This window comes from Amyelois transitella, chromosome 15 (genome assembly GCF_032362555.1).
Source record: "Amyelois transitella isolate CPQ chromosome 15, ilAmyTran1.1, whole genome shotgun sequence".
NCBI classification, from domain to species: Eukaryota; Metazoa; Arthropoda; class Insecta; order Lepidoptera; family Pyralidae; genus Amyelois; species Amyelois transitella.
Window position 1 is genome coordinate 8,305,493 of NC_083518.1, and position 144,179 is coordinate 8,449,671.

Sequence of the window (144,179 nt, forward strand, 5' to 3'; positions counted from 1 at the left end):
CAGTCTTTACAAGCCTGTTAACTCTGTCTACCCCGCAAGGGATATGGACATGATTATATGTATGTATGTATGTATTTATATCGTTAAAGAAAATAAGATTAAGGATTAGTTCTTCCTGAAGGAATTGAAAGAGAAAAAGAAGTAATGCATGAAATTGTGAAAGCACAAGTTAGAAATCAAGTAAGTATGTTTATTTGAGGGTGAGTGTCCGTTTTGAACGTGACCTGATATTATTTCAGTACGAGTACTTCTACTGCAAGTTCCTTAATAACAAAACAAAGAGCCATTGCAACTTTGTAACAGAATCTAAGTAACCCAAGGTATCTATTACAGACAAACTTGCACACAACGTGACTAAAGTTTAGAGAAATTAATTTACTAACGTAGGTATCTAACTATTTTCTTTTTTTTAATTTTACTAACGATTTTCCCGAAATTTCTGAAAGAATTAACGAAAATTTTCTCTGTTAACGCGTGGAGCCGCTGGTGACCTTGTAATTTTTTATGATATAATACATTTAATTTTATAAAAAAAGTTATGAACAAATAAAAAAATATTTTTTATCAATTTATATTTTTTTATTTTACACGTAAGTGTCATCATTTGACCTATGAGTTAAAATTTCCGAGAGCCGTGAACGGGTACACAGCAAAAAGCAAGTTCCACATATTTCTGGCGAGAATTCATTTCATATTTGTTTGAGAGGTTCTTTGATGCTTGTTTATCAAAGGGAGTGAATTCTATACATTTGTAGAGCTCTTACAAACTAACATACTTGACTCGATTCGGAGTGGTCAGGGTCTCGAGTATTTGTTATTTCTACTTATAAAACAAACTTGGCTGGATGACTTCCTGTTTATGAGTATGTACTTATTTAAAAAAAATATATTTTTGTTAAAATCCGTATTAATATTATGAATGTGGAAGTGTGTTTGTTTGACCGCCTTTCACTTCAAATCCATTAAACCGATATCCGGGAAATTTTGCAGTGTGGATTGAGGAGAAGGACTTTCTACTCGGAAGGAGCCGAATGGTAGTTATTCACACAAATAATAAATAGAAAAGATTTGTATTTTCGTATGTTTATAACGAATAAACTCAAAAACTACTGAACCGATTCTGATGAAATTTGAGATAAGACCTTTAAGATTAACGTAGGGTAAGTACTTTTATTTGAAAAATCCCATGGGTGTGAAGACCAAGAGAGTGAAAGAAGGCCGTGCATGTAATGGCATGTGTGAAATGAGGAAGGTATTTGCGTTTCCAAATATAGTTTAAGTTTATGAAATAAAAGTACTCTGAATAGGGTTATACGCCTTTGTTTCTCGCACAAAGCCTTCCAACATCGGGTTCTAATGAAGCTTAAAAATAAACAAAACGAATTTCACTTTGGCAACTGAAGTCGAGCGGGCAACATTTATAATTACGTCTGAAACTTCGACAGATGGAAATGGAGCGGTCGAGAGTAGGTTCTTGACCTAACCGTTCGAATTTTGAATTCAGCTTAGGTAGGGTACCTAAATAGGTACCCTACCTAAGCTGAATTGATTAGTCAATTTAATAAACAAAGTAAATACTTTGTTTATTAAATTGACTCCCAAGAACCAGATCAATCTGAAAAAGTAATTTTCTTGTTAATCGGAGATTGGTATAACGATCACAAAGTCAAATAGGTACACGATGAATTAGGTACAACTATTAGTTATTATTACTTACACTGACAATCACGAAAATCGGAATAGGTACTTTACTTATTATTGTAGAACTAAATATTTTTGCTATGAAAAATTTAATGTGCTTCAATTTAATATTACCTATCTGCCATTCAAAATAATGATTGTAAAGTATTAAAAGTACCTACCTATTCAATATAACTACTTAATAATAAGTACCTAAGTTATTAGTTGTTACTTTGTCCGACTTAAATCTTGTTGTATAAAAAATTGTAAGTAAGTAAATGTAGATAATCTACTTGGAAAAAGGTCAAAAAGCAACAAAACATGCGAAATAACATCAGCTTTTTTCCACTATTAGTCAAAAAGATTTCGTTTCACGGCGCACGAAGTCGCGCGCCACGCCTGTTACATTTTTATGCTTAGGTAACTGACAGTTGAAATCACCGCTGAAACTTGAACGAAACTCCTTGACTGTAACTTTTGAAACAGTAGCGCCATCTAATGACAGTTCAAAAAAATAAAAGACTGAAAAAGCACGGTTTGATAGATAAAAGGCGCTATTAGACTCAGATTCACACGAGTTTAAAATATAGAATAGAATATAGATAGAATATGGTAAAAAAAATTAAAATTATATAAACTTTAAACTTTCAAATATATAGAGTGAAATATTTGAATTCCGAACTTAGATAAGTAGGCAAACAATCATTCTTATGTATTTAGGTAAAATTTTTTTTGTTAATGTCTAAGTGAACCTTTTGCTTTGATTGACAAAACCGATTGACATTGAAAGTTCATAATTTTGTTCATGTCATTCATTCAAAATTCAGAAACTTCCTTCTTTCACCTTCAATTTCAGGAAATAAAGTGCAGTCAAAGAATAATTTGCATTTTTTTAAATAAAAAAATCCTTGAAATTTTGTCATTTTAATTCATTTACTCGTAATATTGAGTAAAAATCAAAATTAGTCAATCAGTAGGCATGTTTCGACCGATTTCATCAATCGGCCGGAGGATTTCATACGAAAGTCGAGCAAAACAAATTGTCAGGAGCAAAGTGGTTCATCCAGCTTCTATCTTGAAACCGGCTGAAAAAATTAAATTATACAATAAAGAGAACAAAGATCTGTTCGGCCCCTTGTTGGAGACAAACAAACAAAGAAAGAAGAGATTGCAAACCGCTGGTAAGTCACTTGTACGGCTTGATTAACCTTGTACTTGGTTTACAACTTTCTATTTAAAAGTTGATCTGCTTGTTTTCTATGAGAAAAAGGAAGTATTGGCTCTAATTGTAGTGATGACAGACACGGTTTACACTTTGTTTGTCGTGTGGTGATGAATTTTGTGCGTAATTTTATCTTTTGTAATATTCACCAAAGCTATTCAGAAACCGCGGCTCGTGCGCCGTAGTTGCCAATTAAATCATATGACAGACGTAGTTCAGTCGGTTGGCGCCGTTTGATATACTCATGTGTTATCTTTGTTGCAGCTAAAAATAAATCTCATCAAAACAACATCGATACAAGTGAAAATACGAAGTTAGAACACGCGAAAAATGCAGTCGAGAAGTGCGTGCTGACTGGGTATTCCAATTTTGTTTTATCTACTTCCAAAATGTGGCAGAATACAAGGAATAGTGTCAATTTTGTTGGTGTATTAATTAATAGTTTACAAGTGAGGGGTTTAAAGACATTTGTACCTAGAAATGCAGTGAAGAGTTCTCCCGCCCAGCCAGGGTATGCCAGTGAAGATAGAATCTTACAGATCAAGCAACACCAGAATGATTTTGCTAAGCAGTATCCTTCGGTAACGCTGATATTGAATAAGACAATGACAGAAGAATCTCGGGCTGCTTTGGAGAAGTGGAAACAGGAGAGGATTGCTGAAATGGGTCAGGCTGAATTTGACAAGTTTTATGAAGGTATAACAATTTACCTATCTATAAATAGTATGTTTGAATTTTATCAATAATTGTCATGATAGTCACACAATCACACAATTCTATATAAAATCTAGCAATAAAAATTTATCTTCAAATGCATTTTGTAGTCAGGGAACTTAGTAAGGTTTAAGCATATGCCAGTTATCTGTTAAAACAAATACCTTTACTGGTAATATAACCCAATACAAAAATACAATCTTAATCTGGTGTGGCAAGAATTACACCCCAAATAATGATCAAGGCAAGGATCATGCCCCTAACAGAAGTGTTAGATGCTTAAAATAGATAAATTATTCACTGCTTCATATGAAGGTACAGTACAGGCCATGTAAATTGAACTCTATGTAGTAAAAATTAAAATTAAAATTCCCCGCACCCCTGATGCCAAAGAGACTAAGCAAGTGGAACCATATTTTTAATAGGAGAGAGAAATTGAGAATTTTTACCTGACTGTGATGGAGGGTAATTGATACTTTTTTTATTGTTTCCGCAGAAATGTCACCAAAAATAAAGTCTGTATTGCATAAAGTTTTTCTTTTTTAAATTTTACAGCTCAAATGGCAGTTGGCACCAAATTCCATAGCACTCTCAAGAACTACTTCACACAACCTCAAACACAATTGCGGATCGAGAAGGAAGTAGAAGGAGTGTGGGTGTCTGTCGCCGATGTTCTCAAACATATATCTTCACCAAAAGCGATAGAATCGAATGTGGTACATCCAGTTCTCAAGTACAGGGGGATATTTGATGCCATTGCTGATTATGAGTGAGTGTTTTCTAATAATTTTTACTGCTATTATCAAAGCAACTCTGAAATAGTCATCATCCATACAAAAGCTTTAAGTAGAGGGACAAATGAAAATCTTTTTTACTTAGCGGGATGATTAAAATCCAGTTACCTCTCATTCACAAGTTGAATAGCATTACCACTCATCCAATTATGCTTTTATTTTTCCTGTTACTGTTGTTAGTGTCTTTCCATTTTCCACATAATCCACAACTTATTTTGCTGTAAACAATGTTTAACAAACTGTTATCACAATACCTGTACTTGACCTGTGTTTGAAAAATCCTAATTAAATGAATATTCCTATATGTACAAACTCTCTGATTACACATGCCTTTTCTTTTTCATAGACCAAAATTTTTGTTTTTATTAAATATTCATCTTCATTCTTTCTTTTTCCGAAATAGTCTCCTCTTATTTTTCCTCCCGACATTAATCCCAGTTATGTACAACTTCAAGTTTCTGTAGGGGAGCCCGGGGTGTGCCTTTTGACCATGAATCGGGATTAGTTAAGTCAGGATTCTAAATTGATGCGACCATCTGACCTCCGCAACCTCAGCAAGGGAAACCCGCGCATACTGGATAAAAGCACAAGCGGCCCTAGGTAAATGTGCCTATTCGCTTAGTCGCTTTATTACGACATTCATGGGGTGGAGTGTTTGGGTATAACCAGGGCTACCAGTTTTACATTTCTCTGAATGATATTGCACTATAATGTTGTGTGGTCCTACTTACGAGTACTAACCAAATATCGGCAAACAACATCATGCATAGTTGATTACATTGTTTTGTTCGTTTTTATCTATTTTCATAAAGTCACTGACACTAATCTATTTTGTATCAGAATTAATCTCTTTATTGTTGTTGTACGAAATTCCAAAAAAGATAACCTTGATAGTGAATGATGTCTTTATCATTATGAACGAAAGATAAACATTACATAGGGCTTCATAGAGATCATTCAGGTCAGATAAGTATAAATAGCGGCGTAAAACCTTCTCTTCAAATCTGGTAATTTTTTTAAGTAAAGCCCATCTTGCCATTAACGTTCTTTACACACTAAAACGAGACGCGACACATATTCCCTTAACTCCCTAAACCACATTAAGAATCTTCATGACAAATTAAAGTTATTAAGTTAGTCAATCAGTCAGTGTTCACTATAATATATTTAGATAAAGTGACTCAAAATTTCATTTTGTCTTCTACACGAAAAGTTACACATTATCCGTCTTGGTGAGAGAATATTGTTTAATGTTCAGTTGACTTTTACTAATTTTGTAATTTTTTCAGCATAGCAAAGCGTAAATACTGTTTTAAACATTTTTTATTCCAACCATAGGTACCTTATTGATATATAATATTGGTTTTATTATTTTCAGTCATTCATACAATTTAAATATTAATACATATTATAGTAACCAAAGACATCTGGTATTTTTCTCTGTGTAGGACTCTTTTTCCGCTATCCACGAGTGAGAACTTCTCACTCGTGGATAGCGGAAAAAGAGTTGTCTTTGGTTACTATAATATTTATTAATATTTAAATTGTATGAATGACTGAAAATAATACTGAGAAGGTCAGGTTAACACGGTGTGATGGACGTCTGACCTTGTTAACAGGGTAAAAAAAATACATATTATATTTATGTATAACCATATTAATGTTAACAATTACAGAGACAAACCCACCCTAATCGAATGGAAGAAATCCGACAAGCCACGCAAATCAATATCTCTAACATACGACAATCCAGTTCAAGTGGCAGCGTACTTCGGCGCAGTGTGCAACGACCTTAACTACAAACATTTGAACGTTCGCGACGCACTGTTAGTCATAGCGTACACCGACGGCTCTAAGGCGGATGCTTACCATCTCTCTACGGATAAACTGAGAGAGCATTGGGCACAGTGGTTGATAAGATTGGAGGAGTACATGAAGAAACACGGGGCCAATACGGAAAAGATACTGAAAGGTGGGAAGCGATTGTTCGAAGAGGATATTGGGAATCTCCAGTAATTTATGGTAAGAGCATATTCCATACATTAATCACACGACACTCAATCCCGGTGGGAAAGGCTGAGACTATATCTGTCCACTTACCACGATCCCTGCAGCTCACTTCTTCATCCATATTCATGTCTCTTTTAATTAACATTTTGTAATAAGAATTTTCGTTCATGATTATCATCAGTTCTTAGCTCTTATGTAAAGTATGCTTTAGCAATATAATATTATTTTAAATCAGGATGAAAACAGGTTGGCGATAGGGCTAGCCTGTCACTCATCATCATCAAGAATGAGATTGTCATCTCAAATCTCTCATGAGATTGAGATGACAATCTCATTCTCTCATCTCCATCATTAAGTTATCCAGCCAAGCGTGGCCTTTCATAGTCTTTTCGAAACTATACCCGTTAGAGATGAGACGTGATTATATAGGAATGTGTGTAAGATGACAAGACAACAATGAATGATTGAAACCAATCAATCCTATGATGTACAAAAAAAACTTCCAACAATCTTGCAGTCTAGTTTAATTGTAGTGATATTGGAACACACAACCTCTGAGTCACAAGGCATCGTCAATAAAATCAATTTGTGTTTGTCACGTTTACATAACACAAATAATTTATGTTTGCCAACAAACCGACTTGATAATCAAACTGTTTTGATTTAGCTGTTGTCGTGTGTTCCTTGTGTAGAAAGAGTTTAAAGTCGAAGTTGGTTTCACTTTCAATAGACTCGTGACTAGTTATTGCCCCCAGCTTCGTTCCGATGGGAATTTCTGAACTTGAAACTTTCCTTGACAGAGATGTAAAGCATAAAATACAGTATTGCGTTTTTAAGGTGGTGGGCTAACCTGTCACTATTTGAATCACAATTCTCGGTCTTTTAAGACTGCTGGCTCTGTCTACCCCGCAAGGGATATAGATGTGATTAAATAAATGAATGAATCCTCATCTGTGGAGGGAAGTCCAGGGTGCGCCTTTTGATCATGAACTTTGGTTGATTTAACCAATTCAGGTTTTTACACAAAGCGACCCCTGTCTGATCTACACAATCTTTACAGGGGAACCTAACTCATATTGAATCATGGTAAAATATGGCATTAGATAAATTCCTATCCCCTTAGTCGTTTTTTACGTCACACATGAATAAGATGAGTGGTCTCGTCCAAAAGCCGCCGTCGGAATCACGAGACACATTGTCCAGAATATATGTATATTAAATTTAACTGAGATAGCTGGACCCTGTAACATTTGTGAAACCTGCAGCTCCAGCAGTTTATTTTTTTTTTTATTAAATGTACCTTTATAATACAATATCTAAATATTTTGCTGAAATCAAACTAAAACTTCTAATAAAAAAAATATAACATACTAAAATTTAATTTACAAATTGTACTGTCTCTGCATACCATCAACCGGGAGTGTGCCCAGAAGGCTGGCAACATTGCATTTGTAAAAATAAATTTGTTTCAACCATATATTAAGTTGTTAACCATGTTAATTTTTTTCAGCGGAGTTACTATCAAACGAAGATTGATTTGGATTAGATGAGCTAATGAAACTGCTCAAGCTCGCGATGAAGATAAGCGACCTATTTTCAGTGTAAAATGGCGCTAAGTTGTTGAATCTGCTATCTGTAAAAAGAGGTGTGAAATGGTCATCAAATCTTTTGCCAGTTTTTTTTTTAAGATAATCGTTGCGAAATGTTCTTTTAGTCTCATTTAAAATTGTAGTTTTTATTTTTATTGTAACCTAAACATATAATAGTAATAACACAATTTTTGTTGCTGTGACAGAGAAAAAAATTGTTTTTATCTAGTGTGATTCAAATTGAAGCTAAATCCAGATGTTACGCTATGGGATACCAAGAATGCCCTCAAAGGGTTGAAATATCTTGTCATATTAATAAATAATAAATAAGACAAAACAAATTACTTTTATCCAATCTTTCTCCGTCAATAAACACACATTTTTTATGCTAGGGAATTTTATGTCAAATGTGCACGTCTATTGTGTCTATTCCTTACGGGTTAGACAGAGCCAACAGTCTCGAAAAGAGCAAGCTCATCGCCTAAAAGAATAATACCATGTTTATAAATCTGGCAAAATTTAAGTGATGTGAAACAAAATTCAGTGAATAATGACTGTAGAATTTACTATCAGAACAATATTCAGAAATGCTCATTGGATTACAAGCCGTAAATTTACAGTCAATGATAATTATGTATAATTCCTTGCCGAATTTATTTATGCTACAAACTTTCGTTTAAATTGACACGTAACGAAAGTAAGTTTTTAAAAGTTATTCAAATGCCACATTTAACAGAAATGCAGACTTTTATTGATTAAGAGGTATCACCGAATATGAAAGAGGCTTGTTGGATGTCAATACGTGAGGCTCCAGAAATGAAATATAGGTACATTCTCACAGAAATTGAAATAATAAGATGGTGTTTTTTATAATGATAAAGCCATAAATGCTAGTTTAAGGAATTATCTATTGTATATGTGTGTACGGGTATCCAACTCCTCCATTTTTATGTATAATCTAGCCTTTGCAGAAGAACACCTTATTATTCAGACTTCTGTGATGTAAAATACTTATATTTAATTACTGTATATAGTATAAAATGTATTTTCTGTTAATTGTGTCGAATTTATAAGTTTATATCTAAATAATGTAACTCTAAAAGCTTAAGAGGCCAAATACATTATATAAATTGTTTTTTTTTACGAGATGTCTCGAATTATGGTTTAATATCTTTAAAGATAATGTTAATTGCGGTTTATAACCATATTGACGCATATCCTTGTATTACTTTTATGTTAGCAGTGCTTGTTTGTTTCTGAACATAATATTAGTACTTATTAAATTTCGAAATATAACCATATATCTTACAAATTTTCATTGTACTCTTAGGTTAAGTTACATTCGATTCTCTTTATTTCTAGTGTTATACCAAAACATAAAATATCAGCTAGTCATTTAGAAACATCCACCAATATTATAATGAAATGCAGCTGTTTTAAATGTTTTTCTTGATAACTTCATTTCAATTTCCTTTTTTTCACATTCAATGTTGAAAGTAACTCAATCTATGTAATTAATAGAAGAGATTGATGTTGTTAAAGTTCGTATTTTTCTCTATTGCATTACAAATTCCGCGGGACAACAATCGTCCTTGAATAGCCTGGTGACCGTCACTTTAAAAAAAAAACATTTCGGCAAAGATACCCCGCAAGGTGTGACTAAAATCTTAACTAGAACAAACAATGATGAATGACTGAAAAATAACGGCACCATATAAATTAATTACATTAATTTTAAAATGTATGAGCATCTCACACGATTTTTTTAAACAGTTATAGGTAGATAGTTCGATACATTAAACATTTATTACGAGATGTTTTGCAAAGAAGCGTTACTTTACGCTATCCAGGCAGTGCAGTTCTATTCCAATTATTTTAAGTGATTATTATATCTTTGCGAAACATCTTGTTAAAACTTACATTTTGCAATATTCTGAGCCATATTTGTGGAAATTGTATTACATATTACCTATATCAGTTTGAGTTCTTTTGTTAAGGTTGATAAGTACAACAATTTTGTCAATTCTTCATGTAAAAATTCTAGATATTTTGATGCAGTTCTCTGTAACTGAAAAATTACCATTAACATATGTACATTACCATAGCTTCGAGGAATCGTGGTTTCATCCACTTCCCACGAGAGGCGCTTAGTAACACACCTATATATTGAAAATGTATTGTAGGTGTGTATACTTTTCTATGTGACCCATTTAATTTTTAAAAATGACTAGATGCATGAGCAAAAATCGTTATAGCCGTATTTTATTGTGCGCCACGCGTACATCAAATCGTCATGTGATGTCAGGCTAAGTCGATAGATGTCGTTTTATAAGTTTACAACTTTGGTACAGTCGCTTCCAGAGAACCAATGGTTTTCTTTTTTGTGTGAAGTTTGTCTGCAGGCGACAAACTGTCTTGGTATTATTTTAAAAAATTTGGCATGACTTCAAAGCTAAAATAAGTACCGCTCCAAAACAATAGAAACAAGGTCTGATTTTTTTTTAACCGTTGTATTTATTTACTGTAATAAAGCATTAAAAAAATTTAATGATTATTTTTGATTCAACCCTACAACTTATATAAGGCACGGTCTTAGTGAGGGGCCGGTGGGCCATGCCCTCCCCAGAACTCCAAACACTTAAAAGGTCTTAAGTATGCTGCATATCAACTGGACACATTAGAAAACTAAGAAGTTAAGTATCATTTCGCAGGAAGAGTATGAAGTATTTTGCGTTTATAAGAGCACACAGTCCCCTGATCCTTTTGGCGTGTACCTACGGCAGTTTATTAATTTATACTAGATATACATTCCTAGCTAATTATTTTATGGGGTAATCGAATAAGTACGACCTGGTTTTAATAAGAATTAAGAAACCAGAGTTGTATATATGTATTTAGTAAAAGTAGTTAAAATTAAGATTTCTGTAACACTCGTTTATAATCGACATGACATTTGGCACTTATGTTGAGCTAGATTTTATTAAAATTTTAAATTCGCGCCATTATCACGATCGTCAATTGAAAAATCATTGTCAATACTGTCATACATATTTTGACGGAAGGGAGATTTAGTACCTACGACCTTGCCGTGCTTTGTTTTTGTTTTGGTTGGATTGGAATCTGAGATTGGAATTTAGAATGTTTTGATATTTTTTTTACATAATATGCAAGATTTATTACTTACATTTTTAATATTAATATGATTGAATTAATCAGTTAAGAAAAGCAGGAATAGCATTAGATTACGATATAGGTATTTCACATTCAGTAATAAAATTTAGGATGTGAACCAGAATAAATAAACGATTATTACCTAAAATAACTAGAGATAATCTAATATTTTCATCGATGTTGTAACTGTTTTTATGAAAACCGTGACTAGGTACTTTATAGTCAAGATGGAAATTAGCTTGTAATTGTCTTTCATTCATTTCATGTTTCATAGTTCGTCGACCGGTTACAAAGTCCAGTTTGCGAGTTCGTGTTGTGTTCAAGGCGATATCTTGATGTTGTTTGGTCCGTTCTAATCATTTTCGCCGCAAATTGCCTCCGCGTTGGATGTTGGCGAGAGTAAATTAGTTAACAAGGCTTGAAACTGTGATATTGTAACAAAAATACTGCCTAGGTAAGTTTAGTATATATGTATTGGTAAATTTAAGTATGAAAATGGTATATATAATTAGAAGATGCCAACAAGTGCTCTGTCAGTATATGTAATTATATTCTGAAAATCAGATGTTAACAGGATTTTAAAATAATTTATTGATGAGATTTAAGAACACTATATAATGCTAAGCTAGATAAATAAATAACAAACTACAGTCTTATACACAGTGGACAATCAATATAGGTACCTAGTTATCATTAGTTTACATGTAGGTATATATAATTTGAAAATAATTCTTGGTCAAACACAAGAAAAACCCTGAATTTGAAATTAAATAATAAAAAATAAAACTTTCCAGGCCAGTGACACTCACGCTGAAAAAGGAATAAAGCAAAAATGTCATTGAGACGAGCAGTTCTGCAGATTATCAAGAAACAGGGTGTTGCCACAACGGTTTCCATAAGGCATGGTAGCTCAAGTACTGAGAGTAACATTTTGAAGTCTGTATATAGAGACATTCCAATGACCAATGAGACCTTGTGTGATTTTGTATGGCAAAATCTGGACAGGTGGCCGGACAAGACTGCTACGGTTTGTAAATTTATGTCAAATTATGTAAATTTCATTCAGTAGAATTGAATGAATGAATAACACCATATTTAGCTGGGGATGTTACAGGAGCATTTATTAGAGCATTTTTTTTTTAAATAAAATGGAAACAGAAAGGACAGGGAGGACCAAGTAAACAATAGTTTAATGGTAGGTCCACTTATAAGTTAGTTGCCTCTAAGAACAGTGTGTCCTTTATAAGTGGATCCAAAATGTCCACTTAGTGTTGCTTAGTTTTTTAACAGTATCTTATATGTTAAGCAGTAGAGATGAGCTTTGAAGTAAAAGGTACTTTCTTTAAAATTTTTGTATACATACATATGTACATGAAATCACCTTTCTCAGAGATACGCAGTGATCACACCATCTGCCATGGACACTGCATACAGACAAGCACCCACTACTTTCAAATATTTTGATAATAGTGTAAAATTAGTTTAACAAATATCTATACTAATATTATAAAGCTGAAGAGTTTGTTTTGTTTGTTTGTTTGTTTAAACGCGCTAATCTCAGAAACTACTGAACCGATTTGAATAATTCTTTCACTGTTAGATAGTCTATTTATCGAGGAAGGCTATAGGCTACATTTTAAGAAACTACTGAACCGATTTGAATAATTCTTTCACTGTTAGATAGTCTATTTATCGAGGAAGGCTATAGGCTACATTTTATCCCGGATTTCCTACGGAAAACGTCAACAATGCAGGTGAAAGTTGAATGAGTCGGCCATCTGCGAGCTTTCCGCGCGAACGCTGCGCAAACCAACAAAGATATAGTAAAACAATGTACTAAAGATGTGAAGTACTCATTTTTTGCCGCAAAAAAGTCCGCGAGAGCATATATCTATCTCTTAAGGTTTACTTACAATAACCACTTTTATGTTCATTTTTTAAGATTATTTTTTCATTATAAACATAAGTAATTTTGAAACCAATTTTCTTTAATTCAGTATTAATCCTTATCCAAATAAATATGTTTATTACTTTCGGCTTTTCATGAAGACTAAAATTGCCATTTACAGTATATAAATCAGACGAATAGGTTTTGAGATATAGTCGTTATAAGCAATTTGCAGCGAAACATTTAATACGGCGAACCAGCGTTCTTTCTAATACGCGTGACCGCCTGACCGCCTGTTTTTACCTCTTACCTACTTTTAAACTGATTATGTCTATCTTTTAAGATTGTTGTTGATTATGAGAATTTAATTGTAAACACAACTGTTTTTGATATCACTTAATTTCAATGAACATCTTAGAAGATATTACTATTTTAAAGTAAATTAAGTATCAGCCTGTAAGATCCTACTACTGGGCAAAGGCCTCTCATCACACTATACGGTCTCCGTTCCGTCGCGGGTAATGATGTGGGCCAAGTCGTCGCCAAGTCGCATAACAATTAGCAGCTATTTAATTGATAAAGCCGAGGAGGATGTTTGCAAAAATTATGATGCCCAAAATAATTATTCCACGCGGACGAAGTCGCGGGCACAGCTAGTTTACTTATAATATTTAAATATTTTAGCCTGAATGGAATACTCATGATATTGAATAATAAGTATATTGACATTCAAAGGTATAATGACTTTGTTTTTATTCTTGACTTATTGCTTGAGTGAAATGTGTTTAAAATAATTTGGCGAACAAAGTCCATCTGAATTTATTTTCATAACAAACAAATTGGACCTGTTAACTTACCGAAATATACATTATAGTTATCAGTGGGGCTAGCATGGTACATTTCGCTGTTTCGCTTTTCATTATGATGTGAAAAGGGACAGCGATAGTTTAACGCGCGATAAAAACAGCGAGGCGAGTGCCGTGCCACGCATGCTAGCCCCACAGATACTTATTAAATAAAAAAAAAAAAATTGCAACAGTATTATGATTCGTAAATAATAATCAGCTGGATGTAACTTAAAGAGATAAAAATGTATGATATAAGTGTGAAAATAATAAAATGTTTTGATTAAAGGTCACAGTAATAATCTTCTCATTTAAAGTACAAAGGTTTTCGCTATAATTATTTATTTTTAAAACGTAAACTACGCGCTATCTTATAGAAAAAAAAATGAATATGAAATTAGGGTTATATCTCGGATATTAGTTAACTGTGCGAAAACAGATAATAGTACTCGATATGGCGTTAAGATATTTCGGTATTTACCTATCTAATATCCGGTTATCCAATGATAAGATAAAATATTTAGACAATATTCAATTAAATTCGCTATTGTGTCCTTGGTTATGAAAAGTTCTATAATTTTTACAATCGGTCAGCATGGAGTCTTTGTAGCACTACAATTTCGAAACTATAAGGATATATGTATAACTAAGGTAAATTTATTTGATTAACCATCATGTTTCCTCAATATTTTCTAAATATATATTGATAATATTTTAATTAAATAAGTACTAGATAGAAATAACTCTCAAAGGCTACTACTAATACCTTACTATCACAAAATAATAGTGTATAATATAAACTTACAACATTGAAAAATTACAACACTTTTTAACATTTGTTGTATGTAGATATGTATTACTAGAGGCCGCCCGCGACTTCGTCCGCATGGAAACCCTATCAATCCCGCGGGAACTCTGGGATAAAAAGTAGCCTATGTGTTATTCTGGGTCTTCAGCTACCTACATACCAAATTTCATGGTAATCGGTTCAGTAGTTTTTGCGTGAAAGAGTAACAAACATCCATACATCCATACAAACTTTCGCCTTTATAATAGTAGTAGGATGTAAACCACCGCAGCAATAGTCATATGCATAAATGAATTATTTATACTTAACTGATTTTCACATACTGTTGACAATGACTTTGAAGTCTATATTAGTAAAAAAATATGACAAATGTTTGAAGCAAGATGTTAAAAAACGTTTTATTATTCTGAAGAAAATTACACTGTCGTTGGAGGAGGCATATGTTCAGGAGTGGACGTGTATTTAGTGTAGTAGAGAATGTATTTATCTACCAACCCTTCAAGTATTATTTGTACCTTAGGCGACTTTGTATCAAAGTCTGAAGAAAAAAAAACAGACAATTCTCCAATGTTTTTATTCCCCCTAAAATCTTTTGGTTAGCTTGTTACGAGACGGGTGATTGACTCTCAGTTTTTTTATCTTACAAAATCATAACTCCCATCTTATTAAAAGTTTTCTTCGCACAGATGTTTTGATACATGATTGTATTCACTAATCTCAGAAAGTTGTGGACGGATTGTTGTTGAAATGTTGGAAAGAGTGTATTCTGATCAAGGTTTATAATGCCACTCGTGCGAAGCCGGGGCGGGTCCCCAGTAGAATATAACAATACGCTGGCTTTCTTATCGGACAGGTTGGGAGGTTAATTGTGACTAGACATCCTGGTGACTGGGTTTTATACTAACAATCCCACAGTATCTCACAATTATGACGCATTTCAAAGGTCAATTATTACTTATAATTTTAATGATTATTGAGGACATTTGCATTTAATCTCGTGATAGCGGTTACCAGCTCGCATTATTGTGAAGTCTTTAATTCTTAGAAATAGAGACGAATTTAAGTATTTCCCTTAAATAATTAAATTTTTTCAGGTATGTGGCATCACAGGGCGCGGTTTCACATACGCACAGACACATAGAATGACAATGTCGTTCGCCGCTTCACTGCGGACGAAGTTAAAATTGAGAGAAGGGGACAATGTTGCCGTGATACTGCCTAACGTACCCGAATACCCGTGTGTGGTACTCGGCGCTTTGCAGGCTGGATGTGTAGTTAGTCCTATGAACCCGTTGTATACTCCAGGTTTGTAGTTATGTGTGGTAATTAATCAATGTCATCCCACCCTCTCTCTCTCTCTCTCTCTCTCTCTCAAAAACATCACATAATAAATTGATTACTCTATCTAGGCTAACTCAATCTGTGTTATTGTCCCATATATATTTATTTATTATCCCATTTCTTTGCATGGCGTAAAGTTAAGATTATAACTCTCTTCAACTTTCTCATTGATTATGTGAGAATAAAAATATTAAAGGAAAAAAATATGGTATCTCTGTATTTCTTGTTGAGACCCAGCTTGTATTATTGGTCCAATCCATGAAATGTTTGCTTGCGCGCTTCAGACTCCGCTGCTATTGGCCGAGCGCGTCATATCCATCGCTGTGATTGGTTGATGTCGTGTGACGTTTGAGATGTCACCACAAAATTTGTTTTAATTCTCTTTGCAGAGGAATTAAGACACCAACTAAAACTGATCGACTGCAAAGCTGTGGTCACATCGCAAGTTACATACGCGAACGTATCAGAAAGTTTGAAGCAAATCAACTTCAAAATACCTATAATACTCGTAGACAACAGCGTACCTGAGGGTACTATAAAATTCGCCGAGTTTGCTGAAGATTTGAGCGTGGATACGGAATGTTTGAAGACAGTTAAGATGACAGCAGACGATGTAGCGTGTATACCGTTTTCTAGCGGCACCTCTGGGTTTCCTAAAGGCGTGGAGTTGACACATAGAAGTGCGGTGGCGGCGAACAAAATGATATCGATGCCTGAAGTCGTGGCAGTTGTGGAGACTACTGGTACGTAAATGAGTCATTTTAATCTTTAATAAGAAACTATGTATAGAAAATACTGGCAAAGTGCGTGTCGAGCCACGCCCCATGTAAGTTCTCATCACGGTATCACACACATAGTTTTTATGAGTACGTTTTATAAGTTAGTACATAGTACAGTCGCCTAGAGCGTCAGAGGTCGAATCATTCATAAAGGCAACGGCTTGAATGACACCTCAGTCATGTACCAATGACTATTTTCGAAGTTATATACATTAGTTTGAATACTAACCAATGCTCTTACGGTGAGGGAAAGCCAATTTTGAAAGGAAACCATAATCCTATACGGGTAAGGTTCCCTTGCAAAGGTTGCGGAGATCAGACGGATCTACCACTATCCATTGTCAAGGGCTTACCCCGGGCTCTTTAGAGGGATGGAGATGCAACCGGGACTAAAGCCAGGATGAAGAAGAGATGCAAATAAACATGATCGCTCTTCACACAAACCAGAAATAAAGCGGGGATGAATTTCGTTTCAGACGACTGTTCATACGAAGAACAATCCCATTTTATTAGCTTCATAGTTAAAATAACCATAAATATATATATTTATTTCTATTTTCAGCTACTCAACAATCCGCCTTCACCGCCGTCATTCCGTTCTTCCATATATTCGGCTTCAACGTGCAAATGCTGAATCAGCTGTACTTGGGCTGCAAAATAGTTACTTTACCCTTTTTCAAACCCGAGGTGTATATTAAGACTATCGCTACATATAAGACTGATGCGCTGTTTCTTGTCCCACCTATAGGTAAGACAAGTTTAAATATACAAGTAAAAAAATATATTTTTACAGAATAGAACCTACGTATCACACTCAACTAATATTATAAATACCAAAGTAAGTTTGTTATCTTTTCACGTGTTATCTATCCCATCTAGGCCCGTCGCCAAAAAGAAGAATCCCAAGTTTATAAGCCTATCCCCTAAGTCACCTTTTACGATATGGTTAGAGACACGAAACGATACGATATTTTATTGGTATTCAATTCAAATCTAGATTGATTTTTTACTAGACAGATTGGAAGTTACAAGTTACTGTTCTATTCCTACTCTAGCTATCCTTTAAGCCGTCCTTTTTTGGCTGTCTCTTATTATTAAACCTTTATTTAAAACAAAAAGCGCGCTTAAAAAAAAAATTTTTTTGTTCACATGAAAGATAGAAAGAAAAATCGTTTATTTGGTACATTAACAAAATATAAATTGGAATTAGTTAATTGTTAAATTACATGCATGTGTATCGGATATTTTTTTCATAATATTCCAGCGGTGTTCCTCGGTAAACATCCGATGGTGACGCCTGAACATCTGTCGCCTGTCCGCTGCATCATTAGTGGTGCAGCGCCACTTGCTAAGGAAGATGCTGAGGCAGTATTAAGGAAGAGTGTGAGTATTGTTTTAGCCTATAATCTCTCTCAAATCTAATATTACTATTGTAAAGCTGAAGAGTTTGTTTGTTTGAGCGCGCTAATCTCAGGAACGACTGGTTCGAATTGAAAAATTGTTTTTGTGTTGAATAGACCATTTATCGAGGAAGGTTTTAGGATATATAACATCACGTTGCAACTATAAGGAGCGAAGAATTATTGGAGGATGTGAAAAAAATCGGGGAAAATTAATTATCCTTCAATGATGCCTTATTAACTATTAACTATTCCACGCGGACGAAGTCGCGGACACAGCTAGTAATATTATAAAGTGAAAGGATTTGTATATTGTTTGTGACGAATTACCTTTTTAATTCCATAATTAAGACTAGTTTGTATAATAACGTTAGACACAAAATCATTTACTTATCTTTAAGTATTTATTGCATAATTGATAAGATTAGCGTGCTAAATATATTGCTCTCGACGTAAACACAAACACGATAACAACATTATATCATGCACTAAATAATGATATGGTTTACTCAATTTGTAAATTGGTCAAAGTCTATTGGTTATATTCTGTAAGTACCTATATATGAAACGGTTTATATTGGTGCCGTGTACCAATTGAAAAAAGAATACAACCTCTTGATCTATTTTCCATCTAAAAAGCACAAAGCATAGACTAGATAAACTTTAATGTCTATTTCCATGTTATGTAAACAAAATAAGCACAAATTTCTAAGTTATAGAATATAGTCGACTTTATGGGTTTTAAAGATTATATTTATAATTGTGTGTCTGCTTAACAAATATTCTTTTTGAGAAGGTGACATATAATAGCGTGTCAGAATGTTATGTTCTTATGTTAAACACAGTAATAATTAACATAGATGTTAAAAATAAAATACATTTGATCTTTGAACTTTTCAAAACACAATATCTTTTGCTTCTACATGCATACAATCTCTTTGTCTTCTATATGTTAATTTTGTTACCGTCTTATTATAATAATAAATAACTTACATTAGAGATATTGATAATGTATACTTACGTATAACTTATGAAAGTATTTATTTCAATGTCCAAATGTACTTTTTAATGAAACTTGTAACAGCACCTTGTAAATCTTTTTTTTTTCCTTTCGACAATAAAGAATAAGTTTTTTTTTAATATAACTTACAGGTACTTACTTATACATGTTTGTAATAGAGGTTTACACTGATACCTTATTATTTAAAGTATGATTAATTTATACTCTGCATTTCATTTATTTCGGAAAATCTCTCATAGTGCACTCCTAAACCATTTGCCCTACGCGTCAAATTCAAAATCCTTAGACCCAGCTGTCTGAGGTTTGCGTATTGTGTTGATAACTTCTGTATATTTCAAGTACACAACAAACATTAAAAAAAAAAAGAAATTAATTAATCAATGGGCTAGCTAGGTAAGTCACTATTTGAATCTCAATTCTATCATTAAGCGTAATAGCTGAACTTTGTTCTTTTGTTCTCGTGGTCTTCCAGTTTTTCAAGACTTTGTCTACCTCGCAAGGGATATAGACGTGATTATATGTATGTATCAATAAATCAATCACATCATTTATTTGTCAAAACATTTTCTAGTTATAATAGTACAGATGTCCCAAGTGTTCCACAAGTCCGCTATGTTCGAAACGTGAATTTACTTTTTTGATTTCCAGAAAAATCTCAACTTCCGCCAAGGTTACGGCCTGACAGAGACGAGCAGTTGTATTTCAATAGGTGACAACAAAGACACTAATCACGCTTCGGTCGGCCATGTCATGTCTAGAGGCGAAGTGAAGATAGCCGATTTTGACACTCAGAAGGCCTTAGGACCTGGTGAGGTAAGAATTTGATTTTATTTCTCCATGATTTTTAACGATGTTTTCCTTTATCTTCGGTAAGCATTGAAACTAAATAATATAACTAAAGAGACATAAAAATATGGCCACGATGAATTCGAACCTAAGTGCCTTTAAACAGAAGGAAGAGATATTGATCACTGTCCTGGGCTCGTCTTCAGAGTGGTGAGGATGCAACTGGGACTTAAGCCAGGAGAAAGATTCAACTACAAATAAAAGTCACGTGGTTTTAAATTTTATTTCAATGATTGTACCGTGTGGTTCCCGGCACCAATAGAAAAAAATGGGGCCATTCCTTCTCTTTCACATTGATGTCGCAAAAGGTCACTAAGGTTTATAAATTTTGGATTCTTCTTTAAGGCTATGGGCTAGCAACATGTCACTATTTCAATTTCAATTCTATCATTAAGTCAAACATCTGAACGTGGCCTATCATTCTTCGGGACTGTTGGCTCTGTCTACCCCACAAGGATATAGACGTAATTTCATGTATACATGTTAATAATAGTTAAGAATTTGGTAAGTCAATCAATTGTTCCTCAATGGTTTCTTCAACAGGAAGGTGAGATCTGGTTCCGTGGCCCAAACGTGATGAAAGGATATTACAAGAACGAAGAGGCTACTAAGCAGGACTTCACGGAAGACGGGTGGTACAAGACTGGTGACATTGGAAAGTATGATGAAAGAAAGTATTTGTATGTGACGGACCGGCTCAAGGAACTAATCAAGGTAAATTTTCAGACAATTTTATACTAGACTCTGGTAAATATGAATTACTAAATATAATAATCTCCCAAACTCGAGATAACATCACACAAAGTTGACTCTGAGTATAAAATTGTTAATCCTGAAAATGCACTATAAATTTGAGTTTTAAAATGTCATATAGGTACTTATTATTATATATTACCCTTTGGTTACACACTCCATGATAAAGTCATACTTACTCTATGTAATATCCACCATGGTAACGGTTGCTATGATGTACATATTGTAAATAAATGATTCATAATGTGAGATTATTAAAATGTTTTATTTAACGCAAAAAATAAAAATTCGTTAATTGTAGTTTTGACTTAAGGTGTCCCAAGAAAGCAAAAAATTCGATTAACAACTCCTATTATTTTTTAAATAATAATTTATTTTTCTCATTAAGGTCTCTTTTTTGCTAATTTATTGTATTGATAAATTATTAATAATTGGACTACTTCAAATATTTTTTATAAATGTCGTAAAAGGCGACTATGAAAAAGGTTAATAAACTCCTTATAGGCGATGGGCAAGCCTGCCACTATTTGAATCACAATCCCATCATTAAGCCCGAAGCCTTTCAGTCTTTTCAAGACTCTTGTCTCTGACTACACCGCAAGGGATATAGACGTGGAAATTGTATGTGTGTATATATATGTGCCGTGTCGTTCCCGGCACCAATACAAAAAAGAATAGGACCACTCCATCTCTTTCCCATGGATGTCGTAAAAGGCGATTAAGGGATATGCTTGGGATTTTTTTTAGGCGTTGGGTTAGCAACCTATCACTATTTGAATCTCAATTCTATCATTAAGCCAAATAGCTGAATGTGGCCATTCAGTCTTTTCAAGACTGTTGACCATATATATGTATGATAAATGATTAAATTTCTCATTCCAGGTCAAAGGCTTCCAAGTGGCCCCAGCGGAATTGGAAACGATAGTTCGTCTCCACCCGAAAGTGGCCGATTGCGCTGTATTAGGCGTTCCCGACGGTAAAACCGGGGAAGTGCCCAAGGCTTTCTTTGTACCGTACCCGGGACAAGAAGTCAAGCCGGAAGAAGTAATGGAATTCGTAAACGGGAAAGTTTCGTCGTTCAAACAGCTGAAACACGCGCAATTAGTGCAGGAGATACCGAAAAATGCGGCTGGTAAGATTCTGAAGAGAGTTCTGAAGGATAAGTATTGTTAGTGTAAGTTAAAGTATGTTTTCCGCTAGATTAGTTTGTATGTAAACGTGCCAAATGATTCGTAATTGAGGCGAGTGAAATTTTCGCAATTCTCGAGACTAATTCAGACTCTTGAAATAGCATTTATAAATGACAACATCTTTAAACAATATAAATTGGTTAATATAACATAGACTACACGTAATAAATACGTAACTTACTTTTATTTTGACGCCGTAAATATTTATGTTCATTCAAAATAAGAAGGGTACGTCAATAAAAAAAAATCTAAATTGGATTCGCCCAAATAAGTAAAAACTTACTTAAACTTCTTTTTTTTTTTTGTTTATTGATGCGATTATTTCATCAAAATTATTTAGGTCGTTGACGTTTAATCAAATGAAATACGTAATGAAATAATAAATCCAAGATAATTATGACTTTAAATAAGTAAGTAGAATACATGCTTTAGTCAGATATTGTTATCTGTAATTTATTTCTTACTGGCGGCCATGTTGAAATAAGTTGCTATATTAGAATTGAATTCAAAATTGAGACAAAATAATTTGGTAAGATTTAAATATAAATCGTTTATATCCAGTTATATCGATGATCAAGATCTTTAAAAAAGAGTTATAATTTTTTTTTTATAGTTTTAAGTCAAAATGATACTAAATGGTAAGCCTCCGCTTTTATTATATTTATTAGTTTAGGAATAGGTACCTACATTTTGCATTTTTATACACAAAGTGCCTTTATGTAACCGGTAAGACTAGATTGTTTTCAATCATTATCAATCAACAATTAAATTATTTTGGACATTTTTATATAATATTGAATGTTAAACTGTAAATATTGTATAATAACTGTTATAATAGAGTAGATCTTTAAGGTGAATTTAAATAGGGATGTTTTTAAAAATGAAAGTCGATAAAAATTACTAAATAAAAGGCATAAAGAGATGATTGGAAATATATATATTGCAAATATATATATAGATGTGAGAATATCATGTGAGAAAACCAAATATATTTGTACATTTAGGATATTTTTAAAATTTAATGATAAGTGTATGTTATTTATATTATAATGGCTGTTATCAGTTTCCATATAATATAAAAATGAAATTCTTATCGTAATTTGCTTTGGTAAATATTTTTTATAAATATAGTTTTGTTTTACTTTTAAGTAAAAGTTAGTATATAATATTAAAAGATCTCTGTATATTACAGATATACTCTGAATAAATAATTGATATTCTTTGTCATAATAATGAAAGTTAATTAATTAGTTTTATATATATTTTATTTAATAATTATATATATTGTTTTTTTATTTAAACTACGTCTGTAGGTATGCCGATTTTTTGGATAAAGACAATATATATTATTGAAGTTATTTCGGGTCATAGATATACCTTTTTATTATATTTTTTATTATATCCTTAGTAGATGCGAAAATTTCTCAAAATGCATACTCCACATCATTTACAATGACATATGTAATGATATTTTATGTAATGTATAATTTTAATTAATTTCCATTATTTGGATAGGCATAATTGACTTATTTTGATTTACTGTATTAAATGTGTTTAATAATGTTATAATGTCTGTTTACAATGTTGTTTACACTTAATTATAATTTTAATAAAATATTAACATTATTTAACTTTTTTATTATTCATCAATTCATACTAAAAAATTGTTGTACAATAAAGTTTTTCAAACAAACAAGTATGTTTGTTAGAAATTTGTAAGTAAATTTAGTTTATAATTTAAAGGTAGGTTCTGGTAGGTAATTAATTACTTTACTTAATTAATATTCTGTCAACAATCAATCCATGATCTAAGTCATAAAATTTTTAATATCGATAAGGCAAAAGATATTTTTATTCGATACATAAAAAACAATCAATATCCATCCACATAGGTTCAATCTGCATTAATTATCTTAATACCGTCCAAATAAACACTGCATTTTTGTAAATTTTTCGTTCAAATTGTACGCATTTTAACTTGTGACATTTTCGTCAAATATGAATAACTTAAAATCGATTGTGATGCCTAAAGTAATCCAAATAAGATCTATAAAAAAGTATCGTAATATACCGACAAAGTTAATCGTCGCGTTTAAAATAATGCAAATTTATCTAGGCTTAGATTTCGGCTTCTTAAAACTTAAATCTTTTAAATCGAAAATCTTTTTCAGAACCATACATTTTTGTCAGTGCGTTTTTATAACTGTTTTTGATAGTTATACATTATTTATTACATCGGATAACCCGTTTATGAGAGTGTGGTGTATATGTTATTTTATTGCTTATTTCTTCTACGTATTGGCGACATCATCTTATAAATCCAAGTCGTTTTACGATATGCTGCATGATTTGTACGAAGTTGACTCGAAAATCGGGTGTGATAGCTACTCTTACAAGATGGAACGGAATATTCTGTTCTGTATAATTCTTGCTCTCTTCGTTAGGTTACTGATTGCCTTCACAATGTGTTTTATTGATAAATTAGATTTTTTGTACGTGTTACTCACTTTTCCCATAGGTATTCCTCCTTATTTGTGTAACGATATTATTACCATAATGTTAATTTTTGTTTTTTACTCTGTAAGTTGCCGAATTGTACAACTTGTCCATTTTATACAAGGCAAAGGCATAAATATTGTATCCTGTCAATATATTTACAAGTCTATGATCGATTCCACAGAGCAGGTCATGAAACTATTTAAAGTCGTAGTAAGTATGTACTGTACATACATATAGTCACGTCTTTATCGCTTGCGGGGCAGACTGAACAACACTTTCTAAAAGACTGAAAGGCCACATTGAACTGTGACAGGTTGCTAGCTCATCGCCTTATAATAACCCTAAGTTTAAGCCTTTTCCTTGATATGTATGATTAATCTATGTAATTAAACTCCAAGTTTTATGTAGTAATGTCCACAAAAAGTCGTTATTTTCAGTTTCTTATTAGCTTCTGCTGTTCTACTCCTCAAGTATTGGCGATAATCTATTTCGTATTTATTCACATCAAAAGTAACGATGCGAATGAAATTGCAGTAAGTAATTATTTAGTGTCACGATTGTTTCATTAAATACTTATTTACGTAACTTGCATTGCACAAATATAATAGTCTCATAAATTCCATAAGAAGTACTATTTGTGTCATTGTTTCAAACTAAATATTTAACACCAATGGACCGATTTTATAAAAATCGAAGAGTTTGTAAGGAGGAATTTACGTAGATAGGTATTTTTATTTTTGGAACTTATAAGAGTGGAGTTTCGGATAATAAGTTTAATAAGGATAGTTAAACAATCCTCAATATTATTGTATCAACGATTTTTCAGAATCCCGCATTCCTCTTTTGTGCAATGGTAGCCGTGACCCCCCCCAGCTTTGATGCTAATATTATTACCATCATATTTTGCGGGAAAACTTATTTCTGAGACGGGGAAATTGAAACTAGCTCTGCACAATGTTTTGATGCATGAAACAGGTAAGTACTTTCTCTTGTCATTGGTATATTTATTAACTTTTGTTTTCTTTCTTCTTTTGGCGTGTCAACATAATTCCTAAAAATCCAACGATGTTTGAAATTCCCCACTATGCTTTACCACTACAGTACCACCACTTTTATAAATCGCACGAGCTGTCGAATACATCGCATTGGCAGCAGCTCAGTATAGCGCTAACCACCGAATCAAACAGAATAAGAACTCAAAAAATATCGACCTCATTACAAGTACAAAAAGTATAAAAAAGTATAAAAAGTACATACATTGATTTCAGATAAAATCACCACCAGGGATATCACGCGTTTCATCAGATACATCGAAGCCAGGCCTTTTAGGTTTACAGTGTGCAAGTTCATCCCCATAGACTGGACGCTACCTGTGCTCTTAATCAAACTATCTGTCAGTTATCTGATCGTGGCTATTCAGTTTACGTTTCTGAATTAAATTATGGGATACTTACTTATCGATACTATATTTTATAATAAATACGTTGTCAATATATTGGTAATATTCACAGATAAAATATTGTAAGATATTTTGTTATGCATTATGGCAAAAAAAAAAATGAATATTAGGCTTACCGACATTGCTCAGGAAGTAGCCCAAAGAAAGTGGCGATGGGCGGGCCATATATGCCGCACCACAGACGACCGCTGGGGCAAAGTGGTACTGGAGTGGAGACCCCAGAACTGGTCGCCGGAATGTGGATAAACCACCTGTCAGATGGACGGACGATCTGGTCAAGATTGCTGGAAGGAGGTGGATGAGAAAAGCACAAAACCGTGGAGAATGGCGCGCATTACTAGAGGCCTACATCCAGCAGTGGATGGATATGGGCTGAAGAAGAAGTATATATATTCTGTTTATTGATTTATCGCTCATAGTTTTTATTTAAAATATGTCTGTATGCCGATTTTTTGGATAAAGACAATATAGGTACTTATAAATTATTAAAGTTATTCTGGCCATAGATATACCTACCTACCTTTTTTATATGCTTAGTAGAAGCAAAAATTTCACAAAATAACATGCATACTCCACATCATTTACAATTACATATCTAATGATATTTTACGTAATGTATAATTTTAATTAATTTCCATTATTTGGATAGGCATAAATTGACTTATTTTGCTTTACTGTATAAAATGTGTTTAATAATGTTAAAATGTCTGTTTGCAATGTTGTTTACATATAATTATAATTTTAATAAAATATTAGCTTTATTTAACTTTTTTATTATACATCAATTCATACTAAATATTTGTTGTAAGTATAATTAAGTTTTTACAAACAAAGAAACAAGTATGTTTGTTAGAAATTCGTAAGTAAATTTAGTTTATAATTTTTAAGGTAGGTAATTAATTACTTAATTAATATTCTGTCAACAATCAATCCATGATCTAAGTCATAACATTTGTAATACCGATAAGGGAAAAGATATTTTTATTCGATACATAAAAAAACAATCAATATCCTTTCACGTAGGTTCAATCTGCATTAATTATCTTAATACCGAACGAAAATTACACTGCATTTGTACATTTTTCTTTCAAATTGTACGCATTTTAAGTTGTGACATTTTCGTCAAATATGAATAACTTAAAATCGATTGTGATGCCTAAAGTAATCCAAATAAGATCGATAAAAAAGTATCGTAATATACCGACAAAGTTAATTGTCGCGTTTAAAATAATGCAAATTTACCTAGGCTTAGATTTCGGCTTCTTAAAACTTAAATCGTTTAAATTGAAAATCTTTTTCAGAATCATAAATTTTTGTCAGTGCGTTTTTATAACTGTTTTTGATAGTTATTCATTATTTATTACATCGGATAACCCGTTTATGATAGTGTGGTGTATATGTTATTTTATTGCTTATTTCTTCTACGTATTGGTGACATCATTTTATAAATCCAAGTCGTTTTACGATCTCCTGCATGATTTGTACGATGTTGACTCGAAAATTGGGTGTGATAGCTACTCTTACAAGATGGAACGGAATATTCTGTTCTGTATAATTCTTGCTCTCTTCGTTAGGTTACTGATCGCCTTCACAATGTGTTTTATTGATAAATTAGATTTTTTGTATGTGTTACTCACTTTTCCCATAGGTATTCCTCCTTATTTGTGTAACGATATTATTACCATAATGTTAATTTTTGTTTTTTACTCTGTAAGTTGCCGAATTGTACAACTTGTCCATTTTATACAAGGCAAAGGCATAGATATTGTGTCCTGTCAATATATTTACAAGTCTATGATCGATTCCACAGAGCAGGTCATGAAACTATTTAAAGTCGTAGTAAGTATGTACTGTACATACATATAGTCACGTCTTTATCGCTTGCGGGGCAGACTGAACAACACTTTCTAAAAGACTGAAAGGCCACATTGAACTGTGACAGGTTGCTAGCTCATCGCCTTATAATAACCCTAAGTTTAAGCCTTTTCCTTGATATGTATGATTAATCTATGTAATTAAACTCCAAGTTTTATGTAGTAATGTCCACAAAAAGTCGTTATTTTCAGTTTCTTATTAGCTTCTGCTGTTCTACTCCTCAAGTATTGGCGATAATCTATTTCGTATTTATTCACATCAAAAGTAACGATGCGAATGAAATTGCAGTAAGTAATTATTTAGTGTCACGATTGTTTCATTAAATACTTATTTACGTAACTTGCATTGCACAAATATAATAGTCTCATAAATTCCATAAGAAGTACTATTTGTGTCATTGTTTCAAACTAAATATTTAACACCAATGGACCGATTTTATAAAAATCGAAGAGTTTGTAAGGAGGAATTTACGTAGATAGGTATTTTTATTTTTGGAACTTATAAGAGTGGAGTTTCGGATAATAAGTTTAATAAGGATAGTTAAACAATCCTCAATATTATTGTATCAACGATTTTTCAGAATCCCGCATTCCTCTTTTGTGCAATGGTAGCCGTGACCCCCCCCAGCTTTGATGCTAATATTATTACCATCATATTTTGCGGGAAAACTTATTTCTGAGACGGGGAAATTGAAACTAGCTCTGCACAATGTTTTGATGCATGAAACAGGTAAGTACTTTCTCTTGTCATTGGTATATTTATTAACTTTTGTTTTCTTTCTTCTTTTGGCGTGTCAACATAATTCCTAAAAATCCAACGATGTTTGAAATTCCCCACTATGCTTTACCACTACAGTACCACCACTTTTATAAATCGCACGAGCTGTCGAATACATCGCATTGGCAGCAGCTCAGTATAGCGCTAACCACCGAATCAAACAGAATAAGAACTCAAAAAATATCGACCTCATTACAAGTACAAAAAGTATAAAAAAGTATAAAAAGTACATACATTGATTTCAGATAAAATCACCACCAGGGATATCACGCGTTTCATCAGATACATCGAAGCCAGGCCTTTTAGGTTTACAGTGTGCAAGTTCATCCCCATAGACTGGACGCTACCTGTGCTCTTAATCAAACTATCTGTCAGTTATCTGATCGTGGCTATTCAGTTTACGTTTCTGAATTAAATTATGGGATACTTACTTATCGATACTATATTTTATAATAAATACGTTGTCAATATATTGGTAATATTCACAGATAAAATATTGTAAGATATTTTGTTATGCATTATGGCAAAAAAAAAATGAATATTAGGCTTACCGACATTGCTCAGGAAGTAGCCCAAAGAAAGTGGCGATGGGCGGGCCATATATGCCGCACCACAGACGACCGCTGGGGCAAAGTGGTACTGGAGTGGAGACCCCAGAACTGGTCGCCGGAATGTGGATAAACCACCTGTCAGATGGACGGACGATCTGGTCAAGATTGCTGGAAGGAGGTGGATGAGAAAAGCACAAAACCGTGGAGAATGGCGCGCATTACTAGAGGCCTACATCCAGCAGTGGATGGATATGGGCTGAAGAAGAAGTATATATATTCTGTTTATTGATTTATCGCTCATAGTTTTTATTTAAAATATGTCTGTATGCCGATTTTTTGGATAAAGACAATATAGGTACTTATAAATTATTAAAGTTATTCTGGCCATAGATATACCTACCTACCTTTTTTATATGCTTAGTAGAAGCAAAAATTTCACAAAATAACATGCATACTCCACATCATTTACAATTACATATCTAATGATATTTTACGTAATGTATAATTTTAATTAATTTCCATTATTTGGATAGGCATAAATTGACTTATTTTGCTTTACTGTATAAAATGTGTTTAATAATGTTAAAATGTCTGTTTGCAATGTTGTTTACATATAATTATAATTTTAATAAAATATTAACTTTATTTAACTTTTTTATTATACATCAATTCATACTAAATATTTGTTGTAAGTATAATTTAGTTTTTACAAACAAAGAAACAAGTATGTTTGTTAGAAATTCGTTAGTAAATTTAGTTTATAATTTTAAAGGTAGGTAATTAGTTACTTAATTAATATTCTGTCAACAATCAATCCATGATCTAAGTCATAACATTTGTAATACCGATAAGGGAAAAGATATTTTTATTCGATACATAAAAAAACAATCAATATCCTTTCACGTAGGTTCAATCTGCATTAATTATCTTAATACCGAACGAAAATTACACTGCATTTGTACATTTTTCTTTCAAATTGTACGCATTTTAAGTTGTGACATTTTCGTCAAATATGAATAACTTAAAATCGATTGTGATGCCTAAAGTAATCCAAATAAGATCGATAAAAAAGTATCGTAATATACCGACAAAGTTAATTGTCGCGTTTAAAATAATGCAAATTTACCTAGGCTTAGATTTCGGCTTCTTAAAACTTAAATCGTTTAAATTGAAAATCTTTTTCAGAATCATAAATTTTTGTCAGTGCGTTTTTATAACTGTTTTTGATAGTTATTCATTATTTAATACATCGGATAACCCGTTTATGATAGTGTGGTGTATATGTTATTTTATTGCTTATTTCTTCTACGTATTGGTGACATCATTTTATAAATCCAAGTCGTTTTACGATCTCCTGCATGATTTGTACGATGTTGACTCGAAAATTGGGTGTGATAGCTACTCTTACAAGATGGAACGGAATATTCTGTTCTGTATAATTCTTGCTCTATTCGTTAGGTTACTGATCGCCTTCACAATGTGTTTTATTGAAAAATTAGATTTTTTGTATGTGGTATTCACTCTTCCCGTAGCTATTCTTCCTTATTTGTGTAACGATATTATTACCATAATGTTAGTTTTTGTTTTTTACTCTGTAAGTTGCCGAATTGTACAACTTGTCCATTTTATACATGGCAAAGGCATAGATATTGTATCCTGTCAATATATTTACAAGTCTATGATCGATTCCACAGAGCAGGTCATGAAACTATTTAAAGTCGTAGTAAGTATGTACTGTACATACATAGTCACGTCTTTATCCCTTGCGGGGCAAACTGAACAACACTTTCTAAAAGATTAAAAGGCCACATTGAACTGTGATTCAAATAGTGACAGGTTGCTAGCCCATCGCTTTAGAATAACCCTAAGTTTAAGCCTTTTCCTTGATATGTATGATAAATCTATCTAATTAAACTCCAATTTCTCTTCTCTTCTGTAGTAATGCCCACAAAAAGTCGTTATTTTCAGTTTCTTATTAGCTTCTGCTGTTCTACTCCTCAAATATTGGCGATAATCTATTTCATATTTATTCACATCAAAAGTAACGATGCGAATGAAATTGCAGTAAGTAATTTTGGTGTCACGATTGTTTTATTAAATACTTATTTACGTAACTTGCATTGCGCAAATGTAATAGTCTCATAAATTCCATAAGAAGTACTATTTGTGTCATTGTTTGAAACTAAATATTTAACACCAATGGATCGATTTTTAATAAAAATCAAAGAGTTTGTAAGGAGGAATTTACGTAGATATTTTTATTTCTGGAAGTTATGAGAGTGAAGATTCCGATAAAAAGTTTAATAAGGATAGTTAAACAATCCTGAATATTATTGTATCAATGATTTTTCAGAATCCCACATTCCTATTTTGTGCAATGTTAGCCGTGATCCCAGCTTTGATGCTAATATTTTTACCATCATATTTTGCGGGAAAACTTATTTCTGAGACGGGGAAATTGAAACTAGCTCTACACAATGTTTTGTTGCATAAAACAGGTAAGTACTTTTTCTTGTCATTGGTTAATTTATTAACTTTTGTTTTCTTTCTTCTTTTGGCGTGTCAACATAGTTTCTAAAAATCCAAAAATATTTGAATTTTCCTACTATGCTTCACCACTACAGTACCCACCACTTTTATAAATCGTTGCGATGTAGTTGTCGAATACATCGCATTGACAATTTAACAACTCAACCGAATCAAACAGAATAAGAACTCAAAAAAATAACGACCTCATTACAAGTACATTAAACTTAAATTCAAAAACAAAACGTCTCCTGCTATCTCGCTCTTAATGCGAACACTTCGTTCGCGGGTTCAAATGGCGCGCTCTGATAGGCTGCTAGCCTCAAATATTTTCGCGCCATATTTTTTTTTTATTGCTGCACAGGTGTTCGTAATACAGGTACTGTACACTTCTCGGTACGGCATTAGGTTATCAAAAGGGTATAAAAAGTACATACATTGATTTCAGATAAAATCACCACCAGGGATATCAAGCGTTTCATCAGATACATCGAAGCCAGACCTTTTAGGTTTACAGTGTGCAAGTTCATCCCCATAGACTGGACGCTACCTGTGCTCTTAATCAAACTATCTGTCAGTTATCTGATCGTGGCTATTCAGTTTACGTTTTTGAATTAAATCATCGGATATTTACTTAACGTTAGATACTATGTTTTACGATAAATACTTTGTCAATATATTGGTTATATTCAAAGATATCATATTGTACCTAAGATATTTTGTTATGCATTATGGCAACAAAAAATATTTTGTTCATATAAAACATAGCTATAAGTATCGTAAAAAATACTATCGCATTAATATATTAACTTATTCATAAGTACTGATAATAAAGTTTATTTAGTGTATATATTCTGTTATTATTAATTTATCGCTCATAAAAATATAAAGGTATTTTACACTCGACGACGATTTCATTTTATGATTTACTAATAAATAAATTTTATTTGTAGCAAATTCAGTAATTCGTAGTTATTTTTTTTTAATAACTTTTTAATTAGGTATCTAGTCTAGGTACCTACATAATTTAAAAGCAAATTACAATATATCTAATGATAAAAACTTATTGTATAAGAGTAAGACAAAAAGAAATTAAACTTATATCAATGAATGCTGTGAATGTGTAACTTACCGATAAATATATTGACAAACATTATTGTTTTAAATAATGATAAGAGTAGTTCATAGTCATAACGCACCTTTATAATTAGCGTATAATCGCTACAAAACAGTGATCTTAGCATGTTGGTTCAGTCATAAAAATAAGCCCGAGCAAAATGCACGGTTTACCGCGAAAATTATTTTTCCGTGAATTAAAAAAAATAAAGTGGCAAAGAAAATTTGCCACGACAGCCGCGAGGAGGGACGAATTTATTCTGAAATCAACTCTCCCTGATGTGGTTATACCGAAAATGAGTATTACTGAGAAATTGTGGCAAGATAAATCGAGTTTTTGGAATCTAGTTGCTTTGGTGAGTAGCTTTCCTTACTCCGATTAGTAGGAAAAGAGTTCGGGTCCCACCTCACCTACTCGTATGACTATTAAAAGTCAGGTAAAAATTACACAAACTACCGTTTGACTGATTACCATATTTTTAAGAGAACCTTATTTAGTTTTAATCAAAGGTTTACTCTCAACACATCTTATTATCCATATTATTCCACAAAATAGACAGGGTCAATATTAACAAGATTGAAAGGCCAAACTGGATGGCTATATTATATCGGTAGTGAGATTCAAATAATTATTATTTTCTTGTGCCGAGTGATTTCCGGCACCAATAAAGAAAAGAATAGGACTAGTCCATCTCGTTCCCATGAAAGTTGTAAAAGGCGACTAAGGGATAGGCTTATAAACTTGGGATTATTCTTCTAGGCGACGGGCTAGCAACCTGTCACAGTTATATGAATCTCAAAACAATCATTAAGCCAAATAGCTCAAGGTGGCCTATCAATCTTTTCAAGACTGTTGGCTCTGTCTATACCGCAAGGGATATAGACGTGATTATATGTATGTATTATATTTTTGGCCAAGAAAACGTAAATTAGTTTAGATCAAGGTTACTTATATGAAGACAAAATCCATGGAGAGGTAAATAATGGTTCTGTTTTTTATCCAAGGAAACTAAAGTGATTTCAGTAACTTTGACAAAAACGAGTCATTGCTATTGTTATGAAGATGTAACTTAATTGCAAATTGCCTTGAGAAATCCTTGCGAGCAACAGTTGTTAATGAAATTACGCGTTTACAAAACATGGAAACATGTTAATTGACTCTTTTCCTTCTGTTATTGCTGGTAATCTCGCGTTATAGGTTGTCTTTTTATCTGATCGTTTTGTTAATATGGTTGTGGCTTTATGTTTTATTTTAATAATTATTATGTATGTAAAAAAACATTGATCCTAGAGCAAGGTAGGTTAGGTACTCCTGCAAAAGTTGCAGAGTTCAAAAGGAGTCGTTTCGCGTAAAATCTAGTCTCTATTCCAATCTTTGATCGTGCTCAAAAGCGAGCCCAGGGCTCCTCTTTACAGAGGGACGCAACCGGACTAACAGGAGGGTAATGATGATACGTTTTGTGGTAGTTTGTTATACATTGAATTATGTCAAATCAACTCTCAGTTAAATGAAGCCATATAGTGTATTCAGCTTAGTAACTAAAGATTAGCGCGAGATATCTAAGTCAAGGTTTCCCAGAATCTAAAAATGGCAATGTGGACTAATTACTGTCACGCATAATCACGTCTCCATCCTTTACGACGTAGACATAAGCAAAAGTCACAAGACTAGAATGCTACGTTTAGCTAGATGCTGGACTGGTAGTGATGATAAATAAATAAATAAATATATACGGGAATAATTACACAGATGATGTAAACGCTCTTGTTATAAAATCTAAGTGTCGTGTAGCTGAACGGGGCCATTCAGTCTTTCCAATACAATTGGCTCTGTCTACCCCGCAAGGGTTATAGACGTGACCAAATGTATGTATGCATTTTCAGGAAAGCGTCGAGACCAAGAAGACGTACACTTACGAGCAACTTCACAGATACTCAGCGAATTTCGCAACGTTCCTTCTCAAGCATGGTCTGAAACCTGGTGACGTGGTGGCTGTCATGCTTCCCAACTGTCCAGAGTTCCCGGTTGCTGCTCTGGGCACGTTACAAGCTGGATGCGTGTTGGCAACTATCAACCATATTTACAAGGAGTGTAAGTTGATATCAATTTCTTGTTAAAACAAGTTGTTGTTGCCGTGCGGTTCCCGGCACCAATAGAAAAAAGAATAGGATCACTCCATCTCTCTCCCATAGATGTCGTAAAAGGCGACTAAGGGATAGGATTATAAACTTGGAATTCTTCTTTTAGGCGATATGGGCTAGCAACCTGTTACTATTTGAATCTCAATTCTATCTTAAAGCCAAATAGCTGAACGTGGCCCATCAGTCTTTTCAAGACTGTTGGCTCTGTCTACCCCGCAAGGGATATAGACGTGATTATATGTATGTATGTTAAAACAGATTGACTAAGTATAGGCACAAGAAGTATTAATGAGATCTTTGAAAGACTAAGGTCTTAAATAAGACCGTAATCGGAAACGGTAAGTCGTCGTCACTAGCGGGACTAGCGTGGCACGCGCGATGCCGTTTCTATCGCGTGATAAACTATCGCTGTTTCACTTTTTATTATGACGGGTCAGCAATAGTTTACAGATCTCAGATAAACACGACTTGTTATCCAGAGTGATTTAATCAGCGCCATCTAGTGGTAACGCGATGGCACTAATGCAGTTCCATACATGTTTATTGTGCATATGCATTTACCCGCTCGACGCGTTTGATCGAGTAAAACTCGCACTAACCCCTATTAAACTAATATCCTAATGTTCTACAAACCTGTCACAATCTGAATCTCAATTCCCTCGTAAAAGTGATCTCCGAATTTTGTGTCACGTGGCTATGCCCAATTTTGGACGAAACATGTTGGGGATATTTATCTGTAATTTTTCGACGAAGCATCTCGCTGATAATACCTACTGGTTTTTTTTTAACGAAGCGTTTAAGTTTCTTTTGCCATTTTAAAAAGCATGTTATAAAAAATATACTCTTTTAAAAAACTTTGATTCTTCATAAGTTATTTAAGCTTGTGTCAACTTATATGCCAGCAACTGTTCTTTCGCAAAGCCGGATAAATATATTTTTATGATCATCATGATGATACTTCGTAAAGTTGGTAGGTATACCACCAATAAACAATAGTTGATAATAAAGCAAGCGATGGGGTAAAGATAAGATGGGATATGAATATAATACTGACAAGATATTTATTTTTTATCATCAGACTAAGATTAGGTATATTAATACATAGGTATTCAAATCCACGGCTTTACTTGCATTTTAATCTTTTGCGGCAATTTCCACAAGAACAGTTTCATTATTCGTGACGATTTATTATTAAGTTTTAGAAGTTTAAGAGGAAGGTAACCAAAATCAAAATACTTACAGCATACTTTTCAACAAATCAAATTGTCCGAGTAATCCAAAAAAAACAAACAAGGAAAGTAAATAAATAACAATTGAAAACTTCTTATTTTTTAATAACAGTTTAAAAAAGTTTTTTTTTTATATAAAAACGAGCGGTAGGTCTTTGTGACCACCTAGATGCTGGATTTTCAGACCTAACGCTTTAGTTCATGTTATCACCTAAATACTTACCTACTCGCTTTTGCCCGTTCCACGGTTTTTCCGTGAGAATTTACAGAAAAAAAATTGGAGTTATTTCTAAAGATTCTAAAAGATGGATTTTAATGAAATTACTTATGTATTTTATAAAATTACGGTCTCTTTGTTTAGCACAGCCCGACACGCACTTGCCAATTTTATCAAGCACGAACTTTGGCCCAACGTGTGAGTGCTTTAAGTTTATAATCTGTTAATCTTTTTATCTTTATCAGATAAGGTGCAAATTTCATAATACTTTAAATGGTAGTGAAGTCATTGTTTATATTTACTTTAATACTAGCCATTTTATATGGCTTTTCATGCTTAAGGAATTGTTTGATGCAGGTTTTCGCGTCATGTTTTATGATGGAATTGAGATTCTGAGATGTAGACCAGTTACTATCTATATAAAAGAAGAATCCTAAGTGTAAATCATTGTATTTTTTGCAGTCGAAGTTGGCCATCACGCAACAATAGCAGAACCAAAAATTATAGTAACAATACCAGAATGTTACGATTCAGTAGTGAAAGGTTTGAAAAGCGCAAAAAACAATTCAAAAATTGTTATTGTAGAACATGCAAACACAAAAACGCCAAGTGGTACAATAAAATATTCTGAAATTGCTGAAAACGGTGACGCGGATTACGCACTTCTAGATAAAATTGAAAGGAATGAAGACGATATAGCTTTAATACCTTTTTCGAGTGGGACTACAGGGTTACCTAAAGGAGTGCAGATAACATATAAAAATATATTGGCGGCCATGGAAATAATGCAAAGAAAAGAGACTTGTTTCCCAAAGTTATCTAGCAGTGAGTACTTGTCATTAATTTTACTCGTATTATTACAACGGCTAATCGAAACCTTATACTAGGTATGTTATAATTTCAGGGATTTATTCGTTCAATACAGATGATTTAGTTGAATGTATTATTTATATTCTCGATCTTTGTCTTCTAGATAAAATAAATTGCATTATGTACCTATTCACAAGAGATGGTATTTATGAAAATGTTCACCTATTTTGCTCTTAATATTTAAGTGCAAACTTTGTACATAATACAGTCAACAGTTTCATAAAATTTTATGTATTCTCAATGTTTTGATTTCAGGTACATTCCAAGACATTGTACCTTGCATCCTGCCTTTCTACCACATCTACGGTATGATAGTTACACTTCTAGGCCACCTCTCTAAAGGATGTAAACTCGTTACTTTGTCGTCATTTTCTGCTTCCTTGTATCTAAATCTATTGAAGACTCAAGATGTCACCCTGTTGTATGTTGTGCCTCCAGTTGGTGAGTTACTATCATTGCACATATTATGATGGAGAGGATGAATGAAAGCAGGTTGACTAAGCAGATATACAAGGAGAGTGTGGAGGGAAAGGTCGGAGTGGGAAGACCTAGAAGAACGTATCTTGATCAAATTAAGGACGTCCTGGTAAAGGGTCAGGTCAAAAGTACCCGAAACCGCCGAGCTTGTATGAAGAGAGTTATGAATGTGGATGAAGCGAAGGAAGTATGCAGAGATCGTGGCAAGTGGAAAGAGGTAGCTCTGCCTACCCCTCCGGGAAAGAGGCGTGATTTTATGTATGTATGTATGTATGTACATATTATTATGTCCTTCAAATGCTTTGGGAAATCGATCTATAGTCATCATAAAATTATCAAACTGGTGTTTAACTCCTTTTTTTATTCTAGCTATATTGTTGGGAAAACATCCAGATGTGAGTTCAGAACATTTCCGTAAAGTCCGTCATGTGATATGTGGAGCTGCGCCCCTGGCCGCCTCAGACGCTGAAGCTATTTTGGAGAAGAGTAATGTATGTATTTTGAATATGAACTTCCTACCTAGTGTTGATCCATTAATCACGAGTTTGATAAAGTTTGTAAAAAAATACAAAAGGAACATTCTCTAGTTGGTAAATTAAGAAACATTGATCAGTATATTTTTTTACTACGTATATAATACTTAACTTTAAAACTTTTGTTAGCTATACTTTTGTTCTTTGAGGTCATTGTGTAGTTAAAAAAAAAATTTGACAGATTTTAAAATGTTCACTTATTACTTTCTTTTAATTTGTTTATATGTCAAGACTCAAGTGGATTACCGTCTGTCCAAAGTACAAATGGATATGATAAAACCAAATAACAACAATATAGATAATGTCACTTCAATAACAATGATCGTTGAAATTAATATCTTTCAGTCTACAATTTTGGATTTCAATAATACCTATTGGTCTACAAAAATTAATTAACTTCTTTTCAAAAGTTTTAAAGATATAGGGATTTACTCATGTTTAGACTAATTTATTAGTATTACAACTGCATGATATTGTTCAGGACAGTTTTATCTTTGTACTTGTAAGAATTTTTGGTACTATGGGTTATTTTTTATTCAAACATGTGCTTTTTAGGTTTCTTGAGTCAACAGGGAACTTTCTGAGTTTAACTATTGTTTGTTCACCTGTATGTCTGTCATTAGCGAATAATCTTTGTACATTTGGCTTGTGTTTAATGGTTTTAAGTTTTCTTTTGTTGGATACTGTTGAAATTGTTTTTTATGCAATGGTCCAAGATTGATATTATCATTACCTGATATATTTGCAAACGTAGTTTTTTGCTTTGCTCTTATTTTATTCTAAACCATATTTTGGAAATTTTCAGGGCAACCTGGAGTTTTCCCAGGGTTACGGTACAACGGAGACGACATCCTTGGCTTCAGTGTGGTTCAAGGGCACCAAGATCGAGGATTATGACTGCAGTGGAGTCCCAATGGCCAGCATAAAGCTGAAATTTATAGACCCACTCAATGGGAATACTATTCCTATTGGCCAGGTAAAGAATTATGTTTGCGAATAAAATTAACTAATATAAAATAAAGATGTTAAGAATTAACATACATACATACATACATACATAAAATCACGTCTATATCCCTTGCGGGGTAGACAGAGTCAACAGTCTTGAAAAGACTGATAGGCCACGTTCAGCTGTTTGGCTTTATGATAGAATTGAGATTCAAATAGTGACAGGTTGTTAGCCTATCGCCTAAAAGGAGAATCTCAAGTTTATAAGCCTTTCCCTTAGTCGCCTTTTACGACATCCATGGGAACGAGATGGAGTGGTCCTATTACTACCTACTTTTTTTTATTGGTGCCGGGAACCACACGGCACTAAGGAAAGAAGGCGTTAAGAATTAACTAATAAGTTAAATAGTTGAAATAACCTTAACATTTAATTGTGGATTGGACTTTGTCTGTGTACCTATTACAAACATAACCGTGCAATGTCACGTTGTCAAAAAGGTCGCATATTTTTAATACTTAGCCCTTGATCACGTACCTGTTATATTTTTTACCTGTTGACTTAACTTTTTGACTACTACTGAATTATCTTCCTTCACAATGCTCGTTTCCGGCAAAGGCTGTGTTGGCAACGTTTAAGTGCCAAAATGCTTCTGTCATGATTTCTTTGGTTGCTCACTAATGCGTTTTCGATGAGAGAAAATCTGTGTAACCGTAATCAAATATTGGTTAGGACTTAGGTTCCCCAGCAATTGTTGTGGAGGTCAGACGGGAGTCGGTTTTATTTTAATTTTTCTTAGTTATGCCAATCATACTTCTTCATGAGTTTATTTTTGTCATTGTTGAGTTAAGACAGTTCCAGTCATAGAATTGTACTTTTTAATGATCAAACAGCTGAGGCTGCTGGATAACACCAAAGTCATTAAGTCCGATATTGTAACACTCTGCAACACTAGTCGCTATCTTTTGTAACTTTTTAAGACTTATTTATTTTAGACTGGAGAAATTTGCGTCGGTGGTCCAGTGATAATGAAGGGGTATCATAAAAACCTAGAATCAACTAAGGACTGCATGACAGAAGACGGTTTCTTCAAGACTGGTGACTTAGGACATTATTGTGATAAACCCGGCCATGGATTGAAGATTACTGACAGAATTAAGGAACTTATAAAGGTACAGTTATTTCAATTAACCCAACGAACATTATAAATAACGTTTGGCGATTCTAGGGATAATAAAATCGTTTTTAGAGATAGACCCTTGTACTTTGAACTTATCCATAGGAACATTATGATTGTTTTTTCGTAGTAGATTTAATTTCTATTTTTAATCATTGTTGTTAGTGTGTTGGATCTCATTCTACTTGAATCGAATAAATCGTAACTAAAATAATCATAAGAAGAAAATATAGAATACAAAATGGTATGTCATGCCTTCTGTAATTCCTCCTAACTTTCTCTAACTTTATTGTTTATTATAAATATCTACTTAATTATAGGTTAAAGGCCTGCAAGTGGCCCCAGCAGAACTAGAAAGTATTCTTCGTTCACACCCGAAGGTTGCAGAAGCAGCCGTCATAGGAGTTCCTCACGAGTTCTACGGAGAAATACCGAAAGCTTTCGTCATTTTGAAGAAAGATGTCAAGATACCAGCTGGAGAATTGCAAGATTTTGTTGCAAGTAAAGTAGCATCGTTCAAGAGGATAGAAGAAGTAGTGTTTGTTAATGATATACCTAAAACAGCGTCGGGGAAGATATTGAGGAGGGATTTGAAGAAAATGTACGCTTAATATAAGACTATGAATCTTTAAGTATTATCAAAGGTGCAGTTGCGGTGTTCTGCAATAAGAAATTAGAATAATTATTATTATTTTGCATACATATAATTACGTCTTCCTTGCGGGGTAGACAGAGCCAACAGTCTTGAAAAGACTGATATGCGACGTTCAGCTGTTAGGTTTTAAGATAAAATTGAGATATAAATAGTGACACGTTGCTAGCTAAAGAGATGGAGTAATCTTTGTTTCTATTCTATGTGGACTCATACGGCACACTTTAAGAAGTGTGCCTGAAGTGTGTATGTACTCTTACTTGACCTAAGACGATAATTACCTATAGTTTATAAAACCTTGCATTTCTATGAGGGTAAAAACTATTTTTAAGAAAGCATAATTATGTGAATACACAAACATCCGCATTTTATAAGTTAAGATTATTTTTTTTTTTTGTATAAATGGAGAAGATATTGTTTTATATTTGTTTCTAATTAAAGTGTTTGCTGTTACAAAATATAAAGTTGTTTGACTTGGACCGTCTCAAAAGCGTATTTGATAGACCTAAATACCACCACTAGACATACATACATACATACATAAAATCACGCCTCTTTCCCGGAGGGGTAGGCAGAGACTACCTCTTTCCACTTGCCACGATCTCTGCATACTTCTTTCGCTTCGTCCACATTCATAACTCTCTTCATACAAGCTCGGCGGTTTCGGGTACTTTTGACCTGACCCTTTACCAGGACGTCCTTAATTTGATCAAGATACGTTCGTACCACCACTAGACCTATTAATAAATCTACATTCAATAGATGTTTCGTTTGTGCATAAACTTCTTAGTAACGTAATGGCTAAAAGTACTTTTGTAGTACCTATTACGGTTATAACATACATATATACAATACATACATTCAATATGTTTTATCCCTCATGGAGTAGACAGAGTCAATAGTCTCGAAATGACACGCAGGCCACTTGCTGTATGGCTCAGTGATAGAATTGAGATTTATATATCACCTAAGATACAGTTTTTAGAAATAACTTTTGATTATTAGCCTCACCCTCGATTGAGTTCCTATGAGCTAGTTTTGTACCTAAATACAATTTGTACGGAAAAAAGAAATATAGTAGATCACTCATTCCAATATGTAGCTAACTTCACTGTTATTGACCCCTACTGCTGCGCACTTCAGGCGTAAACTATCTTACTTCATCAAGAATGCACCATTAACTAAATAACACGACCGGTCAAGTTGACTCTAACAAGTATGACGTGGCATCTATTCTCTCAACTAAGGTCTATTGGTGTGAAAGGGATAGATAATTGCAGCGAGGTGGGGAGTGATTTGAATGGGTAGTATTAATAACGCATACGTGCATGTTGTCACGTCGTTTTTGGGTACCTATTGGCAGAGGGGTTAAGGTATCCGACTTGTAAATAAGAGGTGTCCGGGTTTGAATACTACTATTGAAGTGAATATTTTTTTTTTAATATGAAAACATACGTTCTTTAAGTTTAATGGTTCGATTCTCTTACGGTGAGGAAAATGGTAATAGGAAAACCCGCCGTATAATAAATTTTTAATTACACTTGTAATTTATGAACAATACGTACATACCTACTAACATATTGTACCTATACTGAGTATTTTAATAAATTATTTATTCCTTTTTTTATACCTACTTATAAATAAATAAACAGTTTTCATTAAATTTAGCAAAGTTTAGTAAAAGGATTTTCCAAAATTTGTGATGGGGTCATGAATGATGAAACACCAGATTTACGCGAACGAAGTCGCAAGTAAAAAACATTATAATAAAACTAATAAATTGTGATAAGATATCATGCAGTGCTAACGTGAAAGCAAATTGATGGAAAATTATTTACTATTTATCAGGTCACATTCATCGTTTTTGTTTTGTTGTCAAATGTTTATTTAATCAAATTTTTTATTTTGCCAATTGATGTCTTAAGTTTTTTTATGAATTGTTCCATATTCTATTTAAGCTATTTAACATAAGTATATAAAAATACAGTCAAAAACTATTTTGTAAGAAAATTTTCTTTGAAAAAAAAAATATCCAATTTAAGCTAGGTTATCTATATTTATTAATTTATCCTACTGACAGTTGTACAAATATTATTTTCTAAGCAAAGGAGGTTAATTATTATTTTATTTCAACAAGGTTTATAAAATTTCGAAAATTTGTTGGTATCCTTTTTGAATTGAATATACAGAATCTTGGAGTTATATTTAAGGTCTAAAGTTATACGTGGAGAGGCTCCTTGGAAGACTTGGAAACTACAGTTAATTTTTTTTAAATAATTATTTAGTAATGTAACCTTAATTTGAAATTAAAAAAATATCTTCGTTAAAATTTTAATCAGGCATAAGTATTAGTTATTTTTATATCTCACTGTGTGTTCCCGGTAGCACCCTGCATCTTTGTCCTTAGATAAGATAGATAAGTAATATACCAGCCTTAATGTTTCATTTTTCAATTCCCTTTATAATTCACATATAAAAGCAAAGTTCACATTACATATACGTTTATACGTGTGTAACATGCTGCATGGTCCATGCACGACCACATGGCGAGTTGTGTATACTCACGCGTTTGGCATGTGTACAAATAACAGCTCTTCAACTTCGTCAGATTCAATCTAATTTCGTTTCTAAAATCACTACATAAGGTTCACCGCATGAAAGTTATCAACGCATACAAACTCACGTCAACTTGCTCAAATTCATTGTAATTTAGTCACTATGGCTTTAATAGTATGGTCTACAAGATAAAACGCATGAAAGTTATCAAGGCATAAAAATAATATCAACTTGGTCAAATTTATTGTAATTTAGCTTTTATGTTAATGATGTTACGGTCTATAAGATTGTATTGAATGCAATGCACACTCAATAAAATAATACCGGTTGTTGTTTTGCTGCTGATAGTATTTGGCGTCCGTGTGTGCTTGTCCGGCAGTGTACTGGCAAATGCCAGCGACGCATCACGTTCTTTTTTTTTACTCCATTTGAATAAATTATACTCAAGGTCCATTGAAGTGAACACTTTTGATTGTAAACAAGTGTACGCGTCCGTTTAAAAGGTATGTTTACGTTCGATTTTTGAATTTTATTTTGTTTTGCTTTATTTTAATTTTATATCTAATTTGTTTGCATGAAATGTTGTATGGTTTAGTTAATACGCAGTCTATTGTTATGTTTATCGTTGTTTTGGTATGTTTGTCTAGAGTCTAGAATAAATATAGGTATTTTACAGTCATATCATAATTAAACCAACTGCAAAAAGGAAAAGGTTTAAAATTGTTTATACCATTTTACTGGTAGTTCTATCCATATTTTTATTTGCCGTGTGGTTTCCGGTACTTAAGAAGAGAACCACTCGTAAATCTTTCCCATGGATGTCGTAAAAGACAAGTAAAGGATTGGCTTATAAACTTGGGATTCCTATTGTAGGTAGTGGGCTAGCAACCAATTTGAATCTCAATGCCATCATAAAGCCATATAGCTGAACGTGGCCTTTTAGTCTTATCAAGACTGTTGGCGCTGTCTACCCCGCAAGGGATATAGCCGTGACTATATGTATGTTTGTTCTATGCATATCGTTTTTATTGATCATTGCTTATTATCTTTTCTTTGTTTGTTTTGTTCTTTTTATCACATCTGCGCATGACATGATAAACTTGATTTGTTTGTCGCCAATACTAACTTCAAAAAATATTTGTATTTATGACTAGCTGTGCCCGCGACTTCGTCCGCGTGGAATAGTTATTTTGGCATCGTTGAAGCCCTCAAGTATGGATAAATTTTCCCCGTTTTTTTCACATTTTCCATGATTTCTTTGCTCTTTATAGTTGCAGCGTGATGTTATATAGCCTCAAGCCTTCCTCGATAAATGGTCTATTCTAGTCTATAAAATATAAAATTTTTGAATTTGAATCAGTAGTTCCTGAGATTAGCGTGTTCAAACAAACAAACAAACTCTTCAGCTTTATAGTATTAGTATAGATATTTTCACATTTTTGTTTGTAAAAAATTAAATCAAAACCTCCTGAACCAATTCTGGTAAAATTTCATACAATGGTGGGCTAGTAGTAAAAGTAACCTGAAACTCCCAAGAGAGCGAAGTATCGGGCAAAAGTCTAGTGATAAATAACATATCTGTTTAGTTACTGACCTAAGCTATGCAGTCTAAACTACGTAAGTACCTATGTATGTATAAGTAGGTACAAATGAGCCGGTTAAGTTTCAAAACTTGTGTCATGTTAATGATAAAGGCAAAATAAAAAAAAAAAAACAAATAACTTAGAGATAGCCTTATATTTATATAGGTACTTGAGAATCTTCTTTTAGGCGATGGGCTAACAAACTGTCATTATTTGAATCTCAATTCCAATATTATGCCAGCTAAATGTGACCTTTCAGTCTTTGCGAGACTGTTATCTCTGTCCACCCCGTATAGAATAAAGACGTGATTTTATGTATGTATACTTATTTTGGCAAAGTCACTGGTCTTTCAACTGTATAATTAAATATCCTACTAATATTATAAATGCGAAAGTTTGTGAAGTATGTCAGTATGGATGTTTGTTACTCATTAACGCAAAAACTACTGAACCGATTACAATGAAATTTAGTATGTAGGTAGCTGAAGACCCGGAATAACATATAGGCCTTTTTTGTCCCGAAGTTCCCGCGGGAATGATTCCACGCGGACGAAGTCGCGTGCGGCCTCTTTGTTTTTATGAAAGTACTTATATTTGTCACTTTTGATTCATACACAAATGCAGTCGAGTCATTGGAAACTCATTTGAAATTCCCCTTTTGTCATAACGTTAATTCATTACAGGTCACTTTTGCCCTGTAACTTGGTAGCCGTTTTTCATAGGGTAAAACAAATTAAGTTCCGTGTGGTTCCTGGCACCAATTAAAAAAGTATCGGACCACTCTATCTCGTTCCCGTGGATGTCGTAAAAGACGACTAAAGGATAGGGTTATAAACTTGGTATTTTTCTTGTAGGCGATGGGCTAGCAACCTGTCATTATTTGAATCTCAATTCTATCATTAAGCCAAACAGCTGAACGTGGCCTATCAGTCTTTTCAGGACCGTTAGGTCTGTCTATCCCGCAAGAGATATAGACGTGATTACATGTATGTACCTATGTAAAACAAATTAAAGATTAGTGACACATATTATTATGTATTTTCATTTACGGGGAAGATTGAGCCAAGTCTCGAAAATACTGAAATACCACGTTTAGCTGAATGGCTTAATTATTAAATGGAGATTCACAAGTGTGATTATGACATTAGGTACTAGTATGTGGTGATAGTGATCTATACTATTGTATGGTATAGTGATATACCTACTTAAAAATAATGTAATCCTGTTCATGAAATTGACTATCTTGAACTAAACTTTAGCTCAAGTAAATTAAATGAATAAAATTTATAATCAATTCAATGAGTAAGTTTTCACCTCTCATATTAATAAAAACAATACTTACATTGTTTTTATTAATATGAGAGGTAACTGCTTACTTGTTAATTTGTGACGGCTATGACATAATCTGTAGGTCAGGTTTACAAGGTCGATAAACAATATCAACAGGTTTGTGTTTTGATTCAATTCTACGGGGTTTAAAAGCATTTTAGTTAAAAAGGATTCGAGAAAATTTTCTTTATTGTATTGGGTAGATACCTTCTTTAATAAAAAGTTTAAAATTATGAGCAAGCGAAATACTTTCTTTTGCGCTTTAGTCAATTATTAATTCTGTTCACGAAACTGATCTAGACTCAATTTTATAATTAAGCTGAACTTGTTTCATTCTTTTTAAGACTGTTGGCTCTGACTACCTTTTATGGGATAAAGGTGAGATTATTATGTTAGTAAATTGATCAACTTTCCAAAGAAATTCAAATCAATTTATTTATTTGTACGTTGTGATCTGTCGCATCCACAAAACTCTGAATATCATTTAACTTTTATAAATTTATCAGTCATTTGTCTACGTTCTCTCTGAAGAATTTTCAAGAAATTGTATGCTAGATATATACTTGAAATTGTATTTATTTGACGTCAACCAAGTTGTTAAACCATACGACAATTATTAAGCGATATAATAGTATCCTATAATAATAAATAAAAATTTTGAATTTTGAATTTTGAATTTGAATTTTATGCTAGATATATTCTTGAAATCCAAAAGCGACGAAGCAACATGCATAAGCTAGTTATACTTATTTTTAGCCATGCTCAGTGCATCTGTATTTAAATCGTGCAGTTTGTAATCATACGGAGATGTTTTTTGCATACTTATCACAATAGTTATCTTAAAGGAAGTTGTTATTCTTTTGTCTTGAATAATGTCTTTATTTTTACACTAATAGTGTTTTGAAACATTTAACGCTTGCTGTTAAGAGTAAATGACATTTATTAACGCCTATAAAACGCTTAGGTTCGTATAAAATCACGTCTAATTCCCGGTGGGTTAGGAATACTACAGTTTTCTAGTTGCTATGGTCTTTACATACTTCTTTTGTTTTTGTTTCCTTTGACGGCCTCTGTGGCGTAGCGGTAGTACGTTTGTCTGTGACACTGGAGGTCCCGGGTTCGAATTCCGGCCAGGGCATGATGAGAAAAATAACTTTTTCTGATTGTCCTGGATTGGATTGGATTAGAATGGATTGGAAGTTTTGTGTGATTTGAAATGTAATTTGTACCGTATATATTTATTTATTTATTATTATTTTGCTTCATCCACATTTGTCAGTGTCTTTTGCACCGGAACCCTTTCCTTCAGAGAGGGCCTAACGTCGTCAAGTGTTCTTGATTATATTGGCGAAAATTTTTGTGAAAATCTTAGTGATAGAAGAAAATTACAATAAAACATTTAATTTCTCAAGAGGACGATATCAATTAACTATTAGAACGAAATTTCATACATCCTTACGGGCTAGATGGAGTCAACAATCTTGAAAAGACTAAAAGGCCTTCAGTTGTATGGCTTTATGATGGAATTGAGATCAAAACAGTGACGGGTTACTAGTCCATCGCCTTAGAGGCGAATCCCAAATTCGTTAGCCTTACCTTGGAGTGAATTTTGCAATATGCATTGGAAGAGAAGCAGTTGGTACACACTATGTTTTGTTCTGTGTTTCTATACTAGCATAGAATGAAATTAGGTACATACAAAATTATTCAAATGTTATTATCATTATACCAACCATATATAACCATATATATCTTATAATAACCATTTATTTTGCAGATACGAAATCATGTCTTCGACAAAGAGTCTGTTCAAAGTAAAAAGGACTTTAGACACACTGTGTCAAGGTTCAAAATATGCGACAGTGAGTGTCAGAAGAAATAGTAGTTGGACCAAGGACAAAGTAGTCAAGTCACCGTTTAATAACGTGGAGCTCCCGAATTGTACTTTGAACGATTATATTTGGCAAAATCTTGATAAATGGCCCGAAAGAACTGTATCTGTAAGTATTTTTAGTGATAGAATCATTGTAGATGTAAAATTTATGTTATCAGTTATAGTTATGTTACCGTTCTGCTCAAGAACGGTTAGATATAATTTGGCAATAATTTTGGGAGGTGGAATAAAAAAAGTTAACTAAGCAATTGAACCTGAGCCCCCCAATCCCCCCATGATGCTTTTTGACACCATATAAAATTTCAGAATAACTCATGAATAATTTAATTCATTATTAGTTACGGGACATTTCAAACATCACTTATTAACTGTCATGTCTTTTGGTTTCACACACATTGGTTGACGTCAAGTAAATTACTTAAAACTAACTTTACCACCGCTTCCAAAGCGTCAGTGCAGAGGAAATGGTAACAAATTGCACTGCAGCATTTTCTTCAATAACGTCAACTTCACAATTATCCAAACTTGGAATAGAAATGTGGACGAGAGAATACATTGTTATGATTAATTGATTTAATACTATAAAATAAAACGGTAAACGTGCGATTGTAATTTTGAAGGCTATTTGGATTTTAAAGTCTTGAAAATCAATCAGGAATCAGTTGATAGCTTAATTAGTGAGATGGCAAAAAATATTTTGAAAGTCACGAACTAACTAATTAAACCTATGACCAATTTCTGAGCATAGGCAGTAGGTATAATGAATGCTTGGAATTTGATCGGTTTGAAAAACCACTCCATCCATACCATCACAACTAATATTATTAATGTGAAACTAAGTTTATTTGCTTGTTTTCTCTTCACCCGTTATCTATTGAACTAATCTTTTTGAAAGTTTCCGTATTAATTAAGTATCTGAAGAAGGACATAGGGTACTTTTCATCTTGATATAAAAATTATTGTTTAACCCTATATATAGGTATCTGTATCAAATAGCAGATACCCATCAATGCTACTCTTTCTACACAGATATCCAGTTTACCTAATACATATATACATATAGTCACGTCTATATTCCTTGTGGGGTAAACAGAGTCAACAGTCTTGAAAAGACTGATAGGCCACGTTCAGCTTTTTGGCTTGATGATAGAATTGAGATTCAGATAGTGACAGGTTGCTAGCCTAAAAGAAGAATCCCAAGTTTATAAGCCTATCCCTTAGTCGCCTTTTACGACATCCGTGGGAAAATATGGAGTGGTTCCAAAAGCGCCGGGAACCACACGGCACACCCAAAATTTCTCATGCGTATAAAAAAAACCCTATATATTTATTTATATCATCATCATCTCTCACCAGGTAAATAAGTAAAGAGCATTCAAACGCGTTATCAATAGCATGTACTCATATCGTGGTATCATGATAAAAGATTTAAGTTAACGATTGAAAGAATGACCTTAGACAACGAAACATTGAACTTCGTATTTTGTACCTTTTATCTCGATAGTCAAACAAATTTAGTTCCAAAAATCTCGTATAGTTAGAGGAGAACCCTTAAGATATAATCAAAGTGATTGAGGCTTTAAATGGGCATGAATTGATGTAAATTCAGATCTAATTATAAATTTAATCTGGAAAAGTAACTCGTGATATTTACCTACATCCTAACTAGTATTATAAATGCGAAAGTATTTGTTTGATTATTGTCACTTCACGTGTTATCTTCATAACTTATCTTCCTGAAATTTTGCGTATATAATTAGAGTCTGGAAAAGGACATTGGATATTTTTCATCCCGCTTAAAACTATAGTGCCCGTGGGATTTACGAAAACCTGTATTCTTTATTAGGTGGCGCCAATCTGGTGCGAGCGAAGCTGCGGTAAAAAGCTAGTGCCAATATATAATTGACGGAATATGTTTGGCTTCTGTACTATTAATGTATCCACCCTTATTTTTATACTAGAGAGAGAAGATTTTTTTTTGTGCGTAACAAATAACTTACCCTTAAATTAGTGGACCTATTTATACGCGGTGGACTACCAGGATAGGTACTTACATACATAAAATACGCCTCTTTCCCGGAGTGGTAGGCAGAGGCTACTTGTTTTCATTTGCCACGATCTCTGCATATTTCCTTCGCTTGACTCCAAATTCATAACTCTCTACATGCAAGCTCGGCGGTTTCGGGTACTTTTGACCTGACCCTTTACTAGGACGTCCTTAATTTGATCAAGATACGTTCGTCTAGGTCTTCCCACTCCGACCTTTCCCTCCACACTCTCCTTGTACCTATATCTGCTTAGTCAACCTGCATTCATTCATCCTCTCCACATGACCGAACCATCTCAACATACCCTTTTCTATTCCTGTAACTACATCTTCTTTCACATCACAACATTCCCTTATCACGCTGTTCCTTATCCGGTCACTCAATTTCACACCCATCATACTCCTTATTACATTGGTAGGTACTTTTATTCAATTTATATGCTGCGTTGTTCCTGGCTCTGTAGGATTGGGCTCATGGATGTCATAATGGACGAATAAATCAACATCATTTAGTCCACAATCCAATATTTTATAAAGCTGTGGTAAAAGTCGACTATGATATAGGCTTATAAATTTGGGATTCCTCTTATAGGCGATGGGCTAGCGACCTGTTGACTGACTATTTGAATCTCAATTCCATCATCAAGCAAGCAACCAAGCCATACAGCTGAATGTGGATTATGAGTCTTTTCGAGACTGTCGGCCCAGTCTACCCCGCAAGGGATATAGACGTGACTATATGTTAAAATTTTAATTCCAGGTATGTGCTGTATCCGGGAGAGGGTATACCTACGAGCAGGCATTCAAGCTATCTAATGCCTTCGCCGCAAACCTTCGGACCAAGTTTCAGGTCAGAGATGGCGACGTCGTCTCCGTGATGCTACCAAACGTCCCGGATTACCCTTTGGTGGTGCTGGGAATTTTGGAGGCTGGGGGTGTAGTGTCCACATTGAACCCAATTTATACTGCACGTAAGTTAGAAGAAGTGTTCAGTCCCTAATACATACGTACAAACATAAAATCACGCCTCTTTCCCGGAGGGGTAGGCAGAGACTACCTCATTCCACTTGCCACGATCTCTGCATACTTCCTTCGCTTCATCCACATTCATAACTCTCTTCATGCAAGCTCGGCGGTTTCGGGTACTTTTGACCTGACCCTTTACCAGGACGTCGTTAATTTGATCAAGATACGATCGTCTAGGTCTTCCCACTCCAACCTTTCCCTCCACACTCTCCTTGGTTCATTTCCTAATGATCAATTCATTGAATAAGTTCCTAATGATTCCAACTATCCCATCCCAATCCTGAATAGCTATTATGCTAAAATGAGTTTAATTGTTTTTTTGTTACCTCTTCGCAGGCTATCTACTGAATTAATCTTCTAAATATATGACGTTCTAACTGTGCCTGCGATGTCATTCGCGTGGAATAGTTATTTTGTGCATCATTGAAGCCCTCAAGATGGAATAATTTTCCCCGTTACTTTTCAAATTTTCCATTATTTCTTCGCTCCTTATAGTTGCAGCGTGATGTTATATAGCCTTAAGCCTTCCTCGATAAATGGTCGATTCAACACAAAAAGAATATTTCAATTCGAACCAGTAGTTCCTGAGATTAGCGCGTTTAAACAAACAAACAAACTCTCAGCTTTATAATATCAGTATAGATGGGAGTTAGCTGAATGTTTTAGCTTGACTTGTCATGTCATTGTTTTGTATATAAGTGTCGTGTGGTTTCCGGCACTTCCGGTGGTTTCCGGATGTCGTAAAAGGCGACTTAGAGATAGACTAATAAAATTTGGATTGAAACAAACAAACTCTTCAGCTTTATAATATTAGTATAGATAATTATATAATTATGAGTCTGGAGAAGAACATGGGGTACCTATAGTTCCCGTGGGATTTGTAAAAAACGTGTATTGTTTTGTAGGTGGCGTTAAATTCGTAATTTTTTGTAGGTTGCGTTAAATTTGTTGCTTTTTGTATGTGGTGCAAATTTCGCCATTCTCATATAGATGGCGTCAAATTTGTCACTTTTTATAGATAACATGAAATATAACTTTTTGTAGATTTAATTAGTCACTATTTGTAGGTGACGCTAATTTCATGCGGGCGAAACTTTCTCTGATATTAATAAGCGATTTTTCTCTGATATTAAACGCCGTGTGGTTTTCGGCACCAAAACAAAAAGAATAGTACCAGTCCATCTCTTTTTCATGGATGTCGTGAAAGGCGACTAAGGGATAGGCTTACAAACTTAAAATTCTTTTTTAGGCGATGGGCTAGCAACCTGTCACTATTTGAATCTCAATTCTATCATTAAGCCAAATAGCTGAACGTGGTCATTCAGTCTTTTCAAGACTGTTGGCTCTGTCTACCTCGTAAGGGATATAAACGTGACCATATGTATGTAATAAGCGAACTTTAAACTGATCTCTTTGTTACCTTATTCAACTGATACTCTCTTAATTATTATGCATTGTGTTTTATGCAGTCAATTATAACAATAATTGAAGTTCACACCCTATCTGAAATACTTTGTTAATTTTCATTATTTAAATACGTTGACTGTACTTTATATACTAAACATCTGACACGTACCACAAAATTTATTCCATTACGACACGATTGTACCAAGCATTCCGGCGCAGTTAAGTAACTTTGGTTGCGTTATGAGTTGCTATCGTACACGTTAATGAGAAAAACGATTAATAAAACCGAAAAAATAATAATAATATTTCCATGACTAAGTAACTTTAATAATAGTATAGTAATGAAATGAATGAATAAATAGAAATAGTTATTATTGAAATTTCAAATAATTTGTTTGGAATCATGATAAATGAATTTGAACTATTGATTTCTTTTACATACATACATAAAATCACGCCTCTTTCCCGGAGGGGTAGGCAGAGACTACCTCTTTCCATTTGCTACGATCTCTGCATACTTCCTTCGCTTCATCCACATTCATAACTCTCTTCATGCAAGCTCTGCGGTTTCGGGGACTTTGATTTCTTGTAACTTTATCTTTTATTACTTAAGAATACAAAGTCTTGATATCTTTTCCATAGATGTCGTAAAAGACACCTAAGGGAATAGATAATAAAATTGGAATTCTTCTTTTAGGCGATGGGCTTGCAACCTGTCACTATTTGAATTTTAATTCCATCAAACCATACCTACAGCTGAACGTGGTCTTTCAGTCTTTTCAACACTGTTAGCTATGTCTACCCCGCTAATCTGTCTAGAGATATAGACGTGATTATATGTTTATCTTTTATTGCCTAGATTATTTTTTTCATCGTTCTGGCATTAATCCAAGTTGTGGTAACTTAAGGCCTCTTTTGATCATGATCCAAAATTATTCGATTTTTCTATTCTGGAATAAAGTTAAATATTCGGCAACAATAGAAAAAAGAATAGGACCACTCCATCTCTTTCTCGTGGATGTAGTAAAAGGCGGCGTAAGGGATAGGCTTATAAACTCGAGATTCTTCTTATAGGCGACAGGCTAGCAACCTGTCACTATTTGAATCATTCTATCATTATGCTAAACAGCTGAACGTGGCCTCTCAGTCTTTTAAGACCGTTGGCTCTGTTTACCCCGCAAGGGATATAGACGTGATTATATGTATGTATGTTAAATATTCAGTTCAATGTAACTTTCGAGACTTGGTTTATTGTGTACTGACAATGCTGAATCACCTAAATGTGCAGGTTTAGTCCAGGCGTTTGTCATGTGTATTACGAAGAAAAGAGTCATTGCTATATGAATAATGTCACTGTTTTTAAACTTTCGCGTTGCATAACTATACTAATATTATAAAGCTGAAGAGTTTGTTTGTTTGAACGCGCTAATCTCAGGAACTACTGGTACGAATTGAAAATTCAATTCAATGATGCTCAAAATAACTATTCCACGCGGATAAAGTCGCGGGCACAGCTAGTACTACATAATATTTATAAATATGACGTGTCGCTCGGTAAGCACGGATCATTGTATGTAACATAATCCAAAACGTCTGATATAAAATAATGTACGTTACGAGCGCGTTTAATACCTGTATCTTCTTATAATATAAAATTCTCGTGTCACAATGTTTGTCTCCGTACTCCTCCGAAACGGCTTTACCGATTTTAACCAAATTTTGCATGCATATTCAGTAGGTCTGAGAATCGGCTTACATATATTTTTTATACCTCTTATTGATAAGGGTTGCCCACACTTGAAATTTTTTTTTACCTAGAAATTATTTAAAAAATATTTATATGGCAAAACAACGTTTGCCGGGACAGCTAGTTATTAATAAATATGTAGGTATATTGACGTATAGTCATGTTTGTTTCCCCTGCTGAATAGATAGAGCCAACGGTCTTGAAAATACTGCAAGGCCACGTTCAGCTGTCTGGCTCAATGATATATATACATACAATCACGTCTATATCCCTTGCGGGGTAGACAGAGCCATAATATTGAAAAGACTGATAGGCCAATTTCAGCTGTTTGGCTACATAATAGAATTAAGTTTCAAATAGGTTAGTAGCCCATCGCCTAAAAGAAGAATCCCAAGTTAATGAGCCTATCCCTTTGTCGCGTTTAACGACATCCATGGGAACGAGATGGAGTGGTTCAATTTTTTTTGTATTAGTGTCGGGAATCACACGACACATAGATATTTATTTAATTTACATAAAAAAGATTTAATACCGATAAAACTCTTCTCCGAGTCTAGGCCTTGTAACTTACAGTTCTGTATCGCCGACGACACTCTAAATTCAGTAATCATGAAAAACAAGAACATTTATTTACAACAAGAGTAGATACTAAATATAGCAAAGATAGAAACTATCTAATCTAAAAGTAAATACATACAGCTTGTTACCCAATCAGATCTAACTCATATCAAAGCTAATATTGACAGAACTACGAACTTGTTTGATAGCGCGATTGCCTAATAGATTAGTACCTACTTCTAAGTGGTGAAATTTCCTTGAGTTTAACTCTCAATAACTATAGATTAACTAACGTACAGAAACTAAACTGAGTTAAATATTGTTAGTACGCAAAGAACCACTAACAAGATTTGTTTAGGCATTAGCTATAAACTCTAAGATGACAGAGATATTCAAAATAAGACGATCAAAAACAATTGATAGTCAGCGCTTTAATGCCAATATATTACTAACTGACAGACATAATTTCGTTCAATTGTTCCATTTTTTACAGTGTAGTCGCGTTTGAATGATTACTATTAGGCAAGGGTTACACGATCAATTTGGCGTCAGTTCAGTCCATCTGTTTGAGCCGGCTAATATTGATGCCAGAATGATGGATGAAAACAATTTTTATGTTTCCAGATGAAGTTTCACGCCAACTATTGATGTCCAACGCGAAAATTGTGGTCACGCTACCAGAAATAGTCGACACTATCAAGAACGCTTTGAAACTTGCCAAACTGGACCTTCCTATCATTGTGATAAGGACTAACGGAGATGAAATGCCTGAAGGAACTGTTGTCTTCAATGATTTAAGTGAAGATCCCCACGTGGACACGTCATGTTTAAAAGCTGTCAGAAGGAGTACGAATGATGTTTGTTTTCTTCCTTACTCAAGTGGTACTACTGGTCTCCCGAAAGGAGTAGAATTATCGCACAGGAACATTATAGCTAACCTTGAACAGATCAACGAACCACGTATAAGATGTCATAATGATACAACTAGTGAGTATTACTTGAATGTGAATTTAGTTACAAGACAACTAGGGCTATGATTGAAAAACAGCATTCTTTTTGAAGCCAGATTATTGACGACTAACAATTTAATTATTTATATAGCGATGCGAACACAATTAAAACCATAGGTATAACACATATGATCATGATTTTAATCCCTTATGGGGTAGTCAGAACCAACAGAGACTAAAACAAAAAACTTAAAACTATCTTTTAAGTCGAACTTGACTCACTAGATGAGGCTTTTACTGTAAATAAATAAATATATACGGGACAGATTACACAGATTGAATTAGTCTCGAAGTAAGTTCGAGACTTGTGTTACGAGATTGTACATATGTTGTAAAATATTGTAGTAGTAACTATATGAATAATTACTTTCACGTTTAGAAGTCAGGTATATTTATTTTGTGTACAAAGAATTTGATTAACTAGGTATAACTGGTAAAAATCAGACATATGAGTAAGGCTAACACTACTTTTTATACTTTCCAGAGTCCCATCAAGATTCTGTAATGGCAATCCTTCCATTCTTCCACATCTACGGAGCGTCAGTCATCATGTTTCACAAAATGTCCATCGGAGCCAAACTGGTCACATTGGCGAGGTTCCAGCCCGACGTTTATTTGCAGTCGTTGCAGAAATTCAAGACCAATCTGCTGTTTATTGCCCCACCTATCTGTAAGTAATTTCTACTTTTAGGTGAGCAAGCAGAGAATTTACATCTATATTATCAACATATTCACCGAATCGTTATAGTATGAGCTAGCAATTTTTAATCGCCTTCAAAAAGAAATCATAATCATTTTTAATCATAACCATTTATTCCTTGAACATGGTTACAATATAGGTGTATATAGGAAAGGTGCTTCTCAGTTTGATCTGTACGAGTGTGTATGTATTTATGTTTGTCCTCGTGTCGTGTCCTTTGTGGCTTAAGGCATTTCATCACGACATATTGTGAATGATTTTGATGCACTATGAAGTAAATTCCTTAATATTATCACGTTTAGTTGTAAGGGCACAACACGCATGTCTCAATGATATTAAAAATAATCTAGTGTCGGTGGAGCTAATAAATTAATCTAATTGAGAACTCGTAAAAACATTAAGGTCTTTAAGACTTATATGCCCTCACAAAAAGACATGTTGGTATTAAACAAATGTTATGTTTCTGGCGCTTATTTGACCAAATCGTTTTTAACTTCCAGTGACTCTCATGTCATCTCATCCTGCTGCATCGAAGCAAACCTTCCAATATCTGGATACAGTCATCAATGGAGCTGCACCCAGCGCCGCGTCTGACTGCAGACGGTTCTTTGACAAAGTCAAGGTAACCAGATATTTTTTCTTTGTATCATAACAAATTTCCTATTGAAATTTTTGGTTTGGGCTCATGAATAAGCTTAAACTAAGAAACTATAACCAATAAAGAAATATTAGAAACTTCACTAAAATTATTATACATAATTATTATTAATCAAAAGATTTTATAAAGTTTTAACTTCCTGACAAGTTCTACAGAAAATTTAAAAAACGACCAAAAGTTAATAGTTTTTTTTTTATTATAGGGTTATACCTATATATGATTATTTAGTTTACATAGACATTAACAATTTTGCGTACTGCTTTCACACAATTAATAAAGGTCACCAAATTTTTGTCAGTCTGAAGAAGCAGAAAGAATAACATTTACCACTCTTGATATCAAACAATCTATTATAAAAACTTCTAAAGACTCCTAGCATTATCTTTGGTCTTTAAATGGTTTTCTTTTTCAGCGAAAACTGGACTACAGGCAGGGTTATGGTCTAACGGAGACTTCACCAGTAGTATGTTTCCCGGTCAATGGTTCTGAAAACTATTCAACAGTTGGTAACCCAGTTGGCAGTACGGAGGTGAAGATCGTTGACTTAGACTTGAACAGCTTGGGACCTAATGAGGTGTGTTATCTGTTTATTACATTATATATGTTATGCTTTAGGTTCTTGCTCATTTAGATTTACTAATGTATGTGTTAGTATAAGTACTGGATGCTTAACTAGTAAAAAATCAATTATAATTGAACATCTTAATTGCACGCCTAAAACTTTAAACAAATAGCAAGTCTTGAATATGTAAATTTGTAACGTTATAATGACAAGGCGCTTTGTTTAAAAAAATAATATTATAAAGACTGATTATGACTGACTGAAATGGAGATCGTAATAACTGTATTGTAAAGTTTAATATTAGACACCACATCAAAATTCGGTCTATTCATTTTATTGCTACGACAACACAGACTGATACAAAGACATACTCGCAACTCACAACTAAACAAAAAATAAAAATTATTTACAGACTGGTGAATTACTTATCAAAGGCCCTCAAGTGATGTGCGGTTATAAGGAAAACCCACAAGCTAATAGTGAAGCCTTCACAGCCGATGGTTGGTTCAGAAGTGGTGATCTAGCGACTATTGATGATAAAGGTGTCGTCACTATTGCTGATAGGTTAAAAGAGCTTATAAAGGTGAGATTATCTTTCTCTCTCTCATCTTTGCGCATTATGAGTAGCATCCTCTACTATAGTGCTTCGGGGTTTGGAGTTTTATTTCCACTTTCTCCGATCTACGACGTCTTCAGTTTCCAGATCATTGTTAAGGTGAGATAAAGGAAGATCATTATCGAATTTGGGAAATTGTATATTTATACACTGCCTTGTGGTTCCCGGCACCAATGCAAAAAAGAATAAGACCACTCCATCTCTTTCCCATGGATGTAGTAAAAGGCGACTTAGGGATAGGCTTACAAACTTGAGAATCTTAGTTAGGCGATGGGTTAGCAACCTGTCACTATTTGAATTGGTTCTGTCTACCCCGCAAGGGATATAGACGTGACCATATGTAGGTATGTATGCATTATCGAATTTAGCATTTATGGAGGAGAAATTTTCTTGAAAATTCAGCAGTTAAGCGTTTTTTTGGGTTAAATGATTAAAAATGTTTAGGAAACGATTGCTAGCCTGTATCCTCTTTTTCCGCGGACTTCTTGTAATAATAACATGTCACTTCTTGTTTTGTGCAAGGGGCTGAATTAAAATCAGTTGAACCATTCCAGCTTCCTAAAGAAGCTTGTTATACTCACAAGTAGTGGTGGTGCTCTGTTAATCATCAGACAAATCATGCTCTTAATTCAAGTCAGCGAAAATATGTCGGCCTTGACTCAGACTTATTGTTATAGAATTACTGTGATGACCACACTTTTTGTACATACATACATATGGTCACGTCTATATCCCCTTGCGGGGTAGATAGAGCCACCAGTCTTAAAAAGGCTGAATGGCCACGTTTAGCTATTTAGCTTAATGATAGAATTGAGATTCAAATAGTGACAGTTTGCTAGCCCATCGCCTAAAAAGAATCCCAATTTTGTAAACCTATCCCTAAGTCGCCTTTTACGACATCCATGGGAAAGAGATAGAGTGGTCCTATTCTTTTTTGTATTGGTGTCGGGAACCACACGGCACTCTATGCATTACTTTATTGTATTCTACTTTGTTTATTTTCTTTCGTTGAATCTATAAATCAAAACAATTTCATTTTCAGGTCAAAGGCTTTCAGGTTCCGCCGGCAGAATTGGAAGCGGTATTAAGAGATCATCCGGCCGTCAACGACGCAGCTGTCATAGGTGTACCTCACCCTCAAAATGGAGAGGCACCTAAAGCCTTTGTGGTACTCAAACCAAGCCAGAAAGTTGATACGAGAGACATCTGCGTCTTTGTCAACGAAAGAGTAGCACCGTATAAGAAAATAAATGATATTGTCTTCCTTGATAGTATACCAAAAAGTTCGGCAGGAAAGATTTTGAGGAAAGACTTGAAAGCCAAGTACTGTTCTTAAGACTGAAATTAGTATGACAAAAAGATATATAATACGCGTTGAGCGTTGCAGTATAGATTTATTGTGGTGTCTAATGAGTAAAAACTTGGTAGGATTGTTGTCTTCACTCACAAATTACGATTATGAGGGCTAGGGTCTAGTCTTACCTATATTTTAGTCGCGTGGTGACCACGGATTGTTATAACATGATTCGAAATGTCCGAGATGAAATAAAGGTACGTTACGTGCGCGTTTACTACCTATATTTTTTTTAATAAAAGTGTCTAATAAGTAGTTGTGAAGCTATGTCAGATTAAAGTTGTGCTGTATGGTTGATTGGTTATATCTTTTTTAATATCCTTTGCTCTGTTTAAATGTACCCTTGGTCTAAAATTTCCTCGTGATAATTATTTTTCTTTCCTTACGTTCTTTTTAATTTTCTTCCTGTTACATTTCATTTATTTTTAAAATTGACCTTACAAAATTATATTTTTGATAAAATCAGTATATAGTGATTAAAAAAAAGATGTAAAAGAATTTGTTTCAAAGTATATCGATGTAGATTTTTTAATCTTATTCATGCTGTTTTTACTGTTTCATTATTTTTCTGTAAATATAGTTTAAGGAAAATATTAACTAAGAATTATTACCTAATTATTCCATTACATTTTTTTCGGAAGAAAGAAAAGGCTGCCAAATAACCAATTTGTATATCGATAGTCTTTGTTGGGCCAAAGTTTGTTCGACTATAAAACTTTTACGAGCATAATTTTTGATAAACTTTATGATGTTATTGTTATCTATTTTAATATAACAGGTGTTAATATAAATATGTTATGATAGTACATAAGTGATAAGTGCCTTGGAAATAAATTTTATAACATTAACAATGAATTGTTTCATTTACATTTTTCATTACCTACTTGCCATTTCACGAGAAACTTTAGAATATTGACAAAAGTAAGAAAAAATATAGTTGTGTAAAAAATAATAGAGTAGTGTTTTTACAATGTTTTTCAAGCGCAGGCCTATAGTCTAACATGTCATAAAATCTTAATCACTGTCTAAGTAATTTAACTGAAAGACATTAAAATTACTTTTAATATATTTTAAGACCAGATACATGTTATTTATTCCATAAATATTCTTTTTTGGGAATTTTTGAAGCGTTTATTGGCATAACTTTTATTATTTAGTCCTCTCCAACTATAAGACATCAAAATATTCCTGATGATGATTTAAAGGTTGCATTGGGTTTCGTCAGGTTGAGCCCAGGGTGTGTGACCACAATCCAGGATCAAATAAGTCTGGTTAGTACCCAGACTGACTCTCCTTTTTTTCCACGACCCTATTAACAGCAGATTCCAATCTATGTTCGAAGATTGTTACTGCCGAAGCAAAGCGTTTATTCAAATTTAAAATTTTGATTCATTATAATGGGACATATCATAGATCACTTAATAATTGTCTTTCTTTATTTCCCTTGTCGCCTCCATGGGAAAGAGACTAACTGGCCATTTACTACATTTTTTAATTCACGCAGCAAAAAGGTCCATATTAAAATGCTAATCGAATCGAAAGTAACCACACATTAACATTGACGACGTACTTACAAATACAGCTCAAAATGTTTCACAATATGAATCTCTATTGTGTAGCAATACAATTCAAATTACAATGAATTTAGATAATTCTTTATCTGTAACTAACGAACTTTGTCTACCAGTTTATCGTTATCCTTTCGTAGAGATGAAAGTATGACATCAAAACATTTAATTCGTCTGAAAAGTGTATTAAAAAGTAGATATGTGTTATCAAATGGAATTTTCAGAAGTAAACATGTGTGGAGTAATGAAAATGTGGTTAAATCACCATTTCGTGACGTAGAGATACCAAATACAACACTTAATGAATATGTTTGGAGGATTTTGGATAAGCATCCTACTAAAACTGCAGCGGTAAGTCATGTTTTTGATGCAAATGAAACAGTATTTTGGCAACACCTTAAGATACCAGTAGTTTATAAAAAGATCTCATTAAAATCAATGGACACGAGGCAATTACAACTAGGGTACCTGTAAAAATCCCAAGGTTTCTATAACATTACAGAAATAGAAGCTAATCTTAAAGAAGTTGATAGGCTTTATATCTACAGCATGTTACATAAATAAAATACTTAGTACAAAGGTAATTAAATTAAAACTTTAGGAAATTGAACTGTTTTAAATAGATCGAAATATATTCATGCTACAGGCACAATCATTGTTATTTTCACGTCAGTATCGTGTTTAAATAATAAAGTCTGCCAAAGAGATGCATTAGTTTTATTTATTTAAGAAATTGACAACGATTTGAATACTTTATTTTTCATATTAATGTCGAAACGTCACATTGTAATTTTTTTCTATACTTAATTCCTAAATAAAAGAATTTCCGTAACAAAAGCAAGTCATTGTTGTTTACCAAATTCTGCTTGAATATTTGTATGTGGAACCAAATAAGAATATTATTTAGCTCTTTGGCGTGAGGTGTGGGATCAAAGTTTAACTTTGCATCAACATTGATGAATCAGATTGCTATGCATAGTTATATCATCTAAATATTTTTATCACTTACTTCATCCTATTTTTCCTACGTTTCACATCGTAACCATGATCGAATGCAGGTAATGTTCCCTGTAGAGGTTGCGAAGATCAGACGGGAGAGGCTTCGCATTGAAACCTGACTTACCCAATCCAGGATCACTGTCAAAGACGCACAAAGATGATACAGATATTCATGTGTCGGATATTTAATTAAAAAGAGAGTATATATCTTCTTCCTCCTGGTGTTAGTACTGGTTCCTCACCTCTGAAGAAAACCTGGGGCACAACTATAAATGACCACATTCGTGGAATGGGTGACATGATAACGTCTATGCCTAACAAATAACTAGGTTTAACAAATGATAATAGCAGTATCTTCAATTGTCCCTCACGTATGTAAACTCTGAACCAAAGCTCGAAATAGCTAAAGATGCCTGATGATTCAAAAATCTGTAGGATGATGATTATTTTTGATTCATTTGTCTTTAATCGCCGCCCGCTACTTCCACTGTTAAAATTTATCATCATTTAAGATATTTTTTTTCAATTTCAGGTATGTGGGATCACCAACCGAAGCTACACTTACGAGAAAATGTACAAGCAGTCTCAAATATTTGGAGTCAATTTGAGGAAAAAGTTTAAAATCAACGATGGTGACACTGTAGGCGTGATGTTGCCCAACATGCCAGAATTTGCTATAATATTCTTTGGAGTAATGTTTTCAGGGGGCACTGTTACTACATACAATCCTATTTATACTGCTTGTAAGTTTATTAGGTATATTTGCAACGCATCTGTAGGTACCAGTTGGGACGATTCATCTTGGAGAGTCATAAGTGTAAAGCTGTAGACCACTTTCTCATAACAGAATCTTGATGAGTAGAGACTTTCTTTAGACGCAAGTACATATAACTAAGAATCATATATACATGATATCTTTATCATCTACGGGTTAGACATACCAAACAGTCACGAAAAGATTTAAAGGCCACGTTCAGTTGAAAGGTTTCATAGATGTCAGATATTGACGGGTTGGTAGACCATCGCCTCAAAAAAGAATCTTACGTTAATAACTCCTGCTCTTGATTTGCTTTTATAATACGAATGGGAAGTGCAGAGTGTTTTCTTTGCTTGGGATCCAAAAATTTAATGTTTTCATACATGTTTACCATGTTATTAGCAGTCATCAGAAAAATTTGCATAAAAATTTGTTGTAACGGAATTATCTATTTAATAAAATCCTCATGTATAAATTGGGGATTAACGCATCAATAAAACGATTATTATAACATTTGTAGTAAGTAACGTAATCAAAACATGGGTGACGCAAAAGCACACAAATTGATTCAACAGGGTCAATTTGATTTGCATGAATCTCAAATTATGTTACTAATATTTTTTATCGCATTTATGGAATTCTTCAAAAATATAATCAATTTATATGTGATACTCTTCCTTCTGTATTTACGAACTGAAATGTACACTATTATTTTGCATTTTCGCCGTTTATTGTTCGAGGTAGGAACAACTAAAACTTTGCATAGCCTTTCTGATGAGGATCACCTGTAAATTGCGATGTCGATCAATTTTGGGAGGAAACTCGTTCTAAAAACTCCATTAGTTCATACGAGTATATTTAGCACTTAAATCTACGACACCGCAAACTGGCAAGAAATTCACACACAAACCAAAACTACATTAAAGCCATTAACTTACAGATGAAGTACAACGACAGTTAACCATATCAGAAACAAAAATAATCATCACACACCCAAATTTAGTCCCAATAGTTAGAAAAGCATTAGAACTATCCAAGAAAGAAATACCAATAATATCTGTTAATATAAACGAAGAGTGTCCTGAAGGAACAATTGCATATAAAGAATTGATCGATGGAGATCATGTTGATTTTGATATATTAAAACAAGTAAAGATGAATGCTGATGATGTATGTGTGTTGCCATATTCCAGTGGAACAACAGGATTGCCAAAAGGTGTGGAATTAACACATTGTAACATAATTGCTAATTGTGAACAACAAAATACTGACTGCAGACTTCATACTTTGACAACAGGTAATGTAGGCTTAAGTTTTATTTCGCGTTGTTATTCTAAAGCATAAATACATGATCTCAGCATCCTTGCTACAATATCTAAATATTATTAACTTTTAATGTGAGATCCCAATATAAATCTCTTCAAATTCTCTTATATATAAGTTGTTTTTTTTATCTTTTACAGAAACCAATCAAGACGCCGTACTTCTTATTCTTCCTATGTTTCATGCTTACGGGCTATCTATTATTATGTTACACAAGCTCTCAGTTGGTTTAAAGTTGGTGACCTTGCCTAGATTTCAGCCTGATACGTTCTTACAAGCATTGCTTGAATATAAAATTAACTTATTATATTTAGCTCCACCTTTAGGTAAGTATAATTTTTGTACGATATGTTTTTAAATTTTATAAATTATACGTCCTTAGATCCATCTGTCTTATAAACTGGAATTTTCCGATAGGCATGATATAAAATAAACGTTTCAAACCTGCAAATTATTTAATTTTTTAGCTCTGTTTTTGGGATCTCATCCTGAAGTGAATGAAAGACATTTGGGACATGTCCACTCCATAACATGCGGTGCTGCACCACTGCCTACAGCTGACATTCATAAACTTTTAGGTAAAGTTCAGGTGAGAGTAATTCTTCAATTATTTTTTTTATAAGCCCTACCTTATAGCATATCGCCAAAAGTATTTGATAATTGGCCGGTGTAGATTTCATTATCATGGAGACCATTTTTTTCTGATTGACCAAGGTCTTGGACATTTTATTTATATAATAGACTAGTGTGCAAGGAACTTAAATATACCTCATTTAAGTTCCTTGCACACTAGTCTAACTCACTTAGATGGAAGAGAAATACCTCCACCCCGTGTTTATACAAACGAACACCACATTATTTTGATCATTTGTTTAATTCATTTTGGAAACTTAAAAATAGGTACAATCACAAAATATCATATTGGTCAGGTTTCTCTTGGTTCTGTATTCGATTAATAAACCAATCTTAAAATAAGTGCCGTGTAGTTCCTGGCACCAATAGAGAAAAGAATAGGACCACTCCATCTCTTTCCCGCGGATGTCGTAAAATACAGCTAAGGGATAACTTGAGATTCTCTTTTTAAGCGATTTGCTAGCAGCCTGTTAATATTTCAATGTCAATTGTATCATTAAGCGAAACAGCTGAACGTGGCCTATCCGTTTTTCAAGACTAAGTCTATCCAGCAAGGGATATAGACGTGATTACATGTATGTAAAATAAGATTGAATAAAATTATATGAGCCTTATACCTTACAACTAAAAACCGCTTCTAACTATAGTATTTTTTACAGCACGACATTCATTTTGGACAAGGTTATGGTATGACCGAAGCTGGTCCATTGGTATCAATCGCTCCTTTGGGTTGCAAAAATTACGAATCAGCCGGTTATCCCTTACCGAATATTCAGTTACGAGTTGTTAACGAAAATTTGAAAAATCTTGGCCCTGGTCAGGTATTTATATTTCTAAAGGCTTTTCTACTTTCAGACGTGGATTGCATCATATCAAACCGTAATAGCTGAAATCCCCGAAACAGAAAAAGTTGTGTAGTACCTATTAAATTTATCATACTGGGGACTTTTTTTAATTTTTATTGTCTATTTTTTAAGTTAATATAGTGTATCTTTTCGCTAATGTAAAATTTGACGTTAACTATTATAAAATTATAATTAAAATATTGACTCAAACAAAGAAGTAGTTGAAGCATTAAGTATACATAATTAAGTAAATAATTAAGATTATTCTGAGTGCTGAAACACCAATTCAATATAAGTCTTGCGTTAAAAAAAATATGTATGCAATATCTTTATTGCATAGAAATTTACACAGTAACAAGAAATAGTACATAGTTATAAAAGAAACAAATCACTTGCCATGACGGACTTATCCCATGAAAGGATCTCTTCCAGTCAACTACAAATGTATTAAATAACACCAATAATCCAAGAGATGAGAACATTGCGATTAGATCATACATTGATTATGTTAGATTTACGATTGTGCTCATGATTCACATGAGATATTAAAAAGTTAATGTCCCGGATACATTATTTTGAACTCATTTGATGATAATGATCTTCATGCTTACTATTCTTTTTATGGTGAGCTCACATAAAGGTGCTAATAATACTGATACCATTGTTAACACCCACTAATATTTTTGTTGCTGTATTTGAACGGAAATCCCTGGTGGACTTATTTGGTTATGTTGTATCTACTGATTCAAAACCATTATAAATACTGAACTATGACTTTAATTTCTGCTTACTTTATAGTTAATGAAATTTATAATAAATATATAGATTTTGAACAAAATTTGTGTACTAAAGCCTTTATGCTTTTCTACAGCAAAAAAAGTATCTGACTCATGGATCTACGCACTGCCGAAAATTATGATTGTAAAAATCTGAGAGACTTAGATTATGAGCTAAAGAAGTTTTCTTTTTGTTTAGTGAGAAACAAAAATTCACTCATAAATCTAGTATTAAATATCTAGTTAACAAAGTAATGAAAGAAAACAATAGAATACTTATGTAATTTTTACGTACATTTATGTTTAAAATATACCAAAATACATGATCTTAACTTATGTTACAGACGTGATATCATGATATCGGAATGTTATTGTTTAATTTTTCCATTTAAACTTCAGGTGGGTGAACTACTAATCAAAGGTCCAAATATAATGAAAGGCTATAAAAACAATTTGGAAGCCAATAAAGAAGTATTTTTAGATGATGACTGGTACAGAAGCGGCGATTTGGCAAGAATTGATGAAGGTGGCCTCATATACATATCTGATAGATTGAAAGAGCTTATAAAGGTAATTAAACCAAACCTTTTATCGATACCTAACTATTGAATAACTGAATGATTTTTCTTATCGTGATGAAATTAATTATACAATTTATTTTAAGAACATTGTATCTAAAATCACTCATTCATTTAGAAATTCACGTTTATATCCCTTGCGATGTAGATAGAGCCAGCAGTCTTAAAAGGCTCGACAGGCCACGTTGAGCTGTTAGGCTTAATGACAGAACTGAGATAAAAAAACTGACAGCACATCGCCAAAAAGATATGTTTTGTCCAAAGGTAAACGCCTACCAAGTTCCACCAGCGGAATTAGAAAGTGCAGTCAAAGACCATCCTGCAGTACATGACGCAGCTGTTGTCGGTGTACCAGATCCTAAAACAGGAGAGAGACCCAAGGCAATAGTAATATTGAAAAGTGGAGTTAAAGCTACCGGCGAAGACATAATGAATTTTGTCAATGAAAAAGTAGCGCCATATAAGAAGATCAAAGAAGTAGAATTTGTGGATAGTATACCAAAAAACGCTTCTGGGAAGATACTAAGACGAGTTTTAAAAGAACAACAAATAGGAAAATAAATTTACTTATTAAACTGTGTCTCAAGTATTTTTTTTTCTTAACATTTTTTTTTTCAATGTCAGAACTAACTAGTAATTAGAAACGAAATTTATAGACTACACGTATATATTCATAGACATAAATAAAATTTACAATCATATAAAGTTGAATGGCTTTTATGAACTAAATTTTTCACGGGAGGATCGTGGGAAATTCCAGAAAAATTTTGCCTTAGCCGAATTTTGACACATTAACGAAATAGACCTTTTCCAAAAATGTGCCATATTTCGTGATAATCAGTCAATACAAATCTTTTCTTTAGTATGGGTTTGTGGTTTTACTCTTGTCGTTTTGTTTAATGAAGATACATAATAATTAAAATGTTGTATAATTAAGTTAAATTACTTTGAAATATGAACTTGACAGCTTATTTGCTAGAACAAGATTTTAGTCCAAACTTTACAAAAAAAGTGGATCCTCAATTAGAAAAAAAAATTATAGAACAACAGGAAAACGTCTAAATCCTTAATCAATGTCCATTGTCATTTGTCAGTTTGAACATATATTTATCGTAGCATGTAATATTGAAGACATTATAGTTAATTTGCATAATGAATTGGTCCAGAGGCGCCACGCAGATGACGTCTTGGCGGCTTCACCGAAATGAGACTAGACGATTTATTGTAAAAAAAATATTAGTATTCCGAATTCTTGATCAAAAATAAGGCGAGCATTAGCATTTGAATACTACATTCATGAATATTTAAAATTGTTACGTTTGAACTTTAAAAACATTTTGCCCGTGGACAATAGGAGCGTTAAATCTATTTTGATCTTTGCATTTGCGTTGATATTGAAATCTTTAAGTGTAACGTCCTTATTATTGTTAAAATAATTCTTAAATTATTTCATTGGCATTGGTCAATGGACCGGATATAGTTACATTATAATTTGTTTCCAATATATGTGCTGCTATTTTTGTTATACCTCTATGTCTCATTTTCATAATGAATTATGAAACATGCTTACATATAGTCATGCCTATTTCCCTTGCGGGGAAGACAGAGCCAACAGATTCGCAAAGACTGGAAGCCACGTTCAGCTATGTATCATGATTCATTTGAGATTCAAATAGTGACAAGTTGGTAACCCATCACCTACAAGAGGAATCCCAAGTTTATAAGCCTATCACTTAGTCGCCTTTTACGACTTCCATGGCAAAATATTTCTAAAGTGGTTTTCTGGTTCTATTCTAAAGTGCCGGAAACCACACGACACCACAACTAATATTATAATTATAAAACATTCTCCATAAAATCTGAGCGTGTTCTCTTTTTACTTAATTTTCATTATTGATTATTGTTATTAATTTGTAAAATAATTAAATTATAAAAATGAAATAATTATACAAATGAAATTTTATCGCATCCGATCCATATATAAGATGATTGGACGATTATATATTACAATGACTTGAAAAAACCATTATGTGGCAACATCTATACGCCACAAGTCACAAAAACAAAATTAAAAGTCACGCGACCCTATCATTCAAAAACAGCGAAAAACCTAAATCGCGCAAGCAAAGATTTCACGGATTGGAGCTTATATACAACCTCCGACACAACATCGTTTGTCGCGCGGTTCCCCAGGCATAACACCTTGCGGAAGATCTTCCCTTTGGTGGCGGACGAGCCGAAACATCGCTCCCGCTACATCCATAAAGCTATCCTGATTACTAAAAGTCATTTATTACTGAAACTGCGGCTTTTATACCGGTCTGTGTCCTTGTTTACTTCACAACAGTTGTTTACATCAGATAAAACTATAACAACAACATCTGAATTGTGCAATTTAAATGCAAATCTAATCACAAACAAGTGATAGGTCCAACTACATATATGAACTTACTACGACTCATTTCGAAATCAAAACAGTACTATAAAATTGTTAAAGGAATGCTTTGCGTAGGTACATAACTCAAGTTGGTGTCGGGTGAACGGGTTGGACCGGTTCAAAATGATATTAAATCTGCTCTATATGACTTTTTACTTGCGTCAGAAGTCTAAACGGATCTAATACCATGGACACGTTGATTTGTTATCGCCAGAGAAAAATGAGGATTCCAACCGGACAGACCTAGACTAAAACATCTGGACATAAAAATTGTGGAATCATAAAAAGATAATAATCATTGTGTAAATTTATTCATTGTTTGAGATACACGTGTAACGATGAAGCAAGATATTGCGTGCGGCAGTGCAAGAGATTTGGAAAATCCACATTAATTTTTAAATGGTTTGATTTGTTCCCATATTTTGACAACCTACCTACTTAAATGAAAATGAAAAAATATTTATTTTGGAAACGAGAACAAGTACAATTAAATGACATTAGGATAACAATGACATCTTCAGAAGTTATTTAACTGTGTCGCAGATGTCTACGCCTACCTCCAGAAAACATTTATATCCTACCTGCTAATATTAAAAATGCGAAAGTTTGTGAGTATGTCAGTATGGATGTTTGTTACTCTTTCACGCAAAAACTATTGAACCTATTACGATTATGACCAAGAATAACATATAGGCTTTTTATCCCGGAGTTCCGCGGGATTGATTTCACACGGACGAAGTCGCGGGCAGCCTCTAGTAATTATATACATAAACTCAAAAAGACATTAGCTGAAATATATGTGTGTTCGAATAAAGTATGATGTTGTTATGAATTGCAACTTAAAGATACAAAATTAAAGATTCTGTTATTCAAAGCACACAGTTGTAAACAAACAGCAAAATAAAATAAATACATAGATATAATATTATAGGATAGAGAGAGCTGACAACCTTAAAAAGTCTGATAGACTACGTTCAGCTGTTTGGCATACAAATTAAATAATAAAATTAAAGCATACAATAAAATTTATTTAGGTTCAACAAAAACATAATTAAAATGAACTCAAATGAAAACTAAAACTATTTATAAAAAAGAAAGAAAAAAAAGATGATTACAAACTAAAATTTAATTTACAAATTGTACAGTCCCTGCATAGTATCAACATGCGGGAGTGTGCCCAGAAGACTGGCAGCATTACCAATTTGAATGGGACAATAAAATTATGTGAATTGCCATCAACTGTTCTTCCTATTGTACAATCGTGATCATGACCTCTTTGCTATATAAAGCTCGGTCCTTTCTCAGGTCAGGATGGTAACGATGAGAAACTACTTGACACTTGATGAGGAAGAAAATTACATTTTGATTGGATGCGACAAGTATGTAATATCTATGTAAGTATTTTCTTTAAAATATAGTATCGTTGAGTCTTAGTATCTCGTAACACAAGTATCGAACTTACTTCGAGGCTGACTCAATCTGTGTATATTTATTGATTTATAACTACACAAATAATATATGTAATTCAAAATTTTAGTGCGTTTGACCTTAATAGTAAGCAAGATGAGGTCTTAGGTGTTACATGTAGATTTGTCTTCATAAAGATTTATATCTCTTTCTCATTGATGTCGTAAAAGGCGACTTAGGGATAGGCTTACAAACTTGAGATTCTTTTTTTAGGCGATGGGCTAGCAACCTGTCACTATTTGAATGTCAATTCTATCATCAAGCCAAGAAAGCTGAACGTGGCCTACCAGTCTTTTCAAGACTTTTAGTTCTGTCTACCCCGCAAGGGATATAGACGTGATTATATGTATGTATGTAAAGATTTATTTTATTTTGCGCCTCAAATCAAGACACGTGATGTTCACTTATTGGTTCATGATAAATTACTTATGTCAAGATTTTTTGTGAACGATCTAATAAAATATTTAACGACAAGGTATAGAGACTTAATTTATTGTTACTGTAATATGTTATCAATGTGGGCAGATTGATATTTTAACGACCACATCAAATGACAAATATAATGAGATAAAATAAATTGGTTCATATCTAAACAAGTAGCGAAGATATATATGTATATATATATATAACCAATTTATATATATATATATATATATATATATTATATATATATATTTATATGTTTATTCCTCACGGTATAGACAGAGTCAACAGTCTCGAAAAGAATAATAATTAGTCATGCTGGATGGATTAAAAGTGGCATTAAGATTTAGATAGTGTTGAAAATATCAATTAAAATTCTGCTGAGTCTGTTACAATTCTCATTAACCTTCAAAAATGTGTCAGAATACAGAATATATTTACATATAGCCAGTAATTATATCAGTGTTAAATATACGCTACGGACAGGTTGCTAGCCCATCGTTTATAAGAAGAATAAGTTTAGGAGTTACGAGGGAAGAGAAGCAGATACACACTCTTGCTTATAACGATATGGTACACTCTTGATTACGCAAAAAAAATAGTCTGACACATGTAGGTGCCTAAAATAAGATATATAAGAATGTTTACCTACGATAGTACACATCAATGTAGTTTTATTATAGGTCAGTAGCGTATACAAATATATTATTAAACAATAACAGATTATTTGATATTACACGTTCAATTTAAAGCATATTTTAAGATATATACATATAATCAAGTTTATATCCCTTGCGGGGTAGACAGAGTCAATAGTCTTGAAAAGACTGATAGACCACATTGAGCTGTTTGGCTTAACAATAAAATTGGGATTAAAATAGTGACAACAGGTTGCTAGCCCATGGCCTAAATGAAGAATACCAAGTTACCTATCTCTTAGTCGCCTTTTACGACATCCATGGGAAAGACATAAAGTGGTCCTTTTCTTTTTTCTATTGGTGCCGGGAACCACACGGCACAATATAAATATAAATAATAGATTTAGCACTTACGTCGCTCGAAACGTTTTATTATCTGTGAATTGAGAACATTTAAATTTTAACATTAACGAACGGAGACATTGTTCTTATTCATAAGCAAGTTCCATGTAGGATTGTATGCTAAAAGTGGGTATTACCAACAACATATTCAACATTGTTGGGAAAACACAGGTGTTGACCCAGCATTGCAAATGGTTTATAATGATAAACGTTTATTTTGATTAATTGTATTAATTGAGTATTAGTTTTATACGAACGTTGTTTACTATTTTTTAATTGCACGTTGAAATATGCAACAATAATTTGAAATTCTAACGAATTATTTTTCTGAATAATTGAAGTACTTTTTTGTAAAAATCTGACGCGCGCACTTTTTTTTTTTTCAATGTTTCCATTTTTGGATCCTACTCGTAACAGCGGGGAAAACTGCGTGCGATGTAAAATGACGCCACGCACAACATTCTTATATTTTCAAGAAATACTTTTCTACTGTCCCATTTTATTCTTTTTTTTTATCAATTCCATAATCTATGGTAGCAAACCATAAATTTTAGAATTGATTAAATCGACATCCTATGAGTGGTTTTGATTTAAGTTCTCCGTGTCCGTAAAATGTAATTTGAATACTTAGACTTTGACCCTTCTTGATTATGACACAATTTTGTTTATCGCGTCATAAATCTTGGACTGACCACGTGTGCAGATGTTTGTTCACCTTGAGGCTGCGTTGGTGTGTAGGTTTAGCTGTTAAGAGGGTCAAGGAGGTCAGACGGGAGTTGCTTCGGGTGATAACCGATATCCTGAATCGTGGTCACAAGGAGGTTCTAAGGCAGAAAGTCTTCTTATTCTCCCTCGCGTTAATTCTAGTTACATCCTCACCTCTGTGGATCATTTGATCACCATCATGGATGGATAAGTTAAGTTTTTACAATCTTTGCAGGGTTAACCAACCCGTGTTGGATAATGATTTGCACTATTTGAATGTGACCTTTAGTCGCCTTTAATCACATTCATAGGAATGATGTAGTGTTAAGTTGTTTTGTGTGAAGGGCGTCGATGGTCGAATCGGGAAGGTGCGTGTGGCGCAAAAAGGCACGGTGTCTGCCCCGCAAGAGATGAGGACGTTATTATATGTATATGTACTTACATAATGCAGTGGAAATGAGAGCGTTATGGAGTTTGATGGGTATGAAATTGAGTGACCGGATAAGGAACAGCGTGATAAGGGAATGTTGTGATGTGTAAGAAGATGTAGTTACAGGAATAGAAAAGGGTATGTTGAAATGGTTCGGTCATGTGGAGAGGATGAATGAAAGCAGGTTGACTAAGCAGACATACAAGGAGAGTGTGGAGGGAAAGGTCGGAGTGGGAAGACCTAGACGAACGTATCTTGATCAAATTAAGGACGTCCTGGACCGCTGAGTTTGCATAAAGAGAGTTATGAATGTGGATGAAGTGAAGGAAGTATGCAGAGATCGTGGCAAGTGGAAAGAGGTAGTCTCTGCCTACCCCTCCGGGAAAGAGGCGTGATTTTATGTATGTATGTACTTACATACGCTACCTTAACTCACACACAAACGCAGGAACACACACACATACTATTTTACCGGTAGCTCTAACTACGACTATTTGTGACGCACCAAAGATAGTAACTTTGTCATTTTTCTCGGCCGTCGGAATGCGCAGTCACGGATGTATAAATGATGCTAAATTTAATAAAAAAAAATTGTTTACAAATGAAATAATATGAATCAGCAGTAATTTCCAAGCCGCGCGTCCTTTGTAAGGCCGCTTGCAAACGATTATTTCTCACACGAAATAATTTGTTATTTTATTACATTTGAATTTTTACATATTTTTTTAAAGAAAATAGTCTTATATAGGTTTGTGATCTATGTGAGGGTTATAATCAAACCGAATAGGTTTCATAAGATAGCTTAATACGTTTCATTTTACAGTGTTTAATTTTTGAGATTTTTATTTAATTTACTTTTTAGGTACTGCACATAATTTGGCTACTGGAAGAAATTTCTCCAGAAATATTGTTCAAGTACTTGTTAAAAAGTAGTTAAATGAACTCTTAATGCGCATGTGCAATGTGAATGAAACTGCACTTTAAACTTAATAATACGTGTTCAAAACATCATATTGGTCTTATTTTATAACTTAATAAAATTCCAAGAGAAATCAAAAATTTTCTTTTTTATGTAAGTGGCCAGTTGCAACCATGTAAACGAAGTAAAAGAGTTTTAAACCAATATTCATTTTAAATTATAATATGTAATGCCGTTGCACTAATTTAGTTTAAGTTCTATTTTTATTTTTTTCGTACATACATATACATAAAATCACGCCTCTTTCCCGGAGGGGTAGGCAGAGACTACCTTTATTTTTTTCCTTGATGTAATAATATATAATAATTATTATATATATCTATATATATCTATATATAATAATTACATCTTTCTTACATTGTTTAAAGAATGGCAAAACATAACTATTTAGTATATATAATACGGCATATACTCGTAGGTAAGTATTTATTTTATTTGTTTTTATGCACTAACTTTATATAACTATCATAAATATAGTGCTAATGTGTGTCCAGACTACCCAGATTACCCATTATTGTTATATAAAATAATTTTATGTCTTTAACTTGTTTACGTACCGACCGATTGAATTGGAAGGCTTGTGTTTTAATATGTTATGTCATTAATAAAACATTTAATCTGGATTAATTAATTACTAAGGTAATTAAGATGTTTTATATACTTGCTGTGCTTTTTATGTTTATTTTGTGAATCCGGTTGAGTCAATTATAAAAAGATTTTTTTTTTGATATGGCAACAAATGAAAACATAGACACACATTTGTGTTTCAATATGCGCGTGTGCCGTGGGGTTCCCGGCATCAATAAAAAAGTCTACAACCACGCCGTCTCATTCCCATGGATGTTGTAAAAGGGGCAAGGTGATAAGCAAGCGACCGGGCACTATTTGAATCCTAATTCTATCATTTAGCCAAACATCTGAACGTGGCCTATTAGTCTTTTTAAGTACTTTTTTGTTGGCTCTATAGATAGAGGTAGACCTCGCAAGGTATATAGGCGTGATTATATGTATGTATGAATGTAACTAATTAATGTTGCCACAAATTTGTCTCCAATCACCCTTATATTGCCGTTTGTTCGCAAAAGTGGGAGGCGCAAAATACTCATAATTGCTCATTATATTACTTAAATTATGCTTGACGTATTTACATTCATAAATTTTGTAACATACTTTTCATTAACAAATTAAACAGAACCATTCATTCAAGACCTTTAGGATAAGGTTTTTCGTTATAAGAAGCTTGACCATCATACATGAATGCACATAATCAATCACCTCTATATCCCTTGCGGGGTAGAGAGAGCCAACAGTCTTGAAAGTGAGAGCTAATTTTCAGCTTTGGCTTACTTATGGAATTGAGATTCAAATATTGACAGGTTGCTAGCCCATCGCTTATATAAATAGAATCCCAAACTTATTTAGCGTCCCTTGACGATCAACAATTGACAATCATATGTACTTTTTATAAAAAGAATCTGATCAGTCTTGACTGACATTTACAAAAAGTAGCACATTAAGGTCTGGATGTGAAATGGACTTTCAATTTTAAATCAGACATAGACCGATATTTCAGTGTCAATAAATTCCAGTTCATTTGAAAAATATAAGTGAGTCGCCTAATCTGTCATGGTCTTACTAAAAGTCTGTAGTCTATCAAATTATTAAAGGCCATTTCTTTCTGATTCCGGAAGAGCGTTTTCTTTTCCAAAGCTCAAGGAAGGTCGAAGAAAATGCAAACGGATTTTAACTGATATAATAATATTAAAGAAAAAAAAAATAATGGGAATGTTACCATTGGGTCCGTAGCATAGCATAGCAAAGCACTGCAGCAAATATGGAAGAGAGTTATGTAGCATTTTAAGTCACTGTTTTGCATATCTGCACCAACAACAAAGAGAATGAGCTCAGCAAGAAAATGAGCTAAGATATTTGGATGAACATAGTAAATTATATATTTACTGCTTCAAAAAAAATGTAAACAAATTTCAAATTACCACACATCCTTTTGCAACCATCGATAAACAAGAAAACAGATCATTTTTTTCTATCACGAAAACATCTCCAAAACTGGTGTCAACAACCTAAAAAAACGCAGAATACGCCCGTGTGTCATCGGCCTGATAGGAATAAAAACATCTCTGTTTCGCGATGACGGTCAGTCGCACGACGAAGTCGCGAGAGATAAGATACAAACGTAACCTTGAAATCAGTAAATTGTTTAACATGTTGAGAACCGCTGTTTTCCTTACGATGCTCGGTTTGAGCTGCGCAGCTGTTGCCAGAGGATTGTTGCCGGCGAAACCCAGGGAATTGGGTAAGTCGATTCTCTTTCTATACCTACATTACCTACTGTTCCCAGTTGCACCCTCAGGTTGTAAATATTTACCCTGTTGGTTGCTTAAAATGAGATGTGAAGATGTGTAGTACTATACTCTGTAACATAAAAAAAATTACACTCTATTGCACATCTTTGTGTGTTCCTGTTTCTACTCTTAGTTGTTATTTAAGGTCTAAGTTGCTAAGTTCAAACGATAATTTATAAAATATATTTTTATTAATTTTATCAGTGTCTTAAATTTTATCATTGGCCAAGTTCCGTTAAAATTTATTAATCAGTATTCCTAATGGTGTAGTGACATCTTAAGTTATTTAGTAATATAAAATAATTACAAATTTTCTGGACTTCCTGACAGAACTTTGGGATAAATTCTTTTTTTCCGTAAACTAGGTGTTAACAATTGATAACATTAGTTTTGAATGAAAAAACACAAACAACAACAAAACTCTAACAACACTTGCATCAAAATTACAATATACATTTTTTTTTTTGTTTTCATATCAATTACTGTTTTAAAACATATTATTTTGTATATATTGAACTCTTCACGGTAAAGTATACTTTATCTCCTGTGTAATAGATACTAAACTTACAGTTGCTTATAATTCAAATTGAGGTCTCGTCAGCTTTAGGTCCATGTGATCAAATACTAAGACTAAACAGCGTGGTCTGATAACCTAAAGGCGTTTAATAGAGTTACACAAATAGATGCCATATCTACACAAATTTACGTACAGATATTGAATTGACTCCTTGATGTCAATTTGAACCAACTTAGTAACTGATAACAGTAGCGGTCAATATAAAGGAAGGAGCCGAGTAAATTATATCAGTTTAATTCTTGAATTTAAACTAACCAGTCTTTGCTAATTAGAGAAAAAAATTAAGAAAAGATGATGAAAATTGCAATTTTCTGTGCGTTGTTGGGCTTCGCCTGTGCTGCAACTTATATATCGCGTCTCCCGCCAAAACCGGAACATCTAGGTAAGATTAAAAAAAATATGTAAGTCTAAAATTAATTTAAAAAAATATATTACTCATTTGCATAAAATATTCGATATTTTTTTTTATCTTTGTTAAAATCCGCTCAGCTTAACTTAAATTCAACGTAAACTATAATCAAGGCTACTGGCATGGTGCAATTTACAACTTATTCTAAAAACATATTGTTGTTACAATAGCTGAAAATAATAATATCTAACAATTTCCGTATAATAACGGAAGTAAAATTGTATACAAAATAAGCTCCTTCACCTCACAAAAGGCTCATTTATAGTATTTACTTATCGCATTATGTTTTTAGTCATTATAAGATCATTCATGTCAGAAACCTTGACTTCTGATTGATAGATAAAGGTTTGACCAAGGTTGGCTTGGATACAGTCATAATATCTTGCAAAAACAACTAATTAGGTACACATCTAAAACATTGAGATAATAATGTGCTGACTTATAAATTCTTTGATAAAAAGTTCGAGTTTTCTAATAATACTCTGATTTAATATAATTACTTGCACAAATAAAAATTGATGTAGTTGAAAGCGATAAATGTTTGATAAGTTTATATATTATATTAAAATAATATAATTTTTATAATAAAATAAAATAACAGATTTTTAGAGTCTACCAGATTGACCAAAAAATATTCTCGTTCCTTAGTTTATAAAATGTTTGTACTTATAATGATTCGATATATCAATTGAATTATTGGCCAAGAAGTCAATTAAAGTTTCAGTAAAACTTATTCCATAACGGAACGCCTTTTTGGGCTTTTACGTGCATCTGTTTTTGGCATTTGGTTTCTTTTTAGTGAAAGTTTTATTTATGAGTGGAGATATCGAAAAAATCGAGCTTTTTGGAAATTCCTCCATTAAAGACAGTCTAACTTTCTTTTTTTTATATATTTTGTTACTTTATGATAAATTATAAGCGAATACACAGTTCAACATTTTATGCCGAATTTCAGATCTTTGTTAACTTAATTTTATTTTGAGGTACCTATAATCATTTTACGTCGTTAGTCTAACTTTTACCACTGCATAAATTGAAACCTTAATAATCTGCCCAAGGCTCTGTCAGTAGTGTAGGGACACTTCTATAACAGTTTCAGTACATCACTAGTATCGTGTCGTCAAAGAGGTTTCCTATGTCTTGGCTTAAAGTACTACCTAGGCCATTATGTTGACCAGACGTTCTTAGGAAGGTAGAAGATTTTAGCCATAATTTGCTTCGTAAAATAAATCTTTTTACTTTACAAAGCACATTTTTTAAAATTAAGTTTTTAAATTTTAATTTATTAAGAATTCATTTTAGTCCAGAAAACATTGGCTGCTTTTAATTTTTTTAAAATATAAATTGGTGCAATCTATCTTCAAACGTCAAGATTCTAAATTTGAATTTTTATGCATGCCATTAACCCTAAGCAACAGATTCGCATGCCTTTCAACAGGTTTGCTTCCTTGAGCATCTGACGCAAATGAATAAAATTTAAATATCAATTTATAATAATGACCCCATCTAAATACACTAGGAAAAAATGCACCGCTTATTATTTCGTAATAATGTGGATGCTGACGCACATCAGAAGAGGATGATTTTAATATAAATTGCGCTTATATTTTTTATGGCACATTTGTGCATGTGTAATATTAAATTAAGAGTCAATAAACTTGTTATACAGATGCCAATTTGTGAAATATAATATGAGTACAACAATTAATTTTAATTTAGCACACACATCGCACCAATCGCATAACATGAAAGAATTTTGTTTTCTCTGTCGAGATAAAAAAAGAAAATGCAAACCAAACGGGTTAAAATAAAAATAGGTTTAATATGAACCTTTTTGGATTACCATTACAAAAATACAGTCACGCGGAAAAATGTTAAAATAAATTTAATTTATGTTTTGATAGCACTTGCGTAGCCTTCCACGGTCACTCCAGGCGCCTGGAGTTTTGAGGCCAAGGCACTCATTTGTGTAAACATTACTCAGGCATATTTACTGTGATTATTTCATATTAATTCTCGAGGTTCACTTGTAAAACACTTAAAGGATGAAAATTTTATTCACATTTAAGTACCGAGCTCTTGTTTTACAACATAAAGTGAAAATGTAATGACATCCGGTTCGGCAGTGCTTACCTTCTTTAAAAATACGTACTTACAATATTTTTTTATTCAATTTTTTTCGATATTTTAACCTACATATGACAGCTCTAACATTTCTTAAGTAACTCTTAAATCTTAGGAAATGAATGGCTAATTCTATGTTGACGCTTATGCGCGAAGATTTGCTTCGGCGGGGATCGTAGCAAGCGGAAAGATGTATTCTCTTTCTACCCTAATCTATCTATATTTGAATGAGAGGTAGTACATACACATAGTCAAGTCAATATCCCTTGCGTGGAAGATAGAGCCAACAGTTTCTTCAAAAGACTATAAGATCACGTTCCGCTGTATGGCTTATTGATGGAATAGGGAATGAATTCGTCCCACGTTTAATTGATACAAATTGAAATAGTTTTTAGCATACAAAATATTGTAATAAGCAAACAAACTCAAAGTGTCTTTCTCTTTTTTCCAGCTCACAAAGAGGGGTGTTACATCCAGGAGATTGGGGATGTGGTGCCTTTTGGAACCGTCCTGACTGGCCCCCAGTGCGTGAGAATCACCTGTGGAAGGATGATTGACTATGCTTCGTAAGTATTTAAAAGAATTACAATTAAAAAAAGTAACCATTTACCTTAACGATATAGTTCATGCTTTTTTAAAGTAACTAACTGATGTTAGATTTAAATGTATCTGATATCAAATTTGGAATTAATAATGTGGTGCATTCGATTTTGTCTTTATGCTGTTTTTTTATTTGACAAATGTATTTAACATTAACTTTCAAATGTTAAATTATATGCTAGATGGTTTAATTATATAACGCTTTTGATTTTTATTTTCAAACAGAGATTATTCAAGTATTCTTTTTTTTTAAATTATTTTACGTCCGAACTCCATGGACCTAAAGTTTGAAGCTAAGAAAAATAAACACGTAATTACTAGATAATGACGTAATTGGAACGTACTGTGACTCGTATTTGCGCCTCTAAGCATCACTATGGCTTCCTCAATCGTCTCTCTCAGCACCGAATAAATCTTTCCATTTCATTAATTGGTCTTTCTTTTCCATAATATTAACGAAATTATCTTTATTTTTTTTCAGATGTGGTTTAATCATGACTGATGACCCCAAATGTTTTGTCACGAAAGGAGACTATTCTAAGCAGTACCCAGACTGTTGTCCACAAATAGAGTGTGAAAGAGATAACTACATATAATTATATTATTTAGAGTAAGAATAGAATAACGCCCTGATCTGATAGTTTTAAAATCTTTTTCTTTTTCTGTTTTACATTCACCAAAACTATGATAAAAAGAGGTTAAATAATCCTTTCACCTCATTTGGGTTGCTGATCTTTTTTCAATTTCTGTAGAGCAAAATCGAAATTTAAAAAATAGAATACTCATGGTAAATAATAGGCAGTTGACAAAAAAACATGGAACAGCTAATTTCAGATTCAAATATTAGGCCAGTGTAGTGTAGTGTGTAAACGTTGTAAAGTTATACCTACTCAATGTTTAACATAACGTAAAAACCCGTTAACTTACATAAAATTCTTCAACAACTTAGTACATAAACGTTCCATTAAAAAAAAAAAACTAGTTGTAAACACACAGTGGGTTTTTTCACATGCACATTGTCTTCCTAACAATAGATTTCCTACGATGTAATAATTATTATGTAATTTGTAAAAATCTCATTGTAAATAGTGCTTGCATTTATGAAGTCTGCCCACCGACTTGTAGTGAAAAGTTATACTTTTGCAGACAAGTTCCGTGTAATTTTTTTAAGGAAAACTAGTCTAGGTGTAAATATTTAGGTACAGTCACGTATATAAATATGAACGTACTTTTTAATTCGCTATTATTCAGTGTAGTGAATATAAATTTTTACATACGTATGCAATTAATATTACGTTGATTATCAATAGGAGATTCAGTTCGCTACATCATTGTCAAAAATTTGATTGCAGTTTTTAGAATGTGTCATATGTGACTAAAAAAAACAGAGATAAATTGAGAATTATGAATTTAATTCTTTAAAAAAAAACAAACTCGTTTATGGTCGCGACTGTACTAATTAACTAGTCTTACTATTTGTTGCAACTGAATGAGTGTTTAATGTTTAAATGAAGTTGAATCTTGAGGAAAATAAATGTTAAGATACAATGACTTTATGAATGAGTAAATTATCAAAATTTGTGATTTAATAATTTAATATCTAATTATAAGAATATGACTTATGATGAATAAGTACAAGATAATCTTCCAGAACTTTGCTTTGCACAACCGAGAACGTAAAATTTAGGTTTTATTTCAAATAAATTAAAAAAAAAATACTTTTTAAACTACACAACGGAATTATATTCCAACTTTTTTTTTTCAAAAAGTGTCTTCAGTAATATTTTTATTTTTTTATTTTGTGACTCCTTAAAATTGTTTTTTAAAAATTTCATACAAATTTTTACATAATTAATTTATGAAAATTAGCATTAAGTATGAATATTTACGACGCTTTGTAAGTTTTGGACGGAGTTCCTTGTGAGGAGTCGAGATGACTCTAGAAGCTATCTTGCCACCAAATTGTTGATTAATATTATTTTGTAAACTGTACATAAATTTAAAAATATAATGATGAAAACAATTATACATTATTTCATTTTTAAATCCCCTTTATAATAAAGCTACAGCATTGTTTATGAGCGACAACCAATTTCTAAAGACAATTAATTACTTTTCACAATATAACCAAAAACTATATAGAACCTATGTTAAATATTTCCCGATTGCCTACCTGAAGTCAATCAAAATGGTGTTCTTTGAAGTTATCAGTCATTTGATTTTATTCTTCCTTCTATCATCCATAAGAATAGAAAAAGTAATTCTCATCTACTTGGCTGGTTATATCACTACTGCGGCTTTGAGAAAGCATTGGATTTCCAAATTTAAAAATAAAGTGGGTTTTTACTCTATGCAGATAAAAAAATCAAATAATATATTTTGTTCCACAACGCTGGCCGCTTGAAAGCTGAAAAAGGCGTGCAAAAGAAGAATAAAAATAAACATGAATAGCTGAACCTTTTTGGCCGCAGCACCTTTTTGGGAAAAATGGGCATCGATTGAAAATAAATTGCGGGTTTGAAAACTGCGCCGATTCAGTTTTCAATCTAAGCGATACTGGGACTTTTTATGCAACCGCATTGCAGGGTGAATGGGAATGAATGGATTTCGCTTGATCCTACAGTTAATTGGATGTAATTTTAGGCGGGAGTTAAAAGGCCATGAGAGAGAAATTGTGAAGTCAGAAGGTTGTAGGAAAATATATTTCTACAGCGCTTCATTAAATTGGATCTATCGTAACGATTGCCGAACGTTTTTTGATGTTGTCTGCTTGTACTTATTAAATTTAGTTCTAAAAACTACAAAAAAAAATAGGGGAAAGTGGGGTAAAAACGGGACGTTAAGGGAAATATTAAATAAAAAATATATTATTTAAATTATAAATCAACTTTATTAATCTTTGTTTAGTTTACTTTATCAATCACAGATTTTTTCAATGAGATCACTTTTTTTATTATTCTAAGTGCACAAAAATACAAAAAAATCAAGGCTTTAGTATTTACGATTTTGCCCCATGCCTAGTCCAAAACCGGGTATACCCGATTTTGCCCCATTAGCAACGGAAGCAATAGAACTCATCAAGGTCTTCTGGCTCCCAACCGGTACAGCCTTCATGAGCCCATTTTTTACATTTTATATATTATGTGCTAAGAGAAACCAACAGGCTTGCGGGGCTATTCATAAAAGTTAATTTATTTATTTAATTTATATAATGTACTTTTTTAGGCGATGGGCTAGCAACCTTTCACTGTTTGAATCTCAATTCTATCATTAAGCCAAATAGCTGAACGTGGCCATTCAGTCTTTTCAAGACTGTTGGCCCGCAAGGGATATAGACGTGACCATATGTATGTATGTCCCAGTTATTGAATATGCTATATATCTTGTTCTGATGAAAACACCAATTAAAAGTATACATGGTTCAACATAAATACAGTTACCTAATATAGTTACCAACATACTATAACAGCTTACCTATCTCTCTATTATTGATGTTGGCCAAAGAATAGCCTTTACTATACATACATATAATCACCTCTTTATCCTTTACAGGGTAGACAGAGCCAACAGCAGTGTCATAAAGACTGAAAGGCCACGTTCAGCTGTATGGCTTAAAGATAGAATTGAGATTCAAATAGTGAAAGGTTGATAGCCCAGCGCCTATAAGAATCCCAAGTTTATAAGCCTATCCTTTAGTCACCTTTTACGACATCCATGTGAAAGAGATAGAGTGGCCCTATTCGTTTTTAAAATTTTTATTCAAAGTTACCCAAATCTAATCCAAAATCATTCGAAATACCTTCATTTGCATTCCTCATTTCTGACTCCAATTAACTAGGTTAAACAAAACTTTACGAAAACAAATATTCGATATTTCGCTGTGAATTGTTGGCAACAGCAAATACTATAGTTTTAACTTCAAAACAGCGCCCAAAGGAGGTAAAAAAAAGAGAGGCGAGATAACAATGATTCAATGCGAAAAAGTTTAAGCATTCCAGTAAAATGCTGCCCAGGAGTGTGCCCAGCTCTTTGTTTGTTTTTCCCGCATTCGGCAAGGAGAAATATTAATTATTTTATTACGAAACATTTCTAATGTAACAAGGTTGGTAAAATAAAAAAAAGTATTTAGAAATACTTAATAAAAGAAGAGAGAAGAGGCTATATCCCAGACTGGATCCTCAAAAGGCCATCATGATGATAATGATGAAGCAAAATGTGTGTAGTATTTAACATATTAATTGTATGTGGTCTGTGTAAGTTTATATTTATAGTTTATGTATGTATGTAGTTTATTTATTATTTACATTTTAACATCTGTTAAGTATGCTGCCCACCCGGTTCGAGGATTTTACCTTTCACTACCCAAAGGTTGGCTGGAAGAGAATGCTTAGCGATAAGTTCGTCTTTTCTCAACATATTCATAATGTATGTTTCTACTATATATTTTTTTTGTGTGTGTGTTTGCCGTGTGGTTCCCGGCACCAATACAAAAAAGAATAGGGCCACTCTATCTCTTTTCCATGGATATAGTAAAAGGCGACTAAGGGATAGGCTTTCAAACTTGGGATTCTCTTCTAGTCGATGGGCTAGCAACCTGTCACTATTTGAATCTCAATTCTATCATTAAGCCAAATAGCTGAATGTGGCCATTCTTTTCAAGACTTTTGGCTCTGTATAGACCGAAAGGGATATAGTCGTGACCATATGTATGTATGTAGGTATGTATGTATTTTTATAGGCCATAAAGATGATTTGTTTTGTATCAGCTTAGTCACTTATCAGTTACCCGTATATCAATGCCTACAAATAATTGGTAGTATGACACATTGCATTCCCTCAAAGCGATATTCCGGAACCCATATTGATTACGTCTGGCCATTGCAAACATTTGTTAATCCCGATATTAGTAGTCTCTATTGCAAGCCGACTTGGCAAACATTTGATCAAACCTTACCACCATCGCCAATATTGACTTGTTTCAAAATTGGGGCTTGTTTAATAAAATATGTGACTTGGGTTTCTTTTATTAGGCGATGGGCAAGCAACCTGTCACTATTTGAATCTCAATTCTATCATTAAGCCAAATAGCTGAACGTGGTCCATCAGTCTTTTCAAGACTGTCGGCTCTGTCTACCCCACAAGGGATGTAGACGTGACCATAAGTATGGATGTACTAGAGGCCGCCCGCGACTTCGTCCGCATGGAAACCCTATCAATCCCGCGGGAACTCTGGGATAAAAAGTAGCCTATGTGTTATTCTGGGTCTTCAGCTACCTACATACCAAATTTCATGGTAATCGGTTCAGTAGTTTTTGCGTGAAAGAGTAACAAACATCCATACATCCATACAAACTTTCGCCTTTATAATAGTAGTAGGATGTATAAGAATATCAACGCCTTTTCATAAAAGCAATATGTTGCCAATTGTGACGTTATTGCTTTAACTTCGTGAAAAGGGAACGTCATTACGAACACTAACAAAAAAGAAGTGTTATTGAACAATATAACAAGTGCATAGGAAAGTGCACCCTCACTAGACATTAGCTGTTTCCCATTATGGTATTATCATCCCCCACACATCCCCTACCAGCCATTACGTTAGGGTGGAAACATACGGATCGTTATTTATCGCAGAGATGTGTGTTACTGTTTTTGTTTATTTAATTTTTTATTGTTTAAACTCTTTCTTAGCGTGTTCCTATTTGCTATCTCCGTTAATGTGCTTCCGGGCCTGGGGTCCGCTTTCATATATATATATATATAAACACTGAAATAGTGTTCACTATCTCAGTGTTCAGTTTTAAGAACATTTGGCAGGCATATCGTCAGTGACGTGTAATTCCCGGAACTCCTTCACCACTTCGTATCTTTCCCATGGATGTCGTAAAAGGCGGCTAAGGGTAAGGCTTATAAATTTTGGGATTCTTTTTTTGGGCGATGGGCTAGCAACCTCACTATTTGAATCTTGATTCCATCATTGAGCCATATAAGTGGGCGCGGTCTTTCAATCTTGGCAAGACTGTTGACTCTGTCTACCCGCATGGGATGTATACGTGATTCTATGTATGTATGTATGTATCATTAGCTACATTTTTTCGGGATCACTCTTCATCTTCTTTTTTTATTAACACTAGTAGGTAAAATAAAGCCGAATCCAGTTCTCGTATCATGGCACGCGCGACGCCGGTCTTATCGCACAAAAACTATCGCCGTTTCGCTTTTCATTATGACGTAATAGGGGACAGCGACAGGTTCAGACTTCTACTTTTGACCTTCGTATGGTATAACGTTGTACTTATAAGATAATGTACCTACTTGTAATAAATTGTCATTATTTTATTAAGATTTTATTCGATTTGATTAGACGATAGGTTGTCATATTCGGCGCAGTCAAATATTGGCGATGCGACTTTTAAAAGTGGAAATACTGTGTTTTTTCTTTCGGCAAAATTGGTACCCGTATGTTTTCTCCATAAAGGATGGAAGGAAATCGTTTATAAATAAACACATTAGTGTGAAAGCCGGATTTGAGGGCGTTAACAATGCTATCTGAGAATCATCGGGTGTATTAATGTTATGTGATTCTTCATATGAATGTGTTCGTTCTTAGATTAATATCCCAATCTTCATATTAAAGATTGAATGATATGATTCTTATTTTTTGATATTTTGCTTGACTGACTTTTACAGTCGGGAAGCAAAGCAGATGGTACCGAGTGTGTTTAGTTTTATTAGTTAAATACAGAAAATCCATACTAATTATAATAAATGGGAAAATCTCTCTGTAACGCTTTCAAGGATAAACCGCTGTACCGGTTTTGGTATTTTTTCATATGGTCAAAGTTAATAATCCAAGGTTCCTTATTATATTTACCCCTGCTTTTTACTGAGTTGAAACTTTCGCGTTGCACTGTACTATTTATAATACTCTCTCGTGGCCGCTCGGTGATCACGGATCATTGTAACATGACTCGAAAAGTCGGAGAAAAAATAAATATACGTCACGTGCGCGTTTTATATCTACATTATTTATAAATAGGCTTTTAGTTTATACTTTACTAGCTGTGCCCGCGACTTTGCCCTCGTTGAATAGTTATTTTGGGCATCATTGAACCCCCAAGGATGAATAATTTTCCCCGTTTTGTTCACATATTCCATTATTTCTTTGCTCCTTATAGTTGCAGCGTGATGTTATAAAGCCTAAAGCCTTTCTCGATAAATGGTCTATTCAACGTAAAAAGAAATTTTCAATTCGAACCACTAGTTCCTGAGATTAGCGCGTTGAAACAAACAAACAAACTCTTCAGATTTATTATATTATTAGTATAGATTTCCTTAACCGCCTCACACAACGTCCACACACAGACAATTGGTATAATTTTGCTTTGCCAGAAAACTCACGACTTAAACACTATGTTCACCACGCTTACTCCTTTTCTTTCTTCCGGCTGTAGTCCCGGTTGCATCCTCACCACTCTAGAGAAGAACCCTTGGTATGCCTTTGATTGTGGATCCTGGATTGGGTTAATGAGGTTTTTACACGAAGCGACTCCCATCTGTCCTCCGCAACCTTTGCAGGGGAACCTACGATTGATCATGGTTACACATTCAGTTGCCTGAATGTGCGGGTTTCATCATCAGTCATGTTTTCCCACACCGTAAGAGCATCGGTTAGTATTCTAACAAATGTACATAACTTCTGAAATAGTCATTGGGATTTGAACCTGTGTATTTTTGGATATAACGCATTTAACCGGGCACTTACTTATGCGAGCTACCACTAAGTAAATACTATTAAATATAAATTCGCTTAACACGACACTATACTACTATCAGTGAAGTGTGTAAAAAATATACAAAAACAACGTGCGAGTTTATTTCAAATAAATCAAGTGCAAGATCGCGTGTTATAGCCTTCCAGCATTTAAGCGTTATAATTAAAAATGTTTTTTTTTTCTGTACATACAAAATACAAAAATCTGATTAAATTTTAACCCAATTACTTTGCACGCGACTGTACGAGAACAATTTATAAAGGGCCCAAAGCAAATACGTAAAAGGGCCGAGTAATATTTTTATTTAATTTTCTTTGAAATTAATGTGGCTATTGCCGGATATGATCCCTCCTGTTATATGAGAGCAATCTATAATTAACAATATACATTAAAAAGATTTATTAGGCGGACCTCGGGCCCGGCAACACGTATAGATGAGAGATATAGAAAAGATTTGTTGTAAGAAGCGACTAAGGACTTTCACTTAGTGCAACGACAGATATCCTAAGAAGGATTGACGTTAGTTCCAAAGAGATCCAAATCACTCGGAGCATTCTGGTGGAAGGTACAACCAAGAACATGCAGAAATGAGAGATAGAGAGTGAGAGAGCTAAAACATCTGATTTTTGCAAAATTTGTTACTAATATAGATAAAGCTGCAAATTAAATCTTACCCCATATGTTAAATTAAACTGACTTGATGTGAAGTTTATAATTAACTGCATCTGCGGTTGTGCGCTTGACTGTGACATCAGAGGTCCCGGGTTCGAATCTCGCACGAATTTACTGTAATTGTCCTATGTCTTGGCTGTTTATCTATATAAGTTTTTTTAGTATAAAATAAAGCATCGTTGGGTTATCTCGTAACATATGTCTTGAACTTACTTTGCGGCTAACTCAATCTGAATACGATGTCCGAATATTTAATAACAAATTACTATTTTATAATGAAAAAGAAATGTTGTTTGTAAGTGCCAAACTCGGATATTATATTCAGTTATTTGTTCAACATATTAGTCTCAAATTTCTTACTGAAATCTTGGTTTTTCCCTCCGGATTGCGCCTACATCAAAGATAACTTTATCATGGTGTAATACTCACGATTTGATTGATGGATTATGAGACTATCAATCATCAGGAAAACAAGGGAGGCGTGTCCTATATAAAATGGGAAAATGTGTTTATGTTTAATGATTACGGTTATTCAGCCAATACATACATACATAAAAGCACAGCTCTTTCTTAGAAACAGGCAGAGACTATCTTTCCGCTTGCCACGATCCTTGCATGATTCTTCCGCTTTTCCTCATTTATAAACTCGTTTCATGCAAGCACGTCGATTTCAGGTAATCTTGACCTGACCTTTCGCCTGGCCTTAATAGAAGTGTAGGTTTAAGAAATACGAGAAGATGTTAAATGAGAAGGAAGAATAGCCTAATGAAAAGCATAAGTATGAAAGAGTCTAGTGAGAAAGGTACTAACACACCTAGTGTTTCGAAATTACTTTACGACTCTTTTTAAGAGCTTATAAGTCGTCGAAGAAAAACGTTACATTTAAAAATAAATATAGGAAAAATCACTCATTATATTGTTCCCAATTTCCTCTGCTAAGTTTCGGAGTTTTACGTCAGTCGATTTACGCGTAAATCGCACCTTAAAAGATCTTATCGTATTACATAATGAAATTATGGCGAAATTTTATTAATTTATTTACTACTTCTATTAGCAAAGTAATTAAACTCAGATAAGAAATGTGACAAATTTTCAACTATTAGTTTTTAGGCAACATGGATACCGTTCCGGTTTTACTGATTTTATGTTTAGTTCATGTAACATATAGCAGAGACTTTTACATGGGAATGTTTAAGAAGAATGACTTTTTGATGGCAGCTGATGAGTTGTATAAGCCAAGGTCGCCTTCACGAATTACTTATGCTAAATATGGAAGAATTTTTAAATGTCGGGTAAGTTATATTTTCAGTTTTAATTATAAGATAATTGATTCATAATAGTACTTATGGAAAATTAAATTTTTTGCGTATCGCATTTGGTATCTTATAAAAAATTTAATTTTCCTTTATTCTCGAATAGATCATTACTACTCTAAAGGAAATTTCAAGATCCGCTTTTAACCATGATTCTGGAATTGATTAATTCGGGTTTACACAAATGGCAAGTGGAAAGATGTAGTCTCTTCCTCTTCGGGAAAAAAGCGTGATTTTATGTATGTATATATGTAATTCTGAACCACACAGCAGAAAATTGACAATACGAGAACAAAAGAAAGGCATAGGTGAAGACAATTTAATAACTGGACATTTTACAATTGAAATTGTGTTGTTGCTTCTCATAATCCAAGTTTTCACTTGACAATTTCACTGCAAAGATTTTTTATTCATAGTGATTTTTAATCCCCATAATCAAGGGAAATTAAATTTCACAGATCACCTACTTCAGAGTGGTGGACCGTTTAGGGAGCAATTCGAATCCTAAAGTTGAAATACTCAGAGGTGGTCTTCAAATGAAATACATAGTCGTATTGCTTTCGGTCTACAATCAACCAATATCTGTCAATATCTATGTTGGATGTCAGAACAAGAATACTACTAGACCACCACCCAAAGCTAAAAAGGCTCATGAGGAAACAACGGTGGCTGGAACTGATGCTGGCGGTGAGAAGGCTACCACTGTTGCTGGTGGAGGTAATATTGTTAACAACTTTACCTTATCAGTAGATACAAATTTTAAAATTTACAAATTACAAAGCTCTTACGAACTAAATCGAATGAAAAAGAATGATATAGAATTTATCTGCATTTGCTAAGTTTGATCAACATTATTTTTGTATAATAAAATTTGACAAATTTGTTTTGGGATAATGCAAATGGAAATAAATATTTTTCTTATGCAGTCTTCGGTAAGATTGAAGTTTATTTAGGTCATTATATTCAAATGTTTCCGACCAATCCAGGTGGCAATATTGATGATAGGAAGGCTTATGTCCTGCAATTAATATCTTTCAGGTGTGATAGTACTTAAATTTTCTTATATTTAATCTGTTAAAAGTGTGTCGCAAGTTTGACATGTGTCATTTACCGTCCAGATAGGACTTTTTAAAAATCGTCCCAAATATTGAAAAGTGGTCTAGAATGTGGTGGTGGTGGCGGTCCATACAATTGTTACGACCAAAAGAAAAGTATAAAACATACATATAGATATAGCCACAGTAGAAAGTTCAGTTAATTTTAATTCGTCACTTATATATCTTCGTCAGGTTTCTTGTTACAAATTAAACAGGTGTATTTTTATATTAAAGATTGACTCTGCACTGAGTAATGCTTACACAACAACGCATTGCACAACAAAATAAGTTAAACCAAGTTGTTATAGTACGCCCGTATAAGTGAAAATGGCTACCGCCACACTATGAAAATGACTACACCTTTGGGGCAGTCATAAAAGAAAATTACTTGGCAGCAGAGACGTTTAGGGTGTTTGATAAGGATAACCAAAATTATCGGATATCCGTAGTAATAACTGAAATTTTAACTATATAAAAATGTGTTGATTTTGTTAAAAGTTTGCAAATTAAACTAAAATAATAAATCAAAAATATATAAACAAATAAATAATAATAAAAGTTAATCTGATTTACCAGAACTATAGTATACTATTTGCCAAGTTATTTAAAAAAAATGTAATCTAAAATATTATGTGCCAGAAATTTTAAAATCGGTAAAATCTGTATTCCTGTATTTTTAATCTTGTAGAAGTAGTCACTTTAGTTTATCTTATAACAGATTCTTCAGTTATTTTAAATATCTATAAAGCATATATATTTTGTCAATCCATGCATATGCATGGATTGTATTCTTAAACTTTATATTGAAATGATGTAGATATGTGGTGTGGTGTGGTGATAAGTGATAATATTTATTCTATTTGTACGCGACTATATTAAGTAAAGACAATAACATATAGTTTTTGTACTACAGTTAAAATGAGAAACATTCTGAGATAGATTGTAAAATAAAATAATAAATAAAACAAAAACTAATTTAAAAAAAAAATGGACACGATCTCAGAGATTTTAGATTAGATTAGATTAGATTAGATTCAGAACAAAAAATTATTTCCTGATATTAACTTAACTTTATATTTGACAGAAGCACCTACTACCGGTGGTGCTACGGAAGCTGGAGATGTTAAAGACGCTGAAACTGTCGCTGCTGAAGAACCAGCTAATGAAGAAAAATAAACACAAAATTTGAATCAATATGAATAAAAATATGACCATCCAATTTTTTAAACAGAATGGTGACAGTTTTATGACATTATTTTCAAATGTATGCATAGTCGTTGCATACCTAATAAATAATAATGTCTTATTATCATAAGGTGTTTCATTTAGTGAAGCAATGTTAGCAAAAAATTTATAGTTTAAATGAAAAATTTTCATTTCTTGTTAGGTTGCTCCAGATTTTGTTAAGTTGTATTCAACAAGAAGAAAAAAGAAGAAATTCTATGAAAAATGGAAAAGCAACTGGATGTTGATTCTTAGAAGAAAAATACCGAGGCAAGGTTACGCGCCATTTCTATGGATGAACATGAACCTCTACAATTACGCAAAACAACATAAACCTTAAATTTACATAATGTGATCTTACTAATCTGAAAATTATAAACAAATAGTAAAAAACGAAATATGTTATTTAATACAAAAAATAAAAACTAGAGACATGAAAACAAAACTCATTTAATAAAGTTGTAAATAAAATCGACAAGTAAAGAAATGCCAAAAGAGCATGTTTTGAAATGCAAATTTATCAAATAGTTAAAGTCAAAACCTAAACTAACTACTACTAACTGTATTTAGTTGTTATGGTACATATTCATAATTTATTCCTGTTCTTATAACGCACATGTGTAACTTGTGACACATTATTAACAATTTTGCATAGAAATTCTAGTTTGATGTTATTAAAGATACAAGCAAAATTAACTGAGATTAATACAATCCGATTTCTACGAAACAGTTTTATATTAACGCAAATTAAATGATCCATTGGTTGTTATAGCAAACCCGGTGGAAGTCATGAAAGAAAAGAAATTGAAAGCGATAATTGATGATGAAACTGCCTACAAATTAGAATCTCATACGCTCCGGGAAACTGATCTTGCATCTGATGATACAAGAGAACAAAATGAACCAGAATCTAATTTAAAATTAGACCCGTTCTCAGAATCAGAAGCTGATCATGAAGAAAAACTAAAATCGAAAGAAGATGAACAAGAAGTACAGCGAGAAGAGATACAAAAAGAAAGAAAGCCAAAGAAAAAGAAAACAAACTCAAAAGATGATCACGACAATATGACTTTTTGAAGATTTTCAAACAAAATTTATGACGATCTGACTGACTGAATTTGATATTTATTCTATCATGACAATGGTTTAATAACTATTAGTAAAATTATTACTTTTAGTTAATTTCTCTTATATTCTTTGTTTAAACTTCAAACATTTTTGTGCAGATGCTTTATTTTTTTTTATTATATATTTTTTCCAAGATACCCATAGATATCAAAAAGCCCACTAAAAATTTAATCATTTACCAGTCTGCAGAGTAAAACTTGAAAGTTGTAACCAAAACTATCGGCAAATCTGAAAATAACTGTAACCGATCCGGAATACTTAAAAAATTTAAAACGTTAGCACAGCCCTTTGCGAATGAAGAATTTAAGATTTTATGAACGTAGCTAACCATAACGTTTCAATGATTTTCAATTTCTGAATCAATTTAAGACTTAACTTTTAGTATAACTCTTTGTTTACAGCTTCTTCATCTGTTGAGATGATTAAGACTGTTAATCCGCTTAGGATATATTTACACGATAAAACAAAATATTAAGCAAACATTTCACCGAGCCGGCTCTTATTGTTGTTGATTAGAAAACTGCACTATTGTTATAGTATTCATATCGATTAGATCTCTTTTACGACATCTATAGTAAAGGATATAATATAAATCTTGTTCTGCTTTTCCGAAAAATGTACGATAAAACATGCTTCAGGTAAAAAGACAGCATTAATTCAAATGGTATATATCTCAAAGTTTCCAATTTACACAAGCCAGCCGTAAATCTGAGGGGCTTTGTCTTGAAATTTTAAAATATTACCGCCCGGCCAGAGGTACTGCGTTCTTAGAATCTGCCATGGATTATGGTATAAGAGTTGAATGATTTATTTTCTTTCAAGCTTTGCTCTAAATAATTTTATCTGTTAATAAGTAATCTCGTTCAATATGTTGGTGATGTTCTAGAAAGAACTTCAAATTTTGTTTCTAACGACTTGCTATGTGGACCATTCATCACCTTAATCCTAACTCTCTCTCTCTCATATTCACGTATTCCTAATAATATTATCAACTCGAGGTACGCTAACGACAAAGTAATAGATACCAAGTATAAGAAATAGTAATGCCTTTCACAATTTTTGTTATGACTTTCTGAGACCACCATTCCTTGAATTTGAAGCCTTTTGATTAATTTCAAGTCCTTAGTCGCCTCCATCGTCTATCCATTATATATCTACAAGCTTAGATGAAAAGTGATATACAACTCTGTCGGGGCCGCCACAGAATTGAAAGCCCATCATGTAAATTAATCGATAGAAACTAATAACGTTTTATTAGGAACAAGATGACACAACCCTTTCAGCGTAATGAAAATGCAACAATATTGGGAACCTTCCCGAAATCTAGTGGAGCAGAGGAAATTGAACAGATGCCGCGATTCCGACACCTTTATCGCGGGTACATTGTTTTGGGAACGATTGCGAAAAGAAATAAAAAGAAACTCGTTTTAAGACTAAATATAGGCTGCTTTTGTAATCTCTACTGGATTTTGCTGGCGACATTGTTTGTTTGGTGTTTATCTGTGACTGTAAAATATTTTTTAGTTAATTCAATAATATAAACTCGTCTATTTCCCTTGCGAAGTAGACGGAGCCATCAGTCTTGAAAGACTGAAAGGCCACGTTCAGCTGTTACGCTTAATAATAGAATTAAGATTCAACTAGTGATAGGTCGGTAGCCCATCGCCTTAAAGAAGAATTCCAAGTTTATAAGCCAATCCCTTAATCACCTTTTACCACATCCATGGGAAAGAGATGGAGTGGTTCTTTTTTATATTGGTGCCGGGAACCACACGGCAGAAAAATATTTTTCACAGCAAGCGTTTGCAGTATTACTAATTATGTATATTATTCCATCCAGTTTTTTGTAAGGATTGCTAAGAAAAATACGAATATACTCGTTTTACATATATTGCCTTTTGTATCAGTATCTGGATTTAGCTGGGGACTGTTAAACGTAATTAATTGTTTTTAGCGGTATGCAATTTTAAGTGTCACTTAAGGTTCCCGTAAAACTTTCATTAGTTTTTGTTATTTTGCTAATGTTATAGTATTATTTACTTAGTCTTTCTACATTCATAGAAATGAGATATAGTGGTCTTATTCTGAAATGCACGGAATCGCACAAAAAATAACTAAATCTAATAGAAATATTTTTACACTTGCCAAATACCTTATCGCCTGTCGGTAGCATTAAGGTATGCTTTTACAAGCAGCTTTGCTGCCGTGAATTTACCGCCTCCTACGGGAACTATAGTTAACGAAGTTAGTAAATGCTTTATTGTTCACTAAAAGAGTACACTACAAATATAAAACAGTAGTACAGTACAAAGGCGGGCTTATCCCTAAGTGGGATCTCTTCCAGCCAACCAGACAATAAGACGATCCCATACAAATTTGAGTGTGAACAATAGTTCATTTACGAGTAGTTTTTACTGGGAGGAAAAGGGCCATATGAGGATGCTACTGATAAACGGTAGTAGATTTATTAATAAAGTTTATGCATCATGTGTGTAGCTGAACGTAGCCTTTCAGTCTTTTGAAGGCTTTTTGGCTCTATCTACTCCGCAAAGGATAAAGATGTGACTATATGTATGTATGTATGTAGGTAGGTGTATATCGTTGTTTTTGTAGGGGTGTTTTCCTGGAGGGTTAGACTACAATGACACCATTTTACTGGTCATGATCTCTGCACACTTATTTCGCTCAATTCACATTCATCATCCATTAATGATAATTATGAGAAAACTAAATGACCCTCATAAAACAGTAATTCGTCTAAAAAATTAACGAGACTCCATCATTTGTTGTATAAAACGAGCGATTCAGGGGAATTGCTCGTAATTTCTTCCAGGCAATAAAATTTTTGCTACACCCACGTTGAGCACTTTTCTGCACCTGTCACCTTCATAGCGAGAATTCTACGGATCTTCCATCCTTGTCAAACTTCAATACCATATGATAATTTTTTATTCTAATATACTTTGTAACCTGTTACAGTTTTTTTTTCTTTTATCGCCTCAACGAAGAATAATAAGTAGTATTGTCTTTGTTGAATTTTATTAAAATTTTTGTTATTACTTTTTTTATAGCATTTTTGAGGATTTATTGCAGTTAAATAATTTACACAGAATACAGAGATGTTTTTCAAATATATAAAAAATAAAAAATAAAACAATTATGTCGTCTGATGTACATCGAGTAACAAGGTACAAACTTAGTTTAATAAAAACATAATGGATTACAATTAAGATTCAAAAATGGTAATGATAGCTCATCGTGTAAAAGAACAATCCTAAGTCCATAACAAGCCTATCACTTGATCGTCTTTTACTATTTGGGCCCGGAAAGATACTCCACTATATCGACTTTTTGCTTCTACATTAGTAATTTAAATTTTACTTAAAATACATCTAATATTATTTACAATAGAGACCCTTATGCGTTATTAAAATCATTCGGCGAATAATCGAGATTAAAATTGCTGTACACAATTAATATGCTTGGAAAATTATCAAAAAATAACTTGAAACAGCTCTCAAAACCAACATTGTCTTAAATTTAATAAAATGCCTCGGTAAAGTAGCAATATTAATCACACAAGTACTATAACGAGTAGGTATCCATGTCAACAAAATTAAATTGTTCGTGAACAGATATTACAAACTTGAGTTTACATTAAGCACGTTCTAGTGCAGTGTACACTTTATAGCAAAATTAGCTGCACACTTTATTGTGAAATTTTTTTTACTAACTAATCATACATACATATAATCACGTATGACAGAGCCAAGCGTCTGGGAAAGACTGAAAGGCCACATTCAGCTGTTTGGCTTAACGATAGAATTGAGATTCAAATAGTGACAGGTCGCTAACTAATCAGAATCGATAAAAATTAAAAATTAAGGTAGGAATAAACATCATGCTCTTTTTAAATTTAACACTTTTTATTTACACATTTTTTTATTTCATGCGATTTAATATTATTCCACACATATCATATTGTTAACTTCAAATAAAAAATATAAAAGTCACTTTTTGAATCTATCAGCTGAACGGGGCTTATCAGTCTTTCAAGACAATTTGGATCTGTCTTCCCCGCAAGGGATATAGGCGTGATTATATAAATGAATAGCCCGGAAAACTTAGTATCTACTTACTTAGTCCAAGTATTTTTTTATTTACTTTAATTCATAAACCCACAATCTCTTGAAAGGAATATTACAATTTTGTATCAAATAAAGCCAAATTTTATGTACTTTCTAAAAGTTTTGTATGGAAAGCTCGTATCAACTTTTGGTGCATATTGCGACGTAAAAACTTTGATCTGCACTGCAGTAGTTTTTGGCAGTATATAACTTCTATTTAATATTGTTATCAAACTAACATCAACATCCAGCCCATATTCAAAATATATTAAAAAGTAAAATGAAAATTTATCTACTTTGTAAGTATTAGGTATTTTCGATATTTCATATCATTTAAACCTGAAGGCGACCTTTCTTTCTTCTTCTTCTTTAAGTCTTTCCGGGACTGTTGGTTCTGCCTACCCCGTAAGTGATAAAGTGAATATGCATGCATGTATGTATATTAAGCGTATCATTTCGGTTCTCTATTTTGTATTATTAAAGTTATGCCTATAACTTTATTTATAATCTAAAAATGGTTTTTCTATAAGTAATATTGTTTTGTGTGTCAACGGATGACGAACAACTTCAGATACAATAAAATTAAAATAATGTGTGTAAACGAATAAAATAAATATTCTTAGTCATTACGTTGAGACTAGTGTGCCTACACCGTAAGGCATAAAAGTCATTCTGTAAAAAAATAAAAATATTTTTTTCAGCGTGTCATTTTTTTGGCCCGAAATGTATACCTACGAGTGAGGGTTCAGAGAGTCCAATTATAATCTTATTAATTCTTAAAGCCTATTTAAATTTTATTTCATCAATTTCATATTAAACCTTTTTTTTTAGTTATTTATTTAAATTTTATTTATAACTGGTATTTACTTGTAGTACGCTTAAGTTGAATATTTTATATTACCTACCAACTAAACCCACTGAATTTTGCTTTTGTTAAAAAATGCCTATGTGACCCATAGGAAGTAATGCCATATAAGAAAGAAAAGATACATATATATGATTATCACGTTTATATCCCTTACGGGGTAGACAGAGTCATCATTCTCGCAGACTGAAAGGACACGTTCAGCTGTATGACTTAATGATGGAACTGATATTCAAATAGTGACAGGTTGCTAGCCCATTGCCTAAAAAAGAATCCCAAGTTTGTAAGCCTATCCCTTAGTCGCCTTTTACGACATCCATGGGAGAGTCCTATTCTTTATATGTATATTGGTGCCGGGAACCACACGGTTATTATATATATTATTAAACATCGCCTACAAGAATAATCCCAAGTTTCGTAGCCTTCACTTTGTTGTCTCTTACACATCACACATAGGATGTCGTAAAAGATGACTTCATGTTCATGAGTGTGACATTGAAGACATATGTCTAATCCAATATTGAATTTAAAAAAGGAAGGTTAGGTCCTATTCAAAAGAGCCAGAAACTACACTGCAACGAGAAAAAAGGATTCATTCATATAATCACATCCATATCCCTTGCGGGGTAGACAGAGCTAGCAGTCTTGAAAGACTGATAGGCCATGTTCTGCTGGTTCAGGTGTTAAGCATAATTATAGAATCGAGATTCAAATAGAGTGACTAGGTGAAATAGGTTGCTAGCCCATCGCCTTAAAACAAGACAAGTTTGTAGGCTTATCCTTTATAAAAAAGGATGTATGTAAAAATTAATGGAGATGTCTTGTGTGCCGTGTGGTTCCCGGCACCAATACAAAAAAAAGAATAGGACCACTCCATCTCGTTCCCATGGATGTCGTAAAAGGCGACTAAGGGATAGGCTTATAAACTTGGGATCTTCTTTCAGGCGATGGGCTAGCAACCCGTTACTATTTGAATCTTAATTCTATCATCAAGCCAAACAGCTGAACGTGGCCTATCAGTCTTTTCAAGACTGTTGGCTCTGTCTACCCCATAAGGGATAAAGACGTGATCATATGTATGTATGTATGTCTTGTGTTAATTTGTTTCGTAACTCTTTACATACAAACATAAATTACTTAGGTCAGGACGGCGTGCGGAGCGCGTAGAACGGCCGGTTTCATTAAGACAATGGGTTTAAATTGCAGTGGTTAGACAGACCGACAGAAACATCTGTGGTGTTATTTGATAAGCGAAACATTATTATTAGTTACTTAACTATGTTAGCATAAAAAACAAAAATATATGGTTCATTAAATTCAAGAACTATATATATGATTCGAATTGAACCCGCAGAATTGATTTTCGGCAAGCGAAACTGCGCGGAATAGCTAGTTATGAAATTGTGAAAACATATTTTAATTTACTACAATAAATTTGGTATCAAATTACTTGACATCTTTGTAGTAAAACTAGCTGTCACGGCAACATTGTTTTGCCATATAAATAATTTTTAAACAATTAATAATTTCTAGTTAAAATAAAATGTTAAGAATGGACAACCATTATCACTAAGGGGTATGAAAAATAGATGTTGGCTGATTCTCTGACCTACTCAATATGCTCACAAAATTTCATGAGAATCGGTTAAGCCGTTTCAGAGAAGTACGGGAACGAACATTGTGACACAAGTATTTTATATATAAGATTTGCTTAACGACCTTTTGCCGTTGATTCGGAACAAATGAAATTTGGTCCTTGGCACCAGGATGTCATATTCATTGTACTTATTCCCAGTAACCACACGGTACTTTTCCACTCCATCTCTTTCTCATTGATTTCGTAAGAGGCGGCAAAGAGAATAAGCACTAGTACAGCTTTTACCATGATCCAATATGGGTCAAGTTCCCATTCAAAGAGTCTTTTCGCTTTTTATTATGACGTGAAAGGGACAGCGATAGTTTTTCGCGCGATAAAAACGGCGTAGCGCGTCCCACGCTACGGCTGACTTACCCAATCCAGGATCATGATTAAAATCGCGTCCAGGGCATAAGCCTATTTCGGATACATCCTAACCTTTCTGGATGATGTTATCGGGATTTATGATAGGAGAAATCAATATAGAACATACATACAAACATATAGTCACGTCTTTATCCCTTACGGGGTAGACAGAGCCAAAAGTCCCGAAAAGACTGAATGGCCACGTTCAGCTGCTCGGCTTAATTGAGATCAAAATAGTGACAGGTTGCTAGCCCATCGCCTAAAAAAAAGGATCGCAATTTTATAAGCCTATCCCTTAGTCGTCTTTTACGACATCCATGGGAATGAGATGGAGTGGTCTTATTCTTTTTGTTTTATATTTGTGCCGGGAAACACACGGCACAAAAATTCCATTCCAAATTCCAAATCATAGAATAAACCGTAAATACTTACAACTTGGACCACAAACAAACGGAGCCGAGCAAAACAGGGGCATAGTTAATTCTTGGTCAGGAAAAAACCTGCATTAGTCAAATGCAATGACGATAGACCTCATATCTGAAGGCAATTATTCAAATAGCATTGTTACAATAATCTGCCTAGAGATGGTAGTGAATTTACCATAAAATACCAAAGCAATATCGACAATGGCAATGAGATTACATACATACATAAAATCACGCCACTTTCCCGGAGGGGTAGGCAGCGACTACCTCTTTCCACTTGCCGCGATCTCTGCATACTTCCTTCGCTTCATCCACATTCATAACTCTCTTCATGCAAACTCGGCGGTTTCGGGTACTTTTGACCTGACCCTTTACCAGGACGTCCTTAATTTGATCAAGATACGTTCGTCTAGGTCATGAGATGTCATCAATGAGATTTTATATAGTACTATATTATTAAAAATTTCTGTGATACCTTCCATGCTCGTCTGGCGGTGAATACAAAATATAGTGTGTCTTATAGCCACCCTGTGACGTCGTGCCAGTCCTGTCTCCACTGCGTCCCTCTTCACAGACCGGGAGTCCTTTAAAAGCGCCCGGGCTTTAGACTTGCGACTGCTACAGCGCTCAGCAAGTTAAGTAGCTCGCTACCTTTCGGCGGCCACTTGCTTGGATCTCGTGTCTATAGCTAAACCCACGCTTTTAATTAGTAAAAAAGTTCTCAGAAAGGTTGATATAGTTTATTCTATTGATTTTTAAATTAACTCTCATCTCTTTCGCAACTGCAAAGTTTTACTTAAAACGCTGCTTCTATTTTGTTTTATAAAAGTGAATTAAGGACAAAGCTTATTTACTTGAAATTTTTTATTTTGACGATGGGTTAGCAACCAGTCACTATTTGAATCTCAATTCTATCATTAAGACATACAGCTGAACATGGCCTTTCAGGATATTCGAGATTGTTGACTCTTTCTTACGCCGTAAAGGTTAAAGACATGATTAGATGAATGTTTGTATATTCTATGATACCGCCACATATATATATTGGATTAAACTCCGTTCTTTCCATCCATACTAATTAGTGAGAAAAAAACGTATTTTCGTTTGCAAAGACTCAAAAATTACGGCACCGATTTTGACATACTAAAGCATAGAGATAGATTATTAAAAATTAGAAGAAACGTACGTTTTTATTCAGGTAAATGTATACGAAAGCAAAAATATTTAAGAAAACAATAAACGGGTCATTGGTGTGGCATGATAAGAGGGAGAAGGCATTCTATTCTTTAAAAAAATTGAATTTTCATTCCATATGATATCTCAGCTGATCACGTTAATTGTGGTGGATAGAAAAATATGTTATTTTAAGTTTCGAATTTCGAGAAAAAAAAAAAGAAAAATTTTATGGTAATACTGGCTTGTAAACAAACTTATATATTTTATAACGATAAAGACATTAAAACTGGCATTATTTCTGGAACAAGAACCATTTTCACCTGTACCCATTTTGTGTGGAACAGCCAAGAATAGGAAATGGCCTCATAATTTCTGTCGGGAGAGACATTCCCTGCGCCCAATTAGCGAGTGCCCTTAATGTAGACACACCCTTCCTAATAAAGGTAATCCCGGGCGACTAACTTGGCACCCTGGTTTTGCTTCCATTATATTACGTTTTTGCGTGACCGGAATGTTAATTTGATTTTTGATTCCCTGCAATTTTAATTTTTAAGTGAGATTATTGCATCTTTCTAAAGAAAAAACTCATTTAGAAAAGTATAGTAAAAAATTGATTCAAAATTTAAATGTTAAGTTTATGATCGTCTTCTTTTTTTATGTGATTTTGATCATAATAATGCGTACAACTTTCAGCTCAACATTGTCAGAATCGCGGTAAGGCATAACTCCTAGCCTGGGCGAAGATCTCCCCTTCAAAAGTTTTCAAAGCCGAAATATCACTACTTATCTCGAATAAACGCTGAAAGTGAAAGCTGCTCATCATACCGTAATCCGCCAATAACTCGGCTACATTTAAATCTTCCACCGACCATCATCTCTGAAAGGCAGCTTTCAATCGGTCGGATTATACTATATACCGTCAAAAATAAAGAGGGATTGCTTTGAGCCCTTTGCCTGCCAAATGAGGCGTGACATGACTCAGGATATCAGTCACTGGAGGAAAGCACATATATGAAATTTGATAGGATTTCTCACAGCTGTCGGTAAGGGTCGGCCGCTTGTAACTTACGTAGTTTATAGTATCATTTATCTCGTTTTTATGTATCTTACTAGCTTCGCTTTGCTCCCGAGGAATTTCGAGATAAATACTCTATCTATAACACATAAAAAGATTAATAATGTGCAGGTTATATTCCACCTGTGTACCAAATTTCATGGAAATCAGTCCAGTAGATTTGGCAACAAATATTGATACTAAGACAAGAGTAGGGTCGTCGACTGTGTATCATAACACGTTCACTTGCAGTGCAGAGGCAAAACCACTTATTCTTTAAAATCAGGACACATGTTAAATGTAACGTCTTAATCATATTTTATATTCGATTTAAAAGTCTTAAATTTTTTTAAGTTATTATTTCACATTTGTGTTAATACATAACTGGTTTTAGATACTAATTAGCATACATACATATAGTCACGTCTGTATCCCTTGCGGGGTAGACAGAGCCAAAAGTCTTGAAAGCAATGAAAGGCCACGTTCAGCTGTTTGGCTTAATAATAGTTTGAGATTCAAATAGTGACAGGTTGCTAACCATCGCCTAAAAAAGAATCCCAAGTTTGTAAGCCTATCCCTTAGTCCCATTGTCTTAAAAAAGCATCCAAAATGTAAAAGCCTATCCCTTAGTCTCTCTTTACGACACCCATGTGTAAGATGAAGTGTTCCTGTTCTTCTTTCTATTTGTGCTGGGAACCACACGACACATTACAAAGTAGCCTAGCAAAATAAAAGAAATAACATAATATCCCAGCAGCGACGATGACGCACTAACTTCATAGCGCTATCAGCTTTATGAAACTTCAGAGAATCTCTTCCCGGCTAAGTAATTAAACGGAGCAAATATTTTTTCCAAGGAAGACTTTCAAACAATACCCAAGCTAAGATTTTCGAGAAAAATTCTTTATGCTGTGAAGTTAAATTAATTTGCAGGAGTGTTCAAAGGTTCCTTTATGCACTTTGTGACGTCACAATGGGAACCTTTATTTTCATCAGTTTAATCTTTAAGGGGTTTAAAGAATTTCAAAACTTTATGTTTTAATTGTTATTAATTTTTGTTTCTTGGTTGTCTGTTTTGTGTCACAAAATGCCTTCTTTGGCGTTAGTCCGGGAGCCTTATCTTTTTTGAAAGCTGTATTCATCTTTTCAAATTAAAACTTGTCAAGAGCTCTAATTGCAGGACTTAAGAAGAGAAGTATGCGACACCTGATGTGTGGATACGACTGATGTTGGCTGGTAAGCTAATGAGGCTCCTCGGAGCGACTAACCCCGAGTTGGAGGACATCAGGCACGTTGCAACAGTTACATACATACATACATATTGTCACGTCTACATCCCTTGCGGGGTAGACAGAGCCAACAGTCTTGAAAAGACTGAATGGCCACGTTCAGCTATTTGGCTTTATGATAGAATTGAGATTCAAATAGTGACAGGTTGCTAGCCCATCGCCTAAAAAAAAGAATCCCAATTTTGTAAGCCTATCCCAGTTGCAACAGTTAACTGTCTGAAATTCATTCAGAGGGCCTGATGCAGGCTAATAATGCATGGAATAAGTACAATACTATTTAAAGGTTTGATGTGCTTCCAGATATATCATCTGAAAGCACATCAAACCCTGCAAGATAACATAAGATAAAATAACACAATCCCGGTTACATCCTCACTTCTCTGGAGACGAGGCTGCGGTGCGCCATTGGACATTTGGTTGGGGATCTGACACAATATGAATAAATCATCAATTTTAAAGTATAACATACTATACCATCTAAGGCTGAAATAGCTGAAAGTGGCCTTTCAGTTTTTTCAAGACTGTTGGCTCTGTCTACCCCGCAAGGGATATAGACGTGATTATATGTATGTACTATCTAAGGTATAACATAACTTACCTCAACGTGGACGAACAAAGCAAGTATTAAAATGAAAAAAAAAAAAAATAATGCTATCTATGTTCTTCGAAACTAACGAATTACATAATTACACTGACGAGCAAAGAAACTTTTGCCGATTTCCACCGACCTGCATAGAACTTTGTAACTAGAAAATACAAAGGTGTTTCCATATTTTGAACAAGTGATTGACAGTTTAATTTAGTCCGCGTCAGCTGTCGAAAGTTTTGGTTTTTAAAATGTATGTATATTTTGTTTGTACGTTGAAGAAATGGGTTAGAAACTCTCGCAGAGTAATTGAAATAGCTTTTTTTTCTGTGGATAATTTTATTACAGAATGCTTGTTCAAGAAAATCTATTATAACTGATAAAAATTGAAGTTGTTTTACCTGAAGCGTCTGACCTCCGCAACCATTGCAGAAGAATCAAACCCATGATATTAAAAGCTGCACAAATATTCCTATTCCCTTAGTAGCCTTTTACGACAATCATGCCTGAAACCACACCGCACGGTGAGTTCATCTAAAGTAACAAACTAGACATATTCCAGCTACAAAAACCGCATAACTACAAAATTGGCCGACGCAGTAAGGTAATTTCTATACTCGTATTTTTGTTTTGATTGACAGTTTGATGTTCCATTTATTTACATGTGCCGTGTGGTTCCCGGCTTCAATAGAGAACAGAATGGGACCACTCCATCTCTTTCCCATGGATGATGTAAAAGGCGACTAAGGGATAGGCTTATAAATTTGGGATTCTTCTTTCAGGCGATGAGCAAGCATACATACATACATACATATGGTCACGTCTATATCCCTTGCAGGGTAGACAGAGCCAACAGTCTTGAAAAGACTGAATGGCCACGTTCAGCTATTTGGCTTAATGATAGAATTGAGATTCAACTAGTGACAGGTTGCTAGCCCATCGCCTAAAAAAGAATCCCAACTTTGTCAGCCTATCCCTTAGTCGCCTTTTACGACATCCATGGGAAAGAGATGGAGTGATCCTATTCTTTTTTGTATTGGTGCCGGGAACCACACGGCATGAGCAAGCAACCTATTAAAATCTCAATTCTATCTTAAAGCCAAACAGCTGAACGTGGCCTATCAGTCTATTTAAGGCTCTGTCTACCCCGCAAGAGATATAGACGTGATTATATGTATGTATGTTTATTTACATTATAACGTCAACAGGCGCGTCCCTCACTCTTCTCATGAGGGATAAGAAAATTTATTACTAAGTTCATGCGAAGTAATTGGCAAAAATTCGTGCTATTATTTAACTGGCCTATATTCTAACTACAAAAACTTCGTAACTACAAAATTGGCGGGCGCAGTAAGGTGTTTTCCATATTTTCCTAGTGATTGACAGTTTAATTTAGTTCTCGTCAGCCACCGAAAGTTCTGGTCGGCTGCTATTGAATGATGCATCCTCTAGCGGCCTTGTGATTAGTATTGATTCGCATTGTAATATGTGTTGTGATGTTTTGGTATGCATGTGGACCATTTTCTTTGATATGCAGTGTACGATCGGCCTAACAAATTGATCGTTAGTTGCGATTTAAAATAATTGTTGAGTTCCTTAAGTAGTAAATTAGATAGGAAAATAAAGTGATTTTATAAAAATAAACAGCTGCATAACAGCCACATGCTTATTTATTTATTTATTATTATGCTATTAAAAGCTCTACAGAATCTGTCCCGTACATAATATATACGGGACAATATTCGCTATTACTATTAAATATTTATTTATCAGCTAATGCACGTTATATGTAATAGCGAATATTGCCTAATATCTGATGCTAAAAATATTTTTTAGTCCTAATGGACTAAAAAATATTTTTAATATTTTTAGTCCTAATGGACTAAAAAATATTTTTAATACGTAAGGTTAGTTAATTAAAAGGAAATGGGGTCATTTTATTAGAGATAAAACTATAAAGAGTAGTAAGTAATTAAGTATGAATATATCTACAAAAAATATAGCATTTCTCTTAAAATTTCAGTAGTCACTCATTTAAGTGATGCGTCAGGCGTTTTTAGCGCATTTATTTAGAGCAATCATAATAATTTTTTCATAATTTATACAGGCAAATATTTAAAATTATTTTGTATAAATCCATTGCGGTATATCAGAATCAGCTGAGGTAACGGAAATCTATAAAAATTCATAACCCACAGGCGCTGAATTCGGCTAAAATTGGTTTTTCATTCCGAAGTTTTTGACAAATGTTATTTGGTGTTGCGGTGAGTTTTCGACCATTTTCCGTATATGAATAGGAAAATTGTATTTTGTTAGCTCATGGGAATATTCGGTTCAGTAGATAGCGTTTGTTAATCAAAATAAACAATGCAATGCAAACGAGTGAGTTTTGTGTAGGATGTTAGGCAGTGAAGTCTCATTATAATCTCAAGGTACGTACGGTGAGGGAAAACATCTTGAGGAAACCTGTGCATTAAGGCAATCGGATGTATACCCATGATCAATATGAGTAATAGAGATAAAATCAAGGTACGTCACGTGCGCGTTAAATACCTGCATTTTTTAATAATAGTACTATAATGCAATGCGATAGTTTAAAATCAGTTAAGTTTAAGGAAGTTAGACGGATATCGCTTTGTGTATAACTTGACTAACTTACTCATTGGAATTGGATATTCAAACGAGGATGATAAATATTACTCTCTTATCGTGATTCTACCTGTATCACTGTGTGCCGTGTCGTTCCCGGCAATATTAGAAAAAAAAATATGACTAATCCATCTCTTTCCCTTGGATGTCGTAAAAGGCAACTAGGGGATAGGCTTATAGACTTTTAGGCAATGGGCTAGCAAACCTAATATATATAACTCTAACCCTAAAATATCTCAATTCGATTCTCTCATAAAGCCAAATCTCTGAACGTCTGCCTATCAGGCTTTTCAAGACTGTTGGTTCTATCTACCCCGCAAGGGATATAGACCTGATTATATGTATGTACCTATATGACTTTTACGCACTGACTGCCACAGTTTTATATGTTTTCGATAAATTCATAAAAATAATATTGTAAATCAATTATTCCATTTTACATCTTGTTTTACATTACTTCGCATCTAAAACATTCAGAATCCATCAAATTTTCATTACTTTTACGAGCTGAAGGCTTCTGAATTTTTAACTACATTTTTATGATCCATACCATAATGTTATGAAAACTGAAAACAAAATAATTAGGTGTATTGTACCAGTAATACAGAATCAATTTCAATAACCAAACTTACAAATGCGAAAAACAGTTATACTCGTATATATACGTAAATACATACAAATAGTCACGTCTATATCCCTTGCGGGGTAGACAGAGCCAACACACTGAAAGACCACGTTCAGCAGTATGGCTTTATGATGGAATTAAGATTGAAATAGTGACAGGTTGCTAGACCATCGCCTACTGCAGTAAAATAAAAGATCAGATCAGTTATAATTGTACTCATATGGTTTGGTCGTGTGGTGAGGATAAATTACATAAAATTATATTATGGTGCCATGTGGTTCTCGGCACCAGTACAAAAAAGAATAGGACCACCCCATCTCTTTCCCATGGATGTCGTAAAAGGCGACTAAGGGATAGGCTTACAAACTTGGGATTCTTTTTTTAAGCGATGGGCTAGCAACCTGTCACTATTTGAATCTCAATTCTATCATTAAGCCAAATAGCTGAGCGTGGCCTATCAGTCTTTTCAAGACTGTTGGCTCTGTCTACCCCACAAGGGTTATAGACGTGACGTACGTATGTATGTATATTATGATACCATGTACCTTTATGTATAAGTTAGTTTCAAATAGTTTGTCTACTATACATATATATATGTGTGCAACATCCAAAAGGATTAATTTGAAGATCTATTTAATAAATGTAAGACCTTGTTGTATTCAAATTATGCGAATAAAAATTTGAATTTGAATAAAGGTAGGTTGACTTAGCAAATATACAAGGAGAGTGTGGATGAAAAAGTAGGCTAAGACGAACGTACGTTGATCAAATTAAGGACGTTCAGGCAAAAGGGTACCCGAAACCGCCGAGCTTGCATGAAGAGAGATATGAATATGGATGAAGCGAAAGAAGTATGTAGAGATCATGACAAGTGGAAATATATAGTCTCTGCCTACCCCTTCGCAGAAAAGGCGTGGGTATGTCTATAATGTCCGTCTAATCTACGGACAAATGCTTTACATGCTAGTCGCAATTTTGTTCAAAACAGTTAATTTATATTTACTCATCAAGATTTTCAAAATCCTAATAAACATCAAATAAAGACATTTCTTTTGTCTATAAAAGCAACTGGGAAATAGCCTGAAAAGTTATCTATAGTGGATCGTTTACGAAAAGAATTTACTGCCCACTCTTGATTCCTAACCCGTGTCTCAAAATAATGAGAGCATACAAATGGCACCACATTATGTAATAAATTTGCATGGTGCATTTGCATGGTTTTACAAGAAATTAATTTGTTTTATACGACTATCATTAATTTGTTAGTTATTGCAAATAATAAATTTGCATGGTGCTGTTTAACAAGAAATTCATTTGTTTTATACAACTATCATTTATAAATTAGTTATTGCAAATAATCTTACTCGCTTAAGCATAATTTACATTAAATATCTCACGTTTTATTTGAAAACTTTCAAAATAATTACTCACATTTTGGTGCATTTTTCATTTATCTCAATAGTCTTTACCTATGAATTATCTTGAAAATTTCACTTATGGTTATTCTTATTAAACAACTTGCCCGGTGTCCGGATGCCAGGACGTATTAATTTTTAGAACTTTGGGCTGCAAAAGTCTAAGTTTTTAAAAGAATACAACTCAATCTAATAAATCGTTGTAAAATTAAGGGCTTGTTTTTCAAAAAGTTAATTGAATTTACCTTACAGTAAATTGGTATACCACTAAAAACAAAACCAGTGTGTAGTAGCGTCATAAGTCGATTGACACTTATTTTGTTTTTGGCCTTATTACCATAAAACCTGTAATTATCTGTCTATTGAAATTTCTAAATCTAATTTCAAACTAGCTACAGATTTGTGTATTATTTATTTTTGTCCACGCTCTGTTTACTGTACTTTCAGCAATTACGCACTAGGGCACCGTTAAAGGTGGGTACAGATAATTAAAGTCGGGTCCATTCATGTCTGTCCGGGGTCAACAATTCACGTTAATTATTAAGTGACCTCCAAATAGACGCCCGAATTATACGTTACGAGTTCCGTGGATTAAGTTTATTATTAAGTCAGTATCATCAGCAATGTATTTTGTAACTAGTTTTTTCATCAAGAAAATTTGTGTTATAGTAAGTAATCTTTATAATATATTGTAAAATCCGTAAATTTATATTTTTTTCTATTTTATAACATCAGTAAATTTATATTTTTTCTACTTTAAACCTTCCGTAAATTAATATTTTTTCTACTATAAACCTTTGTAACATCCGTAAATTTATATTTTTTTCTAATTTTAGCCTTTGTAATATAGGTAACGTAAATTTATGTTATTTCTACTTTTCTCTTTAACTGTACAAACCCTCTGGGCTAAGTTTAACTTATCTGAGACATGAAAGGAGTTTTATGAATGTACTTACGTGTATGTTGATGATGTTTATTAGTTTATGTGTCAGACGAATGTCACTTTTATGAATTCTAAGAATAAAAATAATACCTACTTAACAGCAAAAAAAACTATCGTTGTTTTATTTGCAATATTACAATATTTTTAGAAAAAAAAAAATGTTTTATTTTATGAATATTTGGAAACATAATACTGCTAATTTTATTTTTAATTAATCACTTTGAAATCAAACACACAATTTATTAAATCTGTTTGCCGGTTAAATAAAGGAATACCTCAACGTTTTATATAAACGTAAGGTAAAAAATAATGTAAATAATTGAGAGGTAATAAAGTAAAGTCCTTTTATTTTTTCTGCGTTTATCTCGAAAAGTTGTGCACGAATTTCTTCCTGTTTGATATAATTATTATATTTTCAATTCTGTACAAAAATATTTAACTGATATGATTAATTTATACATTAAGGTAGGTATATTAAAATAGATATTTTTTTTTATAATAACTTTTGGTGTCCATTTTATCTCGTAAAATAACTTGCAGCACAAAAAAGTAGGTTTTGTATTTCGAATCTATACATATAATAAAATCGTAACTGACCAATGTCAGTGCTTGAAAAATATCAATCAAAAATCGATAAAAGGGCTCTATATAACACCAATAAAAGCCAAACATTTTAATTTTCAGAATTCTGTCTGTCTGTATGTTTGTGCTCACATCAAGCGAAAACTATTACTCCGAATTGAATGCAGTTTTTTCAGATATTGCTTGGTTTAACCTATAAATTGGTATACAAAAATTTCTCTTCCCCCATCTATATAAGGGGTTACTAGAGGGGGTCAGCTTTTTAACATTGAGAGTATCAGTGAACATTTAATCGCATAGATTTAATTTTACCAAACGAAGTCACGCGCATCAGCTAGTTACCTGACCCATACTGACTTTATGCCTTCACAAGTTTCGTCATCGTGACGAGGGTCCCTTACGGTTATATAGTTTTCACGAACTTTGCATAAGCTTCATTTTAAAGGTCTTATGAACGCGGCTTATTGAAGTTACATCAGTGTATAGTTGCCAAAAATAGAGTAATTATATGGATCCGGAAAAGATATGATACATACATTTAATCACGCTTTTATCCCTTACGGGCTTGACGGAGCCAACAGTCTCGAAGAGACTAAAAGGCAACGTGTAGGTAACATTCGGCTGTATGGTTTATAGTGATGCATGAATATGTAGATACGTAAATCAATTCTTATATTGTTGGTCCGATAAATTGACGGCCTCTGTGGCGCAGCGGTAGTACGCTTGTCTGTGACACCGGAGGTCCCGGGTTCGAATCCCGGCCAGGGCATGATGAGAAAAGAACTTTTTCTGATTAGCCTGGGTCTTGGATGTTTTATCTATATAAGTAAGTATTTATTTTAAAATATAGTATCGTTGAGTTAGTATCTCAAAACACAAGTCTGGAACTTACTCCGAGGCTAACTCAATCTGTGTATATTGTCCCGTATATATTTATTTATTTATAAATAAACACATGCATACCGGATTGTTCACTTTATTTAAAATAACGCTACAAATCACTTCCAATGCGAAATTAACCCAACACTTTATCAAAAACGAATCCTATATCACGTAAGTCACAGGCAGATATCAAAGGCATACACAATAGTCTATTGTCCGTTCATCCCTTCATCTGGAGGGGCGGGTCTTGGACTGTGGTCACCACAGAGCGTAGAACGCACGCTTTTTGTTCTGTGGTCACGCTTTTGTTAAGTCTAAATTATTGTCATATCAGTCATTATGTGAATGCGATGCCTTAATTCTAGCTTTGTTGGGAGAATGGTGTTCATATTGTTTATTGTTTTTTCTTATTGCTCTTTTAAGTTTCTATAAATTTTGTTCCAATTTTGAAGGTACTACAAAGTTTCATGATAATTCAATGAATAGTTTCTGCATGAAACAGAAATTAACATACATCAGCATATTGTTACAAACTTTCGCATTTAGGATTTAGTTCTAAATGTCTTTTGTTATATGCATTGTAGGTAAAGATATACATATATCGACTAAAAACCTGCTCATTCTTAGCATAGTGCATAGGTTAAAATTTTACCTTAGTCAAGTTTTACTAACTTTTTCGAGGTTGAGTACCTACATAAGTTTGATTACTAAATGATGCTTCGACAGCGATGGAAATAGTGAGAAAATTTCAGGTAACTATTATCCAAAATAGCTTTTAGGCTTCAAGCTTCAAAAAGTTTGCAAAGTTCAGGCGTCAATTCGTGTAAGTATAACCTTACTACTCTGCTAACTGACCCTGAGCTCCTCTCAGACGTAAATGCAAATTAACAGTTTAAACCATATATATTATATTTATTTGGTTTAAACTGTTAATATTTATTTGACGGCCTCTGTGGCGCAGTGGTAGTACGCTTGTCTGTAACACAGGAGGTCCCGGGTTCGAATCCCGGCCAGGGCATAATGAGAAAATAACTTTTTCTGATTGGCCTGGGTCCTGGTTCTTTATCTATATAAGTATTTATTATAAAATATAGTATCGTTGAGTTTAGTATCTCGTAACACAAGTCTCGGACTTACTTCGAGGCTAACTCAATCTGTGTAATTTGTCCCGTATATATTTATTTATTATTTCGAAATCTGTCGAGTTTCAATGTATTCTCTTCGCGAGACTTAAAACCTTGATGCACAATTTAAAAGATATGTATCATACAAATAAAATGACATTTGGCTCGAAAAATAAGAATACAAAGTAAAATCAATAACAAACGACAACAAAGAATTGAGCGTCAGTGGTCGAACGGGTAAGGTACATACCTACATACATACATACAATCACGCCTCTTTCCCGGAGGGGTAGGCAGAGACTACCTCTTTCCACTTGCCACGATCTCTGCATACTTCTTTCGCTTCGTCCACAAGCAACGGGTAAGGTGCCTGGTTAAAATGCGTGTGGCGCAAAAAGGCACAGGTTCAATACCCACCACGGCCATGTACCAATGACTAATTTCAGAGTTACGTAAGCATTCGTTTGAATAAAACATCGTGAGGAAACCTGCACATTCACTTGCCTGAATGTGTAACCATGATAGATCCAATACGGGTTAGGTTACCCTGCAAAGGTTGCATTGGTCAGATGGGAGTCGCTTCATATAAAAATCTGACTCACCCAATTCACGATCAAAGGCATACCCAAGGCTCCGCTCAAGAGTGGTGAAGATGCCGCTAGGACTAAAGCCAGGAGAAAGATAATCAAAGATGATATATGAGATGATGATATGATAGTGCCGTGTGGATTCCGGCACCAATACAAAAAAGAATAGGACCAATCCATCTCTTTCCCATGGATGTCGTAAAAGGCCACTCAGGGATAGGCTTACAAACTTGGGATTCTTTTTCAGGCGATGGGCTAGCAACCTGTCACTATTTGTTTCTCAATTCTATCATCAAGCCAAATAGCTGAACGTGGCCATTCAGTCCTTTCAAGAATGGCTCTGGCTTGGCTCTGCCTACCCTGCAAGGGACATAGACGTGACCATATGTATGTATGTATGAAATGATGATAAGAAAGATGAAAGACAACAAAAAATCACCTACCGACTGACTTATTGCTACAAAAACTGCAACGAACACTTTCAGACAAATAAAATGGAACCACGGGAATGCGTCAGTCGATTTTGTTCGAAGTCGGCCCTCCACTCGATATCAGTTGCTTATTCAATCGAGGCGATTTCGACTGCAGTGCAAAATACAGTTCAGTGCATGGCACAATTTACAATTCACTTGCGATTCGGTCCCAGCGATGGGCCACAATGGATGGCGAATTTTGGAACGTTCGAGATTCGATCAAACATTTTCGACTAAACGTTCAAGATGTTTAAATTACTCGTTGACGTAGTACTACTCGTATTTTCTGATTCTGTACTTTATGGAAATCTATTTCTTAATACTAACTTTATTATGTTGTTTTAAAATCTATTGGTTAAAACATATGGAGCAAAACAATTTATTTATATACAACATCTATCAATGCACAATTATGATGACATATATACGTCTCCATTTATTTTAATAAAGACTGAAAGCCACTTTCAGCTATATGACCCTAATGATAAAATTGAAATTCAAATAGTCAAAAGTTAGCTAGCCTATTGTGTTAGAAGATTCCCAAGTTTTAAACCTTTCCTTTGAATTACTACATTTGTTCATAAGGTGATTTAAAACTATTTTTTTGTTTGTAACCATCCTTTGATTAATCTTAGATAGAAGCTACAAATGAAAAAGGTTTAAAGGGCAGAAAATTATTTCACAATCTCACAAGAGCATCAGAAAATGTTCTGTCTTAAAGGCGTCATATGATTACTATATGGCTAAACCGCGCGTTTTAGTTTCAAAATATCTATCAAAGAAATACATGTTTTTGGTTATTTCTGTTGCAAACTAAACGTCGCTAGCTGTGTGTCGTAAATTTTACAATGTTTTATACGTTTTGTTTTCAACGCTCAATTCATGTTCCAACAATTTATGGCCCGAAATTGGACCATAAATTGGTTACAAGTGTTCCTAACTAAGTTTCTGGTGTTAATCGGTTATTATAGGCTGCCAAGTTGGAGTTAGCGGCTTTTAGAGATCAAGTCAATGATAAGTTACTTGAAATATCAGTTGATTTTAAAGAGTTATTAGCTAGCCTTCGACTTCTTCCATCGTAAATCTCCATGAAATTTTAACTTTTTACATTATCCCAGTGCCCAAGTTATATAACTGTAAAGTTTAAAAAACCACAAATAAGTATAGTTTTTTTCTAGTCAATGCACATACAAAAATACCCCTTTTTCAAACATACATTTTTTTATCTAGTTGGTAATCGAACCTAGAACGCCAATGTGATGGAGAAACATGCTAACCACTACATTGACAGTTCTGCGCAGACGATCCCAAAAGTAGTGTACCTTTTCAATTTTTGAAATTTCCTACCATAATTAATTGGAACATGGATTGAGTGGTCTAGAAAAGTGGCGTTATTTTATGTATGTATGTAAAATGCATCCATTGTGTTCAAAGCTTTTCAAGGAGCCTTTTCTGAGTGACATTAATTGCGCATGCCTCTCCTACTATGACACTAATGTGACGTCGTACTCGTTATAATATTTCGAATACTTAATAATAATATATATCTACAATGATGCAGTTAACAGTTTCGATGAAGTTGTAAGGATATGCGCTAAGAGACTTGCATCGTAAAATCTTATAATTTTTTTACTTAAAATTATTAGGGCCGTGTGGTTTCCGGCTTTCCTATTCCCATGGATGTCGTAAAAGGCGACTAAGAGATGGGCTTATAAATTTTGGATCCTTCTTGTAGGCTATGCGCTTGCAATCTGTCACTATTTATATCACATTTCCATCATAAAGTCATACAGCCGAACGTGACCTTTCAGTCTTTTTAAAACTGGTGGCTCTGTCTAACACGCAGGGAATATAGACGTGACTGTACGTAAGGTTTTATTTAAATGACAGGTCGTTGTCTTAATTTGTCGCTCTCTTTTATGTCGGCGCTTAGAATATCCACTTAAATACAAAATAATAATCCTTCATGACCGTTTATGATACAACGTTGAGAAATATCCTTAAATATACCCCTGTAAGGTTCCAAATCGACTGTCCTTTGTAAAGTTTGTACTAAGATTTTCCAGTATGTAGTGATTGACAGTAATTGCTCAGTGGAGCTGAACGTTCGACGCCATTTTAATGGCGGTCCGAGCTGCAGCATGATTTACGGTAGCTGCGACTGATGCTGGTTCAAATACAAAGTCTGCTGTGTTTGACTAGCTTTTGTTAGGGTCTTTGCTTTGGGGAAAATTAATTTTATATCTATACTAGACACCGCCCGCGACTTCGTCCGCATGGAAACCCTATCAATCCCGCGGGAACTCCGGAATAAAAAAGTATCCTATATGTTATTCTGGGTCTTCAGCTACCTACATTCCAACTTTCATTGTAATCGGTTCAGTAGTTTTTGCGTAAAAAAGTAACAAACATCCATACTGACATCCTGACATACTCACAAACTTTCGCATTTATAATATTAGTAGGATATATCCTAATCAGCTGTTGCCTGGCTGTTGTTTATTTTCACAATTGTATACTAGGTGTCACTTATTGACGTCACATCACTTAAATCTAAATCGTGGAATAATGTACATTGTCTACATTAAAAACATGAATGTATGTTAAACTAATGATTTCAATACGAACATTTCGTCATATAAATAAAGATAAAATAAGATATTCAGGAATCAGAATAATAACCACAGGATCCAGGGTTTTAGTAAAATACATCTCTGATACTTGTCACACATTTCTGACAACTATTTAATACTTTTAACAAAAATCAACAACAAAAATTTCAATTTGCACTTCAGCGGTTGCGGCGCTAAATTGTCAAGGGTATGACACAACTGGCATATTGAAAATTCTCCTAAATTGTATTCAGCACATAAGGCACCAATGTAACGGAAAACTACGGAAATCCTTCCTAAATTTTTGCTCTATTACAGACTCGGGCCAAAGCTGTTCGGATTGATTAAAAGACTCGACGAAATCCACCCTTTTGAAAGGAATCATGTATGCTTTGAAAGAGATTTGCACGCAAGTGAAATATGATGGTGGATTTTTTTCTGCTATATTTTTAAAGAAGAGGTTAGTTTGATCGCTTAATGTGATTATTTATAAACAGATTTCTAGTCTAACTTATTCACTACCGTAGACCGTTATATACTTATCTTTAGCAAAGTTATAGACTTTGTAATGTCAATCTCAAAAAAATAACAACAAAATTATAACAAATATTTTTTTTAAATAGAAAGTAATTGAAGGAAAAACATTCGCCTTATTGAAGTTCGTGAATAGAATCGAAAAGAGTCTTTGTTCTCTACCAAAAATTGAACGGCTTAAACAAATGTACATGATCTTACAACGGATATAAAACAAAACGATTATTCCACTTACATATTATTTCTCTTACCATCGTTGATTTACCCAGTATTTCCACGTGATTTCCACTCAGTGATTCTCAAACGGGCCGTACAAATAGGCCAGTACTAATATTATTACAGGATATGTAACCACGGTATGGACAGGCAACATTAGAAACATACCACATAGACCTTAATATCGAGGCAGTAGATGCTTTATTGCAATGAAATTGGGTAGAGTTTTGTGCTGTTTTCTGTACGTCTAGCAGATTCTACGGAAACAAGGTCGGATTTCTGTTATTATGTCTAATAGTACGTAGTGATGTGTTAGTCGTTTATCGACTTTGGGGTTAATAAAGTAACTTTACGAAACATGACCATATTTTCATTGTGTTGTCGTAAAAGTACTTTAATCTCCTCTTAGAGGTTGACCCCGGGCTTCACTCCAGAGAGTTGAGAGACTTTATTCGTCGTTGTTTGGTAATCAGTTACGGTAGAAGAAAATAAAGCATCTTCCTAAGATACCGGTTCATTACTAAACAATATATTTTGTAAACGATTTTCAAGATTTTCAAGTTTCAGCGAAATTATATTAATAAGCATTCGACAACGTTTCACAATTAAATTTTTTATTGCAACAACAGAATTTATTTATATAATTTCTGCCTAATCCCATATTCAAATAACATAACAGCAATCAAGGGAAATTCGTGGGGTTTGTAACGCAAAACAAACTAGTGGTAAAATAAAACTGAATGTGTACATTAACCGTCCTCATTTACATACAAATGGGCGAGCATAAAACGTGCATGTATTTTTATTAGAGCCGCTTCATTTCACCGCCCGTGAAGCTTTTTTTTATCCGTTACCTCGTTGTTAATGAGGTTGTGTAATTTTTTCTTTAATATTTTCAAATTTGTTCGTTTCCCGTGTGGTTCTTGATGCCAAAAGTAATAAGTATACTAGGAACACTCCATTTATTTCCCATGGATGTTGTAGAAGAGCCCGGGATATGCTATTGACCGTGGATTGGGCGTGTTAGGTATTTGCACGAAGCGACTCCCATCTAACCTCTGCAACCAAATTTACAAGTGGAAATCCATAGTCTTTGCCAACCCAATGAGAAAATATGAGTATGTATGTATATATATCATAGAGGGCAACTAACGGATAGGCATATAAAATTGGGATTCTTCTTTTAGGCGGTGGGCTAGCAACCTGTCGCTATTCGGATCTCAATTCTATCATAAAGTCAAACAGCTGTCTTTCCAAGAATCTTGGCTCCTCTACCCCGCGACGGATATAGACGGCTATGGGTTGCAGTGGTCAGATGGGATGGGAGTCGCTTCGTGTTAAAACCTGAATCACCCAATCAATGGTCAAAGGCACACCCCGCACTCCTCTACAGAGTCATGAGGATACAACCGGGACTAAAGCCAGGAGGAAGAAGAAGAAGAGTGTGTGCTGCCCTTTCATTTGTTCTTTAATGGCACTTTCTTGACCCCCTACAAAATCTCTTTAGTGCCCCTTTAGTTCTGTATTATAAACTTCTTGTTCTAAGAAGGGCTGTTGATATACGTTACGTCTTACGTAACCATGTCATAGATGAGTGATCGCTTTAATCTGATACCCTGAAGACCGCTTGATTTCCATGTAAGACGTATCATGGATTGACATTGTTAGACAGGTATTCAACAGAACATCGCAACTGCTCAAATAGTTCTAAGTCCTACACATAACCTACATCACATTTATAAAAGTCATTGACTTTTATAAAATAGACCAGAATTCAGCCAATAAGTTTTCCGGGGTCCAGTCAGAATTTTCAAAACTCAATTTCGACATCCAAATTAATATAACTAATTGACTAACTTAATGTTGGTAAGGTCTTAATTTAAATATCGTTTAGGGGATTGTCGACACACCAAGAAAAAGTAAGGTCTGTCAGTGATTTAAGCCTATAAGTCAACATAGCCCTATAATAATTATTGACAAACTGAATAACAAAAACCTGTATCCGAAACCACTAGAAGAAGAACGCTGAAATAAGCCACGTATGTTTCTTTAAAATAAAAGTTACTCGTAACGCGAGCGGAGAGGCAAAGGGCCGAGTAGTTTTATACTAACATATTAATTTATAATCACGTAAAATTACAGCATGTGAAATAAAAAGATTAAAAATAATTTCATTTAATTTTCTGTGGTCCGCTAAAGATGGCGAGTGCATTTAATGTAATTTTTGTTAGTCTATCTTTTCTGTTGGGTCAATGAAAAAAGAGATTCGGTCATTAAGCGCAGTTCATCGCTTAATAAGGATTGATTACGAATCAAAATGACAATTAGAATTCCAAATGAGTGAGAGAAACCCCCTTTACTTTTCCAATTCACTATTGCAACTAATTAAAACTTAGTTTAATCCGGGAATCCCATTATACTTTCAGAAATGGCGACGGGTTAACCTAGAAGTGTTGGGAGGGAGATCTGTTTGGATGAATTTACACCGTTGTGTAACAGATTTAAGCAAAATAATAACCTGTTACATATTTGCTGTTAATAACTAAATATTATAAAGCTGAATAGTTTGTTCGTTTGTTTGTTTGAACGCGCTAATCTCAGCAACTACTGGTTCGAATTGAAATTTTTTTGTCAAACTCACTGACCAATTATACATCAATATTTTAGGGCTTTCCATTTTGCTTTCATGACATTTAGAGGTAATACTTACTTACATTAATAATTTTATCCCAAGTTTGCTTGGCTTAAGCCAATGGCTGAAATATAAAACACTAGATATACCTCAATTTTTAAAGAAACAAAACGATAAAACCAAACTTATTCTTATTGTGCAAAATTTTTAAAAGGTTTCAGAGAAATTTGTAATGCGTTCGGTAAGTGAAAAATCCAAAATTTTATTATATTTTTAATTTCTACCCCTGCCTTGTTCATACTGTTATAGCATTAAAGTCATTTATTGCATAGCTCGGTCGTTCGTTCCTGTTTGATTTTTTACGATCCTTTCTTGGCAAATGCATGAATATACTCGTACCAAAACATCTGCCTTTTGTTACACTTCGGTGTAAATGGTGTCAAACTTTTCTCGACTCTGAGCAGAAACAGTCTGACTTAAATGGTTTCCTGTTACCTCCTGATTCTGTGTTCGTATGTTGACGTCGTGATGGCTTTCCAAATTCAGTAGTTCATTAAATTGGTTTATCTAAGTTTGTATCCATTTATAATTCATCTAAAAATTCTGAAGTCTTCATGCGCCAAATGCTGGCCAGTTCACTATTTTATTTAAGTTGACAAATTTGAGTTATTATGAGAAATTTGGAAAATAGAATTTTTAACATTGAAATATTTCATTCACATATATTTCTTTTTTTTTAACATTGTATCAAAATTTGTGGTTTATATCTTTGCACCTAAAACAACTGCTGCATAATTGTTTTTCTTGCATTCATCATTAAAATTTCTAAGACTTCAGACACACGTTAAAACACCCGAGTTTCGACAACACTTTATATTTTTATCTGCTAACTAAATAAAACTTCTTTATAGAACCAACCTCCTTAAAAGTCGGTAATGTGTTCTCTATTCCGACGAAATACGAGCCATAGATGTCTGAATAGCGGAAGTTTAGTTGTTAAAAACGCACGTGACCGCACTTAGCTTCTTGTATAACAGCTAACCAACTTTTGGTCTATTCAAGAAAACGGAGGTTGAAGTTTGCTTTAGAAAGAATTTCGGCTGGCCTATTTATTGGTGTTGAATGCTAACGAAATTTTTCCGTAAGATTTTTTACATTTGTTTTTATTCATGATGAAATAGGCATTCTACATACATCTAAAATTTCGAGTAATAGTTATAAAAATTTGGGCAAATACCAAGTGTCAATAAAACAAAGGATGACCATAATTACCAAACAAGTTTATTATTCGTTCTTTTTAAATACTTATCGCCATACAATACAATTTACAAACATGGTGTTTTGTAAAAGAGTTACCAAATAATAATTTATATTGGCACTACCGTAACAATTAACTATACTGCTCCTTTAGAACTCTTCTCAAAAGCTTCCCTGATGGATTTTTAGGCAGACTGTCCAATAGGACTACTTCTTTTATTCTTTTGAACTCCGCGACTCTTTCACTGACAAAGTCTATAATGTTCCTTGGGTCTACTTTGTGTCCATCTTTCAGCACGACGAATGCTTTCGGAACTTCTCCTGTCTTTGGATCTGGGAAACCCACTACTCCTGCATCAAGAACAGCTGGATGCTCTTTCAATAAGTGTTCTAATTCAGCTGGCGGTACTTGGAATCCTTTGACCTTTAAAATTGAAAGAGCAAATAGAAAAAGGATTAGGGAGCTTACACAAGTCTATGAAATCTTTTAAATGAAAGGTAAGGGTTTCCATAATCTTTCGACACAAACGTAGACAAATGTATATTACAAATTGTAGATTCTTGTTATCTTTTTCAAAGCATGAAAATTTTCAGATATTTTATAAATTGTTTAAAACTAATCAACAATCATTAATGTTATTTAAAGAAATGTGTGCAGATTCGATTAAGCTAATAAACACTTGTATATATTACACTTGTATAGTATTAAAATTATTGAAAATTCAACTACATATACAATTACGTACCTTTATGAGTTCTTTGAGTCTATCAGTGATAGTCACTCCACCGTCCTTATCAATTGAAGCTAGATCACCAGTTCTGAACCAACCGTCCTCAGTGATTGCATTCCTAGTAGCCTCAACATTATCCCTATAGCCCTTCATTATATGAGGACCGCGAAGAAGTAGTTCTCCAACCTGAAAGTATCCGATTAAAATTTGTTCCAGATGAATTTGGCATTCTTAAACATCTATTTATATAATACTAGAGGCCGCCCGCGACTTCGTCCGCATGGAAACCCTATCAATCCCGCGGGAACTCCGGGATAAAAAGTAGCTTATATATTATTCTGGGTCTTCAGCTACCTACATATCAAATTTCATCATAATCGGTTCAGTAGTTTTTGCGTGAAAGAGTACATCCATACTGACATACTCACAAACTTTCGTATCTATAATATTAGTAGGATTTATTTGAATTTACGTCAATTACATAGCTGTCATTTGCGTTTTGTTATTCCAAGTCTGATTCTTTTTTGTTATACCACGTTTTATAGTGACTGACGTTTCATGTCAAGTCACACGGGAACGCTGTCGAACGGGATAAAAATTATCCTATGTCCGTCTCCTGGCTCTAAGCTACCTCCCTACCATTTTTCAGCCAAATCTGTTCTGCCGTTCTTGAGTTATAAGTGGTGTAACTAACACGACTTTCTTATATATATATAGATAATGCTCCAAACGGAATCCATATATTACGAAACTAGACAGAGACTCCTTAAAACAAAATGTATTTAAAAACAAATTCAACATACCTCATCAGGACCACAATTTCTCATGTTTGAGTCCACAATTTTAGCTTCAGTATTTGATAGAGGGAACCCGGCTATTTTTACCGTTCCTATATTTTTGGGTGACGCCGTCGCCAGCGGTGAAGTTTCAGTTAATCCGTACAAGTTGAGGAAAATCAGGTCTTTCTGCAAAGTGAAAAGTTGTTTTAAAATAAGTTGCGGGAGCCACTTTTAAGCATTAAAATGATTAAATAACTCTAGGAGTTACATTATGAAAGTAACAAAATCAAGTGTTTGTAATTATTTCAGTTGTACTAAGTATTGTATTATTTTTAAATAAAAAAAAACATTAACTTATCATTTTAAAACTTAAAAAAAAAACCTTGAGTATATTACCGTTCCCTTTTCCCGTACTCTATCGACATCCAACTTTGGGAGTGGCGCTGCTCCACTTGTGATCAGTTTAAGGGACTCAAGGTGTTCCCTTTTTACGTCAGGATGAGATCCGATGAATAATACTGAAATGAGTGATTCACTATTATCTGATGTCGTGCTACAAAATCACTTGTTGTACCTTTATCTTTCAGTAGTATTTTTAAAGCTCGGGGAAAAAGGAATTTTGCAACCATTGCCACGAAACATAATTTATTTTGGATCATGGTTATATATCCAGTTGCTTGAATGTAAAGATTTCCTCACAATGTTTTCTCATACACTCATATAACCCAGAAAAAAGTCATTGGATAAAACCGTAGTAAGATTTGAACCTGCGTAGGTTAACCACCGATTCTCTGAACGTGTAAACTAATATTCCCCTTTACCTATAAATATTTAATCAAGAGAGATACGAGTATGATTGGACCTGGACTGAAATCTTTCTATTCCAATAATTTCAAAGGATTAAACCCAACTATATGGTAGTATTTAAAAGTGATTGTAACAAAACCATACCGAGTGGTGGTGCTGCACTCAACAAAGTTATCTTATGTTCCTTGAGCGCGTTCACAAAAGATTCGGGATGAAATCTAGGAAGTGAGACCATCTGGACACCGACTGATAATTTGTGCAGCAGAGTGATTGATAGCCCGTAGATGTGGTAAAATGGTAGCACAGCCAACATTCTGTCCTGGTAAGATGCTGTGAAGAAATAAGATATGAATTTCATGAAATCATGTCATACATACATATATACAATCATGACTATATTCCTTGCAGTGTAGAGAGAGCCAACAGACTTAATGGCCACGTTAAGCTGTATGGCCTAATGCTGGAATTGAGATTCAAATAATGAGTGACAGCTTGCAAGCCCATCACAAGAAGAAACCCAAGTTTATTATTATTTCCTATAGTTGCCTTTTAAGATATCCATCAGAAAGATATGGAGTGGCTCTTTTCTAAAGACGACAAATGGCATCGGGGCTCACAAAAATACACTTAATCAATTATCCCTTCTGGGATAGCAAGAGCCTAAAGTCAAGACTAAAAGGTCTTATTTAGATGAAATTGGAACGATCACAGGTTTTTAGCTCATCGCCGAAAAAGTCTAAAGTTTATTAGCCTTCAAAAGAACCACAATGTTAAGGCTTTCTTAAGTTTGTAGGGAAGGAGCTGACACACACTTTGTCTATTTTTGCTAACAAACAAGTTTCTCATAAACTAGTTAAGGCTTTTATACGTCTTGCAGAAGATCCATAGCAATTGATGCCTTCAACTAGAACTCTTCTACTACTCCTTCTGAGGAAACACAAGAACTGTTATCAACCTAATGTTACATAGAAATAAATCAAATCGATTTCACTAAACATTTTATGGAACCTTGACAGCGCTGGTCAGTGAAACAAAATCAATATTCGGATTTACAGATGTCGGCAAGTTGAGAAATTTTATTTGTTTACATCTCTCGATCCACAGTTATACAATTTATTAAATATTGAAGTATTTAATCATATTTAGATCGTAGAATTTAGTATTTAAGAAGAGTAAAATTATTTGGGAATGCTTTTAAACTTGGGTGGGCTAGCAACTTATCGTTATCTGAATATCAATTCCATCATTAAACCAGGCTCTGTCTACTCGTAAGGAATTAATGATAAATATATGAATTCAATATTATTTTGGAGTGGTTCCAAGTTATGAATGAATATTGACATGCCGTTGCATTTGAACATTGTAAATATTTCAATTATTGCTTAAATTGAATCCGGAAACTGTCAGTTCAACTGTAAATCAAATAATGACACCAAATTGGCTCTCTTTTCCAATTTCGTAACTTCGTGTCTCTTCAAACCATGACATTGGCAGAATCACCGAAAGTCCGGTGGAAGCCATAATATAGAAAAGAAAGAAAGAAAACGATGAGTCTCTATATATACACGACTTTACACTTGGGCTTAATAATTAATATAATAATAAGATCATAAAGGTTTAATCACAGTTAAAAAAGTTTTTAAAACCTTGGACTAGCTTGTACGCTTTATTGGGAATTTTCACAAAATGTGAGCCTGTGTTTAACCATGAATTATGTGTTCATATTTTTTTTTAATTAAAATCGGTCTAGCGGTTAGCCATGAAAATGCAACATATATACATACATACTTGTTATGCACGGTAATGAGTATGTCCCAGAAATAAGTGTCTTGATACAAGGACAAGGGGAACTATTTAATCTATTATATAATTTTAGCAAGAATGTAGTTTATTATAGATAGATAGAAAAGATAATATATTCGTATTGTAGAATATAGGAGTTATTTTTTTTTATTTACTAAGAAAAGGAAACATGTATCAATTATATTACAAATTGTCATATTATATTATAATCTAATTGAAGTTATTTAATGCGTCTTTATTCTTTGCGGTTTAGACAGAGGTTAACGATCAAATTACGATATAAATAACGACAATTTGCTAGCCTTTTTAATCAATTTGATGCTAAAGTAAGCTCAATTTTCAATAATCAATATCGTTTCTTATAACATTATATAAACGCTTATATTATTTACTTTCCACTCACCTGTAGTCTCATCGTAATACTTAACGTCTTCAACATTTTGTTGTACTAAGTTCGCAACAAGATTTCTATTAGTTAACTGTACTCCTTTCGGTAGTCCTGTTGTTCCACTAGAATATGGTAACAAGGCTGTATTTACAGAAGTTCTGTTAACTTCTTTAAGAATACTATGATCTACATTATCATCTAGAGCTAATTCATCGAAAGAAATTGCACCTTCTGGTATACTGTTATCAATATATCCTTTGCATATAACAATTGGAAGTGTTACATTAGATAAGTTCATAGCTTCTTTTAACACTGACATTGTTTCGGGTATACCAACTAGTACTTTTGGTTTTGATAATGTTATTTGTCTTGCAACTTCATCTGAAAGGAAAACAGTACAATAATGAAGCATTACTGGATATTTTATTTTAAAAATTAACAAATTTAAGTAATTGGTTATCTTAATTATGTTGGTCAGTAAAACACTAAAGTTAGTGTTATTTGGGACTCTATTTCCACATAAATCTTGAAGAATTCGCCTTGTAGAACTTAATTAGCCTTCATCATGTCGCACACCTGGATAAATGCCTCTTGTTCCTCAACAAATTTCTGTCATGCGAATAATTACATGTGTTACAATTTGTAGTATCCTGGCTTTAGTTCCGGTTGCATCCTCACCACTCTTGGGAGGAGCCCGGGGTATTGCTTTGACCAATGGATCCTGGATTGGGTGAGTCAGGTTTTTACACGAAGCGACTCCCATCTGACCTCCGCAACCTTTGCAGGTAAAACTCGTATTGGGTCGAAAATGGTTACAAACAGTAAACAAACCAGTTGCCTGAATGTGCATCGCCGTAAGAGCATCGGTAAGTATTCAAACTAATATTAGTTAGTGTTTAGTATTGAAAAATTCACATTTTAAACTCTTTGTATTAAAACAAATTCAAACTTCGAAAACAGTCGTTGTACATGGCCACGGTGGGACTCGAACCTGTGCCTTTCTGCGCATCACGCACCTTACCGATTCGATCACCGACACTCCTTATGTGACGTGACGTGTTACAAATTGTAGTATAATAGAAATATAAATTGAAGAGAATGAAACAAAAATAAACTGCCTTTAACTTACGAGGCGTGTAAATAGGATTGACAGTTGTAACCTTAGCTCCTGCTTGTAAAGATCCTATAATAGTTAAGGCGTAATCTGGTGAATTTGGCATCATCACACAAACAACATCCCCATCTCGAATGTTCAACTTCTTCCTCAGATTCGCAGCTAAATTCTTAGAGCATTTGTGTAACTTCTCGTAAGTATAGTAACGTTTCGTCACTCCACATATCTGTAATTTATGATAAAGAAAGTTAGATAACTTCTGTGTTTTTTGTTACATAAGTATAAATATAATTAAAAATTAAGATAAGTGACATTAGGCTTGCGAAAAATCTTTTTCAATTGAATAATAAATTTCATTTAGACACTGAATATTTGAATAACAATTTTTATTTTATTTATGCCATTTGGAGATTTTGTGAATTTTTAAAATGGATGTAGTTTTCTGAATATAGTAACTAAAATTTAGTTGTTATATTTGTTCTTACATAAAATATTTAAATAAGTAAATAAATATATACGGGACAGATTACACAGATTGAGTTAGTCTCGAAGTAAGTTCGAAACTAGTGTTACGAGATACTAACTCAAAGATACTATATTTTATCATAAATACTTATATAGATAAACATCCAAGACCCAGGCCAAACAGAGAAAGTTCGTTCCTCGTCATGCCCTGGCCGGGATTCGAACCCGGGACCTCCGGTGTCACAGACAAGCGCACTACCGCTGCGCCATAGAGGCCGTGAAACGTTACATAAGGTGGTACAATATTTTCTAAACGTTTTAGTTTACTCTTTTTCACAATAAACATGCAAGCAGACATAGAGAACAGTTATTTATTTTAAAACAATTAATAAAAGAACGTTCTAATAACCGATGATTTCAAAATTTTATTAAATACTTATTGGTTCAGTATATGCACTTACAATTGCTGTTTTATCGGCCCATCGATCCATTTTCTCCCAAATATGTTCAACAAGCGTAGTATTTGGTATTTCTACATCTCTATAAGGTGATTTCACAATATTGTCTGGTGTCCAAACGCTTTTGTGTCTCGATGAGCACAAAATCGATTTTGAAGACGAAAGTAGTCGAATACTCCTGGTAAATAGTTTATTCGTATTGGACGACATTGCTGAAAAAAAGGAATGATATGGAAGCGACATAAGTTAATAAAATAAATGAAGTTTAATTCAAGTACAAATTATACTATTATTGTAAACATTAATGTAAGTTTATCTTTGGGATTTGAGAATTACGTGATAGATTGCTTATCGACAATGTTAATGGACCTTGCACATCCTGGCGATAGGGTTAAGTCTACTGATAGACTATTGTTTTGTTTTTATTTTTTAAATTGACAGCAGAAATATGTTTACTAATACGAATGGTGACATACTCAGTAGGAATTCATCTTTAAACATTTTAGTAGCTTTGGCCCGCGACTCTGTTTGTTTGATACTGTTCGAGTTAAATCTCTGTTATTAATCTGGTTTTCTTTGTTTTTTATTAGTATGTCAATCAGTAATGACTGATGAATTTGTTACAAGTAAGTAGTTAAACGTAAGTGTTGATAAGTAAGTATACAAAAAAATTAAAACTGATTTGAAGAAGAAGGGTAAAAGCATTAGTCAAAATCAAATTCATTACTTACCTTTTGACCTCACTAGTAGCCTCACTAGTAGTTATTTAATTTTAAAATTATTTCAATATTACACTTAATTATGTTCACACAATGTAAAATTGTAAAACACACGGAAGTCTGTAAAACCCTAATATTATACAGATTAACGAATATTTTCCACTACATACACGTTATGCCACAAGCACATATAAACGACAACTACTCTAACTGATATTGAAAACGTATAAACTATTAAAGGAAAGATTTATTGTATTTTGGTTACTATTACCAAGGAATAAGGTCTATGAAGTGAGGACTTCATATTTTATCTACAGCGAACAAATTGTCTTCAACCTGTTATTGTATTAAAAACTAGTTTTGGAATGAGAGTCAAGGTTTTTTTTTTCAAGTTCATGGTGTTTTATTGTTATGAATAATAGATTTCATGGTAATACGTATTCATTTGTTGATTATTATAAGTCGTTAATAAAAAAATTATTCCATACAAATACATGTTTTTATTTATTTGTTTAATCACTTGACTTTTCTAGAGACATCATTGTAAAATTAAATTATCATTACAAGTACAAAAATAAATAATCCTAACTTATTACGGATTCTTAATAATAACCTGTTAATATAATATGTAATTTAAAAAAAAACTGTTTTTGCAATCAATTTGGTTTTAAATATATTGAGTGCCAGACTGATAAAAATAATAAAATGATAGTAAATTTATTACCGTGAAAACAAGATAAATAAATATCCGTATAGTAAAATTATTATGTAATACTACAAACATGGAAGTGAGTTTGTTTGTTTTAATATTATTTATCTATATTGGTGAGGTAATATTGATAAGGTTGTTATTTATGTAAATAATATGTAACCGATAATAATTAGGACTAATTTGTTCTTCAAGTGTGATGCACATTGTAATTTAATTAATATCTCTTTTTAATATTATAAACAACGTACTCAATACAACATTTTATAGCCATTACTTGTATTAAATATTTAATCTTATATCTGACTTCAAATATACCAATTAAAAAATAATAAAATAAGAAAGAAAGTAGTGGCTAGAAAAGGTTACGAGTAGTAACATAAATAAAAAAAAAATGTTTTTTTATATTGTCTATAATGTGGAATTTGACGACCTCTGTGGCCCAGAGGTAGAGCTTGTCTGTGACACCGGAGGTCCCGGGCTCGAATCCCAGCCAGGGCATGATGACGAACTTTGTCTGATTGGTCAGTGTTTGATATTTATCTTTTTAAATATAGTATCATTGAGGAAATATCTCTCACAATAGTCTCGAACTTACTTTGAGGCTAAGTCAATCTGTGTAATCTATACCATATATATTTATTTTAGTTAAAATAATCTTCAAAGGAAGTCAAAGTCTATCTTAAATTATATTATCATCCTCTTGTTTACATAATCAGCCTGGATTCGAACCTGGGTCCTTATATGAAGTGATCCCGCTTTTTTATGTGAGTAGCTTAACCCCTCGGCTACCAACATTGCTCAAATGATCTCAATTGACCAATTAGTATAACCCTTCATTTAAGTTTTTATGGCCTTCCAACCCTTCATTTAAGTATTACTGACATCGCTTTATTAATTATAAGAGGTTATTATTTCATTTTGTAATAGATGTTCCTAATTGACAAACAAAACTTAATTAGATACGGCTTTTACTTCATCAAAGTAGAAATAGAGTTTATATTTGAGGGCGTCAATTACAGAGTTTATACTATGAATGATTTTTTTTTTATAGTAGTAATTAAACGAAAAATCATAATTACTTAGCTTAATTCGTATAATAGGTACACAGTTGAAATTATAATAATCCATATTAACTTCAGATGATTCCATAACAAAAATGTTAATATTATTATTCTTGATCTATATCGGATATATTTTGCAAACTGCCTTGTTCACTTGCCGTGTGGTTCCAGGCCTTAAAATAGGACCACCCCATCTCTTTTTCACGGATATCGTAAATGTCTACTAAGGGAAGGTCAGCTGTAGGTTCTTCGCTACATACTTAATGTAGCGAAGAAAAAACATAGTGACCCAACTGATTCTCTTAGCGTGTATATTGTGAAAGCCAATCAAGGCAAGGGTTAACCCTTGGGATTATTTTTAGGCGATGGGCAAGCAACCAGTCGCTTTAAATCTCAATTCCATTATTGGGCCATACAGGGCTGTGGCTAGTCTTTTCAAGCCAGTGGGCTCTGTCTACCACGTAAGAAATAAGAACATGGTTATGAGTATGTATGTAGCAAACAAACAAACAAAATTTTTGATTATCGATTCTTAAAAAATATAGATTTACCATACCTAAAAGATACATTAACTCAGTAATCAATATTCACTCTCCTTTGTCTTTGGTGGTTTACGATGACAAAAATCGTTTATTAAAAAAGATTAATAAAAAAAAATAGGCTGACTTTATGCTAATAGCATTATACACTATCAGTACAATAACAGTCTACCATTGGTTTAACAAGACAGAGAATCAGGTAATGTATGACAGACATACTTACTATACTTAACCTACACTACCTACGTTTACAAAATTTTCCATTATTTCTGTTATAAGTACTTGGGTAAATTTCTGGTTATGCGATTCTTCCATCGTTTTTACAAAACATACGGACATACATGCATAGTCATCATATTTGTTTATATGATTGTGCATAAAGGTCATTTTTTACGTTGTTATCAAATTACCCACGACCTACAATTGTGATTGTTAAATTATATAACAAGGTGTTTTGCTTGTTTTTTTTTTCTTGTAAAAAACTGAGATGATTAGAAACTGGCTTCTTCCTGGGGAGAAGTTAGAGGTCGGGCCCTATTATTTAACGCGTGTTAAGTTATAGATACATACATATGTATAATCACGTCTTTTCCCCTTACGGGGTAGACAGAACAAACAGTCATGGTTTAATGATGGAATTGAGGTACAGGGTGCTAGCCCATCGACTAAAAGAATAATCCCAAGTTTATTAGCCTATCCCTTAGTCGCCTTTTATGACATCCATGTGAAAGAGATGGAGTGGTCCTATTCTAGAGTGCTGAGATCCACACACCGCTGCTATAATCCCAGGTTATACTAGTAGAGTACTTAGTAAACAAAAGCTCTGTGTACAATGAAGACTTAAGTACTTCAATTTTAACAGCTAAGCTAATGCAGGTATCTCCTTATACATACACTACAGCTGACTGCTCACAGCCATGACTCAACTCGAGTACGCTACATTAAACAATCGTATGATGGAGTAAATGTCTCTCGATTTTGGGATTTTATAAAAAGATTTTGCTAATGTGCGGAAAGATTTATTTTGTTTACAAATAAATATGTGTTACTTTGTTAGCTGTGAAAGCTTTTATATTATTCGATTGTTACAGATAATAATGTGTTTAGTCTTAAAATTGGGGACTGGAGATCGGTAAAGGTAGAGCAAAAGTTAGTTTAGGATTTTTAAAAAGGATTTGATAATGTTGGCGATGATTTTTTTTTTTTTCATGAAAATGTTACTTTGTTAGATGTAAAAGCTTTTGTCGCCTTGATGTAACTTATAATAATGTCAATTGACTTGAAATTGAGGACTGAACATGGGTAAAGTAGATACGAGACAAATAACATACATTGAGTTGGCCTTGAAGTAAGTTTGTAACTTGTGTTACGTGATACTAACTCAACGATACTATAATTATAATAAATACTTAAATAGGTAAACATCCAAGACATTTCTCATCATGCGCAATATTCACAATTTGAATCTCAATTCCATCAATAAGCTGAACCTGGCTTTTTACACTTTTTGAGACTGTTGGCAACGTTCAGCTGTTTGGATTAATGATAGAATTGAGATTCAAATAGTGACAGGTTTTTAGCCCATCGCCTAAAAGAAGAATCGCACATAATGGAATAGTCCTATTCTTTAATACTTAGGTCAGAAACTATAGGGCAAAACCATTCGAATCACGTTAATAGAAATAACGAATATATGAGTTTACGGAACAGAGTTACAGTAAAAAGTACAAGAAGCGGACTAAATGCTGATAGGATTATCTAACAGCCTGTCGTTAGAAACCAAAGAACATTTGTATGGGTGATAATAAATAATGTATAATTAACATATTTACTATGCTATATATATATATATATATATACTATAAATCTATACTAAACATATATTATTACAGCAGATTACAGACAGAGATTATTTACTCTCTCATGACTAAGTCAGAAAAAACTGGAAGTTATTTATATATTGTCAAATAAATAGATTTAACTGAAAAAAAAAGAAAAGAAACATAATAAAATTTTTATACGCAACAAATGCAGGGAGAAACACGAATAACGTTCCGTTGTCATATTACCAAACGATATTACAAAAGGTCGGCAATAATCGAATGATGGCCGGATACTTTGTATTTCCGATCACACAGCGCCGCTCGGTTTAGTGAACTTAATTTGCATTGAGCTAAAATACTCACGGATCATAAGAATTCTTTTTTAATGAGAAAAACAAAATACAAAACACGGATATAGACGTGTGTTGTGAACTATTTTTATATAACAACCTTTTTTGTATAATGTTTGCTTTTATTTTTTATGTCTGTCACTAACGTCAAATAAAATATACCAATTCGAATGTAAAAAAATGAATGAATGAACTTATAGCCATTATATGTGATTCAATTCTGAATGAATTGAATCATATATAATGGCTATATTCTATCATTTAGCCAATCAGCCGAGTGTGGCCTCTGTCTACCCCGCAAGGGATATAGGTGGGACTATATGTATGTATATACAAGTGATCATATTTATTACACCTGTCTTGGTTATATCCTATCCTATCTAGAAGGAAGCCTGAAGTGCAACTTTGAACATAGTTCTGGATTTACTCTTACAGGTCCACTGGAAAAAAAAATATTGGATTATTCAATATTTGTATTCTATTAATACTATGTTTTCTCTCGCCGAAAGACAAAACTAATTTAGGAACATAACTCGGGAAAGAGTCATTGCTATAGTGGGTTTATAACGTTTTAAAATACTTATTCTATTATTTATTAATTTGGTTATAAACTTAATCATTCTCAATCATAATCTGATCGGGACTCGATAACGGAACTCGCATTAAAACACGCAAACACAAGTGATTTGTTTATTTTATAACTTTGTACTATTTTCTTGTTACTGTGTAAATTTCTATGCAATAAAGATATTACAAACAAACAAACAAGTACAACGACACGAAGAATATATTAGATATTAAGGTTCATTTTCAAATGAAGATTGATGATTTTTTCATCCATCATCATTTGAAATTGAGCCTTATTAATAATCAACAATCATAATAAAAAAGAATACTCCATCTCTTTCCCATGGATGTCGTAAAACACGACTAAGGGATAGTCAGTCATCTTTTCAAAACTATTGGCTATTTCTACCCCGCAACGGATATAGACGTGACAATATTTGTATATATGTACATATGTTTCAAATTATATTTGAAATATAAACAGTTTGCGAATCTAAGCGACCGTGTGTATAACATACACAGCCTACGAGTAATTTTCCACTTGATCAGTCTACCTACTTTTCCCTTTTTTTTCTCATTCCGATCGCAAGTCAAGTGTGAGCTTATTGGCTTGCTAAGAATTCTAATAAAAGTTAGGTACATCGAGTTAGTAGGTCTAAGTGGCTCCTTTACCTTAAGGGGACAATTCCACAGATGATTACGAAAATGTTTGATTCGTTTCGAATTATTGGAAAACTTTGCTGTTTAAATTGTTATCGTTTTTCCATGTCTGTCTATCATGCATAGCTTAGGGACTTTTGCAATTATCCTTATATTCGGTATAAATAATTTATTCGGTACTAACTTTTTTCGCAGCATAGCGAGTGCGAATTTAGCGCCACCTTCAAAAGTTTTTAACGGGATGAAATGCATAATGTCCATCTAAAAAGAAAGTGTCCAATGTCCGCCTGAAGAGAAAACAAACAAATTAACTTACTACCGCACTTATATTAGTTGGGATAAGGCATACCGACTAACTGATAAATAATCTTTTATATAGGTAAGTATTCTTCCAATTATAATAATAAAAATATTATTTGCATTAGGTATTGTCTCATCTAGCACAGGAGTTATTAGTAATTAAAGTAAATATTATTTTTTACCGTGTTGGACACTTGAGAATAGAACCACTTTATCTCTTTCTCATGGATGTTGTAAAAGGCGACTACGGGATAAACATATTCATACAGCGTAGTTTTGACCATGAGCAAAATGTAGGTAAGATTCCGCAGTAAAAGTTGCGGAGGTCAGACGGGGATCGCTTCGTGTAAAAAACCCGTAAAGCCACGTTCATGGTCAAAATGCGCACTTATGGCTCTTCTCAAGCGATGAGGATGTCAAGTTTAATACAAACATACATATAGTCACGTCTATATCACTTGCCTTGGGGTAGACATAGCCAACAGTCCCGAAGAGACTGACAAGCCATGATAGAATTGAGATTCAAATAGCGACAGGTTGCTAGCCGAACGCCTTAAATAAGAATCCCAAGTTTATAAGCCTATCCCTTAGTCGCCTCTTACGACATCCAAGGAAAATGAGATGGAGTGGCCCTATTCTTTTTTATATTGGCGCCGGGAACCACACGGAAGTAATATAAAAAACTTATTGTTTTTTACACAAGATACGAATTAAATAAACAAAGCAACTACGGAATCGCGCCTTTTTTGTAGTCTTCCAAACGGCATTTGTGTAAAGATTCCTTATGCCGTACTTCCGCACGTGATTCGTACTTTTAGTTGTATTGTTACTGAACATTTCATTCTGCATTCGGATGATTTCTTTTAGTGGTCCATCGAATCTGATGGTGACTGTTACAACAGTAGTTCTTAACTATGTAAGATACTGCACACTCGTTGTCTCAATTCATTGTAGTTTTTCGTAGATTTTCGAAAATTTTCTTTTCTTATAGTTTTTCCTCCTATTTGAATACCTACTTTGGATTCAAGACTCACTTTTTTCTTCTGAACCCCTTCAAATTACTTATAAATACTGTACACGCTGCCTATCCCGATATTTTGAGCACTTCCCAGAATATTTCTTTTACCGTATTTTATTGCTATTATTATGAATGAATTAAAATCTCTTTTTTAGGCACGCCTTGTTGTTCCCGGCTCTTTGGAGAACGACCACTCCCTCTCTTTCTCATGGATGTCGTAAAAGGCGACTAAGTGATAGGTTTATAAGCTTGAGATTCTTCTTTTAAGCAATGGGCTAGCAACCTTAATATTATATTTCAGTATGAAATCTGTATTTTCATTTTTAATTCTACTATTCTATTAGAAAATTCGTTTTTTTGTATAAAGGGAGTTACAAATTAAGTTACTTTATATGAATCTCTATTCTATCAGTTAGCCAAACAGCTGAACGGGGCTTATCAGTATTTTCAAGACTGTTGGCTCTGGGTACCCCGCAAGGGATATAGACGTGATTATATGTATGTATAATTTCATACAAGTAATAGAACGAAAGATACAAATGTATGCATAAACAAAAACCCGCTACCCCATTGAGCGGTTATCAGCAAAGACATTCACTGAGTCGCCGAGTTGGGTGTTATCGCCGTTTTCAATTACAACCCGCTCAGAAGTTTCTGGAACAAGTGGTTCGCAAACTTTTGTAGGTGAAACTTTATGTGTTAAGTTAATAGATGTCGAGACTCATGATGAAATAGAAAGGTTTGTCATACTCTGCGGTTGGCGGAGGTTGTAGAGTTTGACACACATTTCACAAAAAAAAACGAATTATCGGTTAATTGAAATTAGAACATTTAAACATATAGTCACGTCTTTATCCCTAGTGGCCGATAAAGTCCACAGTCTTAAAAGGCCACGTTCAGCTTTTGGGCTTGATGATAGAATTGAGATTCAAATAGTGGCAGGTTGCTATCGCCTAAAAGAAGAATCTCAAGTTTATACACCTATTCCTAAGTCGCTTTTTACTACATCCATGAAAAAAGGAGGAGTATTCTTTTTTTTATTAGTGCCGGGAACCACACGGCACCATAATTCAAATTAAAGGACAAATAATAAAGTACGATCGTCTTTTTCACAACAGTCGGGCTCCTCTCCTCTCTCTCTGTAAAAGAAAGAATTCTTTACAACTCTCTCATTTTGTGTGTTCGGAAAAGTATTTGAGAACCTCTGATTCACATCAAGAGTGAACGAAGGCGATACGTTTGCTAAATTTCATTATTAAAATCATAAATAGAATTTATCTTTCTAACAAGTTTTCGTTGGTTAGAAATTCGTGAATTACAGAATAATAAGACTTTTTTATAGTATAAGCTCATTTTATTTTTGCGACGATTCTAGTAAAATTTGTTCATAAAAAAGGCAATATATGAGTTGTCTTAAGTACATACCAACTTGAATGTTGTGTGTTTTTTTTAAGGAAACTTATCTTATATATATGGCCTTATGAATTTTGTTTCTGATAACTTCATGATGTAAAAGACGCGATAAGTATTACTAAGTATGTTTGTTTAAAGAAAGCTATTTATGATTATGCACAATTATACGAGTATAATTTTTTTTATAAATAAATATATACGGGACAAATTACACTGATTGAGTTAGCCTCGAAGTAAGTTCGAGACTTATGTTACGACATACTAACTCAACGATACTATATTTTACAGGCCAATCAGAAAAAAGTTCTTTTCTCATCATGCCCTAGCCGAGATTCGAACCCGGGACCTCCAATGTCACAGACAAGCGTTTTACCGCTGCGCCACAGAGGCCGCATCATGATTCCAGTAAGTAAAAATATAATTAAATATACCAAAAATATTCGAATATTCTTTCACAGGTAAACGGATACACTAACAAAAAAAAATTACTTACAAAAACCGCTTTCTTTTTAAATTCGTAAATTATGCGAAGGTCAATCGTCCTTTGCCGGTTTATGCCAGAACAGCTTTTTGCCCTAGGCCCTTCTAATTAATGTTCAATTAACCGTCCAATCAGGCGAGCCATTGATATCTCAACTTTGTTAAATGTAGGTACTAAATTTCCTTCGTGGTATGCTGGTAAGATTTATTCTTATTCAAATAAAAAATTGTTATTCATTATTACAGGACATTTCAATATCACTTAACAATTGTCATATCTTTTGGTTTCACAACAGAATATAATAGAATAGATTTATTTTCAAAATTGGATACAAGGTATTACTTATTGACGTCACATCACTTAAATCTAATTTTAACTACTACCGCTTCCATAGCGCATGTGTAGAAGAAGCGGCGGAACAAACTACACTGCAGCATTTTCGTCGGACGTCAATTTACAAATATAGATCACTTAAAACTACATCGTTGACGAATGCACATTGTGTACATTGGTTGACGTCAAATAAATTACTTAAAACTAAGTTAACTGCCGTTTCCTAAGCGTTAGTGCAGAATAAGAGGTAACAAACTGCACTGTAGCATTTATGACAAGTTATTGAGCAACTAGCTGTTGGCCGCGTGTTCGTTCGCCGTAAAAATTCACTGGAAATCTTTCATCCCTCTGTCTGATTCAAACAGTAGTTGTTTTCGCAGAAATTTTCACGAGACCTAGGTAGGTCTCTTTTCCTGAGAGGTAGTCAGAACTATTTAAACGATACCTAAACGGGTTTTTCGTTTTAATACAATGTAGTACCAATCTATTTTGTTACGTATGTGCCAAATAATCCAATGTTATTGTTCAATTTTCAAACACAACACGTTCGTATCCCTTTGTTACCTGTAGGAAAAACGGGAAAATATAACAAGAAAAGAATAAGCTATATGCATGTTTGATAGTGTCAATATGTTCCAGGGAAAATTCGATTTATAAGTTACCTACGTGCCGAATATTTTACCAAAAATATCTTGTCAATACAAATATGACTGAAAATATACCTCGTGGGTATTTGAAACATAGTCTGAGTAGACTAAAAATATTTGATAAATTTAATTTGACAAGATTACAGACATAAAAAGGTGGTATACATGCTTCCCTATTTACACCTGTTATTTTTAAACAATTTTCAAAAAGATGAAACGTCTGTAATTTTTTTTTAAGTTTTTCAAAAATAGAAGTAATCAATTTAAAAATGGTAAAACCAAATATAAACAGGCTTATTACGCAAATCAGAGATAAAAAGAAATTGTATTAACATGATTCTTAATAAATTTGTCTTCGATAAAAAAAAAGTAAACTCATCATCAAATTTTCGTAAATAAAGAGTAATCATTGTGATTAAATTTAAATTAAAAAAATAAATCTCTGATGATCTCTGGTAAGGAAAACCTTACAATGTTCACAGTGTCAGTTGGTAGCGGCTTATCAAATAAGTTTAACTCGATAAGTTTCGGTGGAAAATATCCCAAGGGATCTGGCGTAACAAAAACAAACTTACTGTCGGTAAACAAGTTAAGATTTATCTGAAATACTAGCTTTTGCCCGCGGCTTTTCTGGTGTACATTGTTTATCCCAAATCCCATGGGAACAGTAGTTTTTTCCAGTATCTGTGTCCATTTTTTATCCATAATGTGTCCCGTATATATTTATTTCATTGCCTACTAATTATCTTCTTGTCTTAAATCTTGGTTACATCCATTTTGGAGAGGAGCTCGGAATCCGCCTTTTGACCATCCTGTATTGGGTAAGTCAGGTTTTTACACGAGGCGACTCCCGTCTGCCCTCCGCGACCTTTGCAGTCCTAACCTATATTGGATCATGGAAAACGCTGCGCTGTTTGAACGGACCTAAGTTTTCCCTTAGTCGGCCATTGAAAGTCTTAGGAATGAGATAGAGTAGTTATAGAACCACTACTAACTCTAGTCTAAAGTCTAAAGAGAGAATAGTCTAGAGTGCTGGGATTTAAAAGACAGTTAAAAGATAGGTTTCATATTAATATGTTAATATCATCTCCAGCGCAGATAAAGTTTTCAAATCTTGTGTATAACTTGGTACTGGAATTTAAGTTTCCTTTAAAACTTCTGCATTAGCATTAAGCAAGGTCGAAAAGGACTTTTTAAATTTTAGAGCTATCATGATATTGCTACTAACTTTTGAGACTTCGAAATTGATATCCACAAATATATTGTGTAAAATAATAGCTTTTTATATCTATAAACAAATCTACACAAAGTAGTAAAGGTATCAAAGATCAGACGGGAGTCGCTTAGTGTAAAAATCAGACATGCCCAATCCAGGTTCATGGGGTCTATGGCCCAATCTGGGCTTCTTTCGATAGACGTGTGAACTAACGTTATGAGGAAGAAGTACATACATACCTATGGTCACGTCTGTATCCCTTGCGGGCTAGACAGAGCCAACAGTCTTGAAAAGACAGAATGGCCACGTTCAGCTATTTGCCTTAATGATAGAATTGAGATTCAAATAGTGACAGGTTGCTAGCCCATAGCCTAAAAAAGAATCCCAAGTTTGTAAGCCTATCCCTTAGTCGCCTTTTACGACATTTATGGGGAAGAGATGGAGTGGTCCTATTCTTTTTAGTATTGGTGCCGGAAACCACACGGCAATTGAGGAAGAAGTCTTAGAGATTAGATCGAAGTTTCGGTTAAAAGATTTCAAGTAAACGTCAGTTGTAGAGGAAATATTTAAATATTTTACTACACTCAGTACGAAAGCATTCAATTTTAAAATATTCCACGGGTCCCAGTCGATTTCATCTCAAAAGTATCCAATATCGTTATTGGTTCTCCACATTGCGCAAAGAAGCACCGTATTTTATTATAACGGCAATAGCGGACTTCGATTACCTATCTACCTATGCAATAACTATATTTTCACACACATACATACATACCAAGATAAATAATAGGCTTATAAACTTGGGATTCTTCTTTAGGGGGTTGGGCTAGCAACCTGTCGCTATATGAATCTCAATTCTAGCATTAAGCCAAACAGCTGAACGTGGCCTATCAGTCTTTTCAAGACGGTTGGCTCTATCTACGCCGCAAGGGAATTAAACGTGATTTTATGTATGTATCTATGTAGATACCAAGAAAATCATTTTTGAAATATAAATTCATATAGTGACAAGTTGCTAGACCATCGCTTTCAAGAAAAATCCCAAAGTTTACTGCTTTTACCTTAGTCGTCTTTTACGACATCCATGAGAAAGATATGCAGTGGATAGCTAAAGTGCCGGTAACCACAGGGCAATTTACGAGTATTATCAATGTACATATATTTAAATGTGGAATTAAGAGTTATATTTACATCTAGGGTTGCACTGTTTGAGGAAGGGAAATAAACTTCACGCTTTAACCGGGTGGTGTCGCGGGCGAAAGCCAGTTCTAATATAATCAAAGTAACCATGTACCATTCCCAAAGCTACAATAACTGTGGCTTCGGTCAAATTAATACGATTAAACGGACAAAGAGACGTTTCCCCTGAATAGAAGACTAACTACTGCTAATTAAAATCATAAGCCTCTTTGACGTCACATGTTCTTGTTTCATGAAATGCGTGGAATTGAATAGATTTCATTAGAAGATGGAACATGGATATTTCTAAAAATATTTACGTACGGCTTAATGTTGGAATCGAGATTTAAATAGTGACAAGTAGGTAGCCCGTCCACTTAGAGAAGAATCCCAAGTTTATTTGCCTTTCCCTTGATTCGCTTTTACAATCGGCACGGAAACAGTAATAGACGATTTTTTCTTATCTACCAGATCAGCATGGGACCTTGCACTAGTTGAATATACTCCTATTCCCTTAATCGACTTTAACGGCAACCGTAGGAAAGAGATAGAGTGAACCTATTGCAATGTGCCGGGAACCACACGGCACAAGAAGAAAGAAAAGAAAGAAAGAAAAAAATTGTGTAAAATATTTTCTATAGCCTGTATCGGGAAAGTCAACATCAAAAACAACATATCAAAATTATACAATGAAAGCCAGATTATTTAACATATACCATATTATATACCAGCTTATTTCAATCAAATAAAATTTAGGTAGATTGGTTTAGAAGATTAGAACCAACTTTGTTTACAAGAAACTAGAAAATACCCAACAAAATGTCGTGCTCCAAATTCGTATCTTGTAGTTGTTGTTGCATTAAGAGGCGCCTATAAAAATAGATGAACCCTTCTACACGGCCGTAATTTGTTTTAAGCAAAGTGCTACTTCGTTGTCAACGAGCGATACTCGTTATACTGGAAGTGACCTTTTAAAGTGTTATAGCTGCTTATAGCTTTGGAAAACGTTTTAATCAGATAAATGTAATTTTTAGCTTGAACTCCACTCACGGTACTCAAAATTCTCATTTTTCTGAAGAAGTGTTCTCATAATATAATTTTTTTTACACATGATTTTATCAAAATCGATCCAGACTCATAGATATTATCCGCCCTAAATCTCGATAAGTTTCAATTTTTGTATTATTTTAATGTCTAATTTATACTCGTATTACTGAAATTTCATCTATTCAGTATTTTTGCGTGAAAGAGTAATAAACGAACAGACCAACCATACAACATATCCTTACAAAGCTTTTGCATTTTTGAGTTCATTTTCATTAATTTTAATCTTATTTACATTCTTCTTCCTCCTGGCATTAGTTCTGGTTAAATCTTTACCACAATTAGAAGTAGCCTCGGGTATGCCTTTGACCATGGATCCTGGATTGGGTAAATCAGGTTTTTAGGCCGCAACCTGGCATATTATTCATATTCAATGACGGTTACTCATCCAGTTACCTGAATATGCAAGTTACCTGCTGCAGCAGGAGCGATAGTTTGGGGTCGAAGTGAAAGATCTTTTTCCAGGTCAGGTATGATTTACGCCTTGGTGGAATGCCTTGCGATCCGATGATGCACTTAAAATGGCAAGAAGGGCGCTCGGAGGGGTTTAAGTGTGTAGGCTAGCACATTAGGTGCCAATAGTCCCACACTCTACTGGGTGAAGACCCGAGGGGTCGTCCGTAAGAAGGATTACCCGTTCGATATCAACAAACGGCTAGGTGTTATACCTGGGGAACCACGGCTCTGACGATGTTGAGTTGGAGGTGATATATATGATCCAATCGGTGATATCTTTGCTTGCGCGATTTAGAATACGCGCTGTGATAGGCTGGTGGTATGTGATGCCGCCACACTTGTTTATGACATTTAACATCCAGAAAACTTATGTCTGTGTAAAAGCGACTTACTTTACACCATGTGGTTTACATTATGGGTACATTCAACAGCAAAAGTTAATGAAAAGAGGTGTAAATAAGTAACGTTTCTATTAGGTTAAAATTAATATTTATAAAACATTAAGGTTGAGAGTGCGTTTTAAACTTGAAATGATGCCAGAGAGAGAGAAAGCATTATAATTATGATTTTTTAATTGCGCGGAAAACTATCGCTATTTCGCTTTCCATTATAACT

The 144,179-nt window shown here is 33.6% G+C and overlaps 7 protein-coding genes, 2 long non-coding RNA genes and 1 other non-coding gene across 12 annotated transcripts; 9 read left to right on the plus strand and 1 right to left on the minus strand.

The window, feature by feature from the left end:
• Nucleotides 1–2,505: 2,505 nt before the first annotated feature.
• LOC106130315 (mitochondrial genome maintenance exonuclease 1) lies at nucleotides 2,506–10,557 on the plus strand. The gene is made up of 5 exons (XM_013329134.2): nucleotides 2,506–2,861; nucleotides 3,167–3,598; nucleotides 4,172–4,385; nucleotides 6,087–6,432; nucleotides 7,931–10,557. The coding sequence occupies exons 1-4, from the start codon at nucleotides 2,660–2,662 to the stop codon at nucleotides 6,424–6,426; spliced, it is 1,188 nt and encodes a 395-aa protein (XP_013184588.1). The 5' UTR covers nucleotides 2,506–2,659; the 3' UTR covers nucleotides 6,427–6,432; nucleotides 7,931–10,557.
• A 545-nt stretch (nucleotides 10,558–11,102) lies between these two features.
• On the plus strand, nucleotides 11,103–22,276 carry LOC106130295 (uncharacterized). Its single transcript, XM_013329108.2, has 10 exons — nucleotides 11,103–11,262; nucleotides 11,455–11,634; nucleotides 11,975–12,207; nucleotides 15,816–16,026; nucleotides 16,452–16,805; nucleotides 17,404–17,589; nucleotides 18,106–18,224; nucleotides 19,911–20,075; nucleotides 20,652–20,822; nucleotides 21,744–22,276. Exons 3-10 carry the CDS (start codon nucleotides 12,013–12,015, stop codon nucleotides 22,032–22,034), a joined length of 1,692 nt encoding a protein of 563 aa, XP_013184562.2. The 5' UTR covers nucleotides 11,103–11,262; nucleotides 11,455–11,634; nucleotides 11,975–12,012; the 3' UTR covers nucleotides 22,035–22,276.
• A 2,347-nt stretch (nucleotides 22,277–24,623) lies between these two features.
• LOC132902537 (uncharacterized) lies at nucleotides 24,624–26,521 on the plus strand. Its single transcript, XR_009657164.1, has 3 exons — nucleotides 24,624–25,083; nucleotides 25,377–25,525; nucleotides 25,819–26,521. It is a non-coding gene; the product is annotated as an uncharacterized LOC132902537 (long non-coding RNA).
• Nucleotides 26,522–27,975: 1,454 nt separating this feature from the next.
• Nucleotides 27,976–29,608, plus strand: LOC132902536 (uncharacterized). Its single transcript, XR_009657163.1, has 3 exons — nucleotides 27,976–28,171; nucleotides 28,465–28,613; nucleotides 28,907–29,608. It is a non-coding gene; the product is annotated as an uncharacterized LOC132902536 (long non-coding RNA).
• Nucleotides 29,609–32,954: 3,346 nt separating this feature from the next.
• On the plus strand, nucleotides 32,955–41,384 carry LOC106130305 (uncharacterized). The gene is made up of 8 exons (XM_013329122.2): nucleotides 32,955–33,210; nucleotides 34,739–34,946; nucleotides 36,905–37,267; nucleotides 37,568–37,753; nucleotides 38,159–38,280; nucleotides 39,128–39,298; nucleotides 40,264–40,440; nucleotides 40,766–41,384. The coding sequence occupies exons 1-8, from the start codon at nucleotides 33,016–33,018 to the stop codon at nucleotides 41,054–41,056; spliced, it is 1,713 nt and encodes a 570-aa protein (XP_013184576.2). The 5' UTR covers nucleotides 32,955–33,015; the 3' UTR covers nucleotides 41,057–41,384.
• A 2,611-nt stretch (nucleotides 41,385–43,995) lies between these two features.
• LOC106130304 (uncharacterized) lies at nucleotides 43,996–60,377 on the plus strand. 2 transcript variants are annotated; one of them, XM_060948073.1, is made up of 9 exons: nucleotides 43,996–44,156; nucleotides 48,343–48,565; nucleotides 51,267–51,477; nucleotides 55,869–56,231; nucleotides 56,739–56,924; nucleotides 57,455–57,576; nucleotides 58,025–58,186; nucleotides 58,587–58,757; nucleotides 59,833–60,377. In XM_060948073.1, the coding sequence occupies exons 2-9, from the start codon at nucleotides 48,353–48,355 to the stop codon at nucleotides 60,124–60,126; spliced, it is 1,722 nt and encodes a 573-aa protein (XP_060804056.1). In that variant the 5' UTR covers nucleotides 43,996–44,156; nucleotides 48,343–48,352; the 3' UTR covers nucleotides 60,127–60,377. The 2 variants fall into 2 exon arrangements, with proteins under 2 accessions (XP_060804056.1, XP_060804057.1); XM_060948074.1 differs by lacking the exon at nucleotides 43,996–44,156 and adding an exon at nucleotides 44,527–44,652.
• A 1,435-nt stretch (nucleotides 60,378–61,812) lies between these two features.
• LOC106130303 (uncharacterized) lies at nucleotides 61,813–68,215 on the plus strand. The gene is made up of 8 exons (XM_013329120.2): nucleotides 61,813–62,063; nucleotides 63,244–63,454; nucleotides 64,409–64,765; nucleotides 64,932–65,117; nucleotides 65,259–65,380; nucleotides 66,084–66,245; nucleotides 67,445–67,615; nucleotides 67,888–68,215. The coding sequence occupies exons 1-8, from the start codon at nucleotides 61,863–61,865 to the stop codon at nucleotides 68,182–68,184; spliced, it is 1,707 nt and encodes a 568-aa protein (XP_013184574.1). The 5' UTR covers nucleotides 61,813–61,862; the 3' UTR covers nucleotides 68,185–68,215.
• Nucleotides 68,216–77,268: 9,053 nt separating this feature from the next.
• LOC106130302 (uncharacterized) lies at nucleotides 77,269–83,201 on the plus strand. 2 transcript variants are annotated; one of them, XM_013329118.2, is made up of 3 exons: nucleotides 77,269–77,418; nucleotides 81,029–81,143; nucleotides 81,659–83,201. In XM_013329118.2, exons 1-3 carry the CDS (start codon nucleotides 77,328–77,330, stop codon nucleotides 81,771–81,773), a joined length of 321 nt encoding a protein of 106 aa, XP_013184572.1. In that variant the 5' UTR covers nucleotides 77,269–77,327; the 3' UTR covers nucleotides 81,774–83,201. The 2 variants fall into 2 exon arrangements, with proteins under 2 accessions (XP_013184572.1, XP_013184573.1); XM_013329119.2 differs by lacking the exon at nucleotides 77,269–77,418 and adding an exon at nucleotides 78,067–78,426.
• A 30,751-nt stretch (nucleotides 83,202–113,952) lies between these two features.
• Nucleotides 113,953–114,024, plus strand: Trnay-gua (transfer RNA tyrosine (anticodon GUA)). Its single transcript has one exon. It is a non-coding gene; the product is annotated as a tRNA-Tyr (tRNA).
• An 8,419-nt stretch (nucleotides 114,025–122,443) lies between these two features.
• On the minus strand, nucleotides 122,444–129,915 carry LOC106130289 (uncharacterized). The gene is made up of 9 exons (XM_060948253.1): nucleotides 129,718–129,915; nucleotides 128,990–129,198; nucleotides 128,079–128,289; nucleotides 126,965–127,330; nucleotides 124,903–125,088; nucleotides 124,348–124,469; nucleotides 123,976–124,137; nucleotides 123,188–123,358; nucleotides 122,444–122,865 (listed from the first exon to the last, which is right to left on the minus strand). The coding sequence occupies exons 2-9, from the start codon at nucleotides 129,194–129,196 to the stop codon at nucleotides 122,575–122,577; spliced, it is 1,716 nt and encodes a 571-aa protein (XP_060804236.1). The 5' UTR covers nucleotides 129,197–129,198; nucleotides 129,718–129,915; the 3' UTR covers nucleotides 122,444–122,574.
• Nucleotides 129,916–144,179: the final 14,264 nt, after the last annotated feature.

Bases quoted from the DNA above. Each gene is read 5' to 3' on its own strand.
- LOC106130304 (XM_060948073.1), top strand. From the start codon at position 48,353: ATGTCTTCGACAAAGAGTCTGTTCAAAGTAAAAAGGACTTTAGACACA. The intron at 56,925-57,454 runs GTAAGTAATTTC...TTTAACTTCCAG, and splicing joins GTTTATTGCCCCACCTATCT to TGACTCTCATGTCATCTCAT. The intron at 58,758-59,832 runs GTGAGATTATCT...TTTCATTTTCAG, and splicing joins GGTTAAAAGAGCTTATAAAG to GTCAAAGGCTTTCAGGTTCC.
- LOC106130295 (XM_013329108.2), top strand. From the start codon at position 12,013: ATGTCATTGAGACGAGCAGTTCTGCAGATTATCAAGAAACAGGGTGTT. The intron at 16,806-17,403 runs GTACGTAAATGA...TTCTATTTTCAG, and splicing joins GGCAGTTGTGGAGACTACTG to CTACTCAACAATCCGCCTTC. The intron at 18,225-19,910 runs GTGAGTATTGTT...TTTGATTTCCAG, and splicing joins AGGCAGTATTAAGGAAGAGT to AAAAATCTCAACTTCCGCCA.
- LOC106130315 (XM_013329134.2), top strand. From the start codon at position 2,660: ATGTTTCGACCGATTTCATCAATCGGCCGGAGGATTTCATACGAAAGT. The intron at 2,862-3,166 runs GTAAGTCACTTG...TCTTTGTTGCAG, and splicing joins GAAGAGATTGCAAACCGCTG to CTAAAAATAAATCTCATCAA. The intron at 3,599-4,171 runs GTATAACAATTT...TAAATTTTACAG, and splicing joins ATTTGACAAGTTTTATGAAG to CTCAAATGGCAGTTGGCACC.
- LOC106130289 (XM_060948253.1), bottom strand. From the start codon at position 129,196: ATGTCGTCCAATACGAATAAACTATTTACCAGGAGTATTCGACTACTT. The intron at 124,138-124,347 runs GTAATATACTCA...TTCACTTTGCAG, and splicing joins GAGTACGGGAAAAGGGAACG to AAAGACCTGATTTTCCTCAA. The intron at 122,866-123,187 runs GTACGTAATTGT...TCAATTTTAAAG, and splicing joins GACTCAAAGAACTCATAAAG to GTCAAAGGATTCCAAGTACC.
- LOC106130302 (XM_013329118.2), top strand. From the start codon at position 77,328: ATGTTGAGAACCGCTGTTTTCCTTACGATGCTCGGTTTGAGCTGCGCA. The intron at 77,419-81,028 runs GTAAGTCGATTC...TCTTTTTTCCAG, and splicing joins GGCGAAACCCAGGGAATTGG to CTCACAAAGAGGGGTGTTAC. The intron at 81,144-81,658 runs GTAAGTATTTAA...ATTTTTTTTCAG, and splicing joins AGGATGATTGACTATGCTTC to ATGTGGTTTAATCATGACTG.
- LOC106130305 (XM_013329122.2), top strand. From the start codon at position 33,016: ATGCACGGTTTACCGCGAAAATTATTTTTCCGTGAATTAAAAAAAATA. The intron at 37,754-38,158 runs GTGAGTTACTAT...TTTTTATTCTAG, and splicing joins GTATGTTGTGCCTCCAGTTG to CTATATTGTTGGGAAAACAT. The intron at 38,281-39,127 runs GTATGTATTTTG...GGAAATTTTCAG, and splicing joins CTATTTTGGAGAAGAGTAAT to GGCAACCTGGAGTTTTCCCA.
- LOC106130303 (XM_013329120.2), top strand. From the start codon at position 61,863: ATGACATCAAAACATTTAATTCGTCTGAAAAGTGTATTAAAAAGTAGA. The intron at 63,455-64,408 runs GTAAGTTTATTA...ATTAACTTACAG, and splicing joins CAATCCTATTTATACTGCTT to ATGAAGTACAACGACAGTTA. The intron at 67,616-67,887 runs GTAATTAAACCA...TTTTGTCCAAAG, and splicing joins GATTGAAAGAGCTTATAAAG to GTAAACGCCTACCAAGTTCC.